The following is a 121,896-nucleotide window of genomic DNA, read 5'->3' as shown; positions in this document are numbered from 1 at the left end:
ATCCTTCTCATAGGCAATATACATTCATTCCATCCTAACAGCCCCAAAGTCTAACTCATTCCAGCAAGAACTTTAAAGTCCAAAGTGCCATCTAAATAACATCTAAATCAAGTAAGTATGAGTCTCCAAGTATCCTGAGGCATAACTCCTCTCCAGCTGTGAACCTGTGGAACCAGGCAAGTTTCCAAATCAGGCAAGCTTCCAAAATATGCCAGGCCAGGCATAGGATAGATACTAGCATTCCAAAAGGGAGAAACAGGAAAAAAGGAAAAGATGGTAAATCCCAAGCAAATTCAAAATCTAGCAAGGTGAATTTCCCTCAGATCTTAAAGTTCAGGAATAATCCTTTTTGGTTCAATGCTCTGCCTTACCCACTTCCTTTTGTAGCTCTGCTGGTGAGGGTAGTGGGGGGAAGAAAGGGAAGGGGGAGATTTGAGAGGGTGAGTCATGCCTCCAAGATTCTGCAGGGTGGTCCCAGTCTCATAGCTCCAGAGGGCACTCCTAATCCTCAGGCTGCCTTTGGAGGCCAGAGGCTATCTGCCTTGTTGAGACTGAGGTAGAGGCCCTGAGAATCTCTAAATCATTTGTCCCTCTTCTTGGAGAGTGGCACACATTCACAGGAAACAGTTCTATCCTCCTGTCTGGTCAAATCCAAGAAATCCAATAGTCTTCCTTTTTTAAATTTAATTTTTATTTTATGTTGGTGTATAATTGATTTACAATTTTGTTAGTTTCAGACGTACAGCAAAGTTATTCAATTATACATATACATATTTTCATTCTTTTTCAGATTCTTTTCTCATATAGGTTATTACAGAATATTGAGGAGAGTTCCCTGTGCTATACACTAGGTCCTTCTTGATTATTTATTTTATATTTAGTTATGTATATATGTTAATCTCAAACTCTGAATTTATCCCTCTCCCCAACCATTTTGCTTTGGTAACCATTAGTTTCCTTTCAAAGTCTGTGAGTCTGTTTCTGGTTTGTAAATAATTTCATTTGTCTCATCTTTCCAGGTTCCACATAAAAGTGATGTCATATGATACCTGTCTTTCTCTGTCTGACTTACCTCTCTTAGTATGATCATTTCCAGGTCCATCTATGTTGCTACAAGTGGCATTATTTCATTCTTTTTTATGGTTAAGTAATATTCCATCATATTTACTATGCACCACCTCCTCTTTATCCATTCCTCTGTTGATGGTCATTTAGGTTGTTTCCATGTCCTGGCTATTGTAAATAGTACTGAAATGACCACTGGAGTACATGTGTCTTTTTTTGAATTATATTTCTACTCATAGTCAAGTATTTCACAGGGCATGCAACATTTTTTAAATGAAGAATAAAGTTTAATGTCAATCTAATAACTATAGCTACAGTAGTGTCAGTGCAGCAGTCCCTAAACTTTTGGCACCAGGGACTGGATTTATGGAAGGCAATTTTTCCACCGACGAGTTGGTGGGGTGGGATGGTTTCAGGACGATCCCAAGCGCATTACATTTATTTTGCACTTCACTTCTTTTACTATTACTTCGTGATATATAATGAAATAATTATACAACTCATCATAATGGAGAATCAGTGGGAGTCCTGAGCTTGTTTTCCTGCAACTAGAGTAGCTGTAGATACAGATGAAACTTCTCTTGCTCACCCACTGCTCACTGCTCTGAAGTACTGATCTGTGGCCCTGGGGGAGTTGGGGACCCTTGGTATAATGCATCTGGAAATTGACAAATTATCTGACATATTGTGAGCTCTTAGCTTTAGGCCAAGCTGCATCATTGCTGGATTTAAGAGTATTCAGGCTTATCTGGGGAACCACATAGGCAGGCCCCACAAAGCTCCCTTTGTGTGAGGAGCTAAGGTCACCTGAGAGAGAACTTTTCCCAGAGAAATCAAGCACAACAAAGCTGATCAGGTAACAGACCTTTGGTGGAAGGAGAAGGACAATTCTGAGCACAGAGTGGTGATTGTCAGTTATATTTATTTCCGAGAACAATCTCCAGGGACTTATACTGCAGTCCTGTGAAGAGGGGAGTGATGTAAGCAAAACCACAAAACTGCATATTCGTTACCTATTGTGTATAACAAATTAGCACACATTTAGTGGCTAACAACAACACACATGTACCATCTCGCACAACCTGGGTATAGCTCACCAGGTCCTCTGCTTCGGGGTCTCTCATGAAGCTTCAATCGAGGTTTCCAGCATCTCATCTGAAAGCTCAACTGGAGAGGGATCTGCTCCCAGCTTCATATGCTTGCTAGCAGGAGTCAGCGATCTCTGTCCTGCTGGACTGGGGGCCTCCGTTTCTTGCCTGCTGACAGCCAGTAGTTGCCCTAAAGTTCATTTTCACTGGGTCTCCCAGACACGGATGCTTGCTTCATGCACTCAAGTCCAGAGGCAGTCAGGGTACTCTGCTAGCAATACGGAAATTACAGCGTTATGTAATTTAATTATGAAAGTGACACCCAATCGCCTCTGCCATAATCTGTCAGTTAGAAGCTAGACACAGGTCCCACCCACGATAACGGTAAAATGGTGACATGGGGCATGAATAAAAGGAAACAGATAAGTGGGGACCATTTTGGAGTTTCTCTGCCTCAAACTGATTTCAGAGCTCAAAGTCACTGAGGTCTCAGCAACATGGTTTTAGTACTATTTTAACAGAGTGCTACAGAAGAGAAGAGTACTTAGTGATGGAACCTCCTTGTGAATCTGAGAGCGCAGAGGAGCTTGAGGGGACTTAGGAGCCAATCTAAGGCTGAAGAGCACTAAAACACACTTAGAGTTATTTGTACTTTGGTTTAGGATTAGCCTAAAGAGGGAAATACTCACATTTGAATTCAGTAAATGTAAGTACCCACATGGTGGCAGTAGACACCAGGAAATTCTTGGTATTATCCCCCACTGAGGTAGACTAGGACAAGTTTATCTTCCTACGTGGCAACTCTTGTTTTCCTTTTTGTCTCATAACATTTTTCTTAGAAGTCTCAAGAACTTCCAGGTCCTCTTCAAATGGATATGATAAGGGATTGTCTCCTTCTTTATTTATGTATACTCTACTACAGTCTCCTCAAGCCCCACAAACATGGGCTAATCCATAGAGACTCCCTCAGAAATCTCTAGACTAGAAATAGGCACCAGTCTCTATATTCACGTTTACCTCCAAGTCCCAGAGGGTACAAGCCAAGTTCTCCTAGTAATTTCATCACCATACTTCCATGACAGCTCCAGGGGAGACCTACGTGTTCTGCGGCTCAGCAAGCATCCAAGTGAGAAATAAAATGCCCCTCTCTGGCTTCTTGCAGCAAGCTTAGCAATCTTTCCAATTAGCTCTCTCAATGCTCTCCTGTGTAGATCTAATAGATTCAGCCCCAGGGAAAATGACTGCGGGAAGAAATGAAAAGAACAAAGATTCTGGAGTTATGATCAGTTTGAATAGACTCCTTTTCTATAAGAATACCCTCATAAATCAGCTACTGCTGGTGCTCCAGGTCCTAGGCAGCCCTAAAGCAAAGCCTGTTATGCAGGAAAAAATTCTGAACTAAAAACAAGCACCTCCATTAGAGTCATCCATCAACAAGAGAGCCAAAAAGGTGGTCTGGATCAATTCCAGCCTCACTCTCACCTGTTCCTAAGTACTGATAAGAAGAACACAAGGATTTCTGGACAAATAAAAGGAGGGCCTTGAGGGAAATGGGCCAGAACTCCTGCTATTATAGGCCTGTAGGTTCCCACGTTCTGTTCTATGGCACTAATGGGAGCTATTTCCACCCCAAACTTTAAAAATGTTTAGCCTCAATTACTTATTTTTAAATATTAGGGTTTTTAAAGGTTTCACAACTGGAGATAAGTGGGCCAACGCAATATTCTTCACACCCTCAGGCAGCCTCCATCCATCTAATGCAGCTGTCTGCTGAAATCTGCCAACAGGACAGTTAAAAATAGATGGCAGCTCCCTTAAAAGAGTTGCATGATTGATTTATACAGTCTTCCATAGTTATTTGTCTAGCTCAGTTGTCTCCAAACATTTTGCCTGTATACATGTAAAAGAAATTTTAAAAAGAATGTATCATTCATGAATTTTTTAAGTTGACTAATATTTTTTAATATGTTTAAAAGTTAATTTATCCTTGGATTAATATTACCTTCATGACTAGAATGAGTCAGTATTTAGCTATTCTGGTTTTTCATTTATATTTATAGCACTAAAAAAAAAATCTTATTTTTAAACTCAAGTAGATGAGAATGAGTTTTGTTAGTAAAATTTATGATATATTAATATATTTTATATCTGATAATTAGAATAACTTAACATCAGAGAAGGAGAACTTGATTTAATAAAACTGGTTTTCTGAAGTTTAGGGTACGGTATCATAGGTGATTTTTTAAAATATTTTATTTTACATTCCTTATATATTAGTTTAGGTCCTACTTTTTTAAGAGCATGAAAAAGAATGGTGGGAAAAACAGAAAGACAAATAGGAAGAGAAATAGAAAATGTATCAAGTCTAGGGATGGATTCAGGTTTTGTTGGTCTAAAGCTTATATGAGATCCAGACCTCTTTGTGAAAAGAATACATTATAAATTTAAAAAATTAGGTGGAAAAGTAAATACTTAAATAATATTAGAATAAAACTATGACAAATTATACATTTTAAAAGGATAAATTCCATAAACATCATGTAACTTAGAAAATATAAGAATAACAATATTAATTCATATCTCTTTAACAATTTTTCTACACTTATTGGCTCAATACTTTTAATCATCTCTTCAAATGACAATTCATTTTGATATCATTTTCCATGGGAAAATAGATAATCAAGTGTGTTTTCCTCAATATAGTTGATACATTTTATTACTGATAGTTTAGAAGAGCTACTTTTTGTTTCATCATTATTGGCAGTTATTGGTTAAGCCACATCTATCATTTTCTCCCAGTTTCTTTCTTAGGAGGTGCTTCTTACCAGGGCAAGACTTAAGAGTCTCCACTCCTTTGACTGGCCAGGCTATAGCTATGGTGTGGGGGCTCAGCACCAGGGCCAGCTCCACCAGGTCCTCCCTGCCCCGCTTTCTCCCCTACCCCAGTGTGTTGCTCTGCTATGACTCCCTCATGAGTAACTCATTATTTGGTAATAATGAGAGTATGAAAGAGTAAGGTAGTCAAACAACCACAGTTCATCACTGCAACTGTCCCATGCTACTGAATTTGGAACATCCCCTAAAGGGTGAAACTACTCCTTTACTAATGCCATGCCTCACCCTTACTAGACATTCATACAAGACAGGAAAAGGCAATGGCCTATGAAAGGTTTCTAAGAGCCTTCTCTAATACCAATACTCTGACTGTTCCTCTCAAGATTGTTTATCCCGAGTGATGCATCCTGGAAGATTTGGGATGAATAAGAGGTATTTCTTTTGAAAAGTTGGGAAATAGTGACTATAAAAGAGAATTTGAGAAAGGGAAAAGGAGAAACAGCATTTATATAAATTCTCTAATTGCTGAATATATTGTTCTCTGATTTGAGCCAACATCGATATAATTACTTCCATTATTCAAATCTTCTGTATCTTTTCTAATATTTTATCTGCTTAACCTATCATCAATTTTGTGATACATGTTGAAATATTCCATTGTGATTGTAGATTTATCAGTTTTTCCCTATAGTTTTATCCACTTTTGCTTTGTAAATATTGAGTATATATTATAGGCATATACAAGTTTAATGTTACTGTTATACATTTTTAGTCAGTTGAATCTTATTCCAGCTTTTATCCTATTATATTGTAATTACTAGTTTATTTGTATGTTTTCCATTAGAGTATTATGAGAAAGGTCAGTGTTTGACTCATGAGTAAATACCTGCTACCACTATTATAGCTCAGGCTCTCATTACCTCTTTCCTGACTATTAATATAACTTCCTAACAAGTACTAAACTGCCAATTTCAGCCCCTTGACATTTCTATTAGATTAATCTTCTTTGATTAATCTAAGAATCGGATCTTAACAGTCCTTTTTTAAAACTGTGGGTTCCTGCTGCTCACGCAATACAGTACAAACTCCATAACTCATCATTCAAATTTCTCAATGACCTGAAATTCACTCATTTTCTCCTCACATACTATGAAACCAATCAGAATTTGACTATATTCTGAAATCCTCATTAGCCCTACATAGATCCTACATCCCGTCTGCTTTCCACATACACTATTCAGATCATGGCATAATTTTCCTCCCCGTCTCTGCAAGTCCAGATCATTTTAAAACCAATCTTAAAAGCCTCTTCTGAAAGTTTTTGGTATACTCACCCCAATAAAAATATTTTCTCCTCCTTTTTAATGGTGTTATGAATTGGATGTTGGTGTTCTCCCAAAAATTCATATGTTGAAGGCTCAGCACCCAGTGTGACTGTATTTAGAGACAGACCCTGTGAGGAGTGATAAAGGTTAAATGAGGGCATAAGGGTAGAGCTCTAATCTGATAGGGCTGGTGCTCTTATAAGAAGAGGAAGAGACCCCAGAGCTCTCTGCCTCCACCATGTGATGACACAGTGAGAAGATAACTGTCTGCAAACAAAGGAAAGAGCCCTCACCAGGAATAAAACCAGTCGGCACCTTGATCTTAGACTTCCCGGCCTCCAGAACTGTGAGAAATACATTTCTGTTGTGTAAGCCACACAATCTGTAGTAATTTGTTATGAGAGCCTGAGCTAATACAAATGACAATATACTACTTTAGGAATATCTCAAGTTTAGATTTGTTTGCATTGAATTATTGCTGCTCATGTGGCACAGGTACTTCTCAACTATTAATGTCCAATAATTCATAATGAGTCAAAGAATCCAGCAACCTCTAAACCAAAGAAATAATTTCATATGCATGCTTGCCAGCCATGTTTGCTTGTCAGATTTATATTTATTTGGTACCTTGTCATCAAAAACTCGAGTCCTTAACATGTTGTTTACAAGATATGTGTGCTATTTTAAAACCTAAAATGATTCTTTGCTGTATAATCCTTAAGCTCTGAGACTAAAATGTTTATTTTCATGGTTTGTTATGAAGAATTATGTCTACTTCTTATGTATTTAATACAGAAATTTGAATTTGACTATATTCTTCACTTACGAAATATTTGAGTAATATTTTAACTGAAAGTCTCTGACTTGACTGATTCTGTTATAATGAACTCATCCAGCATAAAATATTGTTTGAATTCTCCTAGAATTAAAAATAATTACCTATTTCCCTTCTTGCATAGGTTGTACAAATAGAAACAGCGAATGACTATTTAAATAGAATCATTTTTAAAAACACAGTGCAGACTCTCTACTTTTTCACTTATACAAATCTGCTTCCCATGTATATAGCATTTCTTTTGTCCAAACACTTTTATTTATACGTGACTCTGACAGTTACTGCATGCCTGCAATGTCTCATGAACTGTGTTGACACTGAGGACAAAATCATGAGCAAAATGTAGGAGAGACAGATGAAAACTAGATTCCAAAAATTACAGGTGACAGTGCTTACTATGCTCCAAGCCATGTTCTAAGCACTATATAAATCATTTAAGGCCCATAACAACTCTGAAAATAGGTTGTATTACTATTCCCATGTTAAGGAAATTGAGGCACCAAGAATTTAAGACCCAAGATTCCAAGCCAGGCAGTCTTGGCTCGAAAACACTTTCTTTGTATTTATTTTTAAATCCTTGCTTTTAAATACTCTACTCAATGGCCTCACTAATCACACAAGTAAATGTAAAATTGCTGCTATATTATGCATTAATAAAGAGATATACGGAGGCTAATAAGGGCCTCCATAATGGGGAGTTGGAGATGGCCAGGAAAATCAAGGAAGGCTCCCTGAAGAAGTCTGCTTTGTATTATTCTAAGAACTAATTTTCTACTTCAAAAGATAGAGCCAGAAGCAGATTTTTTTCCCCTAAAAGAGAAGGGTATCATGTACAGATAAAGACTCACAAACTATGGGGAAACTATTATGTCCAGATTTTTGTTATTTCTGGTGGTGGGAGGATTGATGTGTTAACCACACTGAAGCCTATTCATCATAACTTGAAGCAGAAGTCTAAAGGAGAAAATTAAAACTCTGGATGGGGATGAGAGTCCCCAGAAAAACAGCAGAGTAAGAAGACAAGTTCAATTCAGTTCAGTCACTCAATCGTGTCTGACTCTTTGCGACCCCGTGAATCGCAGCACGCCAGGCTTCCCTGTCTATCACCAACTCCCGGAATTCAACCAAACCCACGCCCATCGAGTTGGTGATGCCATCCAGCCATCTCATCCTCTGCCTCCCCCTTCTCCTCCTGCCCTCAATCCCTCCCAGCATCAGAATCTTTTCCAATGAGTCAACTCTTCGCATGAGGTGGCCAAAGTATTGGAGTTTCTGCTTTAGCATCATTCCTTCCAAAGAAATCCCAGGGCTGATTTTCTTTAGGATGGACTGGTTGGATCTCCTTGCAGTCCATGGGACTCTCAAGAGTCTTCTCCAAAACCACAGCTCAAAAGCATCAATTCTTTGGTGCTCAGCTTTCTTCACAGTCCAACTCTCACATCCATACATGACCACTAGAAAAACCATAGCCTTGACTAGACAGACCTTTGTTGGCAAAGGAATGTCTCTGCTTTTCAATATGCTATCTAGGTTGGTCATAACTTTTCTTCCAAGGAGTAAGTGTCTTTTAGTTTCATGGCTGCAGTCACCATCTGCAGTGATTTTGGAGCCCAAAAAAATAAATTTTGACACTGTTTCCCCATCTATTTCCCATAAAGTGATGGGACCAGATGCCATGATCTTCGTTTTCTGAATGTTGAGATTTAAGCCAACTTTTTCACTCTCCACTTTCACTTTCATCAACATTTAATTGTCAATTGACAGGGGATGAACCTAAAATATTTTAAAGAGAAAAAGAAGAGCTTTGGAAGAGAAATGAGAGGGAGAGAGAAGGAAAGAAAGAGTGAAAGAGAGAACAAAAGGAAATAAGAAAGAAAAAAAAGAACAATCTGAGAGGTAAAAGGAAAATCAAGAGACTTTTGTCAATAGAGGCAAGAGAAAAATATGACAGGAGAGGCTAACAATGTCAGATTCTACTGAGCTATCAGTCAGATAAAAAACGAGATTTAATATCATGAAAGTCATTGGTAACTCAACAGGAGCCATGGGAATAGAGCAATGATTCTCAATTTTGCTTCACAGGGGTCATTTGGTAATGTCTGAGGACATTTTTGGCTGTTACAGCTGCAGAGAGGGCTGTTACTGGCATCTAGTGAATAAAGACCAGAGATGCTGCTAAACATCCTAAAATGTGTAGGACGGTATTGCAAACAAAATATTGGCCTAACATGCCAATGGTGCCATGGTTAATAAGTACTGAAGATAGAGCAATGTAGGCAGAAGTTGGATTGGAAAAGATTTAGAAATGGCCAGGGGGAAAGAAATAGAAACAGTACGTAGAAACAATTTTTCAAAAATTTGAACAGAGGAAATAGGGGCAGAATCTAGAAGGGAGTGAAGAAATTAACCAAAAAATTTCTTCTCTCTCCCTCCTTTCCTCTTTCTTTTTCTCTTCATTGGGAGAAACTTGATCCTGTTTTCAAAAGCTCTAACTAAAGAAAGTGAAAGTGAAAGTCTCTCAGTCGTGTCTATTTGCGACCTCATGGACTGTATAGTCCATGGGATTCTCCAGGCCAGAATACTGGAGTGGGTAGCCTTTCCCTTCTCCAGGGCATCTTCTCAACCCAGGGATTGAACCTAGGTCTCCTGCATTGCAGGTGGATTCTTTACCAGCTGAGCCACCAGGGAAGCCTTGAATATTAAGATAAAAGATAATTAATAACTTCAAGTAACTTAGAAGGTGGGAATGGGTAAAATAAAAGCACCAGAGGAGTTGTTAGCCTTAGGAAAAATAATTGCCCCTATACTGTAACAGAAGGAAACTAGAATAGTATGGACAGAAAATGGGACAGGTGATGGAGTTCTTTTAAGGGCTTCTGCTTTCTCTGCGGTGGTTTAGTCGCTAAGTCGTGTCCAATTTTTATGACCCAATGGACTGTAGCCCACCAGGCTCCTCCATCCATGGTATTTCCCAGGGATCAAACCCAGGTCTCCTGCACTGCAGGTGGTCTCCTGCATTGCAGACAGATTCTTTACTGAGCCACCAGGGAAGGATGTTTTATTTTAGTTGTGTTATTGTTGCTGTTATCCAGGCTAGAATACTAGAGTGGGTAACCATTTCCTTCTCCAGGGTATCTTCCCAATCCAGGGATGGAACCCAGGTCTCCCACATTGCAGGCAGATTCTTTTCCATCTAAGCCACCAGGGAACTCTCCCAAAGCAGACTATGCAGAACAACTGGTGATTTATTATCACCAGTAAATGAACTATGTAAGATAGGTCCCAGGGAACTCTCCCAAAGCAGAGAATGCAGAACAAACTGGTGATTGATTATCACCAGTAAATGAGCTATGTAAGATAGGTCCCCTGAGGTTCACCAGAACTCTGGGCGAATTTTACACGATCATACTTAAGAACAAGCTTTATTGAGGAAACTTAAGGGGTCAACAATAAGAAAAGTCACAAGTCCTTTGATTTTCCCATTTTCCCCATGAAGATGTACAAAGGTCCCTTGGCCATCTCATGGACACTCGGTCCAGTACTCCAGGGCAGAGTCCCCACTGCCCTGTTGCTCTCATTTCTCACAGGGCAAACGACAGCAACCATAATGGGAAGAGATATGCACACAACTTAAATGTCAGGCAATCTGGATTGCATGTCATCTGCTTAGAGGAAGTAACTGTGAAAACAGCTGCCCAGCACCTGAGGACAGTAGAAACCATAGAAAGCTGTAGTTCCTGCGAGAGGCTAAAACAATTTCATCAGTCTTACAGGAAGCTGAGTTCAAGTGTGACTTTTCCCACTGGGTAAAGGGTTATTCCTGGATCCAGGTAGTCCAGGGGTTCAGTAACCAAGAATGAGTTCTTGCGGTTACTTTCAGAGAATCCTGCCCCTTATGCCATGAAATTCTATACATTATTCAACAAATGACATTTACAATAGCTTGTACACATATTTTAGCAGACTTCTCTTACTTTATTTCTTCACCCTGGGTGGTTTTTAGAGAAAAGGAAGAAAGAGAGGATATGGTTTCAAAATGAAGACAGGTCTCATGAAACAAACCATAATGTTCCCAGCACTTTACCACTAAAAATGTTTAAGGGTAATTTAGAGAGAATATTTCTAAATGTGATTTCTGATACATATACAAAAATAACATACACATAAATACCTAAATTTCATAATGGCAACATGTGGCATGAGGGCTTTTTCCTTTTATAACAAAGATGGATAAAAAGAAAACAAAGGTTAAGAGAACAATAGCAGAAAATGTCCAATATTTTCCCTTAATTGGTTTAGAGTTCTAGAACAAAATAATAGAATGTTTATTACTAAGACACAGAAAGTATAGCTTTTGTTGATAAATATGACATTTCTGAGGCCCAGTATGTCTATAATATGAAAAGTTAAAAAGTTGAACACAGCAGAGTAAGTTATCAAGTAGTCCTTTTGGTGGTTTTATTTTATTTTACTCTAAAGTTACATAAAACTATGCAATATTGAAATTAGTGGCAACTCATCTTTCTGATTGAATTCAGCAGTAAACAAAATCTCAGTACCTTGATGTTATTGAGAGATGCCATGAGAAAAAGTTTTCAAGTTGATCAGAGACAGAACATGTCCCCTGGAAGCTAGAAGTGATGCTCTTTGTTTTTCTCCAAAAACAAAAATCACCAAGTAAAAAGAGATGAAAAATATGGGGAGTGCAAAGAAAGAAAAGTTTCCCTTCTCCGACAAAATAAAGAAAAGACAGCTTAGGGCACACAAAGTCACAGGTTTGGGAATTTTTAAAACATCCGAATGAAATGGCTAGCTGATGGCCTACAGATTCTAGAAGAGCAGAAAATAGAGGGTCCCTAAAAGCAGAAGTTTAGGAAAGGCATGACCTTGAGCCACAAAAGCACAACTAGTACTTCTTAAACTTGAATGTGCTTACAAATCACCAAGAGATCTGGACAAAATGAACTCTAATTAATAGGCCTAGCATTAGGCCTGAGATTCTGCTTTTCTAATAAGCTCCCAAGTGATGCCAATGCAATTGGTCCCTGGATCACACTTTGAAAATAGCAAAGCGTCACATTGATGACACCCAGCTTAATCTAACATCCTGGGGAACCCAAATAGAAGCTTTCTATGTAGTCATTCAGGCACAGAAATGTATAGACCTTCACAAGACCAGAAAATTAGTCACATCAGAAAACAAGGATCTGTTAACTTTATATGAGTTATTGAATTATTTTTGCTTTATGCTAATCAAACTTATTAACATAAACCTGTCATAAGAATACTATGCTATTTTTCAGATAATCCCAGAATTACTGATAAAGCACTATGTACTCACTGTCAGCATTCCATGGAAATACACATGGGAATTACTATAAAAGGCAGTAGCACCCATTTTACATGGAAACTTCACAGGCTTAAATGTGAGCACAGTAGTTCACTCAGCTCTCAGGTAAAGCACATGCCTTCTAAGCTGTCGCTGCCCACCTGAGCTTTGTCCAGCAAGGAGGACGAAGACATTTGAACAGTAGATTGAGCCCTGCTAATGAGAATTCCTGGAATATGTTTCAGTTCAGTCAGTTCAGTCAGTTCAGTCACTCAGTCACGTCCAACTCTGCAACCCCATGGATGGCAGCATGCCAGGCCTCCCTGTCCATCGCCAACTCCTGGAGTTTACTCAAACTCATGTCCATTGAGTTGGTGATGCCATCCAACCATTTCATCCTCTATCGTCCCCTTCTCCTCTCGCCTTCAATCTTTCCCAGCATCAGGGTCTTTTCCAATGAGTCAGTTCTTTGCATCAGGTGGCCACAGTATTGGAGCTTCAGCATCAGTCCTTCCAATGAATATTCAGGACTGATTTTCTTTAGGATGGACTGGTTGGATCTCCTTGCAGTCCAAGGGACTCTTGAGAGTCTTCTCTATCACCACAGTTCAAAAGCATCAATTCCTCAGCACTCAGCTTTCTTTATAGTCCAACTGTCACATTCATCCATGACTACTGGAAAAACCATAGCTTTGACTATGCCAACCATACTTTGTTGGCAAAGTAATGTCTCGGCTTTTTTAATATGCTGTCTAGGTTGGTCATAGCTTTTCTTCCAAGGAGCAAGCATCTTTTAATTTCATGGCTGCAATCACCATCTGCAGTGATTTTGGAGCCCCCAAAAATAAAGTTTGTCACTGTTTCCATTGTTTTGCCATCTATTTGCCATGAAGTGATGGGACCAGATGCCATGATCTCAGTTTTCTGAATGTTGAGTTTTAAGCCAACTTTTGGCTTTCACTTTCATCAAAAGGCTCATTAGTTCTTCTTCGATTCCTGCCATAAGGGTGGTGTCATCTACATATCTGAGGTTATTGATATTTCTCCCAGCAATCTTGATTCCAGCTTGTGCTTCATCCAGCCTGGCATTTCTCATGATGTACCCTCCCTATATGTTAAATAAGCAGGGTGACAATATGCAGCCTTGATGGACTCCTTTCCTGATTTGGAACCAGTCTGTTGTTCCATGCAGTTCTAACTGTTGCTTCTTGACCTGCATACAGATTTCTCAGGAGGCAGGTCAGGTTGTCTGGTATTCCCATCTCTTTCAGAATTTTCTACAGTTTGTGGTGATCCACACAGTCGAAGGCTTTGGCGTAGTCAATAAAGGAGAAGTAGATGTTTTTCTGGAACTCTCTTGCTTTTTCGATGATCCAACGAATGTTGGCAATTTGATCTCTGGTTCGTCTGCCTTTTCTAAGTCCAGCTTGAACATCTAAAAATATTGTGGTCTTCCCTGTTAGCTCAGCTGGTCAAGAAACTGCCTGCAATACAGGAGACCCAGGTTCGATCTATGAGTCAGGAAGATCCTCTGGAGAAGAGACAGGCTACCCACTCCAGTATTCTTGGGCTTCCCTGGTGGCTCAGACAGTAAAGAATCCACACGCAATGCAGGACACCTGGGTTCAATCCCTGGGTTGGGAAGATCCCCTGGAGGAGGGCAAAGATCCCCTGGAGGAGGGCATGGCAACCCACTCCAGCATTCTTCCCAGGAGAATCCCCATGGACAAAGGAGCCTGGCAGGCTACAGTTCATGGGGTCACAAAGAGTCAGATATGACTGAGCGACAAAGTGCACACACACACACACACTTTTTATATATTTCTTTATTTTCAAACCTAAGGCAGTTACATTTTATTATCCATTTTTCTTCCAGTTTTATTGAGATATAACATAAAGCACTGTATAAGTTTAAGTTGTGCAACATAATGATTTGATTTGCATGCATCACGAAATAATAACCCCAATAAGTTTAGTGTGCATCTGTCATTCTATATAGATGCAAAAGAAAAACAATCTTCGCCGTGATGAGATCTCTTAGGATTTACTCTCTTAACTTTCTTCCCTCTCCCAACACCCTCTCCACCCCACTCCTCTGGTAACCACAAATCCAATCTTTTTCCCTATGAATTTGCTTGTTTGTTTTCAGAGTATAATTGATTTACAATGCTATATTAATTCTTGGTGCACAACAGTGATTCTCATATTTTTTAACTTTTTCTTTTATATTGGGGTATAGCTGATTAACAATGTTGTAATGGTTTCAGGAGAACAGTGAAAGGACCCAGTCATACACATATATGTTATAAAGTTTACTATGCTTAAATCTCTACCTAAATTCTTTCCAGTAAAACATTAAAAAAAAAAAAAAAAAGAAAGTGAAAGCTTATTAGTATTTTTCCATAATCAAAGAAGCAATAGCAAGGCAAAGAATCATTTTCCTTGATAGGATATGTTACCTATGTTCATGGAAAGAACTTTACAAAGTGTTGATTAATTTAATTTAAAGTTTTGCTGATTATCCACTATGTTGCATTCACGATGTACAAACCATTTATCACTGTGTAAGCAGGAAAATTACTCCCTCAGTCACTGTAAATTGAGAAGAGGGCTTTTTTTAAACCTTAGGAAATTAAAATAGATTGGCCTTTGTAGTTATACCACTGACCTTTCCTCAGAATTTACTTGATCATCAGTGAAATACTTTGGTTAAGTGTTCTGGTAAATTAGGTTATGGTGGTGGTGGTTTAGTCGCTACGTCATGTCCGACTCTTGTGACCCCATCAACTGTAGCCAGCCAGGCTCCTCTGTCCATGGGATTTCCCAGGCAATACTGCAGTGGGTTGCCATTTTTATACTGATGATTGGTCATCAAATTGAGAATCTATAAAGCAGGTATCACTCATAGATTACTCTTCATCTAATTTTATTTTCATACAATGTACTATGTGATGCTTTCTATAACATAAAACCTACATTGAAAAGTTAGTCAAAGTACCTCTGTTCTCAGTTCTGGTTTCATATTACAGTTTTTACATCTACCCTCAGACAGCCTATCAACTTAACTCTTGAGAATTAAATAATGTGTGTGTCTATAAGCTTAAAATGAGAAAGTAATGAATAGTGAGATGGATTTTTAGGAAAACTGCAATCTTCTCTTAATCCCAAAGTCTAAATATTTCAATTCAACAATGCTGAGTCAAATTTAAATGCATGATTGCTCAGTTTTGCACTGTTTGCAGAACTTGGATACTTTAATTTTATATTTCAAAATAAATCAACACTATGAAAGTTACTGAGTTTCATGCAGTCTCTTGGGGAAAGGAGAGGGGAGAAAGAGCAAGGGAAACACTGTGGTTCTTTGATGCCCTCCAAGATGTTGTATTAAGTCTTTGTTTATTATACAAACAGTATGTATATACCCTCCAAGATGTTTTATTAAGGATTTATTATACAAACATTATATATTAAGGTTGTTTATTATACAACAACCTCCAGTTCTAGGTATGTTTACATTTTCTCCCCTCAAGAACTCACTCTCTGTAGGAGAAATGGATCTATGACTGCTATTGTCAGGATATCTTATGCATTCTTCCATTTTGGAAGCTTTGTTTTGAGAAGTCTGTTTTCCACCATTTGAGTTGGGCAAAAGACCCATGAAATCAGCTGTCCAATCAACTCCAATTCATAACTGAGAAAGATTTAAAACTTAAACAAAATTAATAATAGTAATAATAATACTTTTGAAAAGATAGTAAATGCAGCATTGTTCGCACCATACTGTATATACTAGCCATAGGCTTATTATACTGCCATGAGATATAGCAAATTCAAGCCCAGCAACCTTTCCTGTGACACTCCAAAAGGGAAAAGGAGATGCATATCCTTAAAAAGAAATAAAGGATCATCTCAATTGGTGCAGGAAAAAAGCATTTGACAAAATTCAACATCCTTTTGTTCAAAAATTCAACAAACTAGGAATAGACAAAAACTGCTTCAACAAATAAAAGTCATGTATGAAAAATTTGTAGCAAAATCATACTCAGTGATGAAAGACTGAAGCTTTTCCTCTAAAATCAAGAATAAGGCAAAGATGCCCACTTTCATCACTTACATTCAATATAGTACTAGTCCTCACTAGAGCACTTAGGTAGGTTAAATAAATAAACAAATAAATAAGTAAATGGTATCCAAATAGAAAAGAAAGAAATAAAATTATCTCTGTTCACAGATGTTATGATCTTATACTAGAAAACTTTAAAGATTCTACAAAAAAAAAGAAAAAAACTATTACAACTAAGCAAATTCAGCAAAGTAGCAGGATAAAAGTCAATACAAAAATAAGTTGCATCACTATACACTAACAATAAACATCTGAAAAAATTATAAAAACAATTCCATTTACAATACCATCAAAAAGAATAAATAATTAGTAATTAACTTAACCAAGGAAATAAAAGATTTGTGCAATGAAAACTACAATACATTGCTAAAGAATTAAAGAAGACATAAGTAAACAGAAAGATATCCCATGTTCATGGATTGGGAGGTTAAATATTGTATCAGTCAAAGTAATACACAGATATAATGCAATCTCTATCAAATCCCAATGACATTTTTTTTTTTTAGAAATACAAAAATTTATCGTAAAATTCATATGGGGATGTCAAGAGACCCCAAATATTTGACCCCAAATGTCAAATCAATTTGAAAAAGAAGAACAAAATTGGAGGACTCACACTTCCTGACTTTAAAACTTACTACAAAGCTACAATAATCAAAACAGTATGGTAAAGAAATAAAGACATCCTAAAGGAAATCAATCCTAAATAGTCATTGGAAGGACTGATGCTGAAGCTGAAGCTCCAATCCTTTGGGCACCTGATGCAATGAGCTGACTCATTGAAAATGATGATGCTGGGAAAGATTGAAGGCAGCAGGAAAAAGGAGCAACAGAGGATGAGAAGATTGGATTGCATCATCAATTCAATGGACATGAATTTGAACAAATTCTGGGAGATAGTGAAGGACAGGAAAGCCTGGTGTGCTGCAGTCCATGGGGCTGCAAAGAGTTGGACAGGACTGAGTAACTGAACAACAATAACAGGATGCAAACTGTTGTATATAGAATGGGTAAACAAGGCCCTACTGTATAGCATAGGGTACTGTATTTAATATCCTATAATAAACCATAATGGAAAAGAATATATAAATGTCTAACTGAATCATTTTGCTGTGAAGAATAAGTTAACACTGTAAATCAGCTACATTTCAATAAAAATAAAAATCTGAAAAAAAAAAAAAAAGAAATAAAGACAGATGTATAGATCAATAGACTAGAATATGGAGCACAGAAACATATATTCACACATATGGCCAAAATATTTTTTGACAAGGATGACGAGAACATTCAGTGGGAAAAGGACAGTCTTTTCAACTAATGGTGGGGGGAAAACTAGATATTCCTATCCAAAAGAATGAAGTTAGACTGATAACTAATGAATATGCATTAATTCAAAGTGGACCAAAGACTTAAGTGTAAAACTATATCACATAAATATTTATATAACTATAGAACTACAAAACTCGTAGAAGAAAATATAGGGCATAAAGTTCATGATATTGGATTTGGCAAGATTTCATGGATAAAACACAAAGGCACAGGCGATAAAATTTAAAAATAGATGAATTGCACCTCATGAAAATTAAAAACTCCTGTGCATCAAAGAACACAATTAATAGAGTAAAAAGGCAACCCATGAATGGGAGAAGATATTTGCATATCTATATGTGATAGCTAGAAAGTATAGAGATCATGACAAGAGAAACAATTCAATTCAAAGACTGACAAAAACAGACAATTCTCCAAATACAACACACAAATGGTCAATAAGCGCATGCAAAGATGCTCAACATCACTACTATTAAGGAAATGCAAACCCAAATCAGAATGATGATGTACCTCAAACCCTTTAGGATCACTATTATCAATAACAATAAGTGTGCAAAAAAAAACAATGATGCAAACAAACTAGAACCCCTGTGCACTGTTCATGAGAATGTAAAATGGTAAAGCTGCTATGGAAAACAGTATGACAGTTTCTCAAAAACTGAAAAACAGACTTACCATATGATCCAACAATTCCACTTCTGGTACATACAAAAGAATTAAAAAGCAGGGTCTTGAAGAAATATTAGTACAGCCATGTTCTCAGCATTATTCACACTAAAATGAGGAAGCAACCCAAGTGTTCACTGACAGATGAATAAATAAATTGTATATACATACAATGGAATATTATTCAGCCTTAAAAAGGAAGGAGATTCTGACATAAGCTACAACATAGATAAGCCCTGAGGACATTATATTAAATGAAATAAGACCAACACAAAAAGAGAGATACTATACGATTGTACTTATATAACGTATCTGCTGCTGCTAAGTCGCCTCAGTCGTGTACAACTCTGTGCGACCCACAGACAGCAGCCCACCAGGCTTCCCGTCCCTGGGATTCTCCAGGCAAGAACACTGGAGTGGGTTGCAATTTCCTTCTCCAACGCATGAAAGCGAAAAGTGAAAGTGAAGTCATTCAGTCATGTGTGACTCCAGCAACCCCATGGACTGCAGCCTACCAGGCTCCTCCGTCCATGGGATTTTCCAGGCAAAACTACTGGAGTGGGGTGCCACTGCCCTCTCCGATATAAGGTATCTAGAGTAATCAAAATCAGAAAGTCAGAATGATGCTTGCCAGGAGTTGGAAGGAGGGGAGAAATGGGGAGTTTATCATTCAATGAATATATAGAGTTTCAGCCTTTTCAAGATGAGAAGAGTTCTGGAGAGACAGTGGTGATAATTGTACAATAATATGAATGTTCTTAATACCATTGAACTGTATACTTTAAAATGATTAAGATGGTAAATTGTATGCTATGTGTATTTTACAATAATAAAAATAAAAGAGGGGAAAAAACCAATAAATGTATCTCAGTATGTTAGTTCTGTAAGCCTTGTTCAATCAAATATTCAACTACCTACACAAGAGCAAAAAAAAAGAAATAACGGAAAGAAGATTTAAGATGAAGTTAGCCTAAATGAATTATTCATTAAACCAGAAATAAAAGTATAGATATTCTAGCATATTTAGTTATTCATTCCTTCTATCTTTCTTTCATTCCTGTAGACATTTATTGAATGCCTTTAAGTGCCAGGCACTACACCAGGCAATGCAGAGCACAATGTAATAGGGATAATATTTTTAAAGGTATCAATGCAGTTTTCTCATTTGTTTTTGCAACATACAAGATTTTCTCTATTCAGTCTAAGACATCTGCCTCAATAGAGGTCTTGGACCATTACAGAATGAATACAAAGGAAAGTTCAAAATAGGATTTTGCAGCAAGACTATAGGCATTTTTGAGATAGAAAAATGTTCTAAGTTCTTCTCAGTTCAATTCAGTCGCTCAGTCGTGTCCAACTCTTTGTGACCCATGAATCGCAGCACACCAGGCCTCCCTGTCCATCACCAACTCCAGGAGTTCACTCAGACTCACAGCCATAGAGTCAGTGATGCCATCCAGCCATCTCATCCTCTGTCGTCCCCTTCTCCTCCTGCCCCCAATCCCTCCCAGCATCAGAGTCTTTTCCAATGAGTCAACTCTTCGCATGAGGTGGTCAAAGTACTGGAGTTTCAGCTTTAGCATCATTCCTTCCAAAGAAATCCCAGGGCTGTTCTCCTTCAGAATGGACTGGTTGGATCTCCATACATGACCACTGGAAAAACCATAGCCTTGACTAGACAGACCTTTGTTGGCAAAGTAATGTCTCTGCTTTTCAATATGCTATCTAGGTTGGTCGTAACTTTTCTTCCAAGGAGTAAGTGTCTTTCATGGCTGCAATCACCACCTGCAGTGATTTTGGAGCCCCCAAAAATAAAGTCTGACACTGTTTTCACTGTTTCCCCATCTATTTCCTATGAAGTGATGGGACCAGATGCCATGATCTTAGTTATCTGAATGTTGAGCTTTAAGCCAACTTTTTCACTCTCCACTTTCACTTTCATCAAGAGGCTTTTTAGTTCCTCATCACTTTCTGCCATAAGGGTGGTGTCATCTGCATATCTGAGGTTATTGATATTTCTCCCGGCAATCTTGATTCCAGCTTGTGCTTCTTCCAGCCCAGTGTTTCTCATGCTGTACTCTGCATAGAAGTTAAATCAGCAGGGTGACAATATACAGCCTTGATGTACTCCTTTTCCTATTTGGAACTAGTCTGTTTTTCCATGTCCAGTTCTAACTGTTGCTTCCTCACCTGCATATAGGTTTCTCAAGAGGCAGGTCAGGTGGTCTGGTATTCCCATCTCTTTCAGAATTTTCCACAGTTTATTGTGATCCACACAGTCAAAGGCTTTGGCATAGTCAATAAAGCAGAAATAGATGTTTTTCTGGAACTCTCTTGCTTTTTCGATGATCCAGCGGATGTTGGCAATTTGATCTCTGGTTCCTCTGCCTTTTCTAAAACCAGCTTGAACATCTGGAAGTTCACAGTTCACGTATTGCTGAAGCCTGGCTTGGAGAATTTTGAGCATTACTTTACTAGCGTGTGAGATGAGTGCAATTGTGCAGTAGTGTAAGCATTCTTTGGCATTTGCCTTTCTTTGGGATTGGAATGAAAACTGACCTTTTCCAGTCCTGTGGCCACTGCTGAGTTTTCCAAATTTGCTGGCATATTGAGTGCAGCAGTTTCACAGCATCATCTTTCAGGATTTGAAATAGCTCAACTGGAATTCCATCACCTCCACTAGCTTTGTTCATAGTCTCAGGAACAAAGTTCCTCAATACTTAGGAATTTTTAAGTGACTTTTCCTATGTTAGCTCTAAGAGCCCAACATTTGTTTTTCGTTTCAATAGAAATGCGACTATATTTACCTCTATATGTGTACATCTTCATAAATTTTCCAACAAATATTTATTATATACCAACTGATCCTTACTTCCTTCTTAGACTCTACTCTTCCTCTGTTTTGTACAATTTAGACTGAAAACTTGGCTCTGATTTTGCTCTTTGATTTCACCTTTATACTACGTAGAGTAAGAGACCTTCTGATGATGTCATTTGTCTCTTTGATCCAGCAAAGACAACCAGTCATCACCCCTTCTTTTTTAAGGCTATCCTTATTAAAAGCCTCATGCTTACACACACATGTATGCTCACTCACTCAGTCATGTCTGACTCTGTGACCCTATGGACTGTAGCCAACCAGACTCCTCTGTCCTGGGATTCTCCAGGCAAGAACAATGGAGTGGGTTGCCATTTCCTTCTCCAGGGATCGTCCCGACCCAGAGGTTGAACCCATGTCTCTTGCATTGACAGGCAGGTTCTTTACTGCTAAGCCACCAGGGAAAGCCAAATTAAAAGCCTAATTTTTGCGAAATGCTAAATGCCACTTTAAATGCTTTCATTATTTCATCTATTCTTCATACCAACCCCACGAATAAGGTCTTGTTTTCTCCTTTCTATATGAATCAACTATGATTCAGAGAGATTGAAACTAATCCGAGGTCTGTTTGTCTCCAAAGAAGATGTTGTGCTACTTCCTTTTTGAAAAATCTGTTTTTCCACATCTCCCTACTTCCTTTGCTACCTCCCCTTCTTTTCCTTACTGGCTGTATCTGGATATTTCAAAATATGCAGAATAAATTATTTACCTGAAAAGGGACTTTGAAAACACAGTTCCAATTTTACAAGATACAACTATTAATAATATTAATATATTATTGCTACAAAATAAAGTATGCAGAAAATACTGATGAATATAAAAACCAAATAAGGCAGCCCCTCCACTTCAGATTCAGAACCTCACAGAGTTGGTACCTAACCATAAATAACACTTCAAACAACTCCTTTTCTTTCAGCAAATACACACATACACAAACCTGAAGAAAGTCCCTTCTGACCACAGCCCTTCTCCCACTCCCCAGGTATATTAATATTAATCAGTGTGTTAGAAAACACTAAAGTCTCTGCCAAACAACTGAGATTATCCATCAGTTGTTCCTCAAGGAGAGTCTTCTCCCAACAACTCCAACATGAGGCTATTGTGTATATATAGATCGCAGTTATGCTCAGGACAAGCACATGACAAATGTTCACCAAAATGAAGGCTGCACATTGGCACCACTGTCGCCCTGGAACGCAAATTCATTGGCATTCCAAGAACGTCACAAATAGCATGCCGTGTGACCTTTCTTTTTAAAAAGGATACCATGAGGCTTGGAAATTTAATCTCAGAAACATCATATTCAGTCATAATATTTTCATTACTTAACACTCTTCACTATATGAAATCTCTCAAACTAAGATTGTTTGGATTAACAGATCTTTTAAAATTCAAGCCTTTGTGTAAGAAAAATTCACTACTAAAGGAATTCACTTCATCAATTGGTTTTATTTCTTCTACCTGGTTGAAATATTGGACACTGAAGTGAGTGTTTTGTTGGAGGAAGGACAGCAGGAAAGGCTAATTTTGGAACCCTGGACAAGAAACATCAACAGGTGGGCAGTGTGACAAAACAGTGATAGGAGAATCTAAAAGCAGAACAGGGTATGGAAAGGAGAGACTAGACACAAGCAGGAACGTGGACTGTGTTTCACAATATGGCCAGGACCCGCTTTGCTCTGATATTTGCACTTACACAGTAATCAGTATGTATTAGGCACAGTTGTCAGGTCCCTGTTTAATTAACAGTAGTTATCCTTGGGCTTCCCAGGTGGCTCAGTGGCAAAGAAAATTTCATGTGTCGACGCATACTGAGTTCAATCCCTGGGCCAGGAAGATTCCCTAGAGAAGGAAATGGCAACTCACTTCAGTATTCTTGCCTTGGAAATCTCATGGACAGAGGAACCTAGCAGGCTACTTTCCATGGGGTTGCAAAAGAGTCAGATGTAACTTAGCGACTAAACTACAACTATTTTTATCCTTACTTTACAGTTGGAAAGACCAAAGCCCAAAGAAGTTGAGTATTTTCCAAAGCCTCACAGCTGGTTAGTGGCAGAGCTGGAATTCAAACTCAGGCACCATTTCAAATCATGAATTATTATTTTACACAGCATACATTCTAGAGCAGTGCCTCTCAAACTTGTTTTTAACTGTGACTCCCAGGAGGAACATATGACCCAGTATATCAAAACCCACGTAATAGAAACAGAACCTTTGTGAAATAATACTTTTACTAGATGCAATGCATTTAGATCTTTATTTCACTTTAAAAAATTGTTGGTTACAACCAATACATTGACTTTACAACCCTCAGTGGGTTACACCTCACAACTTGAAAACTACTACTTTGGAGACCAGAGCTACAAATGGTAATTAAATATTTCTACTTGGATGTTTGACAGTCATCCAAGCAAATGGACAGTCATCTTCACTTGCCTGTTGACAGTCTACAACTGAACTTCTGAATTCTGCCTTCCTCCCCTTTGTTTCCTCTCTCATTAAATGACAGCTTCTTCTGTACTCTCCACACAGTAGCCACTTGACAAATGAAGCGAGCAAGCACCTGAAATGTCACTATCAGAACTGAGACATGCTGTAAGCGTAAAATATACCTGATATTTAACAGGCTTAGTATGAAAAAATAATCTAAAATATTTTATTAATAACTTCAATTGTTTGTGTGTTGAAATGATGTTTGTTACACTGAGTTAAATAAAATATATTATTAAAATTGATTTCAGCTGTTTCTTTTTACTTTTTTTGATGTGGCTAGAAGGAGAATGTTTATTACCTGTGCAGCACATTATATTTCTATTGGGCAGTAATGTTCTGGTTGCTCAAGCTAAAAACTTATGAATCATCCCTTACTCCTTTTCTCTCCACCAGCAAATGGTAAGCTTGACCATTAAAAGATTTATAGCTCAAGAACTTCTCACCACCTTCACTACTACACACACACACACACACACACACACACACACACACACACACACACCACTATCTCTTGCTTGGATAATTGAAATAGATTCTTAACAGATCTCCTTGCTTCCTTCTTCACCACATCTTACAGTTTATACACTCAGTGAAGAATCTGCCTGCAATGAAGGAGACCTGGGTTCAATCCCTAGGTTGCGAAGATGCCCTGGAAAAGGGAATGACAACCCACTCCAGAATTCTTGCCTGGAAAATTTCATAGACAGAGGAGCCTGGTGGGCTACAGTCCACAGGGTTGCAAAGAGTTGGACACAATTGTTCGACTAACACTTATAAAGTTGACAGGTGATCCTTTTAAAAGGTCAGTTGATGTCACTCCTCTGTTCAAAATCCTCCAGTGGCTCTTTTTGCCAGAGCAAAAGCCTAAGTCCTTACAACAGCCTACAAAGCCTTTTAGTTCTGACCACCCACCCCACCCCGTCTATCTGTCCTAATTCCTTACCACTTCCTTCTTGACTCAGCTACAGTTGCCTCCTTGAGTTTACCAAGTATGCTGCTACCTCCAGGCTCCTGCACTTTTGGTACCTCTGTATATAACCCTCTTACCCTGGATATCCTCTATCTTCTTTCTCTGTTTTGGAAATCAAATGTCAACTTACCAGCAAGTCCTTTACTGATAATTGTACGTAAAATTGCAAACCACCCTGTCCTGATTCTTCCATTTTCCCTTTCTTAGCTTTATGTCTTACAACCTTTAATTAATTATCTTACATAATTTATTTGTTTATCAGTCTCCCACCAATCACATGTAGGAGTGCCCTGAGGGCAGTGACTTTGTTTCATTGCTGCATTCCCAGCACCTTTGAGCCTGGCTAATGGTAGGTGCTCAAAAAACTACCTGTTGAATGAATAAATGAGTTGTGCATTTCCAAACTCAGTTTTGGACCATTTGTAACTAGGCATTCTCAGGAAACTCCTGAAACAAGTGAACATTTCGGTATCTTTAGTTTTTAACCCATTATTCTTCCTGGACCTAGAGTAATTCCACAATAAAGAAATCAAGATTCTTCTCCATACTTCAAACCTTTTCTCCATTTTCCCTGGAAGGTGGGCTTTCCTTGTCCCTCAGCCATGAGTATCTCCTTAGGCATCTGTACCATCTCCTGAATGGCTGACCTGATACACATGCAGCTGCAGCCAATATAGATTCCTAATCTTCGACGATCTTCCAGTCTATGCAGTGTATATTAGGTACAACCAGATGTTGTAAACGCAAGTGTATTCGCCCTGTTGGATTGTTTGCAGACTGGCCACACTTTACCTACCTGGTCCTGCCATGTCTGCCGTCAGGAAGATGTGGACACGTGAAGGATGGAATGTCCGAGACTGTAGCCAGGCCCCTCATTTTAAAGATGAGGAAATCAAGACTCAGAGAATTTAAGCCAAGTAAACTGAGGCCACGTAAAAGGGTCAAACTGCTAAGTTGCTAAGTCGCTTCAGTCGTGTCCGACTCTGTGTGACCCCAGAGACGGCAGCCCACCAGGCTCCCCCGTCCCTGGGATTCTCCAGGCAAGAACACTGGAGTGGCTTGCCATTTCCTTCTCCAATGCATGAAAGTGAAAAGTGAAAGTGATGTCGCTCAGGTTGTCTACTTGAAAGTTATACAGTCGTGTCCGACTCCTAGCGACCCCATGGACTGCAGTCTAACAGGCTCCTCCGTCCATGGGATTTTCCAGGCAAGAGTACTGGAGTGGGGTGCCATTGCCTTCTCCGAAAAGGGTCAAAACGAAGACACAAAACATAACGTGGTAGAAAACGCAAAAGAAGCCAGGTGGCTTGCCTCCCGCCATTTAGGGGGTTCACAAAATAATCCTCTAGTGCAGCTCTACCTAGCTCTCTACCGCAGCATTTTAATGCTCAACCACTACCTCCCAGGCTATAAAAGAGGCACGTCCCGCCGTCGCACCTCCCTCGGGGCGAGAGAAAAACTGCTCACAGCAGTCTCCCAGGCCCGGGCCCCCAACGACTGGACTCTCGCGAGACTAGCGGTCCCGGAGACCTGGTGCCGAGCCTCCCGGAAGTGGGCGAGGGGACCTGTCAGCTCCCACCCGGCTGTGTGCTCTTGAGGCCCCCGTGGGAATCGAGGGTCTCCCTGGGGACCGGCGCGAGGCGGAGTCACGGAGAAGCTCTCTGCCACTCACACGGCGGCGTCGGCCCTGCCCCGGCTGCCGCCGCCCCTCCCTTTGCCCTTCACGGCGCCCGGCCCTCCTTGTCTGCAGCTTCCTTCTGCGCCTGGGCAGCCTGCCTTTCCCCTCTAGCTTTCCTTCTAGTCTCCTCCCCCGACTCTTAACATTGGAGTCGCGGGTCCTGCAGTGTCCCAGAAGCCGCACGTATAACTTGCTCGGTGTAAGTGCTAGGAATGCCGCCGGCCTCCCGGGGAAATGCGTTCTTTCTATCTATAGCTCTGTCTGTACATTCTATGTTCACGGTAGCTATTCCAGGGGCAACAACTGTTTCCCTCTGTTCTGTTCTCCTCTCCCCATTGGTGGCTTCCGACCCGAATTTGGGAATGGGGAGATCTCCCACCTGTTATCTTTGAGCAGGCTAATCTCTTGTAAGCAGAAGTGCCATATGACGCCTTCAGAGTCGTTTGGCTTGGGGCTGGGAATTTTACCCCCCACCCAACCTCAAGGTTTTCCAAAACGTATTGCTTTTCTATGAAAATACTTCATTTTTTTATATTGTAATTTTTACCTTGGTCCTGTGCTCGAAGGGAGGAAACAACTTTTCAATTTACTTCTTCTGTTCTTATTTATAAGATTCATTCTCTGATAGGGTTAAAAACACGTTTTGAACATGTAAGTGTGTGGCTGTCAGCCCTAGAGAATTTAAGATAATAGTTATTTTCTTTAACTTAATTCCATTTTCGTCTCATAGGGGCAACTCATTGGATTTCGGAGTTCTGTTAATTCTTCTGAAAGATTTCAAATCCTCTAGAAGCCAAAATGGGACACAGTAAACAGATTAGGATTTTACTACTGAACGAAATGGAAAAGCTGGAAAGGACCCTCTTCAGACTTGAACAAGGTCAGTAGCAAGTCATTTGATTAGCTCTGTGTCTTTTACATTTTTAATTCATTATCATTAACTTTTTTTAACTTTTAGATATAATTTCCAAGGACTTTTCTACACCTGATTTGTGTGAAGACATTTCTGTGTTTTAAAAAATATCACTAATGAAAGTGAAAAAGTTTTGTCATGTTAGAATGAGGATAAAAAATTCACTGTACTTAGCTTGCTAACTTCCACTTAAGACAGACGTCACATTTATAATCAGAAGATTGACAGTATTATTTCTGTTAGCATTTACTATTAAAACTTGGCAAATTGTTTCATAAGTAACTTTACTTTGGGTATGTCTGTAGTTTTGCTGTTTTATAGCTCCCACTCTTTTCCTTTACTGGACATTTGCATTAGTAAAATAGATCACAGCAAAAAGTAAACTATTATTTATGTTTAATAATAGTTTAAAAGCCTCCCAACTGTGGAGAAGGTAAAACTTGAAAATTTTTTTGCCGAATTAAAAGCGAAATAATTGATTAGGTTGTGTTGAAATATATTCTAGCCTTGATTTAAAAGATCAAATTATATTTCTATAAGACTAATCAAATAGATGCATTATTTTCTTAGACTTATATTTTACAACATTGAAAAAAAACATTTCACACTCATTTATGTTAATATAACTTGTGAAGTAGAAGTTTAATGTATGAGAAGTAAAATGCTATCCCTGCTCTCATCCTACCAAATGGATGTTGATAATAGTAAACATTTTGAAGAAAATTTTCCTCTGAATTTCTCAAGAGCTAATTTTTTTAAAAAATTTCGGCCGTCACATATGTTTCCTCCATGGCAAATCTTCATCTTCTTCCAACTCCAGTGCTGACCTTAAGATCACTAAGTACTAAATCCATTTTTGGCTTTCCTGACTCTGCAGTTTTCTGGTTTTGATTTTTTTTTTTTTTCCCCATCCTCTTGAATACTCCTGTCAGCTTGGTGGTGTCTTTGCTGAGCTCTCTTCTTCCACATTTTGATTATGTGTATCTTCAAGGAATCCTTTCTTTTTTCACTTCTGCCCTCAAAGAAGTATACGTTCTCATGGCCTCAGCTGTTGCCTCCATACTGATGACTCCTTTTGGAAGAAAGGCCTTAAACTTTGCTTGCTTCTTAGAAGCAAGTGATCGTAATGGCAAGAGTAGAGAGCTAGAATTTTCCTGACTCTGCTGCTAGCAAAGTCACATGTTTGACTTTGGGCAAGTCACATTAATTCTAAACATTATTTGTGATGTGAAGATATTAATTTCCCCTTTTCTACATTGCTGAGTTTTGAGGCTTAAAATTAATAATAAACTGTTTTAAAGCCCCAAATAGATACAAAGGCTAGATCACCGTATCTGTCAATTCTTACCCTGGATTCTTGCCTTCATCCCAGTATCATGATATGGAAGAGCCTGAGGATAGCTCCAGTTGGTTTTGCTTAAATCTAACATGTCCAAAACCATCTCCTCACAATTCTCACATGTTTTTGCTTCTCAGCTTTCCTGTTTACTTTAGTGATGTCTCCATTTTCATAGTTTACAAGGCTAGAAACTTTGTGCTCTTTGAAATTTCTTTTCTTTAACTACAGCTTCTCTTTAAACCCTGTAATTTCTTTCCAAATGTCTCCTCTTGCCTACCTGTCTCTTCCATATGCCTGAATATGGATGCTGAAATAATCTTCTTATGCCATCTCTTCTCTTTTTATTAATTGATGTTTATAATGTCGTTTAAATAGCTCTGCCTGGCTTCCAGGATTCCATAATGGGATCCACCTTGCCAAGCCAAGATTTTATCTCATTGTTCGTCATTATTAGTGTTCTACATCTTTACACTTCCCTTGTTAATTCCCTTCCGAGTGGCTTTTCTTATGCCTGTTCTTACCCCTCCACTCCTGTCAGATTCCTCTGTGTCTGTTAAATTCCTTTCCTATCATTTTATGTTTTGCCTCCCTCTCAACGTTCAGCTAAAATTCCACTTCCTCCATGAAGCTTTTTCTTAATTTGTTGGTGTCTCCTTTCCTTGATTTCTGATTACACAGTGGGCACAGGACAGTCAAGTGCTTAACGGTATAGCAGTGTCTAAAATCTTAGTATCCAACTATAGTTTAAGATCTGTAAAGATAGAAACAGTATTACAAATGTAGTGCAATGTACAACAGCTAATAAATCCTTGCTGGGTGATCACTATTAAAGTGCCAGTTAAAGCTAGCCTAGCTGTTTGAAGAAAGAGCTCTGAATAATATGGTTGACCCTGTAACTCTGATTAAAGCCAGTAAATTCATCCAAACGATATAAATGGGAGCATGTTGAACTTTTTGTGCAGTAATGATTCACTGTATTATTTTAGAAAATAATTGTACTGTGAAAGATGAAGAGAAGGGACATTGGAGGCAAGAAATCATGAAGAAAACTATTTTACAAACATGTCTGGTTTAACTACATTAGGGTTTTAAAAAAGAGGGGACAGAGTATAAGACATTTTAAAATTCATAGGACTTGGTGACCAATTAGGTGTAAAGAAAAGCTCTGGCAAATTTTGGTTCTTTCACCAAGCCCTTCTTCATTTTTCTTTCCTTTTCACTTTTCCCTAAGAAATGATTCCTTCTCATTTTCCAAGGCTAACATCTCCATAGACTCTTCTAATTTAACAAGTACAAGACCAGGTAATTAGCCTTTCCCTGTCTTTCCTATCTCATTTAGTGATAGAATAATGAGTAAAAGTCATTATTTCTCAAATCTGGGATTCTTCCATTTTTTATGTAGGTTGGTCAAATTTCAATTTTTACGTGTTTTGAAAGAAAACATTTATAAAGGTTCCATAATTAGGAGTCAAGTTTCTATAAATTGAGTGGAGGGAATGAGGTAGAAAAACTTAGTTTACAGTAATAGTGTAATTTCTCACCTTGCTAGTTTCCTTGTCTGCAAGAGGGAAATGGCTGGTCTGAGTAAAGCATTCCTAGTGTGTGAGGAATAAGATAGCCACATCATGTACTGCTGTGCTAAGCTAATTTTAGCAAACTGAGCTATTAATTATGGAAACTGACATACTCTAGGTATTTTGATGTTTCATTTACTGTATATAAAAATTTTAGTTTTAAGAATATGGATTAGAGGTTACAGAGTGGCTATATATACCCTTTCAGGTATGCATTGCCTATCAGGATATAGAAAGAATAGGATTTAATTTTCTTTCTCTTCTCTCTTTCCTTTTGTCTCTCTATGCATCTACCTATTTTGATTAGTTAAAATGAGTTAAGAGAAATTCCCTGGTGGTCCAGTGGTTAGGTCTCTGTGTTATCACTGTCAGGGACCCGGGTTTGATCCCTGGTCAGGGAACTAACATTCCATAAGCTGTGTGGCACAACCAAAACAAGTTTTTTAATATAAAAATAATTAAATTTTGCTAATATATGAATTGATATAGATGCTCTTGGTTCATATGTCAGTTGAGTTATAAATAAAAAAGATATATTCTGAGGAAAAAGTGGAGGTTATAGGTCTACAAGAGGTTGACAGTCACGGTGTCACTGGTTTGTTTACATTATGTTCCCATGAATTATACTTTTATCTAAGCCATGTTAGGTAGATATGCCAGTTATATTAAATAGTAGAATCTTTACCACACTTTGTAATGAGAAGCAGTGTAACCGTAAATTTCTGTCTTACCTCAAGAGGTTGTCAAACTTAAAGATGAGTTAGAGAGTGTTTGAAATTTGCTGTTTTTGTCCTTTTCAGAAATGACATGTAACTTTCTATAGTGTACTTAGAAAATATTCTCAGAAAAATTAAACACAGTCTAACTCTAAGGTAAACATGAATGAGAAAGTAAACTGCTTTTGCTGGAAATTGATGCTGTAGAGATAAGCACATTTCTTTCCTATAAAGGTTCAAGTGGCAAATATTTTCAGCTTTGCAGGCCACATGATTTCAATTGCAGCAGCTCAGCTCAACCATTGTACTGTGAAAGCAGCCATAGATAATACATAAATGAATGGTGTGTTCTAATAAAACTTTATTTAAAGACAGGGGATATAGTTTACCAACCCTTGCTACAGGGAGAGCATTTTAAATATGTATTTTTAGTAACAATTCCATCATATGATTTCACGCTTATAAATGAATATCTACTTACTTTAAAAACTGATAACAAAGTTTTCTGATCTGTTTGAAATCTACCCAATAAAGAATTTTAGTTGGTTTTCAGATCACCTCTTTAATATATAAAATGGAACATCTCTTTAGCTTGTAAAAACAATTGATATATGTCAGGGAAATATATATATATATATATTTACAAGCACGTTTCAACAAAAATACTTGTGTAATTAATGAGTGGATTTGAAAAATTAAGATCATGGATTAGTAAACATAGCTACCAAGAACTTTATCCATTAGGATTTGGGTATCTTTGTGTTACATTTTTTTTTTTCCGATCTGAGACCACTAAATAAACTAAATAAACAAGACTTTAAATTACTTTATCACAAAATATTAAACCAAGACTTTTTAAATTAATGAAATGTATTTAATCACAATCCTTTTATGAGAGACATTACTAATTTTTAGTGAGAGTTAAAAGATTTGTTCCATTAATAAATAAAATTAATTATTCAAAATATTGTTATTTTATTTACATCTTGTCCTTATTTTGTTTTTTATAAATTATATAATCTATTACATTATCTTAATGTATATTATATAAGTAAATATTCATTATTGGAGAATACTTGTCATTTTCTTCTGAAGGTAGACCACTGATCCAAATACTGTTTTAGTGGTTTTGGATGAGTTTTAGCCTTTGTACCACAAATTCTCTGAATCCTTGTGTAATTATAAAAACAATATTTGTATAAGCCGAACAGGGGACAGGTTGTTTAACTGTGCCCAGACAGCTGATCTCTGATATTTGTACTTCAGAATGACACCATTACTTCTTTAATAAACTTAATCATTCTTGGAAATTTAGTTCTCAAAATCACTTAAGTATTAAAACTTTATATTTTAATCCTTTGGGCAATTTACTTCTCAGTCTGTCTCTTCATAATAATAGTTCTAATAGAAAAATGATATTTCCCAATTACAAAATTATAAAAAGGTATAAAAGTCTTTTTTATATGCTTTTTGTTTCAAAACAAAATTGGGTTTATACTGTCTTCAGTTCAGTTCAGTTCAGTCGCTTTATACTGTCTAGACACTTTTAATACCTGCTTGTAGTATCATGATATGTAAATTCCCTCTCCCTGCTTACTGCCATATGTCATCATACTTTTTCCCAGAAAGAATTTCAGAAGATCTCTATAGACACATAAAATGTAACAAAATATTGAAAGTAACATATTATTAAATATCCCTTGATAATATGATTTATAGTGGCTTTATAATATTCCTGCTCACAGAATACCATTTGTACCATGATTTATTTAATCATTATATATTTAATTTGTTGTGAGTTTAATTAAAATAAATGAAACTGTGCTGAATATCTTTATGTATGATCTATGTTTACATCACTGATTAATTTCCTAGAACATAAATGTCTTTATGAAATTATTAGCCAATAATATAAAACTTTATTAATATTCTTAGATTTGTGCCAAATTGCTTTATAGAAAAATTTGTGCATGTACCTACTTGGAAAAAATTATTAGTTTCACTGTGTAGTATGAGAAGTAAAAGTGAGTCCCTTAATTTTAGCCAAGTTACTTGATAACTCCTTTTGAATAATTTGTTTCTTGCTTGCCAAATCCATTTACTATGAGTAAATTTATATCTGTATTTTGGTCCAATTCAGGAATATAGTTAGCAGTACTTATCATTTAATTATAAATTATAATTTTTTCTAGGAATTCCTAGAACATCTTTTCCTTCTTATTATTCATATTGCAGGATTTAAAACAGAACATTCATATTTCTCTCTGCAAATATAGAAGTATTTAATTGGATTAGAATAAACTGGAAGAGTCCAGCTTTCTCTTACATCTTCCACTGGTTTCTTTTCTTCACAAAGAATGTCTTCAGTTCAGTCGCTCAGTCGTGTCTGACTCTTTGCAACCCCATGAACTGCAGCACGCCAGGCCTCCCTGTCCATCACCAACTCCTGGAGTCCACCCAAACCCATGTGCATTGAGTCAGTGATGCCATCCAACTATCTCATCCTCTGTCGTCCCCTTCTCCTCCTGCTCTCAATCTTTCCCAGCTTACCCAGTGTTTAATATTGTGGTGTAGAATTTACCACCTGTCAAACAGCACTGTGAGAGACTTATTTCTTCCAAAGAATGATTTTAGACTGACTAAAATATATCTACATGTTCTCTACTTCGGGATTTGCCTTGAACCAAACTGACATTCTTCATATATATAAATAAATACCAGTTCTTAACTCATATTTCTGATTCATATCACTGGCAGTTCAGTTCAGTTCAGTCGCTCATTCGTGTCTGACTCTGCGACCCCATGGACTGCAGCACGCCAGGCTTCCCTGTCCATCACCAACTCCCAGAGCTTCCTCAGAGGCATGTCCATTGAGTTGGTGATACCATCCAACCGTCTCATCCTCTGCCGTCCCCCTTTCCTCCCGCCTTCAATCTTTCCCAGCATTAGGATCTTTTCTAGTGAGTCAGTTCTTCACATCAGGGGGCCAAAGTATTGGAGTTTCAGCTTCAGCATCAGTCTTTCCAATGAATGTTCAGGACTGATTTCCTATAGAATGGATTGGTTGGATCTCCTTGCGGTTCAAGGGACTCTCAAGAGTCTTTTCCAACACCATAACTCAAAATCATCAATTCTTTGGCTCTCAGTTTTCATTATAGTCCAACTCTCACATCCATACATGACTACTGGAAAAACCAGAGCTTTGACTAGATGGACCTTTGTTGCAAAGGAATGTCTCTGCTTTTTAACATGCTGTCTAGGTTGGTCATAACTTTTCTTCCAAGGAGCAAGTGTCTTTTAATTTCATGGCTGCAATCACCATCTGCAGTGATTTTGGAGCCCCCGCAAAATAAAGTCTGTCACTGTTTCCACTGTTTTCCCATCTGTTTGCTATGAAGTGATGGGATCAGATGCCATGATCTTAGTTTTCTGAATGTTGAGTTTTAAGCCAACTTTTTCACTCTCCTCTTTCACTTTCATCAAGAGGCTCTTTCTTTAATTCTTCTTTGCTTTCTGCCATAAGTGTGGTGTCATCTGCGTACCTGAGATTATTGATATTTCTACTGGGTTGTGCTTCATCCAGCCTGGCATATCATATCATATCACCATATCATATCATATCACCATGGCATATCATATCACCATAGCAGGGTTCATTGTATCTGTCTCCCTTGCTTATTTATAACACCTTTCTCTGACAGTGAAAAACCTGGCTCTTATCACTGTTGTTTGTGAAATATATTTTCAATTCTAGGCCAACTGTTATAATTTTTCAAAACTTTTAAAGATGTTGCTCCACTGTCTTCTTTCTTGCACTGTTGCCCATGAGAAATCTGCTGTCATTCTTTTCCTTGTTCCTCTGTACATACTCTGTCTTTTTTTTCTCTGGCTGCTTATAAAATATTTTCATTGTCCCTAGTTTTGAGCAATTTGATAATGATGCTCTTTGGTGTAATTTTCTTCATATTTCTTGCATTAAGAATATTAAATTCTTAGATCTGTAAGTTTGTTTTTTTCATCAAATTGGGGAATTTTTACCTGTTATTTCTTCAAATAATTTGTCTCTTTTCTTCTCTCCTGTGAGTACTCTAATTACGTTTATGTTAAATCACTTGAATTGTCTGATGCTTTTTCAATTTTTTAGATTCTTTTTTTCTCTCTTTGTTTCTTTTTCAGTTCAGTTCAGTCACTCAGTCATGTCCGACTCTTTGCGACCCAATGAACAACAGCACACCAGGCCTCCCTGTCCATCACCAACTCCCGGAGTTCACCCAAACCCATGTCCTTGAGTCGGTGATGCCATCCAACCATCTCATTCTCTGTTGTCCCCTTCTCCTCCTGTCCACAATCTTTCCCAGCATCAGGGTCTTCTCAAATGAGTCAGCTCTTCACATCAGGTGGCCAAAGTATTGGAGTTTCAGCTTCAACATCAGTCCCACCAATGACATAGTTTCTATTCCTGTGTCTTAAAATTCACTAATCTTTTTTGTCTGCCATGTCTCACCATGTCTTAATTTTGTTGCCTGTATTTTTCATTCTCAGGTGTTGTAGTTTTAATCTCTAAAAGCTTAATTTGGATCTTTTTTATTTTTTCTTAATATTTTCCATGTATGGACCCAACTTTTTGAACATATGGAATACAGTTTTGATAACTGGAGTCCTTCCTTGTCTACTAGTTCAGCATCTGTGTCATTCATGGATTGTGTTTTCCTCCTTCTTTGTATGTCTCATAATCTTTGTTTGGATGCCAGACATTATTAATTTTACCTTGTTGAGTGATGATAGGTATTTTGGGATTCATATAAATATTCTTGGTCATTGTTCTGGAGTGAAGTTAAGTTACTTGGAAATATTACTGTCTTTTTGAGTTTTACTTCTATGCTTTGTTAAGCCAGTCTAGACCTGTGCCCTATCTCGGGCTCATTATTCCCCACTCCTAAAGCAAGATCCTTCTGAACTTTCTACCCAGTGCCTTGTGAATTTTCTCAGTCTAGCTGGTGAGAACACATTCTGTTCCTGGTCTCAGGTATTTTTCCTCCCATACACTGGTTAGTACTGTTCTGAATACTCAAGGAATACCTTTTCCAGATCTCTGAAATTCTCTCTCTGTGCAGCTTTCTCCTCCTCACCCACTACTCTCATCTGAAAACTCTAGCTACCTTGATTTCTATAAGTTCTTAGTTCCATCTCTTCAACATAGGAAGTCAGTTAGGTCTGCCTGGGTTCCTTCTCCCTGTGCCCCAACCTGTAAACTCTTTCAAGATAGGGCAGTTATAAGGCTTATCTTGTTTACTTTCCATCTCTCAGGGGTCACTGACTTTTGTTGCATGATGTCAGGGACTTGAAAAATTATCAGTTCATATGTTTTGTCTGATTTTTTTTTTAAACTGTTGGTTTCTTTAAGTTTTGGGGAAGATGGTAAATCCAATCCGTGTTATTCCGTCTTTGCCAGAAGCAGAAGTTGCAAGCCATTTAAAACTCTGTTTCCTCCATGTGGAATGCCCTATTCCAGATATCTGTGAGATCAACTCCCTTACCTCCTGTTTCTGTTTAGCAGGTTTTTATTGGATGCTGGACATTGTAAGTGTTCTGTTTTTATCTCTGAATTATTTTCTTGCTTTAAAGGAGTGATGAGTTTTATTTTAGAAGTCATTTACATTATTTGTGGATCAACTTAATCCTTTTGAGGCTTGTTTTTAAGCTTTAATAGGATAGGTTTATATTAGTTTGTACTCTAGGACCACTTTAACCCTGTTACTTAAGACATGACTTGAATAAAACAGCTGTTCAACAAGGTTTCCTTAATTCTGGCTGCTTAAAAATTGTAATGTATCCCAGACCTGGGTGAGCACTAGGAATTGTTCAATTTACAGCTTCCACTAGTTCTTTTCCCAACCTCACCTCATGCAGTCAAACCCCATTTGTGTACAGTTTAGTTTTCAGGCAGATTCAACATGACTCTAGGTAAATTTCTGGAGCTCTTTCTTTGTTTAACTCCCTTCTTGTCATACTCTGCCCTGAAAATTGTATTCTCTTCCCCCTTCCAAAGCACTAATCTCTGTCTCCTCAGCTCAGTGAGATTACTGTTTCTACTCCCTGTGTCACAGCTCAGAAAGGTCCTCTAGTCTGAAAGCTAAAAAGTTTATAGAAAATCTCGAGCATCACAGTTCTTCTCTACCTATTTTTGAGAACAGCTGTTTCATATTTAGTTTATCAGCAGAGGGCAAGTCTAGTACCAATTACTCCATTATGGCCAGAAGCAGATATCTTCAGGATGGTATTTTTAATACACAAGTTAGGTCCTGTCACTCTGCTCTAAGCTGTTCACTGACTCATTTGAGTCAGAGAAGAAGCCAAAATACTTACCGTGGCCTTCAAGTCTCTGCATGATCTAACTCCCTTGTTACCATTCTTTCGTCTTACCATACTATTCCTCCCCCAGCTTGCTTCAGTCTAACCATATAGAGCTTCTTGCTGTTTCTGGAACCACCAGGCGTGCTCGAGCCTGGGTCCTTTGTGTTTTCTGTTTCCTTTGCTTGGTCAGCACTTTCCCGCCATGGTCACGATTAAACATGAGGCTAACCTGCTCACTTCTCCCAAGCCCTTCAACTTCTCAATAATCATCCTATTTAAGGTTGCTACCAGCTCCTTACCATCACTCCTTTCCTCCCGACTCTGCTCTGATTTTTGTCCCTTATGTATAGTTTCTTAAACTTGAAGATTGTAACCAGAAAACTAAATTTTCCTACCTTCATCAGTTATTATTACCCATTATTAATTAATTGTTGTTTTTCAGTCGCATAGTCATGTCCAACTCTTTGTGGCCCCATGGACTGCAGCACACCAGGCTTCCATGTCCTTCAATATCTCCCAGAGTTTGCTCAAAATCATGTCCATTGAGTCAGCGATGCCATCCAGCCATTTCATCTTCTACCACCCGCTTCTCCTCCTGCCCTCAATTTTTAAATATTACACACATGTTTAAAATTTATGTGCCTGATGTTCTAATAGACTGTACTGTAGTCAGAATGTTCACATTCTAATAATTATAATCAAAGTTTGCCTTGAGCCAATAAACATTTTTCTTTTACACTAGTTATGACTATAATGTGTTAGTATTTCTCTTCTTATGGCAAAAGACTTGTAATACAGTACAGACATCTCAGATATATTTTAATAGAGATAGTCAAACTAAGGCAAAAGTGAGAATATTTTGGCTTTCAGAATTCCAAGAAAGGCTTAAGTAACTAAACCATGAAGAGCAGGGATAGAGGCTGTAGTATGCTGGAGTTGCTTGTGTTGGCTGTCAAGAGCTAATGGTGAGTATCTCTTCCCAGGTCCGTGTTCTGTGATGTCATGTTGGTAGCTTGATACTGACCATGGTGAGATTGTTTCCTCTAGAAGTCAACAAACACTGCAAATCAGAATTCCTCACCACCCCACACCACTCAGCTCCACACAGCCACTTGTTAACTCTCTATTATCACATCTCTGAATTTGAGCAGACATTGAGAATAATTGGTATCAGGGGCTCAAATGCCTTTAAGACTCTTGTTAGAAATCTGAATTCTGCTCTCTAGAGGTTGACTTCTCTCGGGGAAGATGGGTCTGCTCTATCTGGTAAGATAGTTGTCCTGTGATCTCCCGGCTTTTACATATTATCACAGACTCTGATACCACAGAGAAACTCACTTTCTCTGTTTCAGCTTGAAAAATGCCATTGAGTCTCTGATTAGATGTCCACTTCTGAGCAGTCAGTTCAGGAAGTGGAGGTGGGGGTTTGAAAGAGCATGAGGGGCTCGTGGAAATGGTGGGGAATGAGATCGTATAATAACTTGCATATCCCAAAGTAGCCATGCGACTAGGAGTATAAATTTCCAGAAGAAGAGAAGGGCAGTACAGAGCAGACAGTTCTGTGGTGTATACTGTATGTTAAAATGCAAAATTAAGCTAAATTAGAATGCAAAGTACTTCCAAAAACAGCATTAAATATTTAGAGTTCTTTTAAACATAGTTGAGAAATCATTATTTTCATAATACTTTAAGTAAAACATCTTTTTAATGTGGTAATTTAAGCCCTGCAATGAGTTTATTGAAATGTGCTTTTTGTTTAGGGTTTGAACTGCAGTTCCGATTGGGCCCAACTTTACAGGGAAAGGCAGTTACTGTGTATACAAATTACCCACTTCCTGGAGAAGCATTTAATCGAGAAAAATTCCGTTCCCTGGAATGGGAAAATCCAACAGAAAGAGAAGATGATTCTGATAAATACTGTAAACTTAATCTTCAACAAGCTGGATCATTTCAGTATTACTTCCTTCAAGGGTAAGTCTGGTGTTCTGTATATGAAAAAAAGTTAATTTATTCTCTAACTTGATGTTGTCTAACTTGTAACAAGTTATCATATCAGCTATGGCAGTTTTTACAGGAGTTTCTTGGGATGCAATAGAATATAATTCTTTAGTTTCTAGGAAGAAATTGTAAGCCTCATTGCGTATTCAAAGTATTATTATTTTAAGTAATGGCATAAATATTCTAGTATTTTCATTCAACCTGGTTATAGCATTTTATTTAGTTATGTGCTCTATTATTATTGACAGATTTTAGTACAATATTTTTCCTTAAAGCAATATTGTTAGATATATATGCATGTGTTGTTTATGTCCTTATATAGAGACTGGAAAAGGATAAAATGTGGCTTTTCCATTGAATTTCAACTTCAATTATTTTTGAACTGCAACTTTTTTTTAATTAATTAATTTATTTTAATTGGAGGCTAATTACTTTACAGTATTGTACTGGTTTTTGCCATACATTGACATGAATCGGCCATGGGTATACATGTGTCCCCCATCCTGAACCCCCCTCTCACCTCCCTCCCCATCCCATCCCTCAGGGTCATCCCAGTGCACCAGCCCTGAGCACCCTGTCTCATGCATCGAACCTGGACTGGTGATCTATTTCACATATGATAATATACATGTTTCAATGCTATTCTCTCAAATCATTCCACCCTCGCCTTCTCTCACAGAGTCCAAAAGTCTGTTCTTTACATCTGTGTCTCTTTCGCTGTCTCGCATATAGGGTCATCGTTATCATATTTCTAAATTCCATATATATACATTAATATACTGTATTGGTGTTCTTCTTTCTGACTTACTTCACTCTGTATAATAGGCTCCAGTTTCATCCACCTCATTAGAACTGATTCAAATGCATTCTTTTTAATAGCTGAGTAATATTCCATTGTGTATATGTACCACAGCTTTCTTATCCATTCATCTGCTGATGGACATCTAGGCTGCTTCCATATCCTGGCTATTGTAAACAGTACTGGGATGAACATTGGGGTACATGTGTCTCTTTCAATTCTGGTTTCCTCGGTGTGTATGCCCAGCAGTGGGATTGCTGGGTCACAGGCAGTTCTATTTCCAGTTTTTTAAGGAATCTCTGCACTGTTCCCCATAGTGGCTGTACTAGTTTCACTGCAACTTTTTAAAAAGATTTTATGGGCTTCAAAATATGTTTTACAATGGGGTAATTTACTTTCCAGTCACACGATTAGATGAGACTTTTTTTCCTGTCACTAATTAAAAAGATTTTGTTTGTTTTTTTTCCTCAGAAATGAGAAAAGTGGTGGAGGTTACATAGTCGTGGACCCTATTTTACGTGTTGGTGCTGATAATCACGTGTTACCCTTGGACTGTGTTACGCTCCAGACATTTTTAGCCAAGTGTATGGGACCTTTTGATGAATGGGAAAGCAGACTTATGGTTGCAAAAGAATCAGGTAATGTCAGCTTTTTTCTTCTCTTCTTTAAAATAAATGTAATTATCATCTGTGATACACATTATAAAGGCTTTATCCTTTTAATTTCACATCTTAATATATCTAGTAATATAAATAGGTAGAACTCTATGTTCAGTTCAGTTCAGTTCAGCCACTCAGTCATGTCCGACTCTTTGCAACCCCATGAACCGCAGCACGCCAGGCCTGCCTGTCCATCACCAGCTCCCAGACTCTACCCAAACTCATGTCCATTGAGTCGGTGATGCCATCCAACCATCTCATCCTTTGTCATCCTCTTCTTCTCCTGCCTTCAATCTTTCCCAACATCAGGGTCTTTTCAAATGAGTCAGCTCTTCGCATCAGGTGGCCAAAATATTGGAGTTTCAGCTTCAACATCAGTCCTTCCAATGAACACCCAGGACTGATCTCCTTCAGAATGGACTGGTTGGATCTCCTTGCAGTCCAAGGGACTCTCAAGAATCTTCTCCAACACCACAGTTCAAGAGCATCAATTCTTCTGCTCTCACCTTTCTTTATAGTCCAACTCTCACAACCATACATGACTACTGGAAAAACCATAGCCTTGAACTTGATATTTCACTATTCAAATATGCAGATGACACCACCCTTATGGCAGAAAGTCAAGAGGAACTAAAAAGCCTCTTGATGAAAGTGAAAGTAGAGAGTGAAAAAGTTGGCTTAAAGCTCAACATTCAGAAAATGAAGATCGTGGCATCTGGTCCCATCATTTCATGGGAAATAGATGGGGAAACAGTGGAAACAGTGGCAGACTTTATTTTGGGGGGCTCCAAAATCACTGCAGATGGTGACTGCAGCCATGAAATTAAAAGACGCTTACTCCTTGGAAGAAAAGTTATGACCAACCTAGATAGCATATTCAAAAGCAGAAACATTACTTTGCCAACAAAGGTCAGTCTAGTCAAGGCTATGGTTTTTCCAGTGGTCATGAATGGATGTGAGAGTTGGGCTGTGAAGAAAGCTGAGTGCTGAAGAATTGATGCTTTTGAATTGTGGTGATAGAGAAGACTCTTGAGAGTCCCTTGGACTGCAAGGAGATCCAACCAGTCCATTCTGAAGGAGAACAGCCCTGGGATTTCTTTGGAAGGAAAGATGCTAAAGCTGAAACTCCAGTACTTTGGCCACCTCATGTGAAGAGTTGACTCATTGGAAAAGACTCTGATGCTGGGAGGGATTGGGTGCAGGAGGAGAAGGGGATGACAGAGGATGAGATGGCTGGATGGCATCACTGACTCGATGAACGTGAGTCTGAGTGAACTCCAGGAGTTGGTGCTGGACAGGGAGGCCTGGCATGCTGCAATTCATGGGGTTGCAAAGAGTCAGACACGACTGAGCGACTGAACTGACTGACTGAATTGAACCTACAAAAAATGGCAAATTATATGGTTCAACTTAATAATTAAGGAACTCTATATAAAATGAGGTTATTATTGTCTCTTAAGACTTTACTTTGACATGTAAAATTAGTAAGCTACTAAAATATTGGAAAATGTATTATCATTATATATAATTTTAATTTAACAAGCATTTAACGTGAAAGTCGTGTGCTGCCATACATACCAAAGTAAAATATCACTTAAATTGTATTTTACTAAGTAAAGCATAGTGTTAATTTTCTACTTTCAATTTGAGTGTAGAGTGAAAAAAGAAATGAGAGGCTCCCTGGCTTAACTAAAAGAATACAAGCACTATGGAACATTAAAACTAGGAGAAAGATGTACTGATGTACTTGCATAGGGTATATTTTCTACATATAAATATATCCATTCCAGAAATAGAAATTGAATCCCTAATAGTAACTGGGCACTCTCTTTGATTTTTTTTCAAATACATCATCTCATTGTCCTTATCTTGTATGTGAGGAAACTGATAATCCTGAAAGATTTAAGTAGACTTGCTTAAATCACTTCTGGTACAGCTAGGATTTGAACTCAAGTCTTTAACCCCTTCTCTTGTGGCATGGTTGCCTTGCCATTTAGAATTACTTATGGAAATTTAAGGGCTTCCCAGGTGGCTCAGTGGGTAAAGAATCTGCCTGCAATGCAGGAGACACAGGTTCAATCCCTGGGTTGGGAAGATCTCCTAGAGGAGGACATAGCAACCCACTCTAGTATTCTTGCCTGGAGAATCCCATGGACAGAGGAGCCTGGTGGGCTACAGTCCATGTGGTCACAAAGAGTCGGACACGACTGAAGCTCCTGAGCACACATGCAGGCATGGAAGTTTAACCTTACAATGTATATACTTCGTTTTAGGTATGTCTTTTCTCATAGTGGCCTTTGTTTATCTTCTTGTGTTGCAGGCTACAACATGATTCATTTTACCCCACTGCAGACTCTTGGACTATCCAGGTCGTGCTATTCCCTTGCTGATCAGTTAGAATTAAATCCTGACTTTTCAAGACCTAATAAAAAGTACACCTGGACTGATGTTGGACAGCTGGTGCAAAAATTGAAAAAGGAATGGAATATGCTTTGTATAACTGATGTTGTCTACAATCATACTGGTATGAACTTCATTAACTACTTTTATTACTTTTAATGAGAATATTATATGTTAATTATTTCATTCCTTGCTTTTTTATATAACAAAATTTGAAAACACAAGTAATGATTAGGTGTCCTTCAATTTAAAAAATGCCTTTAGATAGTACCACTTTTTTTTTTCAAAGAAAGCAGTATTAATTGAAGATATAATTAAAACATAAGTATTTTACATGTAATGATTATAAAAACAGGATTATGATCATAGGAAAAAAGCGACATATTTCAACTTACAGCATTAATACTTTCCAGAACAACAAATGAATCCTGTATAGCGATAGCTCTCGTACCCTAGCATGTATTTGGAAAAAACTGAATGATGTTATTTGAAGAGAAAATTAATGGTAAATTCTTAAAACTTTATTATATCTTTTACATGTTAACAGATATTACTAAAGTTAACCTGTTTTAGGTCCCAAGATTTCTTTCCAATATCCAGTTCCTTAAAATACATTCTAAGTTTCCAGATGCTGATCCTCAGGAACGTCAGCTGTCATTGCAGCTGGGCCTGGAGGAGCCTCTAGTCCTGATCAGAGTGCGGCTTGCAAATACTCTCTTCTATTTGCTGTGGTGTAGAGAAGTCAGAAAACCACTGATTTACATATGTAAACAACAGGGATTCCAGGTGGTTCAAAACATTTAACAACAACAACAAAAATCTCTGCCGTGTCATAAAATCATTTCCCAAATAACCGTAGCAACTATGAAGATATTTAAAAACTCAAAGATTCAGTTCATCAATATAAATAATAATCTCTAAGTATAATAATAAAAATTCAAAGTTAGGCGAAGTAGGTGTATTCTAAAGTGTGTTGTTTCTGCCTGCACCTGAAAACTAGGCATCAGGGTTCACAGGGAAGACTTCCTAACATCCAAGAAATCGATAGTCTTCACTTGAAAATTTGACATTATTGATAACCACTTTGACATCTTTTACTATTATTCACATCAAATTTATCAAACCACACAATGGAATTGTACAAATTATGATATGACTTAGGCATCTGTAACAGAGAGACAGAAAAATATAGTGACGTAAGACCGAAATTATACTTATTTCTCTAAAAAATTAAGTAGGCATTCTAAGATTCGTGTGGTAGCCCACCCATGATAGGGAACTGAGTTCTTTCTCTCATGATGCCGTGCTGTCCAGAACTTTTGCTTCCGTCTTTTCATCAAACATAGCCACTCCAGTTCCTGGTACCACCTTCTGCCCAGTAGAAACGAAGAAAGGGAAGTAATGTCTTTTAAGGGCCTGATCTTGTGTATATATCACTTCCGCTCACATTGCATCAGATGGGATTTTGTCTCTTGTCACACCTAACTATAAAGGAGCTTGCAGTATACAGTCTTTTGCTTGTCAGCTGTGTCTATCACTGAACCTTGAGAATTCTGTTACTAAAGGGACAAAGGGAGTATAAAATTTGGGGTACAGTCACAGACTGTGTCAGAGACTATTTCTAAAGCATTTGAGAGATTCTGTGTAATATAAAAGAAGTGAACATTACTTCCACCTTACTTGGAAAGTGTTGCATATCATAATGTCTTTTCCACAAAACAGGTTTTCATTAAAAAGTTACTTTCCAGGGGAAGTCGATTTCCAGGATGGCAGTATGAGTGCTTCACAGACCCTCTACCCTGCAAAACAGCTATAACTGGTGCAAATTATTTTTAAAAAACTAGTCTCTGAACATTGCCCTAAGGGTATTCAGCATATAGAGAGACATTTATTCAAGAAAATCTATTAAATCTCAAAAAGAGTAGTCAGCCTATGACATTTGAACCACAACTCCCTCTGTCCGCTGCCTCAGATCAGAGTGATGATATGTCTGTTCCTAGCAGATGCTGCCAAGGACCCCAGGCTCCCTTTCTCCCTGTGCTTGAAAAGGGCAGGTGCCCAGCATTTCTCATTTTCCACTTTCAGCACTATATTACAGAAACTATTCTAGGCAAGAGCGGATGAACAATCTGGGACTCCCTTCCTCCACCCAGCCCCCATTTATGGAGAGAAAGTTCTACCCCATGCATAGCAGGTCAAGAATACTGAGCCCTTGCCCAGCTTGCTTGTGGGGTTGGGGTTCCACACGTGGAGAGCTAAGCCAAGAAAACCAGAGGTTACTGTCTCTGCTACCAATGGTGAAACAGTGACACACGTGTTCTGCCCAGGGGAAGAGATGTGCAGGAGAAACAGAGCCAGAATGGAATAACTTTATTTGGCACATAGCAGGGGAAGCTCATGCCCGTGAGCACTGTTGAAAACAGTGGTAAACAATCAGGAGGATACTGGTATCTTCATGAGAGTAACAGCCTATGCCATAGGCCAGCTAGTAGTCCAACAGAGAAAACCAGGGAAAGAGACAGTAAAGCAGAGCTTCCTACGGTCAGAACAGACTTCAGAGACAAGCTTCAAAGACTGCCCCTGCCAAAGGACCCAGATTTAACTGGGTCATATTGTGGTGCAGTTTATGCTCTGGAATATTATAAAAAAATCATAGCACAGTCAGCCTCAGTAACAGCTCAGGAGAGTAATAGCTGAGTGTAATAGCTGATACCAATAGAAGCATACAGCTTAATTCAGTTCAGTTCAGTTCAGTCACTCAGTTGTGTCTGACTCTTTGTGACCCCATGGACTGTAGCACTCCAGGCCTCCCTGTCCGTTGCCAACTCCTGGAGTTTACTGAAACTCATGTCCATTGAGTCGGTGATGCCATCCGACCACCTCATCCTCGGTCATCCCCTTCTCCTCCTGCCTTCAGTATTTCCCACCATCAGGGTCTTTTCAAAAGAGTCAGTTTTTCACATCAGATGGGCAAAGTATTGGAGTTTCAGCTTCAGCATCAGTCCTTCCAATGAATATTCAGGACTTATTTCCTTTAGGATGGACTAGTTGGATCTCTTTGCAGTTCAAGGGACTCTCAAGAGTCTTCTCTAACACCACAGTTCAAAAGCATCAATTCTTCAGCACTCAACTTTCTTTATAGTCCAACTCTTACATCCATACATGACCACTGGAAAAACCAGAGCTTTGACTAGATGGACCTTTGTTGGCAAAGTAATATCTCTGCTTTTTAATATGCTGTTTAGGTTGGTCATAACTTTTCTTCCAAAGAGCAAGTGTCTTTTAATGTCATGGCTGCAGTCACCATCTGCAGTGATTCTGGAGCCCAAAAAAATAAAGTCTGACACTGTTTCCACTGTTTCCTCATCTATTTGCCATGAAGTGATGGGACCAGATGCCATGATCTTAGTTCTCTGAATGTTGAGTTTTAAGCCAACTTTTTCACTCTCCTCTTTCACTTTCATCAAGAGGCCCTTTTCTTCTTCTTCACTTTCTGCCATAAGAGTGGTGTCATCTGCATATCTGAGGTTATTGATATTTCTCCCAGCAATCTTGATTCCAGCTTTTGCTTCATCCGACCCAGCGTTTCTCATGATGTACTCTGCATATAGGTTAAATAAGCAGGGTGACAATATACAGCCTGGACGTGTTAATAGACAGCTTAATAGACTTGACGGCTTAATAGACTACCTCAGAGGCTACACACTGTGGGGGAATAGACTTCCCTAAAATATTCCAGACAAGCAACCAAAAAGACCTGGAGGGGATGGGATCAGTATCCAAATTTTCTGCAATCATATTATCTAATTACCAATACCCAGCAAATAATTGAGACATGTAAAGAAACAGCAAAGTGCAACCCTTACACAAGAAAAAAGCAGGCAATAGAAATCACCTTTGAGAAGTCCTAGATGTCCTACTTGAAACAGACTTTAAAGCAAGTATTATAAATGTATTTAGAGAACTAAAGGAAACCAACTTAAAGCTATAAAGGATATTTTATAATGATATCCCATAAAGAGAGAATATCATAAATAAAAAAAATTTTTAAGAGCCAAATGAGAACTCTGAAATTGAAAAGTAAATAACCAAACTGAAAAATTCAGTTACAGCTGTTCAGCAGTATACTTGAGTTGACAGGAGAATGGATTAGTGAATAGTGATTATGCAATGTAAAGAACAGAAAGAAAAAAAGATAAAAATGAACAGAGCTTCAGTGGAATGTGGGACATGGAAATACCAGAAGGAGAGGAAAGAATGGAAAAAATACTTGAAGAACTAATGACTGAAAACCTCTTAATCTTCAGCATCAGTTTACACATTCTAAGACTCAGGGATCTCCAAGAACCATAAACAAAAGAGAACCACGCTCAGACACATCATAGTAAACATTTTGAAAGACAAAGACTTAGGGAATCTTGAAAGTAATATCTTGAAGGAAGGTATTGTCAGAGTCAAAAAAAATTCAAATATATGCTGTCTACATGCCACATACTTTAAATTCAAAGATACAAATAGTTTGACCATAAAAGGATGGAAAAAGATAAACCTGAACTGTTAGCTTGGAAGTCCCTCTCTGACCACCGCTACGATGGCTTAGCCCTGTGCATGCACAAGGTCTTCCAGACTGCCAGAGGTGAAGTGACTTGTTTTTAATGCCGGCTTCCTAGAACTCACCCCGGGTCAGGGTGTGCTTCATTGTTCACTCAGTCTTTGGTTAGAGGTTGTATTTAAGTCCCTTCGCCAGTGACTTTCTGTCCTGTGTTGATGGGTGTGTATGTGGTTTGAGACACATTGTGGTTTGACATTAGGCTTTCAAGTCTAATGTCCTTCTAGGATACCCCTGAGTGGGTGCAGCCTAGCACACGCGTCCAGCCTTCCCAAACCCCGTAGTTGCCAGTGGTCCCAGTAGGGTTCTTCTCAGCAATCTCTTTCCCTGGTTCTCTCTATGAAATTTCTGGTCATTCTAATGTTCTTCTTGTATCATGGAGCTATTAGCATTCTCTTAACTGCGCCTCATCAAGGTCTCTGTTATTTTCAACAGCATTAGGCACAGAGTTCTCCACTCACCCTGCCTAATAAATTCAGTCCTTTCAGGCAAAGCTCTTCAACCTTGTAGCCTGTCATGCCTCTTGAGCAGAACACCTGTGCCACTGCCCACTTTTCCTGGGGCAGCCATTCTGACTGTGTTCAGGCAGGAGGCGTCAGTCTCTGATCTTCTTGGTTGTCCCTCCCATGTGGAACCTCCTCCCTATGAGCAAGCTCCAAGTCTGCGGGGCAAGTAGAGCCCCAGTATTCTGGGCCCCCCACAGCTCGAGTAGGACAGTTACCCTACACGTTGGAATTTGGTGAAGGAAAAGAGTCAAGGTTTTCTCTGCCTGCAACCTAGAATAGAGCTTTTACAGCTTAGAGCTAGAGGGAGTGAGAAACAGGCAGCCTTTGCCTCCCAGAATGAAACTCACCCTAGACAAGGAGTTGGGAGGAGAGGGCATTGCCATATTAGCCACATCTGCCTGGAGTAGAGCAACTCGGGTAGAGCTTCCACAACACACAGACTGAGTGAATGGCTGAGTGAATACAGGAGCAGACTGCGGTGGGAAGAAGAATGAGAGTGTGGGGAGAAAGTAGAAGCAGTAGATGCAGGTTGTTTGGTCTTGATACTAATAGATGCTGCAGAACTTAGGAAAATAACTGTATTTAGATAAGATGTGTGTTTGTATTTGTAGCTTTGGGGAGATACAAGCATATTTAAAGATCCAGAAGAAAGAATCTCACCTCCCTCCCCTCTCAGACAACAAAATAAGACATGATATGTAGGGGGAAAAATATAAATGACATTTTACATCCAAAAGATGCTTAAGAGGCAGAATCTAGAGCTAGATGGGGCCAAAGAAAGGTCTCTCACTTAGGAGACCAGAAGTAAGAAGGAGGAGCTTCAAGAGATAGTACATTTCAGGGGCTCTTTTCCTGCCCTACAACTGAACAGCCAGACACTGAGAAGCCTAAACCAGAGTTGAAGATGCAGGTAACTTTATGCCATAAAGGGAACGAGGTCCTTTGGGTTTAGAAGGAGCATTCCAAAATATTGTTCTCCTAAGGACCATCAAGACAGGCAGAAGACAAGACCCTTCTTAACTCCCACCATAATAGTAAATATGTTATATGATGATATAATGAATCAGTGTTGATCCTATTTACTGTCAGTTAAAAACTCCTACAACAGAAAAGAAAAATGTATGGTCAAATAGATGGTAGGATACCACAACCAAAAAGTTGTTTTCATACCACTACAGTATCATTATAAAATATTGATGTCTAACATATAAGAAAATGAGTGATAGAGGTTGATATTGTATTTCAGCTTTAATCTTAACCTCAGTCTAATTACATGATAATCCTTTATGTTTCCTTTTTCTTTAAGCTGCTAATAGTAGATGGCTCCAGGAACATCCAGAAAGTGCATATAACCTTGTGAATTCCCCACACTTAAAACCTGCCTGGGTCTTAGACAGAGCACTTTGGCACTTATCCTGTGATGTTGCAGAAGGGAAATACAAAGACAGAGGAGTACCTGCTTTGATCGAAAATGACCATCAAATGAATGTCAGTATGTATGGAGGAATACCACACTTTTAGTACACAATTTCTAAAATATAAATTAAATGTCTTTTTGAAGATCATTTAGAACCTGTCTTTTAAGGTGCTTAAATAATACTTAGTAAGATGATTTTAAATATGTGTTCTAACTATTAATATTTTTCAGTGCATTCGAAAAGTAATTTGGGAGGATATTTTTCCAAAGACTCAACTCTGGGAATTTTTCCAAGTAGATGTTCACAAAGCAGTCGAGCAATTTAGAGGACTTCTTACACAAGGTAAAGGTTATACACTAGAATGTTACCATCAATTTTAAGAAATTTAGTATTACTCTTCTCTTAGTTAACACAGTATTAAATCTGTTATTATTATATGATATTTGTGTTGTTTCTGATGCTCTAACACTATGATTCTGGAGGCTATCTGTGAGTTAGCAGAGATCTTTAAAGGCCGTGTCATTCAGTTCAGTTCAGTCGCTCAGTTGTGTCCGACTCTTTGGGACCCCATGGACTGCAGCACCCCAGGCCTCCCTGTCCATCACCAATCCCCGGAGCCTACTCAAACTCATGTCCATCGAGTCAGTGATGCCATCCAACCATCTCGTCCTCTGTGTCCCCTTCTCCTCCCACCTTCAATCTTTCCCAGCATCAAGGTCTTTTCCAGTGAGTCGGTTCTTCGCATCAAGTGGCCAAACTATTGGAGTATCAGCTTCAGCATCAGTCCTTCCAATGAATATTCAGGACTGATTTCCTTTAGGATGGACTGGTTGGATCTCCTTGCAGTCCAAGGGACTCTCAAGAGTCTTCTCCAACACCACAGTTCAAAAGCATCAGTTCTTTCATAATACACAATTATTTCCCTTGGGGACTGCTTCTTATATTGATTCCTTAGCACAATGCTCAGAATACCATACAGCTCAATATTACATTTGTTAAATGAAAGTTTAACATGGCAGGTAAATAGAACAGATTATTTCAGCTGCCAAAAACTCAAAACAGGCTTCAAAACTGAGAGATGTGATTGTCTTCTGTTGGCTAATGTAGGAATCTTAACTGAGGTAGTTGATGGTACCTCAGTTAACTTAGCTAAGTTCTAGTTGATGGTACCTACCATTAACACTGGGCTTCCCAGGTGGCATTATTCGTAAAGATACCACCTACCAATGCAGGAGATATAAGAGACATGGGTACCATCCCTGGGTCAGGAAGATCTCCCGGAGCAGGGCATGGCAACCCACTCCAATATTGTTACCAGGAGAATCCCATGGACAGAGGGAGCTTGGTGGGCTGTGGTCCATAGGGTCGCAAAAGGTCAGACACGACTGAAGCAACTTAGCATTCACATATGCACTATTGCTGCTGCTGCTGCTGCTAAGTTGCTTCAGTCGTGTCCGACTCTGTGCAACCCCAGAGACGGCAGCCCACCAGGCTCCCCCGTCCCTGGGATTCTCAAGGCAAGAACACTGGAGTGGGTTGCCATTTCCTTCTCCAATGCATGAAAGTGAAAAGTGAAAGTGAAGTCGCTCAGTCGTGTCTGACTCTTCACGACCCCATGGACTGCAGCCCACCAGACTCCTCCGTCCATGGGACTTTCCAGGCAAGATTACTGGAGTGGGGTGCCGTTGCCTTCTCCGAAAGCACCATTAAGACCACCTAATTACTAGTGAGACTGACTCAGATACTAGCCAGTAGCAAAGGTAAAGAAACAAATCTCCAAATTAAGGACATAATTAACCTTAAGAAGTTAATCTCTGTGTCCCTAATAAAGTAGGATAGGAAAAACCATGCCAAAAGAGAAATTAGGATTTTTTAGGAAGCTTTTAGAGAAATAATAAAGAATATATCTGCAATTAGTATAGGACAACCTAAGAGCAAGAATCTTTGAAGGCTCTTAAAATAAGAAATCCTCTTCCTTATCCAGAAAGTTGAGCTTGAGTAAGGCCCAGAAATACTGCCCTCAAAGTCAAAGTCATTATGATTTGAGGCCCTGGAAGCTTCGGGTCAGGTTCACTCTTCAGCTTTCACATTTGTGTAACATCTTAATACATGAATTTTTTATATTATCTTTCCTTCATGTTTTATCTTACTGAAGTGCCTCCATTTTCCCTTTTCTCTGATGTTTATAAACTGTATTATTTATTTACAATTATGTATGCTCACAGTAAAGAAAAAAAGCCAAATAATACAACTATATAATAAATGGAATGTGTAACTTCCTCTCCTCCAAAATCTACTTACTAGAAGGAACTATTATTTAATAGTCTCTTGTGTTTCTTTTCAGACTCTTTTTTGAAAGAAATTCCAATTTTATATAGTTAGGTACATATAAATTACATTCATAAATTTTATATTTATATCTATTTTATACACATAAATAAGACTGCAGTATACAGACTGTTTAACAAGTTGTTCTTTTAGTTGACAACATGATCTTATTACAGCTCATTATTTCTTTTTAACTTCTAGATAGCAATATACTGCGTTAAAGTACTTGAATTCCTTTTAACCATTTTGGTAGGTTATTTGTAGTTCATTTCTCATTCATTCATTTAATACATTTTTATTGAGTCACATATTATGTGCGAGGCACTGATCCAGGTAGGGGGATTCAGAGGTGAATGTAGCAAACCCTGGATCTAGAGGAATTTATATTCTTACAACTGATACTATAGAAAATAAATCCTTGTGCATGTTAACTTTACTGGCTTTCTGACTAAATCAGTAGGACAAATTATTAGGCAGAATTCATGGGTCAAAGAGTATACAAATTTAATGATAAATTTGTAATAGATGTTGTCAAATTGCTTTTCAATACAAATTGTACCAGTTTATGTTATCACTAACTGTAACATCACCAACATTAGCTACTATTTAATCTTTGTCAATAGGCAAAATATTCATTATTTTTATTTATATTTCTTTGGTTATGAATGAAACATCTTTTCATGTTTTAATTAGCCATTTATAATTCTTCCATTAATTGCCTTTTAATGTTCTTCCCATATTTTTCTGTTGGGTTGCTCATCTTTTTCATATTGACTTATTATTACTGGTGGTTCCTTACTATAGTGGCCTCAGCTATATCCTCCTATTATGCTATTGATCTTTTAATCCTTGTTGACGGTGGTTTTCTCTCCTCACTGTAACCAAATTTATTGATCTTTTCTTTTATGGCTTCTAATTTCACATTGTGCATAGACCTTCAAACAACATTCTGTTTTCTTCTGATAATCTTATTTACAGTTTACTTTTAAATATTTAATAGACCTGGAATTTATATAAAGAAGATATTAACTTTATTTAATTTTAAAAAGTAATACTGGGTTGATATTCCATCCTTTTAAACTGGTTTGGGATACCACCATAATACTTCATAATGTATAATCATATACTGAATATTCATGGCTCTGTTATCTGTGCTATTCCACTGATCTGTCTTATACTCTAGCAATATGAAAGACTTTTATAATATACACTGATTGTGTAGTTTTACCTCTTTTTTAAACACTTCTTGGCATTTTTTCATGTATGTTACTCTTCCAAATTAACCTCAGAAACTACATCTTTAAATCTATTTATTCTTTATCTTACTTTGTGCTTTTATAAGCCATTTCATTTAGAATAAGCCAGATATTAATTAATTAAAGTAAAATCAAACCCAGTGGAGGCAATCCTCCACTGATTTACTAGAAACAAGTTCAGAATAAGAATGAAAACTCTCCCTACAAAGCATTTATTTACTTTTTTCATTTTTTATTATTATGTAAGAGGAGAATGCTAGTTGGTGAAACGGAAAAAATATAAAAACAAACTTGTCTGCTTCGTTCAGAGAAAGTCAAGTTGTTAATAAGACTTACTTTTTAAAATAGAAAGCAATCTTTGAGGAAAAAGAACTCCTAAAGTTAGTGTCTTTGGTAGCACCTGGGAAGAAAATGTGTACCATCAACACTAGACCATTCAGGTATGACCTAAATCAAATCCCTTATGATTACACAGTGGAAGTGACAAATAGATTCAAGGGATTAGATCTGATAGAGTACCTGAAGAACTATGGATGGAGGTTCGTGACATTGGACAGGAGACGGGGATAAAGACCATCCCCAAGAAAAAGAAATACAAAATGGCAAAATGATTGCCTGAGGAGGCCTTACAAATAGCTGAGAAAAGAAGAGAAGCAAAAAGCAAAGGAGAAAAGGAAAGATATACCGATTTGAATGCAGAGTTCTAAAGAATAGCAAGAAGAGATAAGAAAGCCTTCCTCAGCAATCAATGCAAAGAAATAGAGGAAAACAATAGAATGGAAAAGACTAGAGATCTCTTGAAGAATATCAGAGATACCAAAGGAGCATTTCATGCAAAGATGGGCACAATAAAGGGCAGAATGGTATGGACCTAACAGAAGCAGAAAATATTAAGAAGAGGTGGCAAGAATACACAGAAAAACTACACAAAAATGACCCAGATAACCACGATGGTGTGATCACTCACCTAGAGCCAGACATCCTGGAATGTGAAGTCAAGTGGGCCTTAGGAAGCATCACTACAAACAAAGATAGTGGAGGTGATGAAATTCCAGTTGAGCTCTTTCAAACCTTAAAAGATGCTGTGAAAGTGCTGCACTCAATATGCCAACAAATTTGGAAAACTCAACAGCAGCCACAAGACTGGAAAAGGTCAGTTTTCATTCCAATCCCAAAGAAAGGCAATGCCAAAGAATGCTCAAACTACCGCACAGTTGCACTCATCTCACACGCTAGTAAAGTAATGCTCAAAATTCTCCAAGCTAGGCTTCAACAGTATGTGAACCATTAATTTCCAGATGTTGAAGCTGGATTTAGAAAAGGCAGAGGAACCAGAGATCAAATTGCCAACAGCTGCTGGATCATCAAAAAAGCAAGAGAGTTCCAGAAAAACATGTATTTCTGCTTTATTGACTATGCCAAAGCTTTTGACTGTGTGGATCACAACAAACTTGTAAAAAATTCTTCAAGAGATGGTAATACCAGACCACCTGAGCTGCCTCTTGAGAAATCAAGAGGCAAGTCAGGAAGCAACAGTTAGAACTGGGCATGGAACAACAGACTGGTTCCAAATCGGGAAAGGAGTACATCAAAGCTGTATAATGTCACCCTGCTTATTTAACTTCTATGCAGAGTACATCATGAGAAACGCTGGGCTGGAAGAAACACAAGCTGGAATCAAAATTGCCAGGAGAAATATCAGTAACCTCAGATATGCAGAGGACACCACCCTTATGGCAGACAGCAAAGAACTAAAGAGCCTCTTGATGAAAGTGAAAGAGAAGAATGAAAAAGTTGGCTTAAAACTTAACATTCGGAAAACTAAGATCGTGGCATCCGGTCCCATCACTTTATGAGAAATAGATGGGGAAACAGTGGAAACAGTGGCAGACTTTTATTTTTTGGGGCTCCAAAATCACTGCAGATGGTGATTGCAGCCATGAAATTAAAAAATGCTTGCTCCTTGGAAGGAAAGTTATGACCAACCTAGACAGCATATTAAAAAGCAGAGACATTCCTTTGCCAACAAAGGTCCTTCTGGTCAAGGCTATCGTTTTTCCAGTGGTCATATATGGATGTGAGAGTTGGACTATAAAGAAAGCTGAGCGCCAAAGAATTGATGCTTTTGAACTGTGGTGTTGGAGAAGACTCTTGAGAGTCCCTTGGACTGCAAGGAGATCCAACCAGTCCATCCTAAAGGAAATCAGTCCTGAATATTCATTGGAAGGACTGATGCTGAAGCTGAAACTCCAGTACTTTGCCCACCTGGTGCGAAGAACTGACTCATTGGAGAAGACCCTGATGCTGGGGAAGATTGAAGGCGGGAGGAGAAGGGAACAACAGAGGATGAGATGGTTAGAAGGCATCACTGACTCAATGGACATGGGTTTGAATAAGCTCCAGTAGTTGGTAATGGACAGGGAAGCCTGGGGTGCTGCAGTCCATGGGGTCACAAAGAGTCAGACATGACTGAGTGACTGAACGGAACATCTTTAGTGCCCTAAAAAACGTATAGAATACCTGAATACTAATCGAAGCAGTAAGGTGGGGACTGGGGTTGAACGGGTGGGAATTGCGTTTTTCTTCTACAGTGTTGTTTTTTTTTCCCCAGTCAGGATCTCTCTCTCCTCTTTACCCAACGCCGCCTCTCTCTCTCTTTCCTTCTGTGTGTGTGTGTGTGTGTGTTAGGTTTTTGCAGAAGGATACGTAGGGAGGTAGGAAGGAATGCTTATGAAATAAATAGTTCTTTTATTTTCTAAGAAAAAAACAATAAACTAAAAGTATGAAATAAGTAACAGTTATAATCTCCTTATATATATCTGCATTTAAGATATAATATTTTCTTTTTCAGAAAATAGGAAAGCAACAAGGCCTGATCCAGATCACCACCTTAAGATAATTCAGGATCCTGAATACAGACGGCTTGGCTGCACTGTAGATATGAATGTTGCTCTAGCAACTTTTATACCACATGAGTATGTTTTATATTTTACTACATACTAAAGAATAATATTGCTTGTAAACCTTTATGACTATTCTGATTACATTTATGGTATTATTTTTATGCTATTTGTTAACAGCCTGAATAAAAAATGAAATAAAGTAATTCCCTATAATTACTACTTCCAACACATGACATTTCCCCTTTTGTAGTAAAAATGTATACAACTGGAAAATTTCTTAAGTCTTAATTAAGGTCCTAAGTTTCTATGACCCGTATTAGAAAAATTTTTAATGTAGAGTTTGTAGAACCATTAAATAATGTTCGTATTGCTTTATCTACTTCAAGCAATGGGCCAGCCGCAATTAATGAATGCTGCAATTGGTTCAGGAAGAGAATTGAGGAATTAAATTCGGAGAAGCATCAACTCATTAACTATCATCAGGAACAGGTTTTACCTACTTCTTTTGAACTGCTGTTTTTCTTTGAGTTTTAATACTGTGTTTTGTTGTTGTTATTGACATAAGTTCATGTTTTCTAGGCAGTTAATTGCCTTTTGGGAAATGTGTTTTATGAACGACTGGCTGGCCATGGTCCTAAACTAGGACCTGTTACTAGAAAACATCCTTTGGTTACCAGGTATTCCATTTTTGTTTTCTTCTCATGAAAGGTTAAAAATTGAAAATTGTACTAAACTCTTCAAATTAACCTAAATTTGAATTTCCTTGAATGTGTTACCCAGTATGTTTCTTAAATTGAAATAGCAGTTTTGATCTGGTAACTAGGCTTAATATTAATTAATTTTGTTAGGCAAATCTTTAGTTAGAGAAACTATCATCAGTATGAACCAGTTTATAATCATTTACATTCATGTTTCTGGAGGACTGCATACTTACTAATAATTTCAATGTTAAGCAAATTAAGCTAGTATTTAGCTCCTTATAAGTAATGTACAGCAGAGATTAGGCAACTGAAGCATAGTAAAAACTTTTGCAAAATAATGTCAATACTTTAGTGATTTTCTTATTCATTCTATGAGATTTTTAAAGTTATTACTTAGAATGTTAATCAGATATACTATAATACTAACTCAATTTCTCAAATCCTACTAGATTTACTCAAAATTTCTGATGATTTTTTCACCTGTATTGAAGTTTATTTCTTATTTCTTATAAATGGTGTCAAACTAATCTTATCTATTCTGTTCATTAGGGACAAAGTTTAATTTTAATGGTATTAATTCAGATTTTCTCCAAGGAATTTCCTGTATGGATTTCATACTTCATTGTATCTCCCTAGATATTTTACTTTCCCCTTTGAAGACATATCCCTCTCTGTAGAAGAATCAATGATTCATGTTCCAAATAAAGCTTGTTTTCTGATGGCACATAATGGATGGGTAATGGGAGATGATCCCCTTCGAAATTTTGCTGAACCAGGTATGTCATTTTTATTAACTTCTCTATGGACAGGGAAATAAAAGTTCATGGCAAGCTCAGAATATAAATTGTTTGTTGATTTTGTTCCCCGAGTAGGCTAATGATTTTTAAATTGTTTCATTGGTGATGCCAGAGGTGCATACAGTTTGAGAGAAGAGAAGGAACTGACAGAATGAGATTCAGCTTCTTTCTCCTTCTTTCCTTTTCTACCCCTATCTCCTCAAACAGAAGAGTTCTCATATATCTATTTGATATTATGGTTCTACAGAAGATTTTATTTGGGCAACTCATTTGTACACAAATGTACTCATTTGCATCTTTAAAAAGCCATCTGAACCTGTATGGTTACAACTGTTTATTGTAAGAGATATTTTCACTGATTAGCTAGAGGAGTATTTAAGATATTTGAATGACAGTTAAACTAGAAAACAATTGTTTTTAGATTCCCTCTTACTTAATGCTAGCTTCTTATTTCTTATAGCTGTTTCATTGCCAGGAATAATTTTGCAAGGGACCTATCGATATATTTATTTTTTAACATTTTAGAATCAGAAGCCTGTTTTTATGACATTAAATTTAATTCAGAAGTCTCATTTTTTTAAAAAAACATGTAGCTTTGCATTTAAGTATCTCTGCCATCTCCTTTCCAGCCATTGGAAGTGAAAAATGATACTTTGCTCTACACCATGGATTTAATGTAACATATTGCCAAAAATTGGTAGCAAGGTGGAGATGGAGCTTTAAATGGTTTTGGTATAGCTTTAAAGGCTCATGATATTACTATTACTGTTTTCCTTTAAGAAGCAACTTGAATTTTTACTATTAAGCACATGTTTTTAGAAGAGAATGTAAGGTACAGTTTTAGCAAAATAGATAGGAGATCTAAATTACTATCAATTTTTTAAAACTTTATCCCATACCATTTTAGATATAATTTTAACCTATATATGGCTTGTGTTAGAAATAATAAATGTGATTTTAAAACAACAGTTTTTCCTTGAAATACATATTTTCATTTTATTCCTTGAACCATTGAAAGCAAGCTCCTTTTTTAACAGGTTCAGATGTTTATCTAAGGAGAGAACTTATTTGCTGGGGAGACAGTGTTAAATTACGCTATGGGAAAAAACCAGAGGACTGTCCTTATCTCTGGGCACACATGAAAAAATACACAGAAATCACCGCAACTTATTTCCAGGGAGTCCGTCTTGATAATTGTCACTCAACACCTCTTCATGTAGCAGAGGTACAGATAAATAATTCATCTATGTTAAAGAAATCAGTGTCCTTTCCTAGCTTTCCTTAATAAGAGTGTACAAATACATGTTTCCTTTTGCTTGTTGAATGCTAACAGTAATATGGTGGTAGTATTTTAAAACTTGCATAATTTGCATAATTCCGAGAATTTTTGATGCAGATATTATGGAGTACTGGGCATAAAACGTATGAGTTAATATTTTTATTTAAGTTAGGGACATTATATTGTCTCTGATAATACACATACAACAATATGCCATATATATTATTAAAATATTATTAATATTTTAATGTTAATATTTTAAAAGAATTAACCTTGTTAATAATTTAACAATATATAAATATTAATTTGTCTTATTCTTATTATTAGGTTAGTTTCAATAAATTAGTAGCCACTGTGAAGTCATATTGGAGAAGGCAATGGCACCCCACTGCAGTACTCTTGCCTGGAAAATCCCATGGACGGAGGAGCCTGAAAGGCTGCAGTCCATGGGGTCGCTGAGGGTCAGACATGACTGAGCAACTTCACTTTCACTTTTCACTTTCATGCACTGGAGAAGGAAATGGCAACCCAAGCCAGTATTCTTGCCTGGAGAATCTCAGGGACAGGGGAGCCCGGTGGGCTGCCATCTATGGGGTCGCACAGAGTCGGACACGACTGAAGTGACTTAGCAGCAGTGAAGTTATGTAGCTTATTTCATATTATAATAATTATTTAAACACTAGCATTAAAAAAAATAATAATAAATAAACACTAGCATTATAGCATATTGAAGATAGTTTGTCTCACTGATTCAATTTTCTTATAATATGGAAATATAATTATATGTAAATGTAAACATAAAAATGTTCTGTTCCTCTTCAGGTTTTTTATAGTAACGTAAGCAATGCCAACATTTATAGTGTTATCTTTTATGAAACATAAAAGATAATGCTTTAAATTTTATATAATACTATAAATGCTATAAATTTTATATAATTTATAGCATTATCTTTTATGTTTACAGCTTTGTAAACACTTTAGAGTTTCATTCTATTTGTAAGATCTTTGAAACTTTCCTAGTGACAAGTTAGTGTTCTATGGAAATGTGTGCTTATCTGAAAAACATCTATTTCTATCATTTTAAAGCAGTATTATAATGCATATGTTTCAAGTCCTGTGATGAAAAATTGCTTTGATTTGAAAGAATTTAATGAACATTAGTTAAGGTAGTAGAACATTTTTAGCTTCAAAAAAAGGCAGAGTTTTTTTTTAAATGTATGCCTTTAGCAATACATTTGTAAGATGGTTATAACATTATAGCAAAATACAGAATACTAAAATTTAAGTTTAAAAAACCTCTAGAGTCTTATGTGTTAGAATTTCAAGTATTAGCCTTTGTGCAAATGTTCAAAAATTTTTTTTGAACTGATCTGATTTCTGATTAGAAGTTCTGGGGAATTCCTTGGCAGTCCAATGGTTAGAACTCAGTGCTTTCACTGCCGTGGCCTGCGTTCAGTCCCTGGTCAGTGAACGAAAATTCAGCAAGCCACAAAGCGTGGCCAGGAAAAAAAAAGGAATTTATTATCATCTTCAGGAAAAACTGGCTTCAGTCTAGTCAGACCTAATCTTTACAATAGCTAAATGATGCACCAGCAGGGAATTTATCATTTATAGTTTAGTCAAGGGCCTGAAAATTAATAGGCTAATTAGGGATATTAAAAACAAAACATAAAATAGGGTTTGGAAAGCCTAGCAGAATTGCAGTACTATGGTTTACATTTTTTAAGTGACACTAACATTTTTCTTCTTCCTTTTTTTCCCCCTTTTGTGTCCCATCTGCAAAATCTAATCTTCCTTTTTAACTGTTATATTCGCTTTATACATTCTTTTGTTTTCTGTATGTTTTGGTCCATTTTATGTTTTCTTACTTATGCACAATTAAATTTCTTTGGAAAATCTCTTGGATTTCCATTTTGTCTTGCTACATGGTATTTTCCTGTGTCAAATCCATGCCTAGTCTTGCCTCCTCTCCTTCCCCCACACCATCTTGCTTTTCTCTTTCTGTTATATTTGTGACTGTGCTTTTTGCAGTATATGTTGGATGCTGCTAGGAAATTGCAACCCAATTTATATGTAGTAGCTGAACTGTTCACAGGAAGTGAAGACCTGGACAATGTCTTTGTTACTAGACTGGGCATTAGTTCCTTAATAAGAGGTAGGCTCATTGAAAGTGTTTTTCCCCATCTAAAGCTTCAGTTTTTGTTTAAGTAGATTAAAAGGCATTTAATAGCTTTATGTACAGTGTTTAATAATGTTCAACATAGTTATTGTTCTTTTAAATATTCTACTCAAAATTTCTTAATATAACTGAGTCTGTTTTCATTAGTGAAAATTTCTACTTTGGGGTAAGATATCTCATTTTAACTTGAAAGACCAATGGAACGAATTGATGACTTGAACAAAATCACTTTTTTGTTGTTGAAAATATATAAATCTGTTTTTCATCTCTATCTGCCTAAATGATGTAATCTTGAGATTTTTCTCCATAGATTTTATGTAACCAACATCCTAATAAGCAGCATATATTCCTTTTTTACTGCATGAGCCATTTCTCTGGTTAAGTTGCAGAAAAGACTTTTTGTCATTTAAACTGATGGACATTTGTTTAAATGTTTAAATCAGTTTTATTTTTGATAATATTTTTGTGGTCTGTTTTTGAAAGTCAGTCACAATACAGAATCTAATCTCTTTTTGGACATTGCTAATGAAGATTGTTAAAATACTCTGTAATGCTTTGCAGAGGCAATGAGTGCATACGATAGCCATGAAGAGGGCAGATTAGTTTACCGATACGGAGGAGAGCCTGTTGGATCCTTTGTTCAGCCCTGTTTGAGGCCTTTAGTGCCAGCTATTGCACATGCCCTGTTTATGGACATCACCCATGATAACGAGTGTCCTATTGTGGTAAGCGTCTATCCTGTTGCTTGTATTTCCTTATTTCGCTAAATGTTTTGATGTTTAGTTCTCTGCTGTTTAATGGCAGTAATATCCACAGTACCTCAAAATAGTGCCTTAGATTTGTAAGTGATTGTGATTTAAAGGTTTTTGAGTGGTTTGTCATTTGTCTTAAAGCAAATGAATACATCTTCAGAATGTACTTATGTACATTCTGTACTTCTCCTTTTACGTCATTGGGCTATAGCATGGCACTTTGCATTTGAAAGAAAATGAACTTGTGTTGTTTTACTCTTTTGTAGCATAGGTCAGCATATGACGCTCTCCCAAGTACCACAATTGTCTCCATGGCGTGTTGTGCTAGTGGTAGTACGAAAGGCTATGACGAATTAGTGCCTCACCAGGTTTGTTATGTGTTGTTTTTTAAAACCCACAAGGCCCAAAACTGATCATTTTTACCAGAATTCCTCATTGTCATTAAAACATGCACATGGCTAAGTTTTTGTTTTGTTCAGATTTCAGTAGTTTCTGAAGAGCGGTTTTACACTAAATGGAATCCTGCAGCATCGCCATCCAACGCTGGTGAAGTGAACTCCCAGAGTGGCATTATTGCGGCCAGGTGTGCAATCAATAAACTTCACCAAGAGCTTGGAGCCAAGGGTTTTATCCAGGCAAGAAGCTACATTTTCTAGGTTACTTTCTTAGGTTCAGTTTTAGAGTCTTTCCAGTTTGAGCACTAATGTGTTTTCTCTCTGTTTCTCAGGTGTATGTGGATCAAGTTGATGCAGACATAGTGGCTGTAACCAGACATTCACCCAGTATCCATCAGTCGGTCGTATCTGTTTCTAGAACTGCTTTCAGGAATCCCAAGACTTCATTTTACAGCAAGGAAGTGCCTCAAATGTGCATCCCTGGTAATGTGATCTAAAAAATGTTGTTTTGGTTGTATTGTTAAATTGTTAATAATAATAAATATTATTAAATTGTTGTTACGTGTCATATATATTGTAACACAGTGTGAATATAGATGTAGTTAAGAAAAAGAATTACAAATTTTTGATAACTTGTATTTTTACTACATGGAGCAAAACCTGGAAATACTGTTAAATGTTAACATTTTTTGAGTTCTGATTTTATTTTCATCCTAATACATTTTCGTATCTCCTAATTTATATAAATGAACATGTATTTCTTCTACACCCAGCTAGATTTATATGTATATTCATGTACATATGTATATACATATATATTTGTATGTGTGTCCAAGTGTTTCTGTATATGTATACATATATTTACATATATAAACCAAAATGGAAAGTAGTTTAATATTTAAGGCACTTTATAATCCATCCTCATCTGTTTCAACCAAATAGATATTTTCACTGCTCCCTAAGTAGCCTTACTCCTACTTATTTATGAATTCTTTACATCTTTCAAGGACTAAAGTTTCACCTCCTTTGAGAAGCCTTCTCTAAGTACTCAGTAAACTCTCTGTCCTCTGAACATATAGCAATTATAGTCTCTGTATCACTCAGACATTATAAAATGCATCCTTGAGGTATATACTTATTACTTGATTGTTTTCTAGATATGTGTATTTAATTTCCTTATTTATTATTATATATAATATATTATGGCATAACATGCTCCTGTGCATATAGCAGCTGTCCAAGTCCATTGACTGAGTAGCAGCTGTCCAAGTCCATTGACTAACTGAGTGAATGAAGCTTCTCACAAACATGATCATACTCTATATTTGTTGCTAATTGCAAAATATTCATAACTCCCATTTTTAGAAGTTATCAACTTGAATAGTTTTAGGGTTAAATGTCTATTGCTTTTTTTTTAACTGTTCACAAGTTTATATACAGTAATCTCATCTGGTTGTAACTAATATACATATATAGTTTTACATGGTTGCACTCAATGTATACAGTAATATCTCAGGGTTTTGTTTTGTTTTTGATCAGTGATCATTCTTAAAACATGTTCCATTTTCTCAGTCCACATAATTTTGATTTTCATTATGTTGAATGTTTTATATTTTATTATGTTAGCATTCCATTTTTAACATTTATGTGTGTTTAGCAGTGCTCTTTAAGATTTGAGTATACACTAGGAATAATCTTTTTGTTTTGAATAATTTTCTTAGTATATATTTTCAGAAGTAGACTTCTGGATCAGAAGGTCTTTCATTGTCAGATTAACAGTTTAAAGTTCAAATTATTTAAATAATAAAGTTTCAGTTTTATATATCCTTTGATCTAGCAGTTCTATTCCCAGGTGTGTATCTGAGAAACTCTCCTGCACTTCCACTAGGAAATATGCACAAAAATATTTATTGTAACATTATTGATAATAGAGGAAAATAATGACAGTGGTGGTTAAATGAATACATTTGGGTACACTCATACAGTGGGATACTGTTTGGCATCTAAAATGAATGAGGTAGAGCTAACATAGCAGTATAAACAAATTTGAAAAACTACAGTGTTATCCAATAGAAAGGAAGTTGCAGAAGTGTATCTATAACTTGAATCCACTCACATAAACTTGGAAATATGGAGAATAGTATACGGTGCTTAGGGAAACAGGTATATGTAGTAAAAATGCACAGGATCAATGCAGACCAGCCTTCAGGGAGTGGTTACCTCTGAAGGGAAAGAAAGGGAACACACGGACATCAGTTGGGTTTGGAGTATTTTCTTAAGCGAGGTAGTGGGATCTGGGTGTTTAACTTTTCCCTACTTTTTCTGTCTTTGAAATATTCCATTTTTAAAATGTAAGCCTTTCAAGTGATCTACTTTCTCTCCTGTCAATGTTAGAAAGGTTTCACATTGTTTCCCAGAGCTAAACTATTATTACTTGATGAGATCTCTTTTAAATAGTTCTGTTAATTTTTTAAAAGCATGTATGAAAACTGCATGTTACATAGAATTATCTACTCTCAGATTGCTTTTTTTTAAGTTAGCTAATATATTCAACTTTAGGTTAAATGATTTAAAACTCCTTTAGCAGTTCTTAATTTCAGATAGTTTAATGTGAAATTTTGTTAAAGTTTTTATATATTCCTAGGCAAAATTGAAGAAGTAGTTCTTGAAGCTAGAACTGTTGAGAGAAATACAGCACCTTATAGGAAGGATGCTAATTCAATCAATGGAATACCAAACATCACAGTAGAAATTAGAGAACATATTCAGGTACTTCGGACTCTCATCTCACTACTGTATTTAACATTTTACGGACATTAGGCTTATTTATCGACTGGTTTTATATATTTTTTTCAAGCTCAATGAAAGTAAAATTGTTAAGCAAGCTGGAGTTACTACAAAAGGACCCAATGAATATATTCAAGAAATAGAATTTGAAAATTTGTCTCCAGGAAGTGTTATTATATTCAGGTAGAGTTCAAGCTATTGACTTTATATTTAAAATATTTTACATATTCTGTTAATTTTGAATAAATTACTCCTAAAAATCAACCACATTTTAATTAATGTTTTCAGAGTTAGTCTTGATCCACATGCGCAAGTTGCTGTTGGAATTCTTCGAAATCATCTGACACAGTTCAGTCCTCACTTTAAATCTGGGAGTCTTGCTGTTGACAATGCAGATCCTATATTAAAAATTCCTTTTGCTTCGTAAGTATGCCTTATTTTATGGAGATTTGCCACTTTAATAATGATAAGTTGTCACAAGCCTGATTTAAGTAGTTTTAAGGCTTCTCTATATCCTTGTTGCTCAAAGGATAGTCCAAGGACCAGCAGTATTGAGATCATTTATTGTTAACCTTTTATCCTGTTACTTTATCATTTGTGTGCACACATGCTATCTCACTCATACATGCTCTCTAGATAGATAGATACACATGTATACATATGTACACATATATATATCTATATGTATATACACATCTTTATATATACACACATACAATTTTTCTGAGCTATTTGAGACTAAGTTACATGCATCATACTCTTTACCATTTCATTTTTTTAATGCCAATACATTGTTCTTATATCTGGCTATACCATAGTTTATTTCATCAGTCTCCATTTTTTGGACACTTTAACTTGGACCAGTTATTTACACTTTATTCATCTCAGTTTCCTTATTTGGAAAATGAGGCTTAAAATAATTCCTACCTCTTAGATTTCATAAGTATTAAATTGGATAATGCACATGAAACACTTAATACAATTCATGGCACATAACAAATGCTCAATATATGTTATATGTCATGAGTACTAGGATAATTTCCAGGAATGGAATTTCTGAGTTAGACTATCGTATATTTGAGGCTTTTAATACTGCCAGATCCTTTCCAGAAAGATTATATTAATATTTTCAGCTCAATGTAAAAGTCTAATATCCCACATCCTTACTGAGTATATGTTATTATAATGTAATGTTTAAGAGCATAAAGGATGGGACCAGATTGCCTGGATTTAAATCCAATTTCAGACTTATTAACAGTCTGAATTATTAACTCAGTAAGAAGTAAGACTTTGGGCAAGTTACTTAGGAGATATAGTGACTCTCAGAACAGTGTTTGACAGAGAGTATCAGTGATCAATAAGTGTTAGCTATTACTAGTCAAATTGGTAAATATAAAGTACTTTAAAATTACATCTCAATTTATTTTAAATATTAAGATAATTTCTGTGTTCATAAGTCATTTGTATTTATTTAGTGAAATGTCATTTTTAAATATTAGTTCATTTTTATGTTCTGTTCAGTTGGTTTTGTTGTTCTATAAGAGCTTTTATTAGTAAGGATATTAACTCTTAATTCAAGCCATACTTAGTAGATAAATTATTTTAAAAATCTGAGATGAAGCAGTTTTGTGCTTCTATGGCATGCTTTTTTTTTTTTTTTTTAATGGCATGTTTATAAAATAGCACATTCCTCATCAGAGCTACTAAGATTATCTAGGGACAAGAATCTGCACTTGAATATGCTCTCCAGGTGATTCTTTTTTTTTTTTTTTTAATCTGTTTTATTTATTTATTTTACTTTACAATATTGTATTGGTTTTGCCATACATTGACATGAATCCGCCATGGGTGTACATGTGTTCCCCATCCTGAACCCCCCTCCCACCTCCCTCCCTATCCCATCCCTCTGGGTCATCCCAGTGCACCAGCCCCGAGCACCCTGTATCATGCATCGAACCTGGACTGTTGATTCATTTCACATGTGATAATTTACATGTTTCAATGCCCTTCTCCCATATCATACCACCCTTGCCCTCTCCCACAGAGTCCAAAGGACTGTTCTATACATCTGACTCTTTTGCTGTCTCGCATAAAGGGTTATCATTACCACCTTTCTAAATTCCATATATATGTTAGTATACTGTATTTGTGTTTTTCTTTCTGGCTTACTTCACTCTGTATAATAGGCTCCAGTTTCATCCACCTCATCAGAACTGATTCAAAGGCATTCTTTTTCAGTTCAGTTCAGTTCAGTCGCTCAGTCATGTCCGACTCTTTGCGACCCCATGAATCGCAGCACACCAGGCCTCCCTGACCATCACCAACTCCTGGAGTTCACTCAACCTCATGTCCATCGAGTCGGTGACGCCATCCAGCCATCTCCTCCTCTGTCGTCCCCTTCTCCTCCTGCCCACAATCGCTCCCAGCATCAGGGTCTTTTCCAATGAGTCAACTTTTCGCATGAGATGGCCAAAGTACTGGAGTTTCAGCTTTAGCATCATTCCTTCCAAAGAAATCCCAGGACTGATCTCCTTTAGAATGGACTGGTTGGATCTCTTTGCAGTCCAAGGGACTCTCAAGAGTCTTCTCCAACACCACAGTTCAAAAGCATCAATTCTTCGGCACTCAGCTTTCTTCACAGTCCAACTCTCACATCCATACATGACCACTGGAAAAACCATAGCCTTGACTAGACGGACCTTTGTTGGCAGAGTAATGTCTCTGCTTTTCAATATGCTGTCTAGGTTGGTCATAACTTTCCTTCCAAGGAGTAAGCGTCTTTTCATTTCATGGCTGCAGTTACCATCTGCAGGGATTTTGGAGCCCAGAAAAATAAAGTCTGACACTGTTTCCACTGTTTCCCCATCTATTTCCTATAAAGTGATGGGACCAGATGCCATGATCTTCGTTTTCTGAATATTGAGCTTTAATCCAACTTTCTCACTCTCCTCTTTCACTTTCATTAAGAGGCGTTTTAGTTCCTCTTCACTTTCTGCCATAAGGGTGGTGTCATATGCATATCTGAGGTTATTGATATTTCTCCCGGCAATCTTGATTCCAGCTTGTGCTTCTTCCAGCCCAGCATTTCTCATGATGTACTCTGCGTAGAAGTTAAATAAGCAGGGTGACAATATACAGCCTTGACGTACTCCTTTTCCTATTTGGAAACAGTCTGTTGTTCCATGTCCAGTTCTAACTGTTGCTTCCTGACCTGCATATAGGTTTCTCAAGAGGCAGGTCAGGTGGTCTGGTATTCCCATCTCTTTCAGAATTTTCCACAGTTTATTGTGATCCACACAGTCAAAGGCTTTGGCATAGTCAATAAAGCAGAAATAGATGTTTTTCTGGAACTCTCTTGCTGTTTCGATGATCCAGCGGATGTTGGCAATTTGATCTCTGGTTCCTCTGCCTCTTGTAAAACCAGCTTGAACATCTGGAAGTTCATGGTTCATGTATTGCTGAAGCCTGGCTTGGAGAATTTTGAGCATTACTTTACTAGCGTGTGAGATGAGTGCAATTGTGTGGTAGTTTGAGCATTCTTTGGCATTGCCTTTCTTTGGGATTAGAATGAAAACTGACCTTTTCCAGTCTTGTGGCCACTGCTGAGTTTTCCAAATTTGCTGGCATATTGAGTGCAGCACTTTCACAGCATCATCTTTCAAGATTTGAAATAGCTCAACTGGAATTCCATCACCTGCACTAGCTTTGTTTGTAGTGATGCTTTCTAAGGCTCGCTTGACTTCACATTCCAGGATGTCTGGCTCTAGTTGAGTGATCAGAGCATTGTGATTATCTTGGTCATGAAGATCTTTTTTGATATATTTGTAATCACCACTATTGATTCTTTTTAATGGCTGAGTAACATTCCATTGTGTATATGTACCACAGCTTTCCATTCCATTTGTCTGCTGATGGACATCTAGGTTGCTTCCATGTCCTGGCTATTATAAACAGTGCTGTGATGCACATTGGGGTACACGTGTCTCTTTCAATTCTGGTTTCCTCAGTGTGTATGCCCAGCAGTAGGGTTGCTGGGTCATATGGCAGTTCTATTTCCAGTTTTTTCAGAAATCTCCACACTGTTCTCCATAGTGTCTATACTAGTTTGCATTCCCACCAACAGTGTAAGAGGGTTTCTTTTTCTCCACACCCTCTCCAGCATTTATTGCTTGTAGACTTTTGGATAGCAGCCATTCTGACTGGCATGAAATGGTACCTCATTGTGGTTTTGATTTGCATTTGTCTGATAATGAGTGATGTTGAGCATCTTTTCATATGTTTGTTAGCCATCTGTATGTCTTCTTTGGAGAAATGTCTATTTAGTTCTTTGGCCCACTTTTTGATTGGGTCGTTTATTTTTCTGGAATTGAGCTGCAGGAGTTGCTTGTATATATTTGAGATTAATTCTTTGTCCGTTGCTTCATTTGCTATTATTTTCTCCCATTCTGGAGGCTGTCTTTTCACCTTGCTTATAGTTTCCTTTGTTGTGTAGAAGCTTTTAATTTTAATTAGATCCCATTTGTTTATTTTTGCTTTTATTTCCAATATTCTGGGAGGTGGGTCATAGAGGATCCTGCTGTGGTTTATGTCGGAGAGTGTTTTGCCTGTGTTCTCCTCTAGGAGTTTTATAGTTTCTAGTCTTACGTTTAGATCTTTAATCCATTTTGAGTTTATTTTTGTGTATGGTGTTAGAAAGTGTTCTAGTTTCATTCTTTTACAAGTGGTTGACCAGTTTTCCCAGCACCACTTGTTAAAGAGATTGTCTTTTTTCCATTGTATATTCTTGCCTCCTTCGTCAAAGATAAGGTGTCCATAGGTGTGTGGATATATCTCTGGGCTTTCTGCAAGAAGTTCACTGGCTACATATTGGTAAATACTACAGTAGAATGGAGTTGGTACTGAGGCTGCTGATTTGACTCACTCTTGACTCACAAGTTACAGTCAGTCCCAGGAGAGAGGAGGGAAGCTAGCAGAGACAAAGGGAACAAAGCACAGCTGACAATTTTCTAAGTTGATGGTGGTGGTTTAGTCACTAAGTCATGTTCCAAGTTGAGACAGAAGTAAATGAGAAAAAAGAGAATATTTTCAAGAAAATATGTGTTCACATAATATTCATGATATTTCAGTTATATAAGGTGAATTTACCTGAGTAATTAGAAGTGCAAGAAAGTAGGGTTTCAGTTGCATTCAGGTAGGTGTGGTCCCTTATACAATTTCAGTGCTAACTGAACCTTTGTTGAAACTAAGGCCATGAGAGTTAGTTTCTGCATTCTGATCATTATCAAGAAACAACTTTAAGAAAATCTTAGTTCTTTGAACAACGAATCTGAAAGGTAGTGCAACTTTAGGGAAGGACAGAAAGGAAAAGGAGAGATAGGCAACAGTAGAATAACACGTGATTTGTAAGGTAGTTAACTGACTTTTGATTGTCCTTTTACTGGCCCTTTGATAATTATTTTGAGTTTAAGATAATTAGTATAAAAGTGCTTGTCACACATAGGAGAATATAAAGGAGAAAAAAGACTAAGTCTAAAATAGAAAGAAAGAGTTTAAGGTTAAAAAATACATTGCTTACAAAAGTTCTCTGGTGTCTGTTCGTTTTGCCAACAAATTCTTCTCTTGAAATATAGGATCTTTTTTAAATTTTTATTTATTTGGCTGCCCCGGATCTTAGTTGCAGCACATGGGATCTTTAGATGTGGCATGTTAACTGTTAGTTGCAGCATGTGGGATCCTCTGTATTGGGAGCATCGAGTCTTAGCCACTGGGCCACCAGGGAAGTCCCTGAGATATAGGATCTTTTAAGTCAACTGCCATTCTGTCTCCAAGAGGCCAGGGGGAAGGTTTGTGGCTGTTGCATGGTGAAGGACCTGCCCCACTCTCAGACCTACCCATTTCTCCCCTAGGCTCTTGATTTAGCACAAGTTGAAAAACAGGGAAATGGAACATTCTGGCTTAGGCTTGCAGTTAACAGGAGCCTTTTGAATGAGAAAAATATGTGTTCATAACCATCAAATTAAAAAAATAAAAATAAAAACACAAATTTAAAAGATAAAGGGTATAACAGCCAAAAGATTTTTTCAGTGTACTTCTAACTAATAAAATGTAGCACTTGATTAATTCCTTGTCTTGGAAGAAATGTTACTTCTAACTGAGTTTTTAGCATGTTTGTTCTGTAATTGTTGTTTATAATGCATACTGCTTACAATGTATAGTATAATGCCGAGTTCCTAAAACATACATTTCCAAGACATTTTATGGTTATGGTTCAGATTTTCTTCTTTATTTTTATTGACAGCAAGTGGAATTTCATTATATTTAACCAGTTTTATTTTCCAATTTTTAGTATTGCCTCTAGATTAACTTTGGCTGAGCTAAATCAGGTACTTTACCGATGTGAATCAGAAGAAAAAGAAGATGGTGGAGGATGTTATAACATACCAAACTGGTTACCTCTTAAATATGCAGGTCTTCAAGGTAAGCAAGTATAAAGATGGTGAAGCTTTTCAGGGGTATTTTTTTAGGGTCATGTGGTATCTTCCTTATAGAAATAAGAGTATGGGCTCAGAGTTCAACTGCTTGGGTTCAAATCATGGCTCTGCCACCTACTCATTGATTGACCTCTGACAAGTAACTTAAATTCTCTGTGCCCCAACTTCTGCCTCCATAACATGTGAATAGACTAATTAAAAGTCTAATTCATAGACTTTTGTGAGGATTAAATGAGATTATTCATTTGGGCCCCAAATGGGACTAGGTTGTAAGTATAGTCATCTTTTTTCATATAATTGGAAATTTTTTTTATTGCCTATTTGCTTTATCCTACAAAGAGAACTTTTAGTTAAATATTTTGTAGTTAGAGTAGTTGTAAACTGAGATAAAGGAACTAAATATTTAACTGTCAGCTTAATTCATTTGGTTAGCCATATTTTCTTAGATTTTTATTTAGGAAATTTGATTTACTGCACTTATGTTCCTGGTTCATGAAGTTTACAACTTAACAAGCCTCCTTTTCGACTCCTAATTTCTTTGTACATCTCCCGTCTTTAAGGGCCAATTCAATTCTTACATCTTCCACAAATCCTTCCTTAATTATTGATTTCACAGTAATTTCTTTGTCTTCCAGACACCCATTGTATTTATCTATTGTATCTCTTATTAGCCCTTGGAATTTATTGCTTTATTTTAATAATTAATATACTATTTTTTGTGAATGTTTTATCATGGTCAAGAAATAGGCTTTAGAACCAAATTTTATGGGTTGCACTGACTAGCTTTAATTATATGGCAAATTGTGGCTCAATTTTTCATCTGTAAAATGGAAATAAAAATAGTGTTTACCACAAGGGCTTACTGTTGGGATTAAATGAGTTAATATGTATAAAGTACTTAGACAGTGAGTGGTTAGTTCATAGTAAATATTCAGTGATAACTAGCTATCAAACTCTACTAAGTGGACTATACCCTTAGAAGAATAATGTTTGCCTTTTGAAGGGTTCTTGTTTTTAGCTTTCATACCTTCTGCTAAATCAAGCACATAAGAAGCTTTCAATAAAAAATTTTAAGACTTTTTATGCTTATGACATTTTTTCTGAAATATTCTCATTTTTTATTTTATGCTGTAATAAAGAAATGTATGTGTTACCAGCCATAAGCAGCTATCTACTCCATTTTCATTCTGAGATGTTAAACTCCTTTTTCTACTTGCCTGAAAAGATTGTACTTTTGTGAACTTCTTTTCTCGCCTTTATGTTCCTTATAATTAATTAAGTATAGTTATAGCCTGGTAGGCTGCAGTTCATGGGGTCGCTAAGAGTTGGACACGACTGAGCGACTTCACTTTCACGCTTTGGAGAAGGAAATGGCAACCCACTCCAGTGTTCTTGCCTGGAGAATCCCAGGGACGGGGGAGTCTGGTGGGCTGCCGTCTCTGGGGTTGCACAGAGTAGGACACGACTGAAGCAACTTAGCAGTAGCAGCATAGACATAACTAAACTTTCTACTTTCCTTCTACTTCTTCATGAAATGATTTTTCTCATTTGTTCTAAATATAATTGCCCTTATTTGATTTATTTTTGTACTCTATACCAATCCGTAATCCCTCTGGCTGTTTAATATTTCAACAATCACGTTGTATTTCCAATAGGCTTTTAATAACAACCTCAGTTCAGTTCAGTCACTCAGTCATGTCCAACTCTGCGACCCCATGAACCTCAGCACTCCAGGCCTCTCTGTCCATCACCAATTCCCGGAGTCCACCCAAACCCATGTCCATCGATTCGGTGATACCATACAACCATCTTATCCTCTGTCATCCCCTTCTCCTCCTGCCCTCAATCTTTCCCAACATCAGGGTCTTTTCAAATGAGTCAGCTCTTCGCATCAGGTGGCCAAAGTATTGGAGTTTCAACTTCAACATCAGTCCTTCCAATAAACACCCAGGAGATTATTCAAATCACACTTAACCATTTCACTGACCTTTCTCTTCTCTAACCCGAATTCCCCTTCCCTACTTCTTGTAACAATATCTTAAATTTATATATTTAACTTGAAATTTTCAAAACATGCTTAGTATACACAATAAAATTAATTAAATTCTAACTAACTAAATAAATTTATTTGGAATGAAGTCAGTGAAGCCAATATAATTTTAAATTACTACCCTATTAAGTGATGAAAAGAAGTATTGTTCTAGCTATCTGTCATTGAAATAACAATATGTTATATATACATAGAAATTCTTTGCAACCCTATGGATTATAGCCTGCCAGGCTCCCCTGTCCATGGGATTCTCCAGGCAAGAATACTGGAGTGGGTTGCCATTTCTTCCAGGGGATCTTCCTGACCCAGGGATTGAACATACTACATCTCCTGCATTGGCAAGTGGATCCTCTTACCACTGAGCCACCTGGGAAGCCCAAAAATTTCTATGGCACAGCGGCAAAGAATCTGCCTGCCAGTGCAGATAGATGACTGATGCAGGTTCAATCCCTGGGTCAGGAAGATGCCCTGGAGTAAGAAATGACAACCCACTCCAGTATTCTTGCCTTGAAAATTCCAGGAACAGAGGAGCCTGATGGGCTACAGTACATGGAGTCACAAAGAATTGGACACGACTGAGCACACACACACACACACACACACATGTGCATAGAAATTCTAATATTTCTAATTGAGTGGTACTTGAGGATATGTCTGTATACTTCATTTTGATACCTCATTTAGTTCCAAGTACCTCTGTTATGGTCTTCCTTGATGGTTCAGCAATAAAGAACCCGCCTGCCAATGCAGGAGACAGGGTTCTATCTCTGGGTTGGGAAGATCCCCTGGAGAAGGAAATGGTGACCCACTCCAGTATTCTTGCCTGGAATATTTCATGGACAGAAGAACCTGGTAACAGGATCCAATCCATGAGGTTGCAAAAGAGTCAGACAACTTAGCAACTAAACAACACAAACTCCTGTTATATTTCAAAGATTCTCTCCAGAACAGACTTTATTCGTAGTATCACCATAGGTGATCTTGCTGTCTCTGAGGCCAGTTCTATGATTTTTCTTAAATCTTGCGTGAATATTCATGAATCTACTACTTTTCAACTGTGAAAAGACAAACTTATCAGTTTTCTGCCCCTAGATGCCTTAGGATAGGGAAGCTGTGCCAATTGCCTTTGAATATTGTAATATTAAAATTCAAAAGAGCAGGACCAACCCAGCAAACAGGAATCTTGGAAAGCTCTGCATAGCTCATGTGACTGACCACAGTCCCCGTCAGCCTGCCTTTATATCTTGGTTCAAGGCAGTGTTGCCACACTTACCTCCAGTCATGGGAAGTGCCACTGAGGTTTATGCTGCTCTTGTATCTAGCTGTGTGTATATTCACCATCAATCACTGGAGACTAGCAGCAGGTTGCCAGGCTGTGAGAGCAAACTACTCTGCCAGTGATTAAATTGGTATGATATTTCTCTGAATTTTCAGGATTAATGTCCGTATTGGCAGAAATAAGACCAAAGAATGACTTGGGGCATCCCTTCTGTGATAATTTGAGATCTGGAGACTGGATGATTGACTATGTCAGTAACCGACTTATTTCACGGTCAGGAACTATTGCTGAAGTAAGTAAAGCTATATTGTCCAAAAAAATAAAAGGTGAGGAGCACAGTAAGAAATGTATATTAACATATACGTTTATGTTGTTTTCTAACCTGAAACATTTTCTTCTGCATCATCTTTCAGTTCTTATAAGTGAAAATGTGGTTAATAGATTGCTAGATAGTACAGTGGAATGTTTGAATTTAGCTTTTAAATCCAAGCCTATAAGCACACCAAGTTAACTTTTAAAATTATTTTTATAACAGGTTGGTAAATGGTTGCAGGCTATGTTCTTCTACCTGAAGCAGATCCCACGTTACCTTATCCCGTGTTACTTTGATGCTATATTAATCGGTGCATACACCACTCTTCTGGATGTAGCATGGAAGCAAATGTCAAGGTATACCCAGCAAAGATTGAATGGATAGGCATGTTTGTGTAGAAGCCACATACAGTCAGTGTATACACTCTTAAAAAGACCAAAACATCAGGAATTGTCATGCATGCATACAGCTGAAAAAGTTAGTAAGTGGGCATAAAATGTATTAACATCCTTTAATCTGGAACATACAGAAACAAACTTAGATATTAAAATCTATTCTATAAAGCTAAAAAACATGTTGATGGGGAATTTTAATTACTTGGTGTTATCTCTATACCTCGAGTTGTTAAATTAATGGATAAATTTGTTTAAATCTACACATACTATTTTTTTCTAATTTTTTATTGATTAAGAGAAAAAATATTCTGCTATTGTTATAAGTGAAATATGCCTTTATTAGTGAATTTCCCTGAGGTGAAACCACAGGCTGGAATGTACCAGTGATGAGCAGCCAAGGCAATTTGGGCATAACTTCAGAAAGGATAAAACTTCAACTCTACCATTTGTTTTACAGTAAACATTTTAAAGCCAGCTAGGTAGATACAATACTGGGTGAAATGAAGGCAGTTCTGAAACCTTTACCAAATTTAAAATTCTGTTTAACTGATTTTAGCATTGCTATACATTTGAATAGAGAAACTTTTTGAAGAGAAAAAAAGAACTACAATAATACTGCTAAAATTTTTTGAATCAATAAGGCATAAAATTTCAGGTATGCAAAATGAGTAAGTTTTGAGATCTAATGTACAACGTTGTGGCTGTAAATAACAATTGGTATTGTACCCTTAAAAATCTCTTTAAAAAAGTAGATTCTCAAATTAGGTGTTCTTACCCTAATAAATTTTTTTGAATAAGTAATAAAAATTTTTTATTTCTACCCGTAACACTTTGAACTCTATAACTTTGTTGCAGCTTTGTTCAGAATGGTTCTACCTTTGTGAAACACCTTTCCTTGGGTTCAGTCCAAATGTGTGGAGTAGGAAGATTCTCTTCTCTGCCACTTCTTTCACCTTCGCTTACGGATGTGCCATGCAGGCTGAATGAGATCACAAGGGAGAAGGAGCAGTGTTGTGTGTCTCTAGCTGCAGGTAAGAAATTATGTACAAGATTAAAATGTGTAAGTCAGTATTAGGAAAATTATAAAGAAATGATTATTTTTTAAAAACTCATGATGTTCTCCAAGCTTTTATGTTACTGGTAAAATTTCACAGGCATACATTTATAAAAGTAATAACGGTGCTATTTAAGTATCACTGTGCACCAGACATTTATTTATGTGCACTTTTTATTGTGGCCAGTTAATCCCTTTCTTCTGCATGTGTATTTTTTCCAACTCATAACATTTTGCATTTTTCAATCAAATCTGTTTTACTACCTTTCCCATTACATTATACTTTTTTTCCCCAATATAAAAAATTTACATAGCCTTGTAATTACCAAGAGATCATGTGAAGATCCTCTACAAGTTACGAAACACAAAACAAATGCTAAATAATTTTTATTATGTGTCTAATTGTAATTAAATGCTTCCAACTCCATTAGCATCTTTCCTGAAAGTATATTTAAAACCCAAATCAAGTAACAGGTATAATTCTTAGCAAAATAGGCTTATGATTTCTTTTTAATAAATTTCAAGCTATTTCTAAAATGTATTTAATATTTGAGTCCACTGAAGTTTAGAACTTCCAAACTAAACTGAGAAATACCAACTGCAGGATGAAAGGAACAGTATTGTCTATGTGATTGCCTCAGTTTACCCTTAAATTTGCATTCAGTTCAGTCGCTCAGTCGTGTCCGACTCTTTGCGACCCCATGAACTGCAGCACGCCAGGCCTCCCTGCCCATCACCAACTCCCGGAGTTCACTCAGATTCATGTCCATCAAGTCGGTGATGCCATCCAGCCATCTCATCCTCTGTTGTTGCCTTTTCCTCCTGGCCCCAATCCCTCCCAGCATTAGTCTTTTCCAGTGAGTCAACTCTTTGCATGAGGTGGCCAAACCTATAAAAATGACCTACTAGAACCCAACAACTAAAAAAGAAATTAACATTTCACTTAGAAGGATTATATGAACCTTCTGAATATTTTAATTATATAATTGTGTTTTAGATTTTCACTCAACTATTTTATATCCTTCTGGTACTTTCCCCCGTGAATTCATGGCAGATGGTCATAAGACTGAACAAGAACATTGTGGAAAAAATGCAGAAGTTGATTTTAAAGCCTATTGTTTAGAAGCCTATTATATAAAATAGTGATCTCAACATTTTTGATTATCCAGTTCTGTTGTTAAACACTCCCAAAATAAATATATTGAGATCATAAATGATATAATCATACGCTATTATACTTGGTATGTTTACATATCATGTACAATATAAAACAAAAAGAAAAACTAAAAATATAGTTTATAAATATGGATAGAAGTTCTGGTATTTCTTTCTAGCATGCTAAAGGAGAGTTTTGTATATTCCATATTATAGGACTGTATATGGATTTGCAGATAGATTTCTTGGTTTCATTTTTAAATGATACAAAGGCCAGGAATACCTTCCTTTTCTAACAGTGATACAAAATATGTGTATAATTTTAAACTTATACATTAATTGACAAGGTAGAAATTATTCAGAAGATGTGTGATCTGTAAGTCATATATTCTGAAAGGTCGAAAAGTTAATATAGGGCTTCCCTGGGAATCTGCCTGCCAGTGCAGGAGACACAGATTGAATCCCTGGTCCACGAAGATCCCACATGCCACGAAGGAGCTAAGCCCATTTGCCACAACTGAGCCTGAGCTCTAGAGCCCATGAGCCAGAACTCCTGGAGCCCACGTGCCCTGTAGCCCATGATCTGCAACAAGAGAAGCCACTGCAATGAGAAGCCCATACACCACAACTAGAGAATAGTCCCTGCTCATTGCAACTAGAGAAAAGCCTGTGCAGCAACTGAAGACTCGGCACAGCCAAAAATAAAGTTAATTAATTAATTTAAAAAATGTTTTAGTGAATACAAATATTTCCACACATGGATGCTAGAGGTTTTAGTTTTGACTTTTTAACAAGAGTGCCTGTATTCAGGGCATAGCAACTCAAACTTACCCTTGGATCTGTCTATACTTATATTTTATGCCAAGTGTTAAGTGGGTTGCTGCTGCTGCTGCTGCTGCTGCTGCTGCTGCTAAGTCGCTTCAGTCATGTCTGACTGTGCAACCCCATAGACGGCAGCCCACCAGGCTCCCCCATCCCTGGGATTCTCCAGGCAAGAACACTGGAGTGGGTTGCCATTTCCTTCTCCAGTGCATGAAAGTGAAAAGGGAAAGTGAAGTCACTTAGTGTCTTAGCAACCCCATGGACTGCAGCCTACCAGGCTCCTCTCTCCATGGGATTTTCCAGGCAAGAGTACTGGAGTGGGATGCCATTGCCTTCTCCAGTTAAGTGGGTTAAAGTACCAGGAAATCTGTGCAACATGGAATACTATATATATATATGTATTCGCTGCTGTCATCAGTACCATCATCGACCATATATATAAACTGTATGTCAACCATGTATGTGGGTGCTCAGTTGCTCAGTAGTGTCTGACTCCTTGCCACCACATGGACTGTAGCCCACTAGGCTCCTCTGTCCATGGAATTTTCCCAGCAAGAATACTGGAATGGGTTGCCATTTCCTTCTCCAGGGCATCTTCCTGACCCAGGGATCAAACCTGCATCTCCTAGTTGGCAGGCAGATTTTTACCACTATACCACCTGGGAAGTCAACTGTGTGTGAACAATATAAAAGTGTTTAGGGAAATTTTATACCACTATTTGGGAGAAAATATAGAAAGAAATGTCTGATGTTATCTTTAGTTCTGATCCTTTCCTAACTGAAGAAAATAATGTCTTTCTCCAAGGTGAAGACCTAACAAACAGAAACTTTAATTGTAAAGTATTGGCAATATTTTTCCTTAGTCAAATTATCTCACCTCTCAATTTACATTTTATAATTAATCCAATTATTTCCTTCATCCAATACATTTTCATAGTGATATATACGTTACAGTTTTCAGTGATATAACTTGGCAAATAAGGTTAATGAGGTTTCTGTTATCATGGGTCATATTTTCCACTGGGGAGGGACATTCACTCAACAAACCAGAAGACAAACAAAATAATGTCAGATAGTGTTAAGTGTTTAGAAAATAGTTATAAATGAATGCTGTGAACGTTTTATTTATGACCTGAGTTTTTCTTCCCTGAAATTTTTGTTACATGTATACTTTAGCGCAGTTTTGTTTTATGGTGAAATGCTAATTTCCTTTGCTTTACTTTCCTGCTGATTGTTACATATAACAATTGTATTTCTTTTCACATTTCATAAGAAACCAAACTAAATATAAAAGTAAAATTTTAGATTTTATCTATGGTCATTCTGTTTTACTTCCTGCATAAAGCCTGTAGTTACCTAAAGTTTTCAAGGGATTTAACATCTGAAATCCTTGTTTTCACCTGTAAAAGTTGTTTCTAACGAACTGTGACACTTTTAAGTGGTTTTAAGTTAATGGGAAATTTGGTGATGAAGTAATAACCCTAGAGTGGTAGATCAATAAACATGTAATTATTTGTCATTAAGGTAATCATCCCATATTTAGATTAATTTGTTGCCTTCAAACTTCAGGTAGAACCTTTTAAAATATATCATTATTACTATATTGAGTGTTTCTTCATGTGTTAAATATCTGACCTCTGATTTTATCTTTAATTTGCTAAAAGAAAGTCTATTTTTAAAAACTCATACATTCTAACCGGTTCAAATAAGCATCACTCTATAGCACTGGTTCTTAGTCTATTTTGAGTGACAGATTCCTTTAAGAATCAGATATGATTATGGAACCTCATCACACAAAAGTAGACATAAGAATAACCATACACTCTGCAGATAATTTTAAGAGAGTTTGAAGACTCTTTTCACCTCCTCCTTAACCCCAAAGTTTAGAGCAGCTCAACCTATAGTCGTGGAGTTCGTAGGCTTGTGTATACTGAGGTTAATAGATTACTTTGCTGTGTTTTCTGTTAGGCTTACCTCACTTCTCTGCTGGTATTTTCCGCTGCTGGGGAAGGGATACTTTTATTGCCCTTAGAGGTCTACTGCTGATTACTGGACGCTATTTGGAGGCCAGGTAGGAAATCTTTAAAAAGTTGCAATGCAAGTTTATGTCTTAGTGTTTTTCAGTGCTCTTCAGGCCTTTCTTATTCATCTATTCTCAACATTTGGTAGGTAGCCACATTTTCCTGAGGTGTGATTTTTATTTTATTTGTTGTGTGTTCATTTAATAGGATCATAGAATTTCAAAGGTGTGACAATCTTTGAAGTTACCAAATTCTAATACTTCACATTACAGATCAGATTATCTTCAGCATTTGCTACTTTATTTCAGGAAAAACTAATAATTGTATAACCATGTTACAAACATCACACACTAAAGAGTGAAATGTCTGTGCCCGAATTAAGTATAAGAATGCAAATGACTTTTAGGTAAAATTGGAAGGTCTTCCATTTTTTGTTCTTCCATAATGACAGAGTCCTGTAAAGAGAATTATAATATCAGGTTTCCTTCTTTTTAGTGCAGACCTCATAACCTCAAGTTTTATGTTTTCTAGATTTAAAACGATGTTTTCTATGTCACAATACTATAAATAAATTTATCAAAGGTAGAAAAGAAAGGCTCTACAGCAGTGTTGTATAGTGTTCCATAAATCAGTATTACCATCATCTGACAACTTGTTATAAATGCAGATTCTTGGTCCCTGTGCTGAACTCCCTGAGTCCAAACCTGGAGGTGGAAAGGCAGAGTTGACAGATGGAAATCTGTGTTTTTGCAGGGGCTTCAGTGATTTCCAGTGGCCTAAGACTGAAGTTTGAAATCACTACTCTACAAGTTAAAACCTGTAGCAAAAAAAGCATTTTTGTTTTATATTTTTGTTTTGATGTCACCTGTTTTGTATGACCTGTAAGCTAAGAATGGTTTTTACCTTTTTAAAGAATTATTGAAAGAAGAAGAATGCATGATCGCACTATGTAAGGTCAACAAAGCCTAAAATATTTACGTCTGGCCTTTTACAGAAAAATAGTTTGCCTACCCCGATCTAGAAGACTTCCCAGAAGATAATACGTTTGTTAGAGTAGTGCTAACTACTATGAATTATAAGCCATTAAATTTCAAGGGCTTTTCATAAACAAAATTTATGATTTTCTGATCCTATATGGGTGTTCAGGAGGCAGTTTTCCACATGGTGGTTAAGGGATATAGCCTCCTTTATCTGCATGATATACAATCTTCCAGGACCTCTGGGTCTCTCCGGTCAGCTGGCAGAAAGGGAAAGAGATCCTGGGGAAAACACTCCTGTTCCATGCAGTTACGTTTTTTTTTTTTTTCCTGGAGAATGCCGTCATCTGACTGGGACCTTTAGGAAAGCCATTTTGGTGGACATATGGCTGTCTCTACCACAGATAGTTCTGCTTCCACCCTCTGCAGAGATGTTCATGGATAGAGGACTTTTTACTCAACTTACATGTGTATGACATGTTCTGGATAATTAAAATCGCTAGTATTCTGACCTTTTATTAATTGGAAGTGTCACTCTCCACACTAACACTTCTGTACTGCAGAAAATAAAAAAGCTCCTTTTACACAATTATTTAAGAGAGAGGTATTACTGGATACACAGAATTAATTAAATTTCTAAATGGTTTTAGCAAAAAAAAAAAAAAACTTTAAATGACTTTTCCAAGGTTATACAGATGGCAACACTAGGATTTAAATCTCAGTCTTAATTCTCAGTTTCATGCTCTTCTTAGAAAGCCATCTTACAAAGTTGCCTTTTGGTATATGATGGTAGAATAATATGTTGAAAGATAAAATATTCTCTACAAGTTTTTGAAAATGAATTATGTTTTTCAAGGTCAGTTTACCTTTAATTTTCTTATGTGTTTGCTTTATTTTTGGTATCTGCCATTCAAGATAATAAAATTCCTGTTCTTTTGAGTCATGGGGGACCTTAAAAATCATCTGGTCCCAAACTCCACAGATGGAAAAAATCTCTCCCAGAGGATAAGTCATACAGATTGTTAGATAAAAAGGCAAGGCAAGGATCAAGGTTCCTGACTTTTAATTCAGTGCTTATTCTATATTATGACCACTTTCTGCATGAAAATACAAAGAAATAAGAGAAAATAATAAAAAATAATGATCACCCAAAGTGACTTTTTTGCCTTTAGTTTTTGAAGTGATTTTCATGTCGAATGATTCACCTAATTCTGTTGTTGTAGGAATATCATTTTAGCATTTGCTAGTACCCTGAGACATGGCCTCATTCCTAATCTCCTGGGTGAAGGAACTCACGCCAGATACAACTGCCGGGATGCTGTGTGGTGGTGGCTGCAGTGTATTCAGGACTATTGTAAAATGGTTCCAAATGGGCTGGACATTCTCAACTGCCCAGTTTCCAGAATGTATCCTGCAGACGACTCTGTTCCTTTGTCTGCCGGCACAGTGGTAAAGATCATTTCTTAAAATAATTTTTTCCTGAATAAGTTTACTTTCTAATATAAAAGTACATGTAATTAAGAATCTGAGTCTTACAATTCTTCAAATATTGGTGTTTATTTAGCACCTGCTGCTACTGTGAGAGACTGTAGAGATGACTTATTCTTTACCTGATGAGCTTGCAATACAGTAGAAGAGGTCATGTGTATATATTAATAATATAATCATTGCAAAAAGAAATATATGGGAAGTGCCTCTTTTAGTCTCATAAAAGAAAGAGAGATGATCTCTTAGTGGGATCAGGGAGGACTACAGAAAATAATTAAAATTTCACCTAAACTAACCTCAAAAAGTGAGTAGGATTTCATCAGAGATGAGGGAAATTATGAGAAGGCACTAAAGATGAAAAGAATAATAAAAGCACAGGGTGGATTGAAGCACAGCTTAGGACATACTGCTCCATCCAGTGTTTAGTTTTTTGTGTAGGGCACCTGCCAGGTAGTAAGGGATTGTGGAAAGTGGGGGCCAAATTGTGGAGAGCCTTGGCTACCAATCCAGGGAGTTCAGAGTTTCTCTTATGTGCAGTGCAGAATGAATAAACATTTGTGTATGTTCTTTCCCCAGTCAAGAATGTACAGAATATTGTACTTTTGCCACATCTGATCTGCATTTATGTTACAGTTTACTTGGGTGGAGGGCTTCTAGGCTACCTCAGTGCTAGCTCTATGATGTTTATATCATGAAGTGTTTGAAGAATATTTGTCCCCAAATTTTTTAATGTAAGTGCATTACCATTTTAGTATATAATTTGTCTCCAGTGCTATGTATGTGGATGAATTGGAGCAATGCCAGTTTAAAACTCGGATTTCTACATAATAAGCTGGATTTGTTTATTAGTTGAACTGTTTAACAGATCACAACTCACAAGATTCTTTTTCATGTATCAGCAGAATTACAGATTATTTCATGTCACAGAAATTTATAGTTACAACTACAATATGTTAAATATTCACATGCAAAAGGTCTGCTGTATTATATGATATATAAAGGCTGCTGATTTCCCCAGTCCCACCCCTGATCCCTATTTCTTCTTTTAAGGGAAAATACATGTTTTCACAAAACTTCAGTTGTAGAATTTGGAAGAAGATAAGAAAAATGTAATTTCTAACAGGTAACATCCATGTTTCAAACAGGATCAACCATTGTTTGAAGTAATACAGGAAGCTATGCAAAGACACATGCAGGGCATACAGTTCCGAGAAAGGAATGCTGGTCCACAGATAGATCGGAACATGAAGGATGAAGGTACATAACTTTTTTTTTTTTTTTTGGCCGCGCTGTGCAGCCTGTGGGATCCTAGTTCCTTGACCAGGAATTGAACCCTCACCCCCTGCAATGGGAGTACAGAGTCTTAACCGCTGGACCACCAGGGATGTCCCATTAAGGTACATAACTTTAGGTACATAATAAAGATTTACTGATGAGATGAAATTAAACCTTGAAATTGTTCATTTATTCAACAAGTATTTTATTTGTGTATAATACTTCAGAATATAACAATGAAAAAGGTTAAGAGTTTCTGATCTTGCCAGCTTAGTTTTAGTTTCTGGAGGAAAGATAAAATTTTATATCCTTTGTCAGCCAACTTTGAAAGCACCAAAAACCAATTTGGTGCTTACACTTATAATTGTAATAATAATTGCTAATAATTGAGTGCTTACTATGTGCTAGGCACTGTGCTAACTACTTTACCTATGTTATTCCCATTTAACACTCCTAAGAATGTTGGGGATGAGTTTCATTGTTCTCATTTTTATTGATAAGATGGCTGAAGCAGAGTAGCTTGCCCAGAGTCTACAGAACTGCTAAGTGGCAGAGCTAGGATTTCATCCATAGTTTGTCTGCCCTTGTAATTTGGTCTCTTATAAAGATGTTTATTTGTATTCAGAGTTAAAATCAATATACATTTTAACATCTTTGAAGTTCATCATATTCCGATTTTTTTTTCATATTCCGATTTTTATGGCACATACTCATCATCATTAGCCGATACAAGGCTAATAATTTATTTCATTTTATTACCCATTCCCCTTAGAGATATTCCAATGGGGTTTTGTATACTAATGTACTCTTATGGAATACACATTTCTTTAAGCACAAATAGTCTTTTTAACTTTTCAATTTTGAAAGAATTGGAGACTCATACAAAATTACAAAAATGATACATGAGTATCCTGAACTCTTCATCCATCTTCTCCCAATGAGGACATCTTATGTAACTGTAGTGCAATATCATGACCAGGAGATAGATATCAGTATAATACTGTTAATTCACCTATAGAACATATTCCATTTTTACCAGTTTTACATTAACTCATTTGTGTGTGTGTGTGTGTGTGTGTGTGTGTACTTCTGTGCAATTTGATCCCGTGTATAACTTCATGTATATACACACACACACACATATATATATGTGTGTGTATGTATGTATGTAACCTATACTATATATATATATATATATGTATATATGTGTGTGTGTGTGTACTTCTGTGCAATTTGATCCCGTGTATAACTTCATGTGTATATACACACACACATATATATGTGTGTGTGTGTGTAGTATGTAACCTATACTATATATATAGTATAGGTTACATACTACATATAACTTATGTACATATATATATATTATAGGTTATATATATATATATATATATATATATCAGATCAGATCAGATCAGTCGCTCAGTCGTGTCTGACTCTGCGACCCCATGAATCACAGCACGCCAGGCCTCCCTGTCCATCACCAACTCCTGGAGTTCACTGAGACTCACGTCCATCGAGTCAGTGATGCCATCCAGCCATCTCATCCTCTGTCGTCCCCTTCTCCTCTTGCCCCCAATCCCTCCCAGCATCAGAGTCTTTTCCAATGAGTCAACTCTTCTCATGAGCTGGCCAAAGTACTGGAGTTTCAGCTTTAGCATCATTCCTTCCAAAGAAATCCCAGGGCTGATCTCCTTCAGAATGGACTGGTTGGATCTCCTTGCAGTCCAAGGGACTCTCAAGAGTCTTCTCTAACACCACAGTTCAAAGGCATCAATTCCTCGGCGCTCTGCATTCTTTATACAACTCTCACATCCATACATGACTACTGGAAAAACCATAGCTTTGACTAGATGGATCTTTGTTTTTATGTAATGTCTCTGCTTTTTAATATGCTATCTAGGTTGGTCATAACTTTTCTTTCAAGGAGCAAGTGTCTTTTAATTTCATGGCTGCAGTCACCATCTGCAGTGATTTTGGAGCCCAAAAATGTAAGATCTGTCACTGTTTCCACTGTTTCCCCATCTATTTGCCATGAAGTGATGGGACAACATGGCATGATCTTAGTTTTCTGGATGTTGAGTTTCAAGCCAACTTTTTCACTCTCCTCTTTCACTTTCATCAAGAGGCTCTTTAGTTCTTCTTTGCTGTCTGCCATAAGGGTGGTGTCATCTGCATATCTGAGGTTGTTGATATTTCTCCCGGCAATCTTGATTCCAGCTTGTGCTTCATCCAGTCCAGTGTTTCTCATGATGTACTCTGCATATAAGTTAAATAAGCAGGGTGACAATATACAGCCTTGATGGACTCCTTTCCCTGTTTGAAACCACTGTGTTGTTCCATGTCCAGTTCTAAAGTTGCTTCCTGGCCTGCATACAGATTTCTCAAGAGGCAGGTCAGGTGGTCTGGTATACATCTCTTGAAGAATTTTCCATAGTTTGTTGTGATCCAAACAGTCAAAGGCTTTGGCATAGTCAATAAAGCAGAAGTAGATGTTTTTCTGGAACTCTCTTGCTTTTTCAATGATCCAACGGATGTTGGCAAATTGATCTCTGGTTCCTCTGCCTTTTCTAAATCCAGCTTGAACATCTGTAAGTTCATCCCAATAATGTGGTCATATGGTATATACATGATTTGTTTTATAAGAAATTGCCAGACTGTTTTCTGAATTGAAGAAAGTAGGGAAAACCACTAGACCATTCAGGTATGGCCTAAATCAAATCCCTTACAATTATACAGTGGAAGTGACAAATAGATTCAAGGGATTAGATCTGATAGACAGAGTGCCTAAAGAACTATGGACATAGATTTGTAACATTGTACAGGAGACATGGATCAAGACCATCCCCCCAAAAAAAGAAATGCAAAAAGGCAAAATGGTTGTCTGAGGAGGCCTTACAAATAACTGTGAAAAGAAGAGAAGTGAAAAGCAAAGGAGAAAAGAAAAGATATACCCATTTGAATGCAGAGTTCCAAAGAATAGCAAGGAGAGATAAGAAAGCCTTCCTCAGGGATCAGTGCAAAGAAATAGAGGAAAACAATAGAATAGGAAAGACTAGAGATATTCTCAAGAAAATTAGAGATACCAAGGGAATATTTCATGCAAAGATGTGCACAATAAAGGACAGAAATGGTATGGACCTAACAGAAGCAGAAGATATTAAGAAGAAGTGGCAAGAATACACAGAAGAACTGTATAAAAAAGATTTTCACGACCCATATAATCATGATGGTCACCTAGAGCCAGACATCCTGGAATGTGAAGTCAAGTGGGCTTTAGGAAACATCACTGCGAACAAAGCTAGTAGAGGTGATGAAATTCCAGTTGAGCTATTTCAAATCCTAAAGATGATGCTGTAAAAGTGCTACACTCAATATGCCAGCAACTTTGGAAAACTCAGCAGTGGCCACAGGACTGGGAAAGATCAGTTTTCATTCCAATCCCAAAGAAAGGCAATGCCAAAGAATGCTCAAACTACTGCACAATTGCACTCATCTCACATGCTAGTAAAGTAATACTCAAAATTATCCAAGTCAGGCTTCAACAGTATATGAACCGTGAACTTCCAGATGTTCAAGCTGGATTTAGATCAAGTTACCAGATCAAATCAATGAGAGATCGCATTGCCAACATCTGTTGGATCATCGAAAAGCAAGAGAGTTCCAGAAAAACATCTACTTTATTGACTATGACGAAGTCTTAGACTGTGTGGACCACAACAAACTATGGAAAATTCTTCAAGAGATGGGATACCAGACCACCTGACCTGCCTCTTGAGAAATCTGTATGCAGGCCAGGAAGCAACTTTAGAACTGGACATGGAACAACACAGTGGTTTCAAACAGGGAAAGGAGTCCATCAAGGCTGTATATTGTCACCCTGCTTATTTAACTTATATGCAGAGTACATCATGAGAAACACTGGACTGGGTGAAGCACATGCTGGAATCAAGATTGCCGGGAGAAATATTAATAACCTCAGATATGCAGATGATACCACCCTTATGGCAGAAAGTGAAGAGGAACTAAAAAGCTTCTTGATGAAAGTGAAAGAGGAGAGTGAAAAAGTTGGCTTGAAACTCAACATTCAGAAAACTAAGATCATGGCGTCTGGTTCCATCACTTCATGGCAAATAGATGGGGAAACAATGGAAACAGTGGCAGACTTTATTTTGGGGGGCTCCAAAATCACTGCAGATGGTGACTGCAGCCATGAAATTAAAAGACACGTGCTCCTTGGAAGGAAAGTTATGACCAACCTAGACAGCATATTAAAAAGCAGAGACATTACATAAAAACAAAGATCCATGTAGTCTAGGCTATGGTTTTTCCAGTAGTCATGTATGGATGTGAGAGTTGGACTAAAGAAAGCTGAGCACCGAAGAATTGATGCTTTTAAACTGTAGTGTTGGAGAAGACTCTTGAGAGTCCTTGGACTACAAGGAAATCCAGCCAGCCCATCCTAAAGGAAATCAGTCCTGAATATTCATTGGAAGGACTGATGCTGAAGCTGAAACTCCTATACTTCGGCCACCTGATGGGAAGAACTGACTCATTGGGAAAGACCCTGATGCTGGGAAAGATTGAAGGCAGGAGGAGAAGGGGACAACAGAGGATGAGATGGTTGGATGGCATCACTGACTCAATGGACGTGAGCTTTAGTAAACTCCTGGATTTGGTGATGGACAGGGAGGCCTGGCATGCTGTAGTCCATGGGGTCACAAAGAGTCAGACATGACTGAGTGACTGAACTGAACTGAGACTGTTTTCTAAAGTGGCTGTAACATTTTGCACTCCCACCAGCAAACTGGACAGATCATTTCTCCACATCCTTGCCAGAATTTGGTAGGGGTTTTTTTGTTTATTTTTAGCTATTCTGGTGGACATGTTCAGTTCAGTTCAGTAGCTCAGTTGTGTCCGACTCTTTGCGACCCCATGAATCGCAGCACGCCAGGCCTCCCTGTCCATCACCAACTCCTGGAGTTCACTCAGACTCACGTTCATCGAGTCGGTGATGCCATCCAGCCATCTCATCCTCTGTTGTCCCCTTCTCCTCCTGCCCCCAATCCCTCCCAGCATCAGAGTCTTTTCCAATGAGTCAACTCTTCGCATGAGGTGGCCAAAGTACTGGAGTTTCAGCTTTAGCATCATTCTTTCCAAAGAAATCGACCGCTATATATTGTGTTTTGGATTTGCATTTTCCTATTAATAGTATTGAACATCTGTTCATGTGCTTATTTTCCATCCCTACCCCTTTTTTGATGATAAAACTGTTTTATCCCTTTTCTAATTGGATTGCTTGGATTTTTTTACTATTGAGTGTATGTGGTAAAATACATGTTTACCATTTTTATCATAAAATACATCATTTTAGCCTTCTTTAAGTGTATAGTGCAGTGACTCTAAATATATTCACACTGTTTTCAACCATTACTGCTATCCATCTCCAGAACTTTTTGTCATCCCAAACTGAAACTCCCACCCAGTTAACAGTAATTCCTCATTCTTTCCTCCCCTCAGTTCCTGGAAATTGCTAATCTGTTTTCTGTCTCTGTGAATTTGATTATTCTTGGTACCTCAAATAAATGGAATTACATGATTTTTGTCCTTTTATGTCTGGCTTATTTCAGTTAACATTGGTATATCAGAGCTATATCTACTGTACTTTTATGCCCTTTGTTTAAACACTACCACATTCTTTTCCAGAATTACTGCACCAGTCTCTATTCCCATTACCAACCAAAGTGTCTTCTTATGTAGCCCAAAGCCCAACATCATTTGGCATTATCTAATGCTGAATATGGTTATAAAACCATATGTAGTTGTTTTTACTTATAATTCTCCTGTTATTAAATTTGAATATTTTCTCATATGTTTATTGCGTCTTTGGAAAGTTTCCTTTTCTATAAACTGTTTGTTCCTATTCTATACCTTTATTCATCTTTCTTTTAGCATTCTGATATTTTTCATGTTGTTTACCAGGAGTTTTTTGTTTACTCTAAGTACTTGTCCATCATTAATTTTAGAATTATACAGACCTTTTCCCAACTTATCTGTCATATCCTTCACCATATTTTATTTCAGAAATCCTACCCAACCTTCATATCACAAATATAATCTCTCACATTGACTTTTATTAACTGTGTGTGGTTTTGCGTTCTACAGATATTTTTTAAAGAAACTATTTATTCCACTTTAATCCATTCTATTTTTGTTCCTGTGATTCTTGTTTTTATGACCTATAGCTGTATTAATTTTTCACGTCTGTACTCATTTCCTTGTTAAAATCTATACTGACCCCTAACAAATTAAGTAACTTAGTGTATGCACCTCTCCCCCAATCCCTGTTTGATATTATCTAGGTGAAATTTCAGTTTAAATTGTTGTGACTATTCTTCTTTTTCTTTTCCTTGGTTATTGCTATTTTTAGGCAACAATAAACTTTGATGTATAATTTGATCATGTTTTCATCCCCTGTCTGTTACTATATCCTCCAACATTTATTTCTTTCCTTATTAGAATTAGTCAAATGAGCTTATTTATTTATGTTAGTATATGAAAACCTCAGAACAGTTCCTACTACTACAGCGTCTTGCTGTAGTTATTTTTATTGTTGCTATGTTAGTATTTTTATTGTTGCTATATGAGTATTTTTAAAGTTGTAATTTGCATGTCAGACACAATTTACCAACCGAACAACAACAGCAGTTTACATGTCAAACCCACCAAGGCCTTGAATGACTGGCAGTATTTTTATTATGCCCTCATATTTAAATGACAGATTAGACATAAATGCTTTTTTCCTTCAGTGCTTTAGAAAATATTATTCTATTGATGTCTTACTTCCAGTATAGCTATTGAAAGTTTTATGGACCTATACTTCATTCTATTAGAAGTGATTGCTCTTTCTTTTTTGAAGTTTTAGAACCATCTGTTTGTCTTAATTTGGGATTTTACTCTAACTTTTCTTATCTGCTTCCTGTGGTCCTCTATGAGCCCTTTTGATCTGAGATTTACTATTTCTTTTCACTTTCTGAGGCTACTTTTGTCTGGGTATCTTCTTGTTTATTTCTATCCCCACAGCTTTTCTTCTGTTGTCTGCCTTTAACCACTCCTGCTGCCTCTGGAGAATTTTTCCATCTTGTCTTCCATCTCACTAATTTCACTCTTAGCTCTATCCATCTACTATTTAGTCCCTTTATTATCACTTTACTGTTTTCCTTATTTCAACTATTAAAAATTCCAGGCCTAACATCTCCACTTAGTCATTTTTAATGTCTTTTGTTCCTGCTTCATGTTAATAGTCTCTTGCTTATGTTTGAGGATATTTGTTTTGCTTATTGCGTGCTATTGATACAGTAATTCTGTTTCATGTGAAATATGTTACTCAACTCCTCTCTCATCTAGTCTTTAGACTCCTCTGCTATTGAAGGTTTGTCTTTTCCCAATAAGCTCATATTCCCTTGATTATCAGTTCTCTGTAGCAGTCTTCTTAAGTTGTAAAACAACAGCTTTAAGAGCCAAGGTAAAATAGAAGTCCAAAGAGGCAGGTCATGTCTCACCTGTTTTCGTTAGTTTCTCCCAAACATTATGTGAGTTCCTCACATCAGTACCTCACACGTACTTCTCTGTAGTTTCTCCAGGGTTGATTATGGAAAGGGCACCAGTAGCCTGGAATACTTTGGCAGCTCATCAGGAAGTGCAAAGACAGATTTTCTATTCACTTTATGCATTTGAAACAGCCTGTTCACTCATAGTCATTTTGACTTGTGTACCTTTTGTGTGCATTCTTATGACTTTGTGGCCAAATCTCAGAGATTTAGTCACTAAACATTGACTGTCCAGTTCTTTAGTATCAAGTAAATTAAAAAGCTCTTTGCCTTTGTGTATCACTTGACAAACATTTTCCAAAAACTAGTACCTCTATTCCTAGTTCATGATAGAGGAAATAGGAACAGGAGGTAAAAGGAGCCTGCCCAAGGAGGTGCATCAACCATCCATTAATAAACATAAGGGAAGCATTCAATCTCACCAGTACTCAAACAAATTTATATTAAAGTAGATCATTGTATATATATATACACCACATCTTCTTTATCCATTCATCTGTTGGTGGGCATTTAGGTTGTTTTCATGTCTTAGCTATTGTAAATAGTGCTGCTATGAATATTAGGGTATCTTCTTGAATTGAATATATGTATCTTCTTGAATTACAGTTTTCATCTTTTCTGGATATATGTCCAGGAGTGAAATTACTGGATCATATGGTAGTTCTATTTTTAGTTTTTTAAGGAATTTTCATACTGAAATGAGCCAGTGAACAGTTTTGAACATAAATGACATGACCTATCTTGTGTATTAAAAATATAGTGGCTGCACCAATTTACTTTCCCACCAATATTGTACATGGGTACCCTTTTATCCACATCCTCTCCAACATTTGTTATTTGTAGACTTTTTGATGATAGCCGTTCTGACTGGTATAACATGATACTTCATTGTAGTTTTGAGTTGCACATCTTCAACTTTTAAGGTATTACCAAATTGATCTCCAGAGTGGTTTTCCTAATTTATTATATTCCTTTTAAATTTTATAAATGATTTATTTTTTTTAGGTTTTAATATTACTGCAGGGGTTGATGAAGAAACAGGATTTGTTTATGGAGGAAATCGCTTCAATTGCGGTACCTGGATGGATAAAATGGGAGAAAGTGACAGAGCTAGAAACAAAGGAATCCCAGCCACTCCAAGGTAGTGTTTGTTTATAGTGTTTATATAATGATATCATTTGTAAAGTGATACACTTGTGGAATCTTTTATTCTATTAACCATGAAGTGTTCTTCTTAAATCAGTCAACATTTTCCTTCCTTCCTCCCACTTCCCCTTCCCCGTACTCCTTTCTCTCCCCCAATATACACATACACAATCCTCTTGATATGTAATCAGGTAAAGCTATCTGTTCTCTTCTGGATGTTCTCATGGATTGATTCCCTACAAGCACCTCAAAGCAAAGTTTTATGATTCATTATCCCCATGGTTAAGACATTTCTTTATAACCTGAAGTATTTTCACTGTTATAAATATTTCATTATTATTATCTCTTGTAAATACAGAAAACAACCAGTTGTCCTGTCTTTTATGAAATCCTTTCACTTTCTAAATATTTTCCCCTTAATTTTTTAATCTTTTATCTCATCATTTCTTTTTATTATTTTAAGCTCTTACTACAGTATCAAGTCTAAGAAACTATTTTCGTATCCAAATTTTATCTTCAATCAGAAATGTCAAAAAAAATTGTTGAATAGAAGTTGTCATTATTTATTTTGCATGTTCTTTTTAAAAACCTATTTATTTTGATGAATTATTAGATCTTGAACTTCCCTTTCATTTTCCTTAAAAATGAGCTTTGAAATTATGATGCTTACCTTCTCTGGCTTTCTTTAGTCCTATATCCTATATTTTCTATCTTTTCTCTGGAATTCTGTCTCAATATTCTTTGATTCCTACTTCTGCCTTTTTCCAGAAGCTATCTCCTTTTACTCCATAATCTGTATTCTACTTCATAGAATTTTTTAAAAATAAGATGCTAAGCAATCCAAAAGTAATAAAAGGAGAAATTTCTTATATATGCCACACACTTTCTATAAAGTAAGGATTTTTATAGTCATTTTTATATTAGTTATATAATTCTTGAAAATTATTTTTTGAATGCCCTTTAAATAGTGCTTAAATTATTCATTGTCACAGAATAAAATTTATTTTTAATTTTAGAGATGGATCTGCTGTGGAAATTGTGGGCCTGAGTAAATCTGCTGTTCGTTGGTTGCTGGAATTATCCCAAAAAAATATTTTTCCTTATCATTATGTTACAGTGAAAAGACACGGTAAGCTATTTCTTTTGTTTCCAAAGAAAGTCCAATGACTGTCTCTATGCTTAATCTACATAATCATCATGTGACTCAATGAACTAGTATTAGAAAACCCTTAAGATTAAAAGGAAAGACAAACCATTAATTTACTAGTATGAAAATTGTAACAAACCTGATTACTAACTATATTTTTATAGCAACTTTGAACTGACATATGAATAGCATCATACTTATTTTTTTTCCTTGATATGACTATGATCGGGTCAAGTTTTGGTGAACAATTATGAAATCTTTACATCTTTTTTTTTTCTGAAACAGTGCTGTGCATTAGAAATATAATTTAAGCCACATATGTAATTTAAAATTTTCTAGTACCTACATTTTAAAAAGTTAAAAGAAACAGGTGAAATTAATTAATGATTATATTTTCATTAACTTAGTATATATCAAATATTATTTCAACATGTAATCACTATGAAATTATTCATGACTGTTTTACATTCTTTTGAGGGGTACTGTGTCTTAGAAATACAGTATGTATTTTACATTTCTAGCACCTCTCAATTCAGACTAGCCTCCTTTCAAGTGCTAAATAAAGATAATTTTATCAATAGCAAGAGGGACCCAAACAAATGATCTGGGATCATTTGTTGGAGTCTAATCCTTTTTCAATAATACAGTGAAAGATAATTTTTAATTTCTGGCTAGTGTCTTTCAAAAGACCCTGACACTTTCCAAAAAAGTGAATAATTTATTGACTAAATATTACTCTTCAGCTTTAACTAAATGTTTGAGTTTCTCTGAATGCTTAAAACTGCCAGGTCTTTTATAATGTTTCAGGAAAGCTGGTGAGAGTCTCATATGATGAATGGAACAGAAAAATACAAGAGAACTTTGAAAAGTTATTTTATGTGTCAGAAGACCCTTCAGATGTCAGTGAAAAGCATCCTAACCTGGTGCACAAGCGGGGCATATACAAAGACAGCTATGGAGCATCAAGCCCTTGGTGTGACTACCAGCTCAGGCCTAATTTTACCATAGCAATGGTTGTGGTGAGTGATTTGCTTTGTTCTTTTCAAATTTCAAAAATGTTATGATAGGGTTTATTTAGTTCTTGATTCTCATTTGTTCTCAAATTCATTGAATTTGTTTAAAAATGAGTTATTTACTAGCTAGTTTTATATGGTCTTTTCTCACATCCATGTACTAACCAGGCCCAACCCTACTTAGCTTCCGAGATCAGAGGAGATCAGGTGCATTCAGAGTGGTATGGTCATAGACCATATGGTCTTTTCTAATGAATAAAGCATAACACCCTTAACTATAACATTTGATGTAAAAAAATAGAAAATAATGGGTGATGACTAACGAAGTTCTTCTCAATGTTTTTACATCATAACATATAGAAAATGATGATTTTAAAAAAAGGAAAATGATGATATTTGTACAACGCACTGGGTGAAATGGATTAGGTTGCTGCCAGATCCACCCGCTTCAGTGAGCCCCAGACCCCACCCAGCTGTGGGGAAAGCTGAGGGCGTCTGTTTCTCAGCACACCTGTGCCACGCCTCGGCTCACTAGTTGGAAACATCTGGACTAATGCACTAATATGAGTAGCTTCAATTCACATTCTGCCTTTTGCTGTTGTTGTATTGCTCTAATTAGTTCTGTCTACTCAAGAATGCTTGACTCTCCTTTTTTATCTATACTTTAGTCTAAAAATAAAGTACAGTAAAACAGAGAAGGTATGTGTTCAACATCTGTGTCCGGATGTTCCCACCTTGTCAAAAAGAGTATTAAATATTGTATTATTAATTACAGTAGAATAAAAAATACAAAAGTACATAAAGGTAGCTTTGGTTCAGTGTGCATTGATTTTATTTAACATTTAAATTTAATGTGGATTTTTAGTCACTTAGTCATCTTTCTCTCCTTCTCTATATCACAAGCAAATGTGCTCATGCTATTCCAGTGCATATCCTTCTGTGTTTCATTATGACACTAAAAGCAAAAAATGAGTTCCAGGTGAACTTAAAGGAAGATAATGTAAATCTTGTGTTCTGCCTTCATTGGCGCTATGGCAACTTCCTTTTGGAACTAGTAAACTTTCTTAAAGTGACACAAGAAAACAATCACCCCAAACAGCTTTCCTAACCTCTAAGGCCAAGGTCAGTGCTTCTGAGTCAGCCTGATAGAATTAGGTCTGATTAGACATCTACACTCGATCTTCTGGACCTGCACTGTATTTTTAAAGTTTTCATTATTTTCCAGGTTTATAGTTTTTTTTTTTTCTAATGTGTGTAGACACTAATTCCGTGATCTCAAAAAGTTTGTATATTTGTTAACACTCATTAGGCCCCTGAGCTCTTTACTACCCAAAAAGCATGGAAGGCCTTGGAGATGGCAGAAAAAAAATTGCTTGGTCCTCTTGGCATGAAAACTTTGGATCCAGAGTAAGTTATAAGTATTAAGAATGTAGTTCATATTATATTTAATGTATAATTATATTTAATTATATTAATATTGGCATGAAAACTGTGAATTAAGAGTAAGTCGAAATATGGGTGTTAAGAATGGTGTTGCTATTTTATTTCATCAAGTCATAATTTTTGCTTATCAATTAAATTTCTAAAGTTGCATTCAAACTGAATTTTTCAAAATGCCTTCTGTATCTTCATTAAGGGGCTCCCCTACTGGCTCAGTGGTAAACAACCCACCTGCCAGTGCAGGAGATGTGAGCCCCGATCCCTGGGTCAGGAAGATCCCCTGAGAAGGACACCAACCCACTCCAGTATTCTTGGTTGGAGAATCCCATGGACAGAGGAGCCTAGGGGGCTACAGTCCATGGGGTCACAAAGAGTCAGACACAACTTAGCAACTAAACAGCAACAACATCTTCAATAATCATCAGTGTTCAAAGTGGGCTTGTCCTAAATTCAATAATCAATAAAAGAATTTTAACTTTATAAAACTAAGGTATCATATGAATATTTTCTAATGCCTATTTTTTCTAATCATAAAAGTCATATATGATTATTATGAACATTGGAAGCATAGATGTATTGTTTCCTCAGAGACAATATTTTAGAAGTTGTTACTCCTAGTAGTTCCTCCTATAATTCTAAATAGTATGTGTTTGTAGCTATTTCTTGATTCCTTTAAATATTAGATGTTATTTGCTTACTTCTTGTGATGACAGATCACATCACTTCTTTTGATGACAGATTTAACTGTGTCGTTACCTCGCCCTGAACCCTTTCCATTTTCTCTAAATAATTACATCACTGTTTTTATTTAAGCCAATAAATAATTTTGTTTCTATGATTAAATGTTTATCTCATTTTTCATTTCTTTTCTTTTCCAATTTTTATTTTTTCTTGAGTTTATAATGATGTTTATATTTTCCTTCTACTGTTTTGCTTTAAAATTTGATGCCCATCATCATTTGCTTTCTGTTTCATATGTGAGAGATCCCCATTTTGTTGTAGCCTTACCTTTGTAGATTTTTCCTAACGTATTGTTTACTCATTTTACTCTTGAGATGCAAAATTTTATATGTGTGAACTTATCTGCATTCTAAAGTATTCACAATGTTTTCAGAGATGGTAAGAACCACTGGTCAGAACTAAAACCCACAGAAAAAACATACTTATGTGATAAGGTCTATCTATCTCACTAAAAGAAAAAATGGAATAATTTAATTAAAGAGAGTATAGATAACTATCTTGTATTAAATATTGCAGTGTTTGTACTTTGTTTAGTTTGTAAATATGTGTAAATTGTATTCAGTTGCTATTTATAATCTGGTAATCTACCAATTTTACTTAATTTTAAAATAACTTAATGGAGAAGTTTAAAAAACAGCCTTTCCAATATATAATAATTGGTAAAACTTTATCATTAATGTTCGCTAATTCAAATTATTATGTGTATATTTTAATTGTTATAAGTATAGGGGCTTCCCTTGTGGCTCAGACAGTAAGAAATCCGCTTGCAATGCAGGAAACCCAGATTCGATCCCTGGGTCGAGAAGATAATGCTGAAGAAGGGAATGGTTACCCATTCCAGTATTCTTGCCTGGAGAATTCCATAGACAGAGGAGCCTGGCGGGCTACAGTCCATGGGGTCGCAAAGAGTCGACTACAACTAAGCAACTAAGCACAAGTGAAATAATTAACTTTAACCAATATTTAATGTCTCTTTGGAAGCAAGATATCTGAATATTTTATATTTTTTGTATTAGGTATTAAGCATTTGTTAATCATCCCCTAACACATTCTGAACTCAGTATATACTAATTTAGGGTTAGGTGGATGATGAGCTTTAGTCTATAGGTTGGAAGATAAAATAATTTTATTATTTCTTACCTTTTCCATTAGGAGATTTTTCTAATGCTTTTTATATAATGTCTGATCTTTTTTTAACCTAAATTTCAATCATTTTGCAGTGATATGGTTTACTGTGGAACTTATGACAATGCCTTAGACAATGACAACTATAATCTTGCTAAAGGTTTCAATTACCACCAAGGACCTGTAAGAATTTCTTTTTATTTCTTTGAGTTTTCAATTTGTTATTTTTCAAAGAATTTTAGATATTCACAGCTCCTTTCTCTTCACTTTTAAATTTTTCAGGAGTGGTTGTGGCCTGTTGGGTATTTTCTTCGTGCAAAATTGTACTTTTCCAGATTGATGGGTCCAGAGACTACTGCAAAAACTATATTTTTGGTTAAAAATGTCCTTTCTCGACATTATGTTCATCTTGAGAGGTAAGTCATCAGAGCATGTAATTTCTGAAACTAGTGTTTAGCGTTTAAACTTAAATTGAAGAAAGTAAGGAAAACCATTCAGGTATGACCTAAATCAAATCCCTTACGATTATATAGTGGAAGTGACAAATAGATTCAAGGGATTAGCTCTGATAGAGTGCCTAAAGAACTATGGACAGAGGCTCATGACATTGTACAGGAGACAGGGATCAAAACCATCCCAAGAAAAAGAAATGCAAAAAAGCAAAATGGCTGCTTGAGGAGGCCTTACAAATAGCTGTGAAAAAAAGAGAAGCGAAAAGGAAAGATATACCCATTTGAATGCAGAGTTCCAAAGAATAGCAAGGAGAGATAAGAAAGCCTTCCTCAGTGATCAGTACAAAGAAATAGAGGAGATCTCCTCAAGAAAATTAGAGATACCAAAGGAACATTTCATGCAAAGATGTGCACAATAAAGGACAGAAATGGTATGGACCTAACAGAAGCAGAAGATATTAAGAAGAGGTGGCAAGAATACACAGAAGAACTGTACAAAAAAGATCTTCATGACCCAGATAATCATGATGGCGTGATCACTCACCTAGAGCCAGACATCCTGGAATACGAAGTCAAGTGGCCTTAGGAAGCATCACTAAGAACAAAGCTAGTGAAGGTGATGGAATTCCAGTTGAGCTACTTCAAATCCTAACAGATGATGCTGTGAAAGTTCTGCACTCAGTATGCCAGCAAATTTGGAAAACTCAGCAGTGGCATCAGGACTGGGAAAGGTCAGTTTTCATTCCAATCCTAAAGAAAGGCAATGCCAAAGAATGCTCAAACTACCACACAATTGCACTTTTCTCACATGCTAGTAAATAATGATCAAAATTCTCCAAGCCAGTCTTCAACAGTACGTGAACCGTGAAATTCCAGATGTTCAAGCTGGATTTAGAAAAGGCAGAGGAACCAGAGATCAAATTGCCAACATCCGTTGGATCATTGAAAAAGCAAGAGAGTTCCAGAAAAACATCTACTTCTGCTTTAATGACTGTGCCAAATCCTTTGACTGTGTGGATCACAATAAACTGTGGAAAATTCTTAAAGAGACGGGAATACCAGACCACCTGACTTGCCTCTTGAAAATCTGTATGCAGGTCAGGAAGCAATAGTTAGAACTGGACATGGAGCAACAGACTGGTTCCAAATCGTGAAAGGAGTCCATCAAGGCTGTATATAATCACCCTGCTTATTTAACTTATATGCAGAGTACATCATGAGAAATGAAGCACACACTGAAATCAAGATTGCCGGGAGGAATATCAATAACCTCAGATATGCAGATGACACCGTGCTTATGGCAGAAAGTGAAGAAGACCTAAAGAACCTCTTGATGAAAGTGAAAGAGGAGAGTGAAAAAGTTGGCTTAAAGCTCAACATTCAGAAAACGAAGATCATGGCATCTGGTCCCAACACTTCATGGCAAATAGATGGGGAAACAGTGGAAACAGTGTCAGACTTTATTTTGGGGGGCTCCAAAATCGCTGCAGATGGTGACTGCAGCCATGAAATTAAAACACATGTGCTCCTTGGAAGGAAAGTTATGACCAACCTAGATAGCATATTAAAAAACAGAGACATTACTTTGCCAACAAAGATCCATCTAGTCAAAACTATGGTTTTTCCAGTAGTCATGTATGGATGTGAGTGTTGGACTATAAAGAAAGCTGAGCGCTGAAGAATTGATGCTTTTGAACTGTGGTGTTAGAGAAGACTTGAGAGTCCTTTGCACTGCATATAGATCTAACCAGTCCACCCTAAAGGAAACCAGTCTTTTTTATTCACTGGAAGGACTGATGCTGAAGCTGAAACTCCAATACTTTGGCCACCTGATGCGAAGAACTGACTCATTTGAAAAGTCCCTGATGCTGGGAAAGATTGAAGGCGGGAGAAGGAGACACAAATGAGATGGTTGGGTGGCTTCATGGACTCAATGGACATGCCTTTGAGTAAACTCCAAGAGTTGGTAATGGACAGGGAGGTCTGGCGAGCTGCAGTCCATGGGGTCACAAAGAGTCGGACACGAATGAGTAACTGAACTTAACTGAATGCTTAGTCAATTCATTAGCTATTAAGTAAATGGCATTTCGATAACATTTCTGTATATTCTATATATCACAATGAAATTTGAAAGCTTTACTCTTTAACACAAGTTCTATGTAATTTTCACCTTATTTTAATTATTTTAGATTGTTATTTAAACACTTGATATTGCATGATTAGTATGAGGGGGAAAAGCCTTTGGTTTTTAAAATTTAATAGTTTTTGATATGGTTAGCACAGGATATATACAAAAACTAAAGGTTAGGCTTGGCCTTTTGAGTTCATCTATTTAAACATATATTGATAAATGTTTTCATAAATGGTTTTATAATATTATAATTAAAATATCAGTGTTGGTGTTTTGAGTGTTTCAAAGCCATTTGTCATGTCCTTTGTCTGAACTATTAGCAGATAAATAGTATCGGAGTTATGTGCCTTTTTGGATGATATAACTCGGTCTTAAATTTTACAAATTCTAGATTAAACCTAGATATATGTACATCTTACATGATGTACATATATCATATTTATAATATGCATGAGCAACATAGATTTTATCTCCTCTACTACAGGAACACATGAGGCTTCCATCTGTCACCATGAATGTTGTCAAAATTGTTTTTTCAAAGTTATTTTCATTAGCTTAAATACAGTCACAGAAATGGAGAAGGCAATGGCACCCCACTCCAGTACTCTTGCCTGGAAAATCCCATGGACGGAGGAGCTTGGTAGGCTGCCGTCCATGGGGTCATTAAGAGTCAGACACAACTGAGCGACTTCACTTTCACACACTAGAGAAAGAAATGGCAACCCACTCCAGTGTTCTTGCCTGGAGAATCCCAGGGACGGCGGAGCCTGGTGGACACAACTGAAGCGACTTAGCAGCAGCAGCAGCAGTCACAGAAACTTTAGTCCTGTCACACTCCTACCTCATCTAGAGATTAAGTCTGAAGTCTTTGTAATGTAAACATTCTTATGTTCTGACCTTTATTGCACCACAATATTTCCCAATATTTGCATTACTTTTCTTTCTTCCCTTTTTTCCATGAGGAGTAAGAATATGTTGTACTGAAGAGATGATCTACTTTTGCCTATAATCCCATCCCTCCTCCCTGTTCCACATCCTTGTCAAATGATTATCCTTACTTGGTATTCCACTTGATCCTTCCTTCCTAAACTATGAAGATACCTGTCAGCCTACCCTAAAATAAAGTTCCTTCATACTGTTCCTACTTCAAGCTTTGTTTTATCATTCCATTTTCTTTTCAGGATCCACATTTTCTATATGATTAGTTTTTTTTGTTTGTTTGCTTGCTTGCTGACACCAACTCAGTTATCACCACATGCAAGCTGGCTTTTGTTTTGCTCTCACCACTCTGGTGAATCCACTCAAGAAGATCCTTTCTGGTTCCCAGATCCTATGACTTCCTCTCAGTTCTCTTCTTTGACTGGCTATCTCGTTGCTTTTCTCTTTTCATGAAAAACCTATGCTAGCCATAGCATTAAATTTCCCTTGTTAACCTAATAACAGTAGCAATTAAAATAATAGCAAATAATATTTATTGAGTACTTAGTATCTTCAGACATTGTTCTAAATGCATTCATATAACATTACTCATTTCATCCAAAAAGCTATATAAGATAGCTACTATAATTGTTTTCCGAGCATCACATCTCCCCTTAGTAGCTGCGTGGCTATGGGCAAGTTATTTAATTTCTCTAAGCCTCTGTTTCCTCATCTATTTAAGGTATGTGCTGGTGTTGTTTTGAGGATTGATTTATTAGTATGTATAACATGGACAAGATACTAACTCAGATATGAGCTACTATCTCCATTTTATAATGTAAGCTTAGCAAGTTAAGTAATTTATACACAGTCAAATGGCAAGTAATTTGGTAGAGCTCTTATTAAACTCCAGGCAATGTGGTTTCACGGACTGCGCCCTTAACCAATACACAATTGGCTCTATTTGCTGTTTTTCTGGCTTTGCTTTATGGAACCTAAAAACACATTCATTGTCCAAAAAAATCTATCCTTGATCTTCTTTTCTTTTCTGTCTACTTGTCTTCTGTTATATTTCACCTAGTCTCACATCTTCACTCTTCAGGTAATTTTGAACTTTCATAAACTCCTCTTCTACTTTTCAGCTACTTAATAAACATCTTAGCTTGAATGTCCTTCTGCCATCACTCATTTTCTCTCAGTTTTTTTTCCTATGCTTCCCATCTTTGTTACAGTATTACCATTATTCATGGTCTGCAAGCTCAGACACCCCAGGTTCTTTTTAACTTTACTTCATTACCTCTCCAGAACATCCAGATAGTGGTCAAGACTTGATTCTAGCTCTCCTCCTTTTATTAACCCACCGTCTTCCTTTCTTTGGCCAGTGCCTAGTCTGTAACTCATAATCTTTTCTCTGGACTAGGCAATTAGCTTCCATATTTCCACTCTTCTCTCTCCATTTTGTCTTATCACCCCAAGCAAGCTCAATCTTGTTGACATGTAACTCTCACAATTTTAATCTTATGTTTAAAAATCTTTAGCAATTCCCCACCGGTTACAGAATGAAATCCAAATTCCTTAGTTTCCACAATTTTTTCTCCAGCTACCTTTCCATTTTTATTTCTTGCTGTTTCCTATAGCTACTTTTATGTCCATTAGCTTTAACTATGAGCTTTGGATTAAAATTCTGTCCTTGCTGCTAATTTTCATGTGTGACTTTCAGCAAGTTACTTAACGTCTCTGAAATAAATTTCTTCATCTATAAAATGGGAATAATAATATCTCATTACTTGTCAAGATTAAATGAAAAGATAGAACAAAAATATTTGTCACAAATCAAGAAATGGTTTCACCTAAAGTATATTATTACTTTTTAAATTTTCTATAGAATCTGTAATAATGTCAGTATTCTCATTTTTGATGTTGATAAGTTGTATTTTCCTTTTTTTCCTGATCTGCCTGACTAGAAGCTTATCAATTTTATTGGTCTTCTTAAAGAACCAGCTTTTGAGTTCATCAAATTTTTTTCATATTATTCAATTTTTATTTCATTGATTTCTATGCTAATTTTTATTATTCTCTTCTACTTATTTTAGGTTTATTTGTCTTTTTCTGTTTTTTTCAAGGTGTAAGTTGAGGTCATTGATTTAAAGACTTTTCTTCTTTTCTAGTATAGGTACTTAGTGCTAAATTTCCTTCTATGTACCAAATTAACAATACCCCAAAGTTCTGATGTGTTATGTTTTTTTAATTCAGTTGCAAATACTTTCTGTTTTTCCCTTTAGCTTCTTCTTTGACTCATAGGTTATTTATAAAGGTGTTATTTAGTTTTCAAATATTTAGGAATTTTCCAGAGATGTTTCTATAACTGATTTCAAAGTTAATTCTGTTGTGGTCAAAAAATGTATTTTATATGACTAATCTTTCTAAACTTATTGATACTTATTTTATAACTCAAAATATGTTCTAACTAGGTCACTAAACTGCAAGTAGAAAAGTGTACCTTCTGTTATCATTGGATCGTGGTGTGGTTTAGGCGCTTAAGTTATGTCCAACTCTTGCAACCCCATGGACTGTAGCCCCGCCAGGCTCCTCTGTCCATGGGATTCTCCAGGCAAGAATACTGGAGTGGACTTCCATTTCCTTCTCCAGGGGATCTTCCCAACCCATGGACAGAACCCGGGTCTCCTGTGTTGCAGGCAGTCTTTACCAACTGAGCTACAAGGGAAGCCACGACACTGGATGGGGTGTTCTTAAAATGTCAACTAGGTTGATGAGTGTTAGTCACTCAGTTGTGTCTGACTCTGTGATCCCATGGACTGTGGCCTCCGGGGCTCCTCTGTCCATGGAATTTTCCAGGCAGGAATACTGGAGTGGGTTGCCATTTCCTTCTCCAAGGGATCTTCCTGACCCAATGATTGAACCCCAGTCTCCTGCATTACAGGCCAGTGTTGTACAAAATACTTACAGATTTTCTGTCTACTTGTTCTGTGAGTTACCTAGAAAGGTAACATTTTATTTTACAGTTATGGATTTGCCTATTTCTCCTTGAAGTTCTATGTGTTTCTGTTCTAGAAGAATAGCAATGATACCTACACGTAGGGTTGCCGTTAGTATTAACTGAGATAATGTACATGAAGCACTAGTATTAGAACATAGTAAATGTACAATAAATATCAACTGTACTATTATTCAGGAAAATGAGAAATTTGTATAGAAATTTGGATTGTTTTTAATTGGCATTTTTTTCTAATCATTTTCCTAATCATTTCCTAATCATTTTTTCCTTCATCATTTCATGTTCATTTTATAATTTTGTCAAGATCAAACATAATACATTCATTAATTACAATTTGAGTCTCATAAACTTACTCTAAAAGAAATAAAATTAAGCCTGAGAGGATGTTTATCTCTATACTTATATTACTTATAATGGTAGTGTCCTGTTTTCGATACTTAAAGGGACTCCTTTGTAATTGAAAGTCTTAAATCCTTGAATGTCAAAGAATAATTTCAGTCTAAATTCTTTATACATAATCTTTAGTATAGCCTGTTTTATTTTGTAGTAAATGGGTACATATGATTGTTTTCTAAAAGAGAAGGCAAAATCACCAGCTATATTGCCTATTTTATTAACCCAACAAGATATATGTTTGATTATATCTCATAAAATGGCTCTTCTTTCTTTAAGATCCCCTTGGAAAGGACTTCCAGAGCTGACCAACGAGAATGGCCAATACTGCCCTTTCAGCTGTGAAACACAAGCCTGGTCAATTGCTGCTGTTCTTGAAATACTCTATGACTTATAGTTAGTTGACTCATGCATATATCTTAAGTATGCAACCAGTTGTATTGTTGAATGCAGTTATAATGTAATGTAAATGCTTTATATGCACATGCTAAAGTCATTTTTTAAATCTCATTCATATAATATTGATGCCCTAATAGGTAAGACTATAAAGCATTGGTTTTGCTAATGTAGTTTTTGATTTGAGTAAGAAAAAAAATTATCACTACCAATGGAATGTTTGTCTTTTGAATTCAAGAAGTATTCCTCAGATGTCTAGAAATAAATAATTTGAAAGCCAGAGTTTGAAAAAGAAAAATCATGTAATATTCCTTTCATGCATAAGTGAAATGAAATATGAGAATGTAATAATGAAAGAAATGGAGAAGTATCTTTAAATGGTGGTATATATTTTCTTCAGTAACAGTATATACTGAATAAGCTGTGGTTAATTAATCTTCTCAACCTTTTATTAATAGTTTATCTGCTGCTGCTAAGTCGCTTCAGTCATGTCTGACTCTGTGCGACCCCATGGACGGCAGCCCACCAGGCTCCCCCATCCCCGGGATTCTCCAGGCAAGAACACTGGAGTGGGTTGCCAATTCCTTCTCCAATGCATGAAAGTGAAAAGTGAAAGTGAAGTCGCTCAGTCATGTCCAACTCTTCGCGACCCCATGGATTGCAGCCTACCAGGCTCCTCCATCCATGGGATTTTCCAGGCGAGAGTACTGGAGTGGGTTGCCATTGCCTTCTCCAATAGTATATCTAGCACCTTCCAAATTGCATTCAGAAGATATTAATGAATATGGAATCATGGAAATGTCCACCTACAATATATGTTTGTAAGTGAAGCACAGATGTTTATAATGTGCTTTTATTTTTTTCACTGATAGTGTAATATGTTTTTAATACAACGAATTTCAACAGTATATTTAACATATATTTAATTGTGCTAATGATGCATAGGCTATATGAAAAAATCACAAAGTATTAGAAATTTATTTTCTAAGAAAATTTTTATAAAATTAGTCTTGAGTTCCACTTTCCTACTTTGAGATGGTTTACATTTTCATAATGCAAACCTTCAGACATATTTATGAGAATTTTAAAGAAAAAGGTACTATATTAATTTTCTAAAAATAACTCTTTTTAGTTTGTGTATAAAAGTGTATTATATTGGTTTCCTGTTAACTGAAAACTGTTGACAAGTTTAGCATGGAGAACAAGCTTAAAATAGAGATATGAATTCAGCAGTTATCTTGACTCCAGTAAAGTCACTTGAATAGCTTTTCATGTGATTTGAAGATAGCTTAAATCTGGAAAAGTCATAAAAGGAAAAAGACTTTTAACATTTGTATGATTTGACATTTTTAATATTACTTATTTTCTAGATGATTTTTTTTAATTATCTCTTTTTGTCTCAAGAAGGCACAATTAGATCATTATACTTTCAGCTGAAGGAAAATAGTTGCAAAAATCCATTTCATTATTCAGTTGTAATATTTATAGTTAAAATAGTGGTACAATAACACTTTTCTCACCTAGAAGTCATATGCCCAACTCCCTTAACTATGAGGAAGGAGTGAAAATATTGAAAAACAAGTAAGCTAAAACTTCTGGGTAATAAAAATATAAAAATGTTTCAGATGCCAAATACCCATGTTCAACCCTACGTTAGTGTTAACTGGCTTGGTTTTCTGGTTTCCCAACCTAAAGCAGATTGACTTCTACATAACTTCTTCATTGATTTCCAAGTTTTCCTTCCTTCTTCATTGTTCAATGTCTGACCTCTAGTTAGAAAAATGACCTTCCTTGAGAGGGAGAACCATTAGTTATCAAAGATTCACATAGTTCTGTTGTAATTAAACTTCTGTATTAAAAGTGGTAAGAAAAGTAACTAAAGACCAACATTAAATCTATTTTTAAAAAAAGCAAGAAGCAATGGCTGGCTGATGGTTAAATGTGATAAATAAGTAAATGAGTAAATTAATCTTAATAAATAAATAATAACAAGCTTACAATTTTCAAAACATAGCCATATTGGGTTATCTATGATAGGGCAAATATCCACCTCACCAGTACATTTTTACGATATCACATTACACTAGAAAATTAAGCAATTCATATTTTTATTAGGAATGTTAATGAAAGAATGTTATTATAATCTGCATGGCCTATTTTAAAGCTTAAGAAGCATGTTACACATTATTTTATCAAAGATTGTTAAAATAATATTAATAGCTTTAGACTTTAGAGGAATAAATGTTTTTGACTAAAAAACATTTCAATAGAATACTTCATTCCTGTGTGGTTTTGAATGAGGTACCATTATATCACATACTGAGAATGGTTCTGTGCCCTGATTCTTAATTAATTCCGATCAGTCTTACTCTTTTACTGGAGAAGTTTGCCAGTTTAACCAGTATGCTGTGATAATTTAATATGTTTCACAGATAACTGAGGAGACATGAGACCTGTCATCCTGTCCATGAACGTATGTAATGCATTTCTGATACGTCTTCACCTGCTCTGTCTATAGGCAAATGTCACTTTTATGTCTGTGCCAAGAAAATAAAAATCTTTTCTAAAGGACTGTATTTTGCATTTATTATTTAGCAGTTAACTAATTTGTTGGTGCTTACTACTACCACTTATTCAGGACTTGCTTATTTTGGGTGCTTTATCTTTTTGCAGTATGTATGGAAACAAAGACAGGAGGAAGAATTTTAGGCTGTTTGGTAATTTATTTAATTAGCTATGTTGAAATTAGGAGCAAAGTGAACTCTTGATGTATAAATTGACCTATGTTGAGCATGTTAGCCGCTATACATACTCCAGGTATTTCTTGGAATCTTTTTCACTACTGTGAATTTTTTACCTTTCATGAGTATGAGTGAATTGGTCAAACTTGCCAAACTTATTTATAGAAATCTTCAATGCACCAAAATAATAAACTCATGCTTAAGTTGCTCAATTCAGGGGTTGTTTTTCCATTTGTATAAGACTTGCACTATTAAATGGTACTGATACTTTGTCATTTGGGCAGTTTTTTCCAAATATATATTTCTTAGCATATCTGGTATTGGGTTTGTCAGCTACAAATTGGCACTTAGCAAGAGCATTGCCAATGACAAGGCATCTGCCATCTGCCTCTACAGAGACTGAACCCCACGCTGCTGTAGCTGTTGACCTTCAACACCCCCTGAGGGAGTTCAGGGTGGAGTGAGGCACTCTGTGCTCCAGGGAATCTGGTGGGACAGGTCTTTAGATAGTTGGATGCTTTTAGGAACAGATTCTATGATCTCAATCCTTGCATATCTAGAGAAGCACTAAATCCCTTCATGGTGACATCAGACCCTCAGGACTAACAAAAAACCTTTTGTAAATTGAGTGCTTCATGGTATTGAACTCCCCCTTCACCAAAACCTTATACATTGACTTTCCCCACTGCTGCTTTGGAGCAGTCTTCTCTCAGAGCCGTCTGAGATGCTGCCTCCCAGGCTGCAGTCCTCATTTTGCCCCAAATAAAACCTAACTCACAACTCTCCAGTTGTACATCTTTTTTAGTCGACAGGTTAGAGGTTTTTTGTTTAACTTACAGAAACTTTCATTTTTATTTAATTAGATATTTTAGTGTTTTTATCTTTGTGAATTCTTCTGTCTCTTCAAAATTTAACTGAACTTTTAATCAACTCAATAATAAACTTATATTTCTGTGTTATATTCTGATTTTATATTTATATATTTACAGCAGCATACATTATGAGGTGAAACTGTAGGTGTTTTTTCTCTAAATTGTTATATCCAAGCTCATGAATTGGATTTCATTTGTAGTGATTCTTTTTTAAATTATTGAATTTTTTACTTTATAATAGGATGTACTTTCTGGGATATCTGATTAAAGTTTTCTGTGTTCACTCATTTAACTAATGTAATTTTTGTTTTAATATTTATTAGAGCTTTTTCTCACCATCTTTGTCACTAATCCCCTGCTCTTTTTTTTAGAATCTTGTTTTCTATACTTACCTGTTTGTTTTTTTCCATGTCCAAAAAGTTTTCTCTTACCATTTTTACTAAATTTACAACCATACTGTAAGTTAATTTGATAGGAACTGACATTTACAGTATTTAATCTTCTAAGAAATAGAGTGTCTGCATTTATTCCATTTTTTTAGATTGCTGAAATTCCTCCTAATTTTTGTTGTTGCCAATTAGAATGAAAAAACTCAGATTAAACACTCATGAGCTTCTACCATATAATAGCAATTTTATATTAGAAGTATTTTACCCATCTTATATATAAGAATATTACTAAAGCATCTTGCCCTAAGTCACACAACTCGTAAGATACTGGACCAGAACTCACTCTTGATCTTCTTACTCTAAATCTTTTTTCAAAGATCCTCAAAACTGAAGTTTTGTGTGCTCACTTTCATGCTTGCCACCATCTATCCATAGGTCAAGATATAGCTATTATCAGTTGTCCACATGATTATGGAAATCATTAGATCTTGTTCTGCTTGGATCTAGATATATTCTCTTATTATCCTAGGCAGGGGACTTCCCTCATAGCTCAGTTGGTAAAGAATCTGCCTGCCGTGAGGAAACCCAGGTTCGATACCTGGGTCGGGAAGATGCCCTGGAGAAGGAAATGGCAACCCACTCCAGTATTCTTGAGCCTGGAGAATCTCATGGACAGAGGAGCCTGACAGGCTACAGTCCATGGAGTCTCAAGAGTCGGATATGACTTAGGGACTAAACCACATAGTCAGGATAATATCAGGGCTTCCCCTGTGGCTCAGCTGATAAAGAATCCACCTGCAATGCGGGAGACCTGGGTTCAATCCCTGGGTTGGGAAGATCCCCCGGAGAAGAAAAAGGCTACCTACTCCAGTATTCTGGCCTGGAGAATTTCATGGTGTATAGTCCATGGGGTCACAATGAGTCAGATATAACTGAGCAACTTTCACTTTCAGATATACTCCCTTATTATCCTAGTCAGGTAATATATTTGACGCCCTGGTCAAAATGTGTCTGCAACAGTTTGCATTGATAGGATAACTAATATGTTAGTGTCAGGACCAGCCCAACAACGAACCGATCTGAGGGAGCAGTGCCACAGAAGAATAAAGAAAAAGAAGACTCAGAAATAAAGTGGGGATCGGGGCTGATGCCATTCCCAGGCAAAAGCCCAGATCCTAATCCTTGCATGCCTTTTATTGTTAAACTCTACTTCCTTATTTCTGCTCTAGAGATGTCTGTTCTTTACGATCTCAGATTGGGGATAAAGATATACAATGCACAGTCCTCAATGTCAAACTTTCAGGCCTTTCATGACTTTGTTTAGCCCTTCGGTTCAGTTCAGTTCAGTTCAGTCGCTCAGTCATGTCTGACTCTTTGCAACCCCATGAATCGCAGCACACAAGGCCTCCCTGTCCATCACCAACTCCTGGAGTTCACTCAGACTCACATCCATCGAGTCAGCGAAGCCATCCAGCCATCTCATCCTCGGTCGTCCCCTTCTCCTCCTGCCCCCAATCCCTCCCAGCATCAGAGTCTTTTCCAATGAGTCAACTCGTCGCATGAGGTGGCCAAAGTACTGGAGTTTCAGCTTCACATCATTCCTTCCAAAGAAATCCCAGGGCTGATCTCCTTCAGAATGGACTGGTTGGATCTCCTTGCAGTCCAAGGGACTCTCAAGAGTCTTCTCCAACACCACAGTTCAAAAGCATCAATTCTTCAGTGCTCAGCTTTCTTCACAGTCCAACTCTCACATCCATACGTGACCACAGGAAAAACCATAGCCTTGACTAGATGGACCTTTGTTGGCAAAGTAATGTCTCCACTTTTGAATATGCTATCTAGGTTGGTCATAACTTTTCTTCCAAGGAGTAAGCGTCTTAATTTCACGGCTGCAGTCACCATCTGCAGTGATTTTGGAGCCCCCCAAAATAAAGTCTGACACCATTTCCTCTATTTCCCCATCTGTTTCCCATGAAGTGATGGGACCAGATGCCATGATCTTCATTTTCTGAATGTTGAGCTTTAAGCCAACTTTTTCACTCTCCTCTTTCACTTTCATCAAGAGGCTTTTGAGTTCCTCTTCCCTTTCTGCCCTAAGGGTGGTGTCATCTGCATATCTGAGGTTATTGATATTTCTCCTGGCAATCTTGATTCCAGCTTGTGCTTCTTCCAGTCCAGCGTTTCTCATGATGTACTCTGCATAGAAGTTAAATAAGCAGGGTGACAATATACAGCCTTGATGTACTCCTTTCCATATTTGGGACCAGTCTGTTGTTCCATGTCCAGTTCTAACTGTTGCTTCCTTACCTGCATATAGGTTTGTCAAGAGGCAGGTCAGGTGGTCTGGTATTCCCATCTCTTGAAGAATTTTCCACAGTTTATTGTGATCCACACAGTCAAAGGCGTTGGCATAGTCAATAAAGCAGAATAGATGTTTTTCTGGAACTCTCTTGCTTTTTCCATGATCCAGCAGATGTTGGCAATTTGATCTCTGGTTCCTCTGCCTTTTCTAAAACCAGCTTGAACATCACGTATTGCTGAAGCCGGGCTTGGAGAATTTTGAGCATTACTTTACTAGCGTGTGAGATGAGATGAGTGCAATTGTGCGGTAGTTTGAGCATTCTTTGGCATTGCCTTTCTTTGGGATTGGAATGAAAGCTGACTTTTTCCAGTCCTGTGGCCACTGCTGAGTTTTCCAAATTTGCTGGCATATTGAGTGCAGCAGTTTCACAGCATCATCTTTCAGGATTTGCAGTAGCTCAACTGGAATTCCATCACCTCCACTAGCTTTGTTTGTAGTGATGCTTTCTAAGGCCCACTTGACTTCGCATTCCAGGATGTCTGGCTCTAGGTGAGTGATCACACCATCATGATTATCTTGGTCATGAAGATCTTTTTTGTACAGTTCTTCTGTGTATTCTTGCCACCTCTTCTTAATATTTTCTGCTTCTGTTAGGTCCATACCATTTCTGTCCTTTATTGTGCACATCTTTGCATGAAATGTTCCCTTGGTATCTCTAATTTTCTTGAAGAGATCTCTAGTCTTTCCCATTCTGTTGTTTTCCTCTATTTCTTTGCATTGATCGCTGAGGAAGGCTTTCTTGTCTCTCCTTGCTATTCTTTGGAACTCTGCATTCAGATGTTTATATCTTTCCTTTTCTCCTTTGCTTTTCACTTCTCTTCTTTTCATAGCTATTTGTAAGGCTTCCCCAGACAGCCATTCTGCTTTTTTGCATTTCTTTTCCATGGGAATGGTCTTGATCCCTGTCTCCTGTACAATGTCACGAACCTCCATCCATAGTTCATCAGGCACTCTATCTATCAGATCTAGTCCCTTAAATCTATTTCTCACTTCCACTGTATAATCATAAGGGATTTGATTTAGGTCATACCTGAATGGTCTAGTGGTTTTCCCTACTTTGTTCAATTTAAGTCTGAATTTGGCAATGAGGAGTTCATGATTGGAGCCACAGTCAGCTCCTGGTCTTGTTTTTGTTGACTGTATAGAGCTTCTCCATCTTTGGCTGCAAAGAATATAATCAATCTGATTTCGGTGTTGGCCATCTGGTGATGTCCATGTGTAGAGTCTTCTATTGTGTTGTTGGAAGAGGGTCTGACACAGTGTGGTCCACTGAGAAGGGAATGGCAAACCACTTCAGTATTCTTGCCTTGAGAACCCCATGAACAGTATGAAAAGGCAAAATGATAGGATACTGAAAGAGGAACTCCCCAGGTCAGTAGGTGCCCAATATGCTACTGGAGATCAGTGGAGAAATAACTCCAGAAAGAATGAAGGGATGGAGCCAAAGCAAAAACAGTACCCAGCTGTGGATGTGACTGGTGATAGAAGCAAGGTCCGATGCTGTAAAGAGCAATATTGCATAGGAACCTGGAATGTCAGGTCCATGAATCAAGGCAAATTGAAAGTGATCCAACAGGAGATGGCAAGAGTGAACATCGACATTCTAGGAATCAGCGAACTAAAATGGACTGGAATGGGTGAGTTTAACTCAGATGACCATTATATCTACTACTGCGGGCAAGAATCCCTTAGAAGAAATGGAGTAGCCATCATGGTCAACAAAAGAGTCCAAAATGCAGAACTTGGATGCAATCTCAAAAATGACAGAATGATCTCTGTTCGTTTCCAAGGCAAACCATTCAGTATCACAGTAATTAATCCAAGTCTATGCCCCGACCAGTAACGCTGAAGAAGCTGAAGTTGAACTGTTCTATGAAGACCTACAAGACCTTTTAGAACTAACACCCAAAAAAGATGTCCTTTTCATTATAGGGGACTGGAATGCAAAAGGAGGAAATCAAGAAACACCTGGAGTAACAGGCAAATTTGGCCTTGGAATACGGAATGAAGCAGGGCAAAGACTAATAGAGTTTTGCCAAGAAAATGCACTGGTCATAGCCTTTCAGTTAGTGACACCCATTTTTCAGCAACTCTCTCAAGGCTCTGGTTACGGGAACACTCACTAATGGTTTTCCATCAGTCACATCAGTACTTCAGCATCTTGTTTTCAAGATGTCTTTCCATGATGTACTTTTTACTGCTCCCAGCCCTTTGCCTGGGGGTGATAAGAAAGTCATTCTTATTTTTCAAAGATGCCCTGTTAATTATAGTACAGGCCTGTGCATAGCATGCTGCTGTTGCTGCTGCTGCTGCTGCTGCTGCTGCTGATTCCCTACATGTTAGTGGCTCAGTATTCAGACTCAAAGTGCCTGAGTTAGGTTACGAAACTTGGATTAAGTTGTAAATGTGAGTGTCTTTTTGTTTGTTTGTTTGTTTGTTTTTATTTTTTAATTTAATTTTATTTTTAAACTTTACATAATTGTATTAGTTTTGCCAAATATCAAAATGAATCCGCCACAGGTATACATGTGTTCCCCATCCTGAACCCTCCTCCCTCCTCCCTCAATGTGAGTGTCTTACTAAAGTGAGACAGAAAATTCAAAGGCAACAGGAAACTTAAGAGATGGCCAGTTGTCAAAGTTGGTACATGAGAATTTTGGTGAAAGGAAGCAAGTTATATCTATGGAAGTCCACTAACAAATGTGGTTCTTAATGATGCAGATGCTAGTGTTAATGTATTTATTGTAACTGATATGTTTTGGAAGTACAAAACTAAGCACTAGATGTCTTTTCTTAGAACATTAAGGAGAAGTGCTCCAAAAATAATTCATCTTTGCCACATCACACTCAATAAATTGCAGTCTTCACTTACCTGCCTAGGCTCTCATCTATTCCCCACTTTGCATTTGCATTCTTGTCTTGTCCTTAGACCAACATAATAATTTCTTGATTGGTCACACCATACTTTATCCCTCAGAGAACTGAGAAAAACCTTTCTTGAACACTGAGTATATCCCACCACTGCTCAGAGGATGTTTGAGATACTCTAATAATTGGCTCCAATCTCATCCCAGTTTTGTTAAAATGTTTCTTTGCTCTTTCCAAAGCTGATTACTTGCTTCTCTGAGTCTTTGCATTTTCAGCTGTTAAAAACAAGGATGATGGTAATACCTACCTTGCAGGATAGAAAGGATTCATGAAGGCAGCTCATAATACATTAGAATTAAGTTTGATTGCCCATAACAGTGGTCTCTATGAGACAGAGGCCCAGAGTGTGCAATCCATGGCTGGTATCCTGGTTCTGTGATCATCAGAAACCAAGGCTAGCATCTAATGACAAAAAATATTCTATAATTTTTTAGATATAATTTTCTCAATGTGAGTTCATTGTCTCTTAGATGTTGTGGACAGATGTACAGTAACCTATTCACTTAACTTTAATCAGTGATTTCTCCAAATTCTTTTTCCTCTTGACTTCCCAAAGCCTTACTTTGGGGGAGAAAGAACTCAACATTTATATCTTTCAAATCAGCTGTAAATTTTATGGCTTTGTTAAAATAAGAACACGTTTCATAATTGATCATTTTACATTTACATTTTTAATTCATAATTCAATACATTAAATTTTTTTTTCAATACATTAAATTTTAAAGAAACAAAGCTATTACTGAAGTCTCTGCTAATAAGCAAGATGGAATTTTGTACACATTTTTCTTGTTTTGGATGTGGTCATTTCTCATCATTGGGTAAAAGGAAAAAAATGTATTTCAGCAGAAAAATACAAAATGGTTTGGAATAATTACCTAGAATGCAGTTGTTATTAGCTTTAGAATTCCCTTGTTTCTGAGTGTTCTCAGGAAATATGAGCTTCTTTAAAGCAACTTCAAAGCACTAACTCCAAGACCTAGAGTAGCTTTCTATTAGAGGGTCACTTAAATTTACTGAATTCAGCTCTGCTTATTCAGAAATAAGCAAATATGTTGCTTTGAATGAAGGCATTCGTAATTTCTTTGTGTTTCCAATAATGTGATTGTTCCATTGGATCAAATGTGATTCTAGATGCCATTTTCCACAAAACACAGTCTTCATAAACCAGCAATTCCTGGTCTTTTACATACTGCGGAATACATAGAAAAAGATATTTAAACAACATTTTGTGGTAAATGAGAGGAGGATGCTTCTGGTTGCTGACAAATAGTCCGAGATGTTTGGTTTAAAGGGCTTTAAAAAAAGTCACTCTTAAAACCTTTTCATCATGGGGTTCCACTTTGGTTGGAAAACAACTCCCAGTACAGAGGCTAGTTAAGCTTGTGCCCAGCCTAAAGAAGGTTGGGCACATATATAATTATATATACATGTGTGCCCAACATATGTAATTAATGAATAATGGTTTCTTGGACTTGATAAACCATGGCTTGTCAGTTTTCAGTCTAGTAACTTCTTAAAGAATGTTCAAGTACAATTGCTTTCTTAGAGAAAAATTATTTTGAAATATGTTGTCCACCTGAAAGAGTATATAACATGTGCACCTTTAAAGAAGAATAAGTAAATGAACAACCCTGAACCCAACATAAAATTAAAAACTGAAACAAATTTTCTGTCCCCAGTTTAAACAATGCTGAGACCAAGCAAAGACAATAGCAGTGTATACCAGGAGCTCTGCTCTAGGAAGGTAAGATGGTCAAACCACTAAAACAGCTTTGCTCATCAGGATTTCTCTGATGACAGTTGCAGCAAAATTTGCTTCATAGGTCCTTGGGAATGCGGCAAATTTTACACTGAAAACTGGAAGCCAAACACCTTTCAAATCTATCAAATCATCTGACAGGCCTGTGAGAGCCACAGCATCAAACTTAAGATGACTACTCAAGCTACTGTCTTAACAGAAATAAGCAGGATGGTGGAAAGGCTACATGTTTTGTGTTAGAGGATGCTCTCCAGTTTAACATGATCTTTGAAATTACAAAAATTGTTCTTAGGTGCTACACTTTATTGAAATTTAACTCGAAAATGCATTTACCACATGGTTGTCATAACTCCCTTTCTATCCAGTCAAGTAGTTCAAGAATATTTTATATAATCTGCTGTTTTAAAGGGCTTCCCAGGTGACTCAGTGGTAAAGAATCTGATTGCAATGCAGGAGATGTGGGTTCAGTCCCTGGGTGAGGAAGATCCCCTGGAGAAGGGCAGGCCACCCACTCCAGTATCCTTACCTTGAGAATCCCATGGATATAGGAGCATGGTGGGCTACAGTCCATGAGGTTGCAAACAGTTGGACATGATTGAGCACAGCACTATTTTAAAACTTGGATGACAAGTTTTTCTCTCTCCCCTTTTTTTCTTCCAGTTTTATTTTTATCATTGACTCTTTTTGTCTTTTATAATTCTGTTGAAATGTTCATGTGTGTGTGTGTGTGTGTGTGTGTGTGTATATTAGAAATTTGAAGTTGCCCTTTTTAAGAATAACTAGGCAGATTTTACTAAAACCCTATTGTCTTTTTACATCACTTTCCTTTTTTTAATTTCCCTTACTCCCTTTCCCCCTTTTCTTCCACCTCTCCTATCTTATTTTATTCCTTGAAATAACCTTATTCTTACCATAGGAACTATAAACATTGCGTGGCCACATAGCAGTGTTCACAAAAAAAAGAAAAAAAACTGAACAGCTTTGAGTTCAATACCTACAAAATCTAAAACTCCTTGGACTAAACTTTGAAAATAATTGTTCCAGTGCCAAAACAACCAAATTATTTGGTTCAATATCTTTGCTTTTGCAAGAAGAATTCTGAGTGGTTACTGTTATTCTCAGATTTTATATTAGAAATGTTATTTGTGTAAAGCAACTCCATTTTCTAATATTCTTTTATTATTCCCATTGCTCCTGTAAGGAAACAACCCTTTAGCCAAAACATTCTAAAATAGCATACTGCTGCTGCTGCTAAGTCGCTTCAGTCATGTCCAACTCTGTGCGACCCCATAGACGGCAGCCCACCAGGCTCCCCCGTCCCTGGGATTCTCCAGGCAAGAGCACTGGAGTGGGTTGCCATTTCCTTCTCCAATGCATCAAAGTGAAAATTGAAAGTGAGGTCACTCAGTCATGTCCAACTCTTAGCAACCCCATGGACTGCAGCCTACCAGGCTCCTCTGTCCATGGGATTTTCCAGGCAAGAGTACTGGAGTGGGGTGCCATTGCCTTCTCTGCTAAAATAGCATACTGCTGCTAAATCACTTCAGTCGTGTCCGACTCTGTGCGACCCCATAGACGGCAGCCCACCGGGCTCCCCTGTCCCTGGGATTCTCCAGGCAAGAACACTGGAGTGGGTTGCCATTGCCTTCTCTGCTAAAGTAGCATAAGCAGTTACAATTCTGTCAGGTAAATATTTCAACTGTTTATTTAAATCATCAAAGTCTGTGTATTCTGATCCTGGGTTGTTGAACCAAAATGATTTTTGGTGTTCCAGTTATATATATTTCAAGGCTTATTACAATTGTGGGCTTTTAACAGTTTTCTCTAAACTTTCATACCATAGATATAGGAAAGTTATCCCATGGTACTATATGCAATCTTCTTGCTATTAGGTAAAGTCAGGCTATACCAGTAAAGATATTTGGAATAATAAATGTTTTACCCTTGGTAGTTTATTTTACTCCACATTTTCTCTTCAGGTTGTAATAAATCCCACAGTGGGGAGGGGTTGGTGTGGGTAAAATAGATGAAGGGGATCAAAAGGTACAAACTTCCAGTTATAAAATAATAAAGTCATGGGGATGTAATGTACAACATGACAACTATAGTTAGTAATATTGTACTACATACTTGAAAGTTGCTGAGAATAGATCTTAAAATTGCTCAGCACAAGAAAAAAATTTGTTAACTATAGTAACAAATGTTGACTAGACTGGGAGTGATCATTTTACAATATATACAAATATCAGATCATTATGACGTACATCTGAAACTAACGTCATACCAATTGTATCTCTAAATTCTCAATAATAAAAATTATTATTAATAAATGGTGGGGAGAGTGAGACAGGTAAGGACACTTCTCAGAAGGACTAATGTTGACCTTCTAAAATGGGAAAAGTCAGTCATGACCCAGATTTGATTATAGAACAATTTTACTACTCATGGAAAATTTAAAATATTGAAGGCAATAACCAAAGCATTAAAATATAATCAATAGAGTCAGAAATTTCAAACCTAAATTCCCAAGTTGCATTTTGAGATATATTTGGCCTATTTAATTATGTGATGTTTAAAAGTTAAAAGATACTTGAAGCTTTATTTAGTTAAAACTAGGACCTGAGGATGTTTAAATTATCTTTCTTTAGTAATTTTTAGTAAAATAGTAGTAGTGTTAGTCACTCAGTCGTGTCTGACTCTTTGCAATCCACAGACTGTAGCCTGCCAGGCTCCTCTGTCCAAGGGATTCTGTAGGCAAGAATACTAGAGTAGATTGCCATTTCCTTCTCCAGGAGATCTTCCCAACCCAGGGATGGAACCCAGGTCCCCTGCATTACAAGCAGATTCTTTACCATCTGAGCTACAGGGAAGATCCTAAATCTAGTTCCTAAATGTAGACATGATGTTTAAAAGTTAAAAAAAAAAAAAAAGATAAAAGCTTTATTTAGTTAAAAGTGGGACCTAAGGATTTTATTATATTAAATCTCATTCTATCTAGAATGAAATATGCAGTTAAAGGGGAAAATGAACAAAACAGAATTATTCACAAATGTAGTACACAGAGTTATGTATGTTAAGAAATTATAAAAATAAGCTCTTAGCATTCCTGACTTTGCTTGTGAAGTTGCTCAGTCATGTCTCTTTGCAACTCCATAGACTGTAGACTGCCAGACTCCTCTCTCCATGGGATTCTCCAGGCAAGAATATTGGAGAGGGTTGTCATTTTCTTCTCCGGGGGATCTTCCTAACCCAGGGATTGAACCCTGGTCTCCCGCACTGCAGGCAGACTCTACCATCTGAGCCACCAGGGAAGCCCAAAGGCTAACTTTGCTTCAGTTCAGTTCAGTTACTCAGTCGCGTCCGACTCTGCAACCCCATGAACCGCAGCACGCCAGGCCTCCGTGTCCATTACCAACTCCCAGAGTTCACCCAAACCCATGTCCATTGAGTCAATGAGAAAAAATGATGTAATCATCTCGATTTTCTACCCTTGTTTTCTTTTAGCAGTTAGTATAGTTCTTGATCTATTGTTGATTCATCTTCCAGTAAATGGTTGCTCCTAATGATGATTATCTGGGAAATAATATAAGAGATATTCTCTTGTGCACAAAAGCTTTTAAGAAAGAAGGTAATGATGAGCTTTAACAATTGAGCGAGAGGGTAGGTGGGTTAAGTGACCTTTGGGTTACTTAAGTGAAGCAAATTGAGGTAAGCTGTTCTACATGGTTCTGTTTTTCAGGTCCTGATGAATACCCAACATTTCTCTCACCAGTATTTATCATGCAGTTGTCAAAGACCGTGTCATCTATTTCAGTAAAAATTGAAAATTTCCAAGTCAGTGTCAAATATTAGCATATTTTAACTGTTCATTTGAAAATTTTAACCACTATAAAGGAGCGGAAACCAAGTTCTGTGCTATTTATAAAAAGAAAGGTGCTTTGAAAACCACTAATTCATTTTATATGCTAGTTACAAATTCAGACTCTGCTTCAAAAACTCATAGCCTCATTTAATACAACAGGTATGTACTTTAGATTTTTTTTTAATTATTCTGTATTCTTTTTTAGTATTAAATGGGCCTTCCTTGATCCTATAGACCAGATTTCCTTACTATACTCTCTCATGGGACTCTGTGAAATTTCTTTGCATTCTTAAATAGTTATAATTCTACATTAGTCATTGTTTAATTAAAATAGGTCCCCTGCTAGATTGACATTTCTACCTGAAAACAGGATGGAGCATGGAGTCCAGTGCCTAGAACATTGTAATGGGGTTCAGGACAAGCTACCCCAAAATATGGCACCTTAACATATTGGATATTTTTAATTTTTTGTTTCTAAATGTATAGCCTTTATTTCATAAAACCTTTCAAGAAATATTGTGGGGATTTTGAGGGTTCCCCAACAAGAAGAAAGTTCCATGAGCCTTGTTCACCCTTGTATATTCCAGCCTTAAACACACCATGTGCTCAGTAAATTAATGACTATATTTCATTTACTCTGGACTAACAAATGAGGAGCACAGTAACAGAAATATCCACAACTGAACTGAAATGTGACTTCACAGCTAAACAAAATTTTTTCTCTCTTCTAGGACGTATACCTCGCAATCTGATATACATACGTATGAAGCAGGTGAGCTTTTTAGCTCACATTGACCTTGTAGGAGTTCTTTATTGAAAAGGTGCACTAAAAATTGAGATTTGGAAAATTGTGGGGCCT

At 37.0% G+C, this 121,896-nt stretch overlaps 1 protein-coding gene and 1 long non-coding RNA gene across 7 annotated transcripts; one reads left to right on the top strand and one right to left on the bottom strand.

The window, feature by feature from the left end:
• Positions 1-1,967: 1,967 nt before the first annotated feature.
• LOC139182188 (uncharacterized) lies at positions 1,968-26,409 on the bottom strand. 3 transcript variants are annotated; one of them, XR_011565786.1, is made up of 4 exons: positions 25,733-26,409; positions 6,323-6,441; positions 3,171-3,394; positions 1,968-2,424 (listed from the first exon to the last, which is right to left on the bottom strand). It is a non-coding gene; the product is annotated as an uncharacterized lncRNA (long non-coding RNA). The 3 variants fall into 3 exon arrangements; XR_011565785.1 differs by lacking the exon at positions 25,733-26,409 and having other exon boundaries at positions 6,323-6,456; XR_011565787.1 differs by lacking the exons at positions 6,323-6,441; positions 25,733-26,409 and adding an exon at positions 4,979-5,092.
• Positions 6,523-108,695, top strand: AGL (amylo-alpha-1,6-glucosidase and 4-alpha-glucanotransferase). 4 transcript variants are annotated; one of them, XM_070786051.1, is made up of 34 exons: positions 6,523-6,659; positions 27,345-27,494; positions 39,271-39,481; positions 40,779-40,945; positions 43,287-43,490; positions 49,788-49,969; positions 50,130-50,241; positions 56,335-56,458; positions 56,773-56,875; positions 56,966-57,063; positions 57,724-57,863; positions 58,922-59,109; positions 61,195-61,318; positions 61,904-62,067; positions 62,361-62,462; positions 62,574-62,729; positions 62,822-62,972; positions 65,134-65,258; positions 65,347-65,459; positions 65,565-65,699; positions 71,623-71,753; positions 75,252-75,388; positions 75,632-75,765; positions 76,660-76,835; positions 80,804-80,906; positions 83,057-83,282; positions 84,467-84,578; positions 93,212-93,347; positions 94,369-94,481; positions 95,307-95,518; positions 96,822-96,919; positions 98,914-99,001; positions 99,101-99,234; positions 106,008-108,695. In XM_070786051.1, the coding sequence occupies exons 2-34, from the start codon at positions 27,413-27,415 to the stop codon at positions 106,123-106,125; spliced, it is 4,599 nt and encodes a 1,532-aa protein (XP_070642152.1). In that variant the 5' UTR covers positions 6,523-6,659; positions 27,345-27,412; the 3' UTR covers positions 106,126-108,695. The 4 variants fall into 4 exon arrangements, with proteins under 4 accessions (XP_070642152.1, XP_070642153.1, XP_019812559.2 ...); XM_070786052.1 differs by having other exon boundaries at positions 6,567-6,681; XM_019957000.2 differs by lacking the exon at positions 6,523-6,659 and adding an exon at positions 26,612-26,813.
• Positions 108,696-121,896: the final 13,201 nt, after the last annotated feature.

This window comes from Bos indicus, chromosome 3, assembly GCF_029378745.1.
Source record: "Bos indicus isolate NIAB-ARS_2022 breed Sahiwal x Tharparkar chromosome 3, NIAB-ARS_B.indTharparkar_mat_pri_1.0, whole genome shotgun sequence".
Taxonomy (NCBI): Eukaryota; Metazoa; Chordata; class Mammalia; order Artiodactyla; family Bovidae; genus Bos; species Bos indicus.
Note: the sequence above shows the minus strand (reverse complement) of the source record. Positions and strands in the feature narration are given on the sequence as shown.

Bases quoted from the DNA above. Each gene is read 5' to 3' on its own strand.
- AGL (XM_070786051.1), top strand. From the start codon at position 27,413: ATGGGACACAGTAAACAGATTAGGATTTTACTACTGAACGAAATGGAA. The intron at 62,068-62,360 runs GTAAGCGTCTAT...ACTCTTTTGTAG, and splicing joins ATAACGAGTGTCCTATTGTG to CATAGGTCAGCATATGACGC. The intron at 95,519-96,821 runs GTGAGTGATTTG...AACACTCATTAG, and splicing joins TTACCATAGCAATGGTTGTG to GCCCCTGAGCTCTTTACTAC.